This window comes from Littorina saxatilis, linkage group LG12 (assembly GCF_037325665.1).
Source record: "Littorina saxatilis isolate snail1 linkage group LG12, US_GU_Lsax_2.0, whole genome shotgun sequence".
Lineage (NCBI taxonomy): Eukaryota > Metazoa > Mollusca > Gastropoda > Littorinimorpha > Littorinidae > Littorina > Littorina saxatilis.
The window spans coordinates 40,995,458-41,106,953 of NC_090256.1; the positions used below are offsets into that span (position 1 = coordinate 40,995,458).

At 44.2% G+C, this 111,496-nt stretch overlaps 4 protein-coding genes and 1 non-coding gene across 8 annotated transcripts; 1 reads left to right on the forward strand and 4 right to left on the reverse strand.

Annotated features, from left to right (window-relative positions):
- Window positions 1-426: 426 nt before the first annotated feature.
- On the reverse strand, window positions 427-8,109 carry LOC138981951 (PRELI domain-containing protein 1, mitochondrial-like). The gene is made up of 4 exons (XM_070355135.1): window positions 7,951-8,109; window positions 5,057-5,227; window positions 4,433-4,652; window positions 427-3,868 (listed from the first exon to the last, which is right to left on the reverse strand). Exons 2-4 carry the CDS (start codon window positions 5,203-5,205, stop codon window positions 3,551-3,553), a joined length of 687 nt encoding a protein of 228 aa, XP_070211236.1. The 5' UTR covers window positions 5,206-5,227; window positions 7,951-8,109; the 3' UTR covers window positions 427-3,550.
- Window positions 8,110-9,452: 1,343 nt separating this feature from the next.
- On the reverse strand, window positions 9,453-44,315 carry LOC138981962 (melanotransferrin-like). The gene is made up of 14 exons (XM_070355146.1): window positions 44,161-44,315; window positions 40,482-40,623; window positions 31,641-31,765; window positions 30,631-30,729; window positions 30,111-30,269; window positions 29,235-29,434; window positions 28,059-28,386; window positions 17,685-17,931; window positions 17,161-17,276; window positions 16,075-16,191; window positions 13,468-13,641; window positions 12,923-13,117; window positions 12,491-12,566; window positions 9,453-11,446 (listed from the first exon to the last, which is right to left on the reverse strand). Exons 1-14 carry the CDS (start codon window positions 44,234-44,236, stop codon window positions 11,197-11,199), a joined length of 2,304 nt encoding a protein of 767 aa, XP_070211247.1. The 5' UTR covers window positions 44,237-44,315; the 3' UTR covers window positions 9,453-11,196.
- Window positions 39,094-39,212, reverse strand: LOC138983405 (5S ribosomal RNA). The gene has a single exon (XR_011461141.1). It is a non-coding gene; the product is annotated as a 5S ribosomal RNA (ribosomal RNA).
- A 2,579-nt stretch (window positions 44,316-46,894) lies between the features above and the next one.
- On the reverse strand, window positions 46,895-66,072 carry LOC138981963 (major facilitator superfamily domain-containing protein 10-like). Of its 4 annotated transcripts, none has more exons than XM_070355148.1 (13): window positions 65,930-66,072; window positions 61,533-61,776; window positions 59,818-59,914; window positions 59,408-59,511; window positions 57,468-57,626; window positions 56,691-56,879; window positions 55,913-56,009; window positions 53,313-53,424; window positions 52,635-52,690; window positions 52,364-52,416; window positions 51,892-51,982; window positions 51,195-51,332; window positions 46,895-50,792 (listed from the first exon to the last, which is right to left on the reverse strand). In XM_070355148.1, the coding sequence occupies exons 2-13, from the start codon at window positions 61,755-61,757 to the stop codon at window positions 50,692-50,694; spliced, it is 1,422 nt and encodes a 473-aa protein (XP_070211249.1). In that variant the 5' UTR covers window positions 61,758-61,776; window positions 65,930-66,072; the 3' UTR covers window positions 46,895-50,691. The 4 variants fall into 4 exon arrangements, with proteins under 4 accessions (XP_070211249.1, XP_070211251.1, XP_070211248.1 ...); XM_070355150.1 differs by lacking the exon at window positions 65,930-66,072 and adding an exon at window positions 65,505-65,818; XM_070355147.1 differs by lacking the exon at window positions 65,930-66,072 and adding an exon at window positions 65,442-65,817.
- A 1,816-nt stretch (window positions 66,073-67,888) lies between these two features.
- On the forward strand, window positions 67,889-108,315 carry LOC138981952 (uncharacterized). Its single transcript, XM_070355136.1, has 19 exons — window positions 67,889-67,933; window positions 70,744-70,878; window positions 76,784-76,961; window positions 78,927-79,071; window positions 79,559-79,686; window positions 80,044-80,098; window positions 80,790-80,859; window positions 81,328-81,852; window positions 88,975-89,211; window positions 90,320-90,404; window positions 90,652-90,724; window positions 92,572-92,644; window positions 93,738-93,851; window positions 101,139-101,200; window positions 101,599-101,687; window positions 102,306-102,372; window positions 104,714-104,880; window positions 105,125-105,498; window positions 105,909-108,315. The coding sequence occupies exons 2-19, from the start codon at window positions 70,785-70,787 to the stop codon at window positions 107,726-107,728; spliced, it is 4,356 nt and encodes a 1,451-aa protein (XP_070211237.1). The 5' UTR covers window positions 67,889-67,933; window positions 70,744-70,784; the 3' UTR covers window positions 107,729-108,315.
- The last annotated feature ends 3,181 nt before the right edge of the window (window positions 108,316-111,496 follow it).

The following is a 111,496-nucleotide window of genomic DNA, read 5'->3' on the forward strand; positions in this document are numbered from 1 at the left end:
TGTGCATAAATATCTGTGTGGATGTGTGCATAAATATCTGTGTGTGTGGATGTGTGCATAAATATCTGTGTGTGTGGATGTGTGCATAAATATCTGTGTGGATGTGTGCATAAATATGTGTGTGTGGATGTGTGCATAAATATCTGTGTGTGTGGATGTGTGCATAAATATCTGTGTGGATGTGTGCATAAATATCTGTGTGTGTGGATGTGTGCATAAATATCTGTGTGTGGATGTGTGCATAAATATCTGTGTGGATGTGTGCATAAATGTGTGTGTGCAAATTCCTGCACTCCAAGTCCAACTCAGTAGCACAACCATATCAGTAGCACAACCATACAAAAATACTAGTCACTCATGCACACACACACACACACACACACACACCGAACACACCCAGAAAAAAAAAGCAAAACACTAAAACAGTAAGTTTCCCAAGTAATGCTTATTATATTAAGGTCAAATATTGACCATAAGCAAAATCACAAGCAAGAATGAAAAAAAAAATGCAGCACAGCAATCATATCTATTTGTTCAATCACATGGGTACACCTAGTACAATCTTCCTGGGACTGTCTTGCATTAACCCAAATCCACACACAAAGGGTAAAAGAAGCAAGTCATCTACATTCAAGCGAAATTCAGTATCTACAGTCTTCACAAGAAAACAAACAAACGAAGAGCGGGACCCATCACCTTGTACCTAAACATCTATTTTCAAGTAAATAAATTGTTGTTACACTTCGACTGGCGAAGACATGATTTATGCACAACAAAATCATCACACCTCCTACCCTCGTTATGTCATTTTTCACGTTTACCAAATAGAGAATAAGCGTATCAATCAAAATTCTGATACATAAGGCAGTGCTAGTAATCCAGTCTGGGTTATAATGTCATATAGAAAAAAGTCTTGTTGCTTGTTCCCTAAGCAGGGGCAGATACAAGATAAATCTACAATAATTATTACAAGGAATCACTTTGGTGGAATCTTGCAATTTGCGCTTGTGGAATGGCACATCATCTATCTTACATTACAATGACTCCAGAGTAAATGATTTTTCATCATGAAATGATTTAATGTACTCAGGCAGGTGGACAGAGTCAAATTACTGTTGCTACATTTTGTTTATGAAAGGAATTCAAAATACTAAAAAAATATTGTCCCAATGACTAGACAATTAGACGTACGTATACAGTACATGTGAGGTTGATTTTATCTTTTCAAATGATTTCTTTGTTCAGGCAGCTGAACAGATTACTCTTGCTTCACAGACAATTAAATTTTATGAAGTATACAATGATCTGGTATGCTCGCACGCATACACTCATTGATACAGGCACAAAAAAACCTCTGCAGTTCAACATAAATCAACACGGCCATTCACATCATGGTGTCTTGCATAACTTTAGGGCACCATCCAGTAATTTAGCATGATAATGATAAAAGAACCAAAACAGCCTACTATCTTGTTGTGCTATAGAGTTGACTGATCAAAATTGTCATGATGCACAACGATATTTGCAGTCATAATTTCTGTGCAGCACCAGGTCCATTTGAAGATCTATACTCTAATCTTTCCATACTTTTGATAGGCCAATAAGCTGGAAGGGGTTAGTCCATTTCACCATCAAAAATTTCCCACTATCAAATATGCTGGTATGAATGACAATGTTGTAGTAAAACAGTTGGATGACAGGGCCGAATTGCAGTCTGGCTGCAAGATCATTCTTCATATCTCCTCCACGATCAAATCGATCAGGAGCAGAGCTGAGCTGAGCAGAACAGAGAAAGATTACAGTACTTCTGTGGTCATTGGGTACAAATTCTGCTGAATATCTAAGCTTGCCAACAACCCCCTCTGACCTAACTGGCCACACAGGCTTTCCATAATAAAGGGAAGCAACCACTGCATTTAAAACTCCCGCTTCTTTCTGTGTAAAATGCAGGTTTTACTTGCAGTTCCTTGAAAAGAACCATTGAAGATTAGCATGCCAGTTCCCTTTTCTTCTTCTTCAACATTCCTGTCAATGTTGCAAATACATGTATGCAGTTTTCCACAAGGACACCGCCTGACCCAGCAACTTCTCCTGACCCAGCAACTTCTCCTTCGTGTCCGTCATCTCTGGCCAGAATACAAGTCTTATGTCAGCAAAGGCATGGCAAATCTGGAGGACTTGTTCTGAAAATTGCAAGCCCGTTTTACATTAACCACTGCATTCAAACCTCCTGCCTCTTTAGATGAGGATGACAGTTGCTCGTTTCTTTCAATGCTCGTTATTCTCCAACTGAGTCCAAGGTGCCAGGAGACTGGTTCTGAATAACTCTCACTTACTCTATTACACATGTATGCATTTAGAGCGCTTACTTCCCTTTGTTTACTAGATCACCTGCCTTTTAGTCAAAGCAATCTATGTTCAGATGTCAAAGTTTCCTTTTCGATATTCTCTTAATGTTTTTAACCATGGTGATCATGGTTACAACAGCAAAGTTGTTTTTAGTCTTGCATGAAGCAATGCATCAGTCACACAAGATCTTTCATCACACACAAGATACATAGATCTACCATCTACAAGCAGACTTGCCGAGTTGCTCTAACTCATTCAAAGGAGAAAGAGCAAGTGAAGCAAAAAATACCAAAACCTGGTTGTGAATGTTCAAACTTGTTTACTTCTCAAGGTTTCATTCATCTTTACATGTATACGTTTTGTATAAATCTTTTCCAGCCAATGGCCCACTTTGCGACCTACGCATCTATCAGACATGGGATTCATAAAAAGTGATAATTAAGAAAAAAGAAGGTGGGGGTTTGGGGGCCGCAGAAGGCCCCAAGTAGGGTCCAGGGGCAAAGCCCCTGGTCGGGGTCTGGGGGCGAAGCCCCTAGAAGCTGAAGGTTTTTAGTGTTTTAGACACACAAAAATGGCCCTGAAAAGCATATTTCAGCTTAATCATAGAGCTTCTATATCACTTGGGTCTATACCTACATATACCCCAACATTTTCTCAGCGGATCTGCACGAATCTCAAGAATGATCTTTGGAGCCTAAAAATTTACGGAATTCCGTAAATTTACGGAAGAATCCCATGTCTGATCTATAATGACCCCTCAAGAAGCGGACTCCAACAATAATTCTTCATTTGCTTTTTTCCCACAGAACATTCTGTGTGTGTAATTCGAATCTTTTAAATTTGTAGCATAACACTAACAGTCCACAATATTTCCATCCTCACTTTTCAAAGGTTAGGAATCCCACTTGGGCGCTTGTTGATGGATACTGTTGATCCCTCAGATGGAGAGAGAGAGAAGAACTTCCCTTCATCTATACATATCTTTATGACTACATTCAAAATTCTCATTGAGTAAAGTTTTCAGATGTCTCAGGTTATGAAGTTTCCATTCTCCAATAAAGTTTTCACATTTTTCAGGTAATGAAGTTTCCATTCTCTAATAAAGTTTTCACATTTCTCAGGTCATGACATTTCCATCCTCTCTCTGTCACCTGCACCTGATGTGCGAATGCCACTGTTTCTCTCTCCTCATTCCGATCGCCTAAGACGGCTGTGGCCGTGCAGTGCTGATGGAATCCTTGGCTTTGTCCTTGGCAGCCTGGGCCACCTTGATGGCTTTGTCTTTCAGTTTGTCACGACTGCTGAGTTGCTGGTGTAGCACGGGCATGAACAGCCTCTCTAACACAAACTCGTAGCCCCGCGTGGCTTTGGTCGCGTTCTTCCTGAAGCGGTCGATACCGTAAGCCTGGATGGCGCTGCCGAATCCAAACACTGACGACGTCACCCATGCATACTTCTCGCACACAGTCCATCGGTTGTTCTCCGGGTTCACACGGTACACACACTTTTCTTCCACATTCTGCAAAATAAAAACAGGTATAACATGAGTATGACGTTTCATTGTAGAACTCACTACACACATACCTGCACAAGTACAATAAGGTTGGGCGCCAAGAGTAAAACATTACTGCAGTTTTACGATAAAAACATTAGTATAACTTCACAAGCGTTCCCAGTTTTACTGTGAAATCTTGAGAAAAAAAATAGATTATAAATAAAAAGGCTTAGCCCTAAGATTTATTTTTCACTGCAACACACAAACGGAGACATCACTAAAGGTAAACAATAATGCAAATGATTTTTGATAACAAGTGCTGAGTCAGCTTTACACTTCAGCCCAAATCATGCACAATGTTTTCTCACAGATTGAAGTTCAAAGTGTGTTACGAAAAACAAGGACTATAAGCCAAGGGTTTCCCAGTAAATATTAGCAATGTAGAGAACATTGAAGACTAAAAAAAAGCCTAAAGGCATACGAGAGGTGGTATCTAAGCTTCCTCATCATCATTTTCCTGCCATGTTTTTGACTTCTCATCATGGCACCCTTTTTTCTTTTGTAAGAAACCATACAAGAAATACGTACCATAACATTCTGCATTGCAATATTTCTTGTGTAGGTAGTAATTGTCCGAGACGAAGCATCAACCACCGACTCCTCCAAGATGCACATGTTGCGAGCAGAAGATGGAATGAAACGCTCGCCCCATTTTGGAACTGGGTTGGTTTTGATCATTAGCCGTCGTGTGTACAAACGGTTGCCTTCCACATGCCTTGATAGTATGTCTTCTGTCAGCACATGCTTGCTGCAACAAACACACATGCATTTTCATTGATGACTGCATTAGACATTACTATAAATGAATCATTTTACAAGTACTCTTGGCTACTCATCGTCTCTTCTTCTTGTCATTCGCTGAACTCATCGTCTCTGTCTAGGCCCGTTTGCAACCGGTTGCTTCCCTTTATAATAAACCAAGCATAGGGTGTCATCCCAGAAAAAAAGCCAGCAGGAATTCTGGGTATGGAAATTCCTTTTTTGTGAAATTACGTCGGTAGTCTTTGGTGATTGGTCAATGCATTTACGTGTAAAGAGTGCCAACATTATGTCGGTCACTACTGAATAGTTCCATTAAGTTAACAGACTGTTAACAGTCTTGAGCTATGGAAACAAGTTTGATTAAAACTACATATTACACATTGAAATTACCTGTATGGATTTGGGTATCGTTGCCAGAAAGCTTGAGCTACTTGGTCCCAATTCCATTTGTAGGTAACAGCACCGCCGTAGAACTTTCCCATCGTTGCAGTTGATTTTTCTTTGCTGGAGTCTGCAGCTTTCCAGTTAGTGACCTTCATGGGCCAATACACGTGTCACTATCTGAAAGTGAAAGAAGAAAACAAGTCGCGTAAGGCGAAAATACAACATTTAGTCAAGCTCAGTCGAACTCACAGAATGAAACTGAACGCACTGCATTTTCGTGGCAAAGGCAGTGAAATTGGCAATCCAGAAAAGTGCGGTAGCACTGAGCAGGATAGCACGCTTTTCTATATCTCTATTATTTTTAACTTTCTGAACGTGTTTTTAATCCAAACATATCATATCTATATGTTTTGGGAATCAGAAAATGATGAAGAATAAGATAAACGTAATTTTGGATCGTTTTATAAAAAAATAATTTTAATTACAATTTTCAGATTTTTAATGACCAAAGTCATTAATTAATTTTGAAGCCTCCAAGCTGAAATGCAATACCAAAGTACGGCCTTTTACAAAATGCCGGATATGACGTCATCAAAGACATTTATCAAAAAAATGAAAAAAACGTCTGGGGATATCATACCCAGGAACTCTCATGAAAAATGTCATAAAGATCGGTCCAGTAGTTTACTCTGAATCGCTCTACATACACACACAGACACACACACACATACACCACGACCCTCGTCTCGATTCCCCCCTCTATGTTAAAACATTTAGTCAAAACTTGACTAAATGTAAAAAGTGAGGACCCTTTAACTTAACACTAGTCACAAGGTTAAAATGTTAGGACTGTAGTGAACATGTGAAGACCACTTTACACCATAATATGACTCCTGTAATTTCATTTAAAAAGAACACAACCAGATTAACAATAACAAAAATGTCAAAATGGCCTTTAAGATTGAAGCAATCAAGTTCAAAACACAATGTATGGATTGAACAGTGGATCTCCCTGAGCCATGTGACATCAGAGTCAGACTAAAGTAAAACTCACAATGTCACACGCTTTCCTTCTTTGCCACTACTAAAGCAAACGTGTGCAAGATTGTATGTTACACGCTTTAGAGCATGTGCAAGAACGGATTCAAACTCGAAATTGTCCCCCCAGAATGCACACACGACTTTTATTTCTCCTGCTGTTAATGTTATCGTTTCTTCTCTTTACAAATTCTTCAACGCTGAGAATACTGAGAACAGCATCCCAGACGACAGAACTGTTTCCATACGCGAATTTAGCTGCCCTTGAAAAGCGGCTCGCTCAGGAGGCCTGTTAGTCTGAAACTAGAAGGACAGAGTTCTGAACATAGATGACAAAGACCCCGAAAAGAACAAACATTTCGCGGATGCAGACACAGAAAGACGTCATGAAGAATACGATGCTTCAAAAGATACAGACTGTGACGTCATTCACATACGAGACGTCATTCATAGTTGTTCATTCACTTCCGTCAAAAAGTAGATCTATCTCTCCACAATGGCTGCTCCTGTGTTTAGGTTTGTCAAGCTTGAGTACGCAAAATGTGTTTGTTCTCTCCTCTGTCGAAGCTGCGAGACATAAGTGCTATTCCGACTTGGTCGTGTGACAGAGTTTTCTTCCACACTCGATTAGCTGATGTCTAACGAAGCCGTCAATCAACGTAATCTCGTGTGGAAGAAAACGTCTGTCACACGACCAAGTCGGCAGGTAATCACACCGAGACGGCTGGTCGAGACTACAAAAGAGTGCAATGTTTGCTAGTTGCATTCAATTGATTCTTTAAAAAAATGGATCAATACATGTATAAATTTATTGGTACTTTTGACCAAAATATCACATCTAAGTCTTGACACACAGATCTCAACTGTCATTGTTCACCTCAACCACTAGTGTGATCTCGGAAAACAATGTCTGTTTTAATAATGAGAGCCGTGTGCTAGGTATTCAATAACTTTGACACGAACTTGTGAAGAAATGAGTCATATATTGTTTCTTGGTAGGTCGGTTGTGAAAAAAAGGGGACGTCGCCCATTAGGTCAGTTTCAGTGTGAAAGGCATTCATGCCCAGAATATCGGTCAGAAAATGGGTGGTATCGTTATTAGGAGGGGTAGTGGGAGGTTCCACTGTATCATGAAAAACTCCTTCAGGATATTCACCAATTTTGCAACGAATAAGATCCCTTGAGCCACTATAATTAACCGCCTGAAGTACTAGCATTGACTGACACCACTCACCAGTGACAGCTATTTCCTTATGTGCCTGTCACTTCCAAGTCTGAAGCAGAAGTATGCAAATTTACACTCTATTTTACTATAGCCAACCTTCTCTAATGGATAATATAATAAGCAGATGAGGAAATGGGAACACTGAGTGACTGACATGGTAAGAAACCCTTAGCCCTTAGATCGAGCTGAATTAAGTGAAAAATTCAAACAGAAAATGAATACAGCCGATCATTTAAAGGAGACACTGTTTGTGGCAATACATGATTTGTCAGTTACAGTTTTATTTCCGCCGCAGTTCGTGACGAGAAAGAACTTGACACACTTACTGACTTAGCACACCTCGGCCATAGTCATGATAGTGATAGTTTGACGGCGCAACATCAACTTGGTGATGGCAGACTGTTGAGTGTTGATGGTGAAAGTGAATTTGTGACATTTGTTTTGAAGTTTACACTTGTGTAGTTCATTGTACGCGTTAAAAAGACTTCACATCACATTTTCATCCGGTTTACATTACGGCCCAACAACCAATTCTTCGTTAGTCAGCACTTTACTTCATACTTGGCGACGTAGTATTTCCACGTGCTCTTCAAGTTCTGCTTCACAGATCATTTATGATTAAGGTAATGATACACACCATGACTTGGTGATGCGCTTCATGAATCGCAAGCGATGTCGTGATTGTATCCATCGGAATCGCTGTCGTAGCGTGAAGTCTTTCCGGAGGTAGGTAACCTACGGTCAGGACGCCATCTTTGGTTTGTCGACAAGTAGCTGACGTCACACTCAGCTCTCCAGAGTTACCTCCCTTAGGACAACAACATTAGTAGTACTAGTAGTCCCTGGTTTGAGCACTTGCGTTTCCTGCAGGCGGCACGAGTTCTATCCTCACATGGTTATTATGTTGACATGTTGTCTTTAGTTTTTTTGGATGTTGTTTTTGTTGTTATGGAATCTGGTATGCTGTTCAGTCCACGAAATAATAATAATGAGGATATTTATAATGGTGCAAATCTGAATACAGTTCTAAGCGCCTCACAAAAAAGACCACTTATGAAAGTTATGAGAAATAACAACACAGCAAAGAAGAGAAGATAGGCCTTTGTTGCTGCCCCCCTGACAGAAAAAAAGATATACAAAGAAGATTTTTGAATGAAAAAATTTATTCAAACATTTTGAGAAGAAAAACAAACTAATTAATAGTATTGACACATGATCAAGGAATACCTGACCCCTTGTGGGAACATATTTCTGCAATGGAACTCCCCTTTAAAGCCTCCTCTAAATAAGACTCCTCCTTTCGTAAGACCTTGCTTTTTCAGATTTTCTGTTCATAATTAGAGCCTCTGTAAATTTACCTCCATTTTAAAACTCCATCCTTTTCTCAGAATTTCGAGGTCTAAAAAGGGGGTTCCACTGTATTACACTCCTTTGATAAAAAAAAATTGGGGGGTGGGGGAGGTGTAAATGTGTGAGCTTAATAACATCACTTTTGTTTTTAGCACAGTACGTATTCATGTTCTCTATTGACCTGGCTCTGTGTTAAGCCCATGTGTTGCATTAGCACTGTTTGCGCTTAATGCTTTTGCATTTGATAAAATTCCTTTTCTTTATTTGGTATTTAACATCGTTTTCAATCGTTCAAGGTTATATTGCGACGGGGAAAGGGGGGAGGGGGGATGGGATAGAGTCACTTGTTAATTGTTTCTTGTTCACAAAAGCACTAATCAAAAAATTGCTCCAGGGGCTTGCAACGTAGTACAATATATGACCTTACTGGGAGAATGCAAGTTTCCAGTACAAAGGACTTAACATTTCTTACATACTGCTTGACTAAAATCTTTACAAACATTGACTATATTCTATACATAACAAGAAACACTTAACAAGGGTAAAAGGAAAAACAGAATCCGTTAGTCGCCTCTTACGACATGCTGGGGAGCATCGGGTAAATTCTTCCCCCTAACCCGCGGGGGGTATTTGATAAAATAGCATTGTTTAAAATCACTGCTAGTTATATACACGTTTTATCTAAGACTGAATCATTTTACTGTCATAACATTGCACAGATAATAACACACAAACACAAATGCACACGCAAAAATTCACAAACAAATGCAAACACACACACACATACAATAGTGTGAGAGATTTAAAAGATATGTTTTATTGTTCAATATACAGTAAATCTATCAGTATAAAATGAATTTGGAAAATATGTCATCCACAGAAACAATGTTTTTAATTGCTAACGTTTTTAAATGCTAAACAACTTTTATATTTTTTCGATTCCTTGTTTCATTTAAGGATGGTTGGAACAAAAATTAAAATAAACGATTTGATTATAACCTGCTGAATGAGATACATTTTACAGAGAAAAAAAGATTCACACAAGTTGTATGAATCCTTTTTTCCTAAAAGTTCAACAATTTGCAGTCTGCTTGAAATGCACCAGGGCAACCTGATAAATGAGTTGTAAAACAACATGAATTTATAATAATAAAATGTATAAGTAAAAATAAAGTAAATAAGCTAACATTTTTTTTTTAAGTGTAATAAACATCAACTTTCTCAACGTCTGTTGACCTCAAGCAAATACAAGGAATGTTAAATTTACAATGCAAGCTAAACAAAATGGATATGTTCACACAGATATGTTATAGACATATGGAATGCTCTTTACTATGATATGTATATTGATTCAGTTATTCTGATGAAGAAAATAAAAAATAGAGACGTTATCAAAATGTTCTTGATTATTTACAATATTTACAGCTTGTCCTAAAAAAAAAGTAAGATCTTTACTATTTTACAGATAAAATGTTTCCCATTATCTCTTGCACATCACAACTGTTTCTTCTGGAATGCAACCATCCACCCGATACATTGTAAGGCCAAAAAAAAAAATAGGTGTGGTTACGGTAACATAGCCAAAAAAAATAGGGTAGGTAGGTAGGCAATCACTTTTTTTTTTTTTTAACTTTTTTTTCTAATGTGTACAAATTAAACCTACTTAACAGGGAAATAAGTGTGCGACACGGGCGCTTTCGCTTTCATTGCGTTTTTTGCACTGGTTTTTTTGTTTTTTTTTGACAAATGTAATAAAAAGTTATAGGATCGGCCCCTAAAAATAGGGTAGGTCGGGTTACCGTAACCACACCTATTTTTTTTTTAGGCCTAATGTACCACACACTTTGTTCACACAAATTACTGGCACCACATACATACTTTTGATATCATTCTTGCATAAGCAGTTTTGCATTTCATGGTAAATGGCAAACACTTGTCTTTCAGTTTTCAGCAAACAAAAATACACAGAAAAAGCCATAGTGCTAACTATTTCTGTACAAGTTACAACTGACCGATATGCACAGAAACATTACTGTAAAAAGTGAACAGTAGGGGTGTGTGGATTTGGGATTTGTTCTCATCCAAACAAATTATGGCTATTGCTTCAAGAGATCGAAGCACATGACCAATACAACATCCACAGAAAAATGAGGTTTGATTTAGCTATGTCTTCTACATTTCAGGGCTCCCTGATTTTTTGTTTTGGGGAGGGGGGGAGCAGCAAAGTTTTAATATTTTATTTACATTCAAAAACATGACATCTGATGCAAATGTGAGCACACTCGTAGGTTTTTAGCGAATCCTCAGAAAAGTGGGAACCCTGACATTTGTTACATGTATACAGAACAGAAAAGGAATCGATGACAAACTGACAAGGCAAGGCATGCCTGAAATATTCATCTATGAAAGTGGCAACCGTCATTCGTCTAACCACATACACACACAGACAGATACACTCATTCACACGTACACTCATTCCTTTTCTCTCTCCATATTTTCTCTCTCCATCCTAGTCAAGATACAACCACTAAGACTAAGAGAACAAATTGGCCACAAGAGAAACCAACAGCACAAGCAGTAGGCTGGGAACAACGTGAGAGCCACTGTCAGGGTTAACACACGTGTACTTGTGCAGGTTTTCTATCTGGGCGATAAAGTCCTCCTGCAGCCAAGTCTTGTAATTCTGTCGGTCCTCGGGTATCCTCATCAGACGAACAGCAGCATCCGTGAACAGAAGGTCAGAGTACCAGTTGCCCGAGTCGAACATGTGGAAATCGCCATCACTGAAAAGGTTCAAACAGATGCAAAAAATCATTGTTATGTGCTTCTAAGTAATGGAATTAACACATACTGGATCGGCTTTGGGATAAGCTTATGAAGAAAAGCAGTCTAGGAATGTTCTTTTTTTTTCACTGACCTTATGGATTGTATTCTAGACAATCAAAAGTACAAAATACGGCACAATTAAATGGGTTCCCAGGTCTCTGTTTTGATTAACATCAACACTGATCAATGATAATGCATAGCAATATACAAACAATGGAACACCCCCACTCCCACCAACTCACCACACTTTGAAGATCACCCCAAATCGTTAAAAATAATCTGGTTTTAAAGGGGAAGAAGTGTCTTACAGTGAAGGTGCAATTACCGGTGCTATGAATCAGGCATGGGAATTGAAAAAAGTAAAAAAGGCTGAACATTTGTAAGTAATAGCAAAGTGGACAGCGCAATGCGCCTAGCCCTGCTAGGGGTGTTCGGGGGGCATGCCCCCCCGGATTTTTTTTCTCTCCAAAGAACCCAAATGGTGCAATTTGGTGTCATATGACCTCCAAGTTTGTCATTAAATTCAGTTTTTAGAACCATTTTTGCCTCCCCCTTTTATTTTTTCGGCGGACACTTTTGCTTTTTCGGCGGAACAAAAAATAAATACGGCGGAAATCTGCCTTTTGGCGGACAATTCCCATGCCTGATGAATAGAAATCTGTAAAAACAAGGTCTTGACAGGGAAAGTCTTAAGTCAGAGGGTTCCTCTGTACAGTGGAACCCCCCTTTAAGACCCCCACATTTCAGACTCCCTTCATTCCAACACCCTGTTTTCTTAGAGTGTTCATAACCTCTGTACAGTGGAACCCCCCTTTAAGACCCCCACATTTCAGACTCCCTTCATTCCAACACCCTGTTTTCTTAGAGTGTTCATAACCTCTGTACATTTACCTCCATTTTAAAACTCCATCCTTTTTAAGACATGATTTTCTCAGATTTGTGTAGGTCTTAAAGAGGAGGTTCCACTGTCCAATTTTTTTTTCACGGAAAGCACTACTCACATATCTGAGGAGAAGAACTGCTGGCCGTAGTTCAGCACGTTCCACATAATGTCTTTCTCCCTGGTTGTCTTTCCACCTGCACAGAAAGTAAACATTGCAATTTTTTCCAAGCATCAGGCAAACCAGAAGTATATTTTACAACAACAAAGAAGTGTATTTCTTTTGCATAAATCTTTGAAGGTCATATAGAGATACACAAAAGTACAGCAGGTGGCATCAAACTCAAATGCTTGAGGACTATGATGTAACTGCAATTTAAATGCACAAGTTAATGGCAATCACCAATAGTCCATTAACTACTACTACATTTATCCCCACTGTATTTATACATGTGCTGGTAATATCAATGAAATCCAGAGAAATCATCAGCACAAAGGATCTTGCCAAAAACATGAGAATTCTTAAAAAAAAACAAATTCTTTGCGGTCATACCTGATGTGACGATAGCATTTGACGGCACCTCACCCAGGTGGCAAACATCAAAATGATCAATGTTCAAGCGACGCCCGTCTTTGCACATGAGTTCATAATCGTCAGAACGGCGATTACGAGCCCAGATGGCATGGTTACGCCCGTCAGTGTTGTCCCGGACTGTCAGGTGACGAACAAAGGCCACATCTCCTCCCTCTGCAAAATGACAATAGGAAATCTTGATCAGTGTGCACAGAGAAACCTATACTTTAAGACCTACACACAATCTGAGAATATATTAAGGTCTTATAATGGAGGGAGTCTTAAAATTACAGACCTCTGGAAGAGTAAATCTCTGGATACCAAGGTCTTTAAAACGCACACCCCAAACATTTCTGATTTTTTTTATATGAAAAATGACACAATCTGGTGATCTCAAGAATGATCTCTGTAGATCTACTACAGAAGGAAGAATAGAGAGAAAATATCTGCCTTTTTATTCTCTCAGCCTTTGAAAGATTCGTGTAAGACAGTGTAAAACAGAAATGGTTGTGTGCACAACTTACTTTCCACCAGACAGCGGAAGGCCCCACTGGCCCCGTAGTACTGCTCCTCACTATTGCGCTGACACTTTCTGTATCCACCAGAGGCACAGCCCTCGCACAGGTTGACGGGGGACTGATTGGGATTGTACTCTGCATCCAGTGCTCCTGGGATACAGCTTCTCACAAACAGCTGGCCTGTAGAAAGAAAGAAAGTGCTAGTGTGAGAGGTGACTGGTTATGACTCTACTCTGCATCCAGTGCTCCTGGGTTACAGCTTCTAACAAACAGCTGGCCTGTAGAAAGAAAGTGCTAGTGTGAGAGGTGACTGGTTAGGGTTGTACTCTGCATCCAGTGCTCCTGGGTTACAGCTTCTAACAAACAGCTGGCCTGTAGAAAGAAAGTGCTAGTGTGAGAGGTGACTGGTTAGGGTTGTACTCTGCATCCAGTGCTCCTGGGATACAGCTTCTAACAAACAGCTGGCCTGTAGAAAGAAAGTGCTAGTGTGAAAGGTGACTGGTTAGGATTGTACTCTGCATCTAGTGTTCCTGGGTTACAGCTTCTAACAAACAGCTGGCCTGTAGAAAAAAAGTGCTAGTGTGAAAGGTGACTTGTTAGGATTGTACTCTGCATCCAGTGTTCCTGGGTTACAGCTTCTAACAAACAGCTGGCCTGTAGAAAAAAAGTGCTAGTGTGAGAGGTGACTGGTTAGGATTGTACTCTGCATCCAGTGCTCCTGGGTTACAGCTTCTAACAAACAGCTGGCCTGTAGAAAGAAAGTGCTAGTGTGAGAGGTGACTGGTTAGGATTGTACTCTGCATCCAGTGCTCCTGGGATACAGCTTCTAACAAACAGCTGGCCTGTAGAAAGAAAGTGCTAGTGTGAGAGGTGATTGGTTAGGGTTGTACTCTGCATTCAGTGCTCCTGGGTTACAGCTTCTAGCAAACAGCTGGCCTGTAGAAAGAAAGAAAGTGCTAGTGTGAGAGGTGACTGGTTAGGGTTGTACTCTGCATCGAGTGCTCCTGGGTTACAGCTTCTAACAAACAGCTGGCCTGTAGAAAGAAAGAAAGTGCTAGTGTGAGAGGTGACTGGTTAGGGTTGTACTCTGCATCCAGTGCTTCTGGGATATACAGCTTCTAACAAACAGCTGGCCTGTAGAAAGAAAGAAAGTGCTAGTGTAGAAGGGTGGAAGGAGGAGGAGGAAGATAGCGGCGACAAAGAAGTCTCAAAGACATGGTTGACATTTCTCCTCTTTATTCCATATTTAACTTGTCAGAAACTCCGGTGATCTTGGAAACATACAAGCTAGAAGCTAGAAGCTAGAAGGGCCTTGGGACAAAGATCATGTTGCACACCTACGAAGCCATAATACACAACAAGAATCCAAACGAAAGGGAATGATGTGGACTCGACTCTTGCTTTGCTCTGCCTCCCGGCGCGAACGCCGCTCGGAAGGTGCAAGGATAAATTGTACGAATACTAAGCATGAGGAGAAAGTAGGTGACAAGAAACTAGACAGGAGAAGAAAGTTATATTTATTGAGATTTCTGACAAACTATTTAGCTGTCGGAATAAATGAACAAAAATATAGTTTTAGAGCAACACTTGATTTACTAATTTCAGGAAAAAGGTCGAAATAAGAAAACAAAAGGGACGCTAACTAAAATACTACGCAATGAAAACTGGATCCCCATGAGCTCAAAGGTAGAAGTTTGATTCCGGATCTTCGGCAGCTCATAGGTACCAGTAGTTAGATTTTTGTCTGGTCACACTAGTGTGACAGGTGACTGGTTATGACTCTACTCTGCATTCAGCGCTCCTGGGATACAGCTTCTAACAAACAGCTGGCCTGTAGAAAGAAAGAAAGTGCTAGTGTGAGAGGTGACTGGTTAGGATTGTACTCTGCATCCAGTGCTCCTGGGATACAGCTTCTAACAAACAGCTGGCCTGTAGAAAGAAAGTGCTAGTGTGAGAGGTGACCGATACATTACCAAGAAAACCAGTGTCGTTGACATTCCTGCACAGCCTTATGTTTAAAGAACAAAGAAAATAACAGCACTCGATTATGCATTGACACAAACCCTAATACACCTTCCAGCCTTATTATCAAATGAACAATTTCCGCTCTCAGGGTGAAATTGAAAGAAAAAATAAACACCATGGGTTTGCTGTTTCTGCCTTCTGCTCTTGAGGTGACTAAGCGAAGGATGGAGAAAAAAATGGGGGTTGTGTCACACTGTGGGGAAGAAAAAATGTAAAATCAACAGGTTAAAATTACAAAATTAAAATTTAACGAATGTGTACATTTCTTTCTGTCTCAACAATTACACACCCCTTTCGGCTTTTACTAACTGTTCGAACAAAATCCACCAGTTGTGCTGCTGACTTTGAAGAGTGCAAAGTTAAAACTGTTTCCATATTTTCATGATTTCTGAACTTCGTTCCATGCAAGAAGTATTAAACTGTCCATTTTCAACATCAAATTAAGCTCATGCTGCCATTTATTCATACAAACAGCATCTGATTTCCCACTAAAAAATGTAAAGTTGTGAATATCCATTCACATACTCTGCCATTCATTCAAAAAAGCTGAAACCCACAATCCCTGTCTAAGAAAACAAAGCTTTTTACCAATGTTGTTAAAGATGGTGCAGTCATCAGGCAAGAACTGCTCTGTCTCGATGTAGATGTTCAAAGGGACGACCCACCCGTCACCGCGACCTATTCCTGGCTGACATGACCTCTTTCCTAAAAACCAGAAAACCACATTGGTAAGTTGTTGCTAACTAAGTATGAAACCTGTCCAAATATGCATCACAGGTTGTAAAAGTACTACTAAAGTACTATTGTAGCATTGTAAAGAATTAGGGAGTTTATTATCTGACTTCTTATTCTCTTGTTAGTAAAATCTCATACAAACATAAAACACAAAAATATTGTTTTTTCTCTTCTGCGCTATTTAGTTCACAATTCATATTGCAATGTGACCTACTTTCTTTTACTTTATTTGGTGTTTAACGTCGTTTTCAACCACGAAGGTTATATCGCGACGAGGGAAAGGGGGGAGATGGGATAGGGGAAAGGGGGGAGACGGGATAGAGCCACTTGTCAATTGTTTCTTGTTCACAAAAGCACCAATCAAAAAATTGCTCCAGGGGCCTGCAACGTAGTACAATACATGACCTTACTGGGAGAATGCAAGTGTCCAATACAAAGGACCAAACATTTCTTACATACTGCCTGACCAAAATCCCTACAAACACCGACCATATTCTATACAAGAACCACTTAACAAGGGTACAAGGAGAAACAGAATCCGTTAGTCGCCTCTTACGACATGCGGGGTGCAGAGAAATAAGGATGTGGAAAAGAAGACTTTTGGTAAGTGAAATAAAGGTGATGGATCCAGTCAGGTAGAAATAAGACAACAAGAAAAGAATTGGAAAACTGCAGGGAATAGTAGGGAGAGTTTTCTTGGAAGGAAATATAGGTGAAAGGACTGGTAAGGCAGAAATAAGACAAAAGAAGAGAAGTAAAGGGGTGGGGTAGCTCTGTTTAAACGCTCCCGCCGCGTGAAGGCGACCCCATGGGAGCAATGTGACCTACAAAATAAAGACAAATATATATAAAGAAGTCAAGACATCAATGAATATATAAACCAAGAACACAAAGACATGAAAAGTTTAGGGAACAGTCTTGCTAAACATAACTACAAACCTTTCATGTTGAAAAGCGTGGTAGATTTGTCCGTTTTCCTGGCAACGGCAACAACCTTGAACTTCATGCTCATGTCTCCGTAGTCTTCTGATGCAATTGGCACAAGACCGAACCTCCTGAAAGCAAACACAATTTACGTGAATCATAACAAAGCCAGACAGAGCGCATACACACGCACACACACACACACACACACCAAAACTATCCAAACACACCGTCCAGCCTTATAGACGTCAGCAAGTTGATGAAGTCGGCACCTCCCTGCTGAATCATCTCCACACACATACACACAGGTTGATACGGTTGATGTGGATAATCTACACACACACACACACACACACCCAACAAACAGACATCCTCACGCACCTTCCAGCCTTATAGACACACACACACACCAAACAGACATCCTCACGCACCTTCCAGCCTTATAGACACACACACACACCCAACAAACAGACATCCTCACGCACCTTCCAGCCTTATAGACACACACACACACCCAACAAACAGACATCCTCACGCACCTTCCAGCCTTATAGACATCGGCAGCGTCCAGGTTGACAAGGTCAGCGTCTCCCTGCTGAATCATCTCCATGCAGAAGGTGGTGTTCCCGCCGTACAGACAGTCAAGGTCGGGCTGAAGGTCCTTGGCCTTGAACGCCAGCAGCATCGACTCGCACTTAAGCTTCTCCGCCTCTGAGATGACGCACCAGCGGATAGCACTGGACGGACAGTGGTTCATGCCGTTTAGCACCTTGTCAAAGTCAGGCCCTGCACAACATCAACGATGGCGGGGTAAAAACGGTCATACACGTAAAAGCCGTAGGAGTTTCAGCCCAAGAACGAAACAAACACAATGATGTTTAATGTTGTTTGACACCCTTACCGTGAAACGATTAGGGGCACGTTCCCCAGTGTTACCCTGACTTTAGATGAGATACCCAAGTGTATGCGTGCTTGGATGTCATCAGCCACCTGCACTTATGGCAGAATGACCAAGGTCTTTTACGTGCCACTGTCGCAGAACATCAACATGAGCAGTGGAGTTTTGGTGTTTTCTTTGCCAGGTCTGAAATCCACTTGAACCCCATTTTTTCAAGATCTTCAATTATTTGAAAAATCAGGTCATAATAAAGGAGGGAGTCTACAAACTGAGGTGAATTGGAGGGAGTTTTAAAATGGGGGTGTCGACGGGTGCAACAGTTCTCCTTCACGCACTAAAGGCTGACCTTAATAGGCGACTTGCCCTATCGGCCTGCGCCGCCAAATCGCTGCGTGGCCTTGCGAGATCTGCCGCAAAATGCGGGCATGTCCGGATAGCTCTGTGAGAGGTTGCGTTTCAATGCGGACACTTCGCCTTGAAAATTGTGAATTTTCAATGTGAACAGTGTGCTGCAGCAATGATAGCCGCGAGAATAATCCTAAAGTTCGTTCAAAGTACCCAAGCATGGCCCGTGCACAAAGGAAATTAGGCGATCGAGGTTTAAACATTTTTTTTTTTAACACAAGCCAGAAAACACCAGCGCTTGTGAGAGCAAAACGTTTGCCCGCAGGGAAGTGAACCTTCCTTATCTTTTGCATCCGAGAGCTATTCAAGCGGGGTATTGTGCAAGTTGGCTATTAAGCCCAAAGTTGACTTTGCGAAGTTTTTTGACCAAAAATGGAGTGCCAAAGCTTTGTACAGCAAGCTTTTAAAGTGTGCTTCGCTCAATATCCAAAATTTTATAAATAAATTTTCATTTAATTAATATACTTACCCAACTCACAAATAGCAATTAACTCTAGTTCAGTGCTGGTAACGCTGTACGCGTCCCCTTGGTAACAAGGGAGACCACTCTAAAAAAGAAAGTGATCAATCCCATAATGCCAGACTATTGCTAGTCTGACTTCCGTATGCGTGCGCATATGCCGCCATCTTATCATTCCAAAACGAAGCCCAACTCACTCTTTTTTAGACCCCAGTACCAACCACAGCGGGGAGGTGGGAGGGAATAAACGTTGTGAGTTGGGTAAGTATATTAATTAAATGAAAATTTATTTATAAAATTTTGGATTAAATTACATATCTTTACCCAACTCACAAATAGCAGATTGCTACTATAGGTGGCGGGTACTTACCGAAAATCAAAGAAGAAGGACTTGTCCTGCGGCTACCATAGCAGGTAGCGCAAAACTGCCGTCCTGTCTCAAGGAGGAGATGTCTCTGAGATAATAGTTTAAGAAGACATCCTCCGATTTCCAATAGGCTGCCTCCAATACATCAGCCAGACGGCCTGATCGGAGCACTGCCACAGAGGAGGCCCATGCCCTTGCCTCATGCGTTCTTGCTGAAGTCAGGGGAAGAACCGCCCTAACTTCTCCAGACTGAATATGCCACCAGGCATACACTTGCCTGATCAATGTGGAGATCCACTTGGTTAAAGTCACTTTCGCAATGTCTTTACACCTTGCTGTATTGAGCGAAATGAAAAGCAATTTTTGACTTTCTGAACGAATGAACTGCGTTCGAGACAGGTACCTGCTGAGCGTTCTAACTGGACAGTTAACGATATCAGGGTCTCCAGGAGCAAGAATGTTGCTCAAGGCTGGAATGTTAATGACAGGTGAAATTTGGCCCGGTTTCTGATTTTTAGCTAAAAATTCTGGCCTGAATTTGAGAGATATAGAACCATCTTTTTCGGTTGAGATATTTTTAGCTAAACCGGATAAGGCATGAACCTCACTTCCTCTACGAGACGTAGCGAGCAAAGTTAGAAAAACTGCCTTGCGTGTCAAGTTAGCCAAACTAGTTGACTGCATCGGTTCAAACTCGTTAGAAGCCAAATATCTCAAAACGAGCAACAAATCCCAGGCAGGGAGCGGAGACTTCTCGCGCGCGGCCTTAAGGGAGGCGCCCTTAATAACGCTAGAAACAACCCCATCAAGAGTGATCTTATGACCTAGTTGCCGTAGCGTTGAGGAAATAGCGGACCTTCTAACACGAAGGGAAGATGCCGACCCCCCCTGTTCTGCTAGCCAGGCTAAATGATTGGCTACCTGCATCGATCTTGGTGCCAAGGGCTTAACTCTGTTAAGATCACACCATTTAACCCAGGAGGCCCAGTGAGACAAGTAGACCGAGCTGGTCGACTTCCTATGCATGGGCATGTTTCACGAAGTTTATAGTGGCAGAAGAGGCCCCTGCCTTGAGCAGAGAGCTTCTGACAGAATCCAACCGTGAAGGTTGAGGGCCTGAGGATTCTCGTGAGGGATGCCTGACCTGGGTTGTAAGAGTTCTCCCTTTCTTACTGCGATGGGGATAGGCGGTCGAACCGCCAGTCGCAGCAAGTTTGGGAACCAGTGCTGGCTTGGCCAAAATGGGGCAACCAGAACCAGCGCTGGTCTCTCCAGGTCGACCTTCCTGAGAACTTTGCCCAACAGACAAAACGGAGGGAAGGCGTAGGCTGTCAGACCCGTCCAGTCCAATTCTAGAGCGTTTACGCCCCACGCCAGAGGATCCGGGAGATACAAACAGAGGAAGCCTCGCAGAATACCGAGTTGCAAACAAGTCGATTTGAGGCTTCTCTATCTGCACCCAAAGACGGTGCAGGGACTGGTGAGACAGAGTCCACTCTGAATGGACCACCTTGTCTCCCCTGCTCAGTGCGTCTGCAAGGACGTTCAAGCTGCCCTTCAGGAAGATGGCTGACAGCAGTATGTGATGCGAAACGCACCACTTTAGAATGAGGCAAGCACTGTCTGAGAGACTGCGAGATCTCGTTCCGCCCTGCCTGTTCACATAAGCCGCAACAGTCATGTTGTCGGTGTGCAGCCTGACATGACTGTTCTGAATGAACGGCAGGAAAGCTTGGAGGGCCAACAAAACGGCCTCTAACTCCAGAGCATTGATATGGCGTGAGGGCTGAGACAATTCCCACACCCCCGACGCCACATGCTCCCCCAGGTGAGCCCCCTACCCCATCAGAGAAGCATCGGTGAACAGCTCGTTCTCTGGCGACGGGCAAACTATCGGGACTCCCTGTGAAACCCAGGGGAGGGGCCAGACCTGTGTGGTCACGAAAAACCAGGTCTCCAGAGAAATCTGAGTGTCCCACCCCTGGGTTGACTGATCCCACCGGGACTGAAGGGCAGCCTGAAAAGGCCTTTTGTGGACCCTGCCCAGTGGGATAAGAGTAGCCATAGACTCCATCTGGCCAAGTACTGATGTCAGAACCCGTACACTGGCCAGACTCTCTCCGTGAAGTGCACGGAGCAAGTCTTGAAGTTTGGAAACCCTCTTTTGAGACGGGCGGACAGTCCAACTGAGAGTGTCGAACTCCATCCCTAAGTAAGTGAACTTCTGGGATGGAACCAGTTCTGACTTGCCCAGGTTTACAGAAAATCCGAGCTGAGCGGCCTGACTGAGAACCTTGCGAGTATGAACATGGCAAAGATCCCTGTCCTGATGGAGGATTAGCCAATCGTCCAAGTAAGCTCGCAGACTAATGCCCTCTTTTCTCAACAGAGCGCAGAGTTGACGTACCACGATGGTGAAAATCCATGGTGCGAGAGAAAGGCCAAACGGGAGAGCCCTGAACTGATAGGCCTTGTCTCCCCAGCGGAAGCGCAACCACTTTCTGTCCGTGACATGCATCATGACATGAAAATACGCGTCCGTCAGGTCCACTGAGGTAGCCCAATCGCCTGGACGAAGCGCCTCTCGCACAGAGGTCGGCGTTTCCATCGTGAACTTCACAGTCCGGAGATACTTGTTCAGAGTCGAAAGATCCAGAACCGGTCTCCAAGCCCCCGAGGCTTTCGGTACAACAAACAGTCTGCTGTAAAACCCCGGGGACCGTAAGTCCAAGACTTCCTCTATCGCCCCTTTCGAGAGAAGGGCTGTCACTTCTCCCTGAACTGCGGCTCTCGCCTCTGGGTCTCTTGGAGGTTTGCAAGGCGGGATTATCCTAATCAGAGGTGCCTTTTCCCCTGACCAGAGAAGTCTGAACCCCGAACGAACGATCCCGGTAACCCACTTGCTGTCCACTAGCTGCAGCCAGGAAGTGAGGGCCCTGGACGGGCCGCCCGCCACAACCAGTGCGGGGGCTACCGGGATGGCCTGTTCGAGGGAGTTTCATTGGGGGTGGGGCTTGCGCCCCGATCCCCTAGAACCACCAAAAGATTGTCCCCTCTTAGGGTAGGGTGCACCACGACCTCTACCCGCCGAGGAGAAGGACTGCTTCTGTGATTTACCACCACCACCACCAGACGAGGAAGTCTGAGGCTTGGCAGAAGACTGTGTCTGTGTCTGAGACTGAGAGTGAGGTTTGCCTTGAGCCTTAGGAAAGCCTTGAAAGGCAATGCGGGCTATGGCGAGATCTCTCGCGTCTGATGTCTCCTTCTGGAGTGCGTCCAAAGAGGACTGACCCAATAAAGACCCTTCCGAAAAGGGTGAAACTTTCAAGGTCTCAATCGTGGCCTTGTCACGAATCCTCGAGCCTGTCAAGAAAGCCGATCTCCTCGAATGCACAGCATGTGCGTAGAGGTTTGCGGAGAGTGACATCTGTTCCCTTGTCACCTTAGCCAACGTGGCCAAAAGGGTAGTCACGTCAAGAGACGAAGCATCGAACCGAAATTCGAATGGGTCCAAAGAAGTCGCGATCGACCTCGAAAGAGACAGTTGCAGAGATTCTGACACTGACGTCAGTTCAAGCAAAGATCTCCCTGCATCCTCCAGAATCAACATGGAAGCCTCGGTATACGGAACCGTCGTGTTAGAACCGTATCCGTCTTCCCGCAAAGAAGCAAGCTCAGGCGTAACCGGCAGAACAGCCGTAGGCAACGCAAAAGGCTCGATCAGCTTTACAGGTCGAGGTGCAAGCTTAAGTTTGTGAATACCAGACACAGCTCGCTCCCCCGCCTTAGCCAGCCAAGGCAGAACGTCCTCAGGTGCATCTCCTCGTTGTGTCAACAACGGCACCGCCGGACCGTTCTTCCCTTTGAACACATTTGCCATGACAAAGGCAACTGAAGATGATTCTCTAAACCGGAACTGAACCGAGTCATTCCTGGCAGACCGGAAATCATCAACAGCGGACATAGGTGGCGGAAGTCTCTCCTTACTTCTCACCACCCCTTCCGGGAAATACTTGAAAGCCGTCTCGGCTGCCGAGGCCACCACGCTCGACAGCTTTGAACACCGGTAAGTTGAGTAGGGCGTCATCCACCACCGTGGAATTACCATCGTCCAACCCTCCTTCCTGCTCGCCATCGCAGTCAGGTGGGTGCGCGCCAGAGAGACTTGCAAAGTCCTCGGAGTCACACCCGACATCCTGCCCCCAGGGCGAAGTAGAACCGGCATACTCGACACTGAATCAGAGGTATATGCAGAATTCTTACGACTCACAGGGCTCCTAGCCTCCCCTGACCGAGCACAATGCAGATGGTCAGCGATGGTTTCGGTGCTTTCACCACCTACGTGGCTTACTCTCTCCTGTGATCGTACCCCACTGTCACCAGAGAACCTGGCAACTTGTGGAGAAGACATACCTTTAGTGAGCCCAGGCTCATGCAGAAGGGACACCAGCCGACCACCGGCATGCTGAGAAGCATGCACTTCCGCTTGAACCACGGAAGAAGCCGCCAAAGCGGAAACCGCTGCGGAAGCTGAAGCGGAACCGGAAGTGGAAGGAGAAGGTGAAGACCTGATTCTCCCCAACGAAGTGACATCAAAGACGCCAGTCGGAAGTGAGCGGATCTCTGCTTTCGTCGCCGACAAATCGGCCGCCAAAGTTGATACCTGAGAACTTAACGTAAGTAGCAACGAAGCAATGTCGGAGGGCAACACACCTGAATCACCAGGAGCCCCCGATGCAACAACATGTTTATCAACATTCTTATCCGAAACATCTTTGTCACTACGAGTGACCTTGTCCTTTTTCACGGACAAAATGGCGGACGACGGCTTGTCAACAACAACATCAACACATTTTTCAATTCCCGGTTCTACAAGAGAAGTGGCGGTATGTCCAGCACTCTTCTTTCTAGACGAGGAAACTTTCTTAGACGAAGTAGTACTAGTAGTAGGAGAAGCTGCAGCAGAAGCCTGTCTCAAACTAGTTCTATTCTTGGCGTTCTCCGCCATGGCAAAGCAAACTCACCAAAAAATTTCGTACTAGAAAAATTTTACAAGTTCCCAAACACACGACAAAATGTCGCCAAAGTTTTCGTAAAACAAGAAAGCTCTCACCCAATAACAGCCAGGGTGCAGAAAAAGCTCGGCGGCAGACCAAGGGGCGAAGTCAAAGTCAGGAGACAATGAAACAAGGCTGAAAACAGCCGGAGCGTACTTGATAAGCGACCAGTCTTGTTGAACGCTGAGTGTGGAATGATAAGATGGCGGCATATGCGCACGCATACGGAAGTCAGACTAGCAATAGTCTGGCATTATGGGATTGATCACTTTCTTTTTTAGAGTGGTCTCCCTTGTTACCAAGGGGACGCGTACAGCGTTACCATCACTGAACTAGAGTTAATTGCTATTTGTGAGTTGGGTAAAGATATGTAATTTAATCGAACATTATTAATTAAATTTTCATTTGATTAATATACTTACCCGAATCACATATAGCATTGACGCAGTCAGAGATGCTAAGGTGTCTGAAAAACGCTATCCCGTCTATAGTTTAAGGGAAGCAACCCATACAAAAAAGTAGCAAGCTTGCCACACAGGGTTACCTCCCGTAGCGTGTATCACGCCACAGCTCACGTATCCCACACGAGATATCCTCATTCGACTTCTAGAATACATAGAAACTAAAAGCGGGGAAGGTGGGAGGGAATTACCTATGTGATTCGGGTAAGTATATTAATCAAATGAAAATTTAATTAAAAATTTTCGATTAAATTACATATTCTTACTCCGAATCACATATACAGCAGTCCCTGCAATGTACGGCCCCCGGCGTGAGCGGACACCTGACATGTACGGACACATTTGCTCGGCACGGAGTGTTTTCCTTCTATATTTGCCCCCCCTTAAGCGGACACCTGCAAAACGTGGACGCGGACACTCATTTTCGGTCCCAACAGCAGGTCATACCTCCAATGTACGGACAGACCATCGTCAAATTTTCACCACAACAAAATCGATAACAGAGCAGTCCGGCTCTTGGTACAAAGATCACAGCCGCAATGGCGTGGTGACAGTCACTGATAACTTGAGTGCACGTGTACCCATTAGGAGGGGAGGTAGTTTTGGTCAGGAGTGAAGTACATGCGAAGATGCCAACACATGATGAAACTGCACTGAGCTCTTTATTCTTGTCTGTTGGACGCAAAACCGGCCACAGTTCTCAGCATCGTGTGTCTGTGTGTAACCTCTTTCATTGACAAGATACTCTTGTTTCCCCTCAGCCTTGACCAGTGAGTCGGTTGCCTAATCTATGAACCCTTCAGTTGTCTTGCTTTGTCAAAAGTTACGACACAGTCAACTGGTTTTGCTCTGAGTGAACAGTGCAGCTGGCCTCTCTGGCCACAGCCCCCAACTGGAGGGAGTGAGAGAGAGAAAGGGGGGGGGGGGTGGAGGGTTAGCTGGCTAAACTCTGTGGGGTGTCCGGTGTCACTGCATGTCAGCAGGAAGAGCACTGGAGAGAAATAGAGAGGTGTACTCTTCCACACAATTTCCAAGCATCAGTTGTCACGGCTTGGGGTAGGCATTAGTGAGGGAGAGTGGGAGCTGTGTTATGTACAGTGTATTTCCGACTGAAGAGTGAAAAGTCACTGCCATGCCACATGACCGGCATGCAGTCAATAAAGCCAGACAAGAAAAGAATAAATTACATATGATTATGACATGCAGCTCTATCTGCTGCTATTTATTCAAACTGGTTTTCAAGCTTATTCTTGCAAAGCATCTGCACTTGCTCCTCTGTGCTGTGTTTGTGTGGCTGCTTTCGTATGTCAGTGCATGGTGAGTGTGTTCAAGGTGGTGGGTAAAACCAAAAAAGTTCAAACTCACTCTTATGTTCTGGAGAGGCATTGCCCTACTGCCACCAAGGCAGGGAGGGACCGTGATCCCTCCCGGCAAACAGCAGCGATGTCTCTCGGTTAGAATAATAAAGAAGACGTCGTCCGAGCACCAGAAGGCTGTGTGCAAGACGTCGTCTAATCTCCGAGACCGTAAAACGGCCAAGGAGGAGGCCCATGCCCTGGATTCGTGTACTCGGGCTGAGTCGAGGAGGAAGACAGGCTGAGCCCCCCCCCCCCCCCCCCCTTCGTGACAGGCTCCATAAATAGGCTTGCCTAAAGAGAGCCTACACCAGAAAAGCCTTGCGAAAACGCAAGGACAAGGAACCATCCTGTTCTCGGGCAATGTCCTGAGGACTCCCAGACAGAGCATGGATTTCGCTACCTCTGCGAGCAAAGGCCAGAAGTAGCAGAAACAGAGCCTTACATGTAAGGTTAGAAAGACTGGAGTCTCCCAGAGGCTCAAAGTCCGCTGAGCGTAAAAAACCCTAGGACCAGGAAAAGGTCCCGCGTGGGCAAAGAAGAGCGCTTGACGTCCTCGAGGGACGCGCCCTTAAAATAACTCCAGCGACGACTCCACTGACGTTGATGGTATGACCAATCTGTTTGAGAGTCGAGGCGATCGCCGATCTACGACCTTCAAAGAGAAGGAGGAAGTCAGCCAAGGCGAAAGTGCCCGTGCAAGGCCGGGAACGCCTCATTGGTGGGTGGAGCTTTCCACTGGAAGAGCCCCTACCCCTGCCCGACGAAGATCTCTTGTCCAACCCACAGGAAGGGGCACTAGATCTTTTCCTGAAAGCAGGGTGCGCCTGAGCGGAGGTCTTAGCCTGCTGAGGCTAAGCCTGCTTAGGTGCGGTCTGCTTTCGCTGCTTCAGAGCTTGAAGCGAAAAAGAAGAGAACTGCTGTTCTCTGTTAGTTTCAATCTCCTACTTCCTGGCCTCAGAGGCCAGGATGCCGAAGAGAGAACCGTCCACCAAGGGTGACGATGTGAGGGTGCTCCTCGTCGACTCCTCAGAAAACTGGGAGTGGGCAAGAAACAAGTCCCTTCTGCACGAGACCGCATGGAAATAGTGCAGAGAGGACAGCCTCATCTGTTCCTCGTTCACCCTTGCCAGTGTGGAGAGGAGAGTGCACACGTCCTCCGCGTCCTGCTCTTTACTAAGAGTAAAGGGCGCCAAGGAAACTGTCAGAGCGCGTGAACGCGCCCGCAGTAGAGTCTCGGAAATGGAACTGAGTTCCAAAAGCTGTCGGCCCACTTCCTCGGAGGATAGGAGAGTCTGCTCAGAGAGCGGCAGAACAGAATCTTTCCTCAACGGCTTCATAAGAAACGGTGCACGCGGTAGGGCAGGGAAAAAATGGCGACCAAAATGGTGGCCACAACAACAAACTACTGAGTAAATTCATAAGTCCAGAGGACGTAAATTTTTCAGCAGAATGAACAATGCAAACAACAACAATGCAAGGAACAATCTCACCAGCTAGAACAGCTAGGAGCAGACGGGGAACCGAGGCCGGTGGGTGTCAAGCAGACAACAAAATGGCCAGGAGCGAAATCAAGAACGACCTGTCTCTCTTGGCTGAAAGGTGTCGAATGAGGATATCTCGTGTGGGATACGTGAGCTGTGGCGTGATACACGCTACGGGAGGTAACCCTGTGTGGCAAGCTTGCTACTTTTTTGTATGGGTTGCTTCCCTTAAACTATAGACGGGATAGCGTTTTTCAGACACCTTAGCATCTCTGACTGCGTCAATGCTATATGTGATTCGGAGTAAGAATATGTAATTTAATCAGTCTTTACACTCTCAACAGCTACAGGATTTCACTACTAGAACTAACAAAAACAACAACAACACAGCCCTGGAGCCACACTGACACATTTGTCTGTACTCACCGACCCAAGTAAAGTAGGTTCCATCCCCAATGTCCTTCAGACTGGTGGTCTGGTCAGAAAACATTTGATTCTTGCGATCCAAGACATAGTCAAACTCGTCCGTGTCGTAGGTGCGGTTTGAGCGGAAGATCTCAAACTTGTTGTTAAATTTGCCGCTGGGTCCAAACCACTCGGCGGCTTTCAAGAGGAACTTTTTGTAACCGTCGATGATGGGCTGGTCACGCACCGCTGATGTCATGATCATGTGTGAAGGAAGCTCGCCCCAGTTGCAATCCATGTACTGATCAACTGCCTTGATAGTACGGTCCGGACACAGCAGCCTAAAATTCTACAGAGGGAGAAAAGAAACAAAAATGCAAAATGTAAATAAGAATAAACAATAACTTCAGCACACACAAAAAACAAGCAACAACAAAAAAACAAAAAACAAACACACATGTAAATAACTTTTAAAGCACTCATTAGCATACAGCTGTAAAGTTGAACCACGACTGCTGGCTTGACTGATTCCAAGTTTCCATTCTAAAATACACAAGGCCGGGCCATCACAGGGATATAACTCATTCTTTTCTGTCATCAGGGTAAATGATGAATTTCCCCTTTCTTTCTTTATTTGGTGTTTAACGTCGTTTTCAACCACGAAGGTTATATCGCGACGGATGAATTTCCCCTAAAATTGGATGAAAAAATTATGCACAGTCACGCAGTCCGGGATCTGAAGAACGATCTATCTGGAGCTTTTGAAAATGACGGAAACCAACAAATGGGCAGAAAAGTCCCATGCCTGTTATCTAGAGACAGATACAGTGAAACCCTTCTTTTAAGACCTATAAAAAATAAAAAATTAGGTCTCATAAAAGGAGGAAGTCTTAAAATGGAGGTAAATTTACAGATGCCATGAACAAAAAATCTGAAAAAGCAAGGTCTGTATGTACAGCATGGTCTCTCACTAAACGGTATGACTGTGTGTGTGTTTGTGTGAGTGTGTGTGCTTGTGTATCATTAGTCTTGTAAGCCAAGCTTGCTTGTTGTTTTTTCTAAAGTTATCTGTACGCTTTGTATGCTCGCAACATTATTGCTCGTTTGTTTTAGAATGAAATTGTAGAGCGCCTGGAGACAATTGCTCGGACTCTACAGAAAAGTTATTTATTATTATCATTATAATAAATCTCCTACCTCAGGCAGGTAGGTGGTGCCAGGGTTCTGAATGGGATCCGTCATCTGCAGCACAGTGTCGTGACGGAGGAAGGTGAGGTCGCCAGCCTGGTCGGCCACGCAGCGGAAAGCCCCGTCAAAGCCCGCCCTCTTGTCGCTGGTGGTGCAGAACTCCTCGTTCTGACCGTTGCACAGCTTGCACACGTCTGTGGGGTTGTTACCTGCACACGGGAGGAACGATTTTAAGATATAGAAATCTTAAAGGCATATGTACGCGCTCCCGTGTTTACAAAGTGTAGTTTGCCCATAATCGATGTCAAACGCACCATAAGACCATATAATGACGATATGTCACCATGCGCGGACCATAATACATGCATTACAGCTTGTTCTAGCCTCTGAAAAAGTGAGGATGTCAACAAAGCCGCGGTGTTAGCTCCCTTGCATCAACGTTACATGTGTTGCCAAATCTATAAATAGGACGATCCAGATCAAAATGAAAATTAACATATCTCAACATTGAAGGGGTCCTAGACCACAATATTTTGCAGGGAACTTAATTTAGCATGTCTCCAGCTGTTGGTAAAGCAATTAGCGTGTATAGTCATCGAGTACATATGCCTTTAAACAAATGTGAAAATCTTGGACTAATCTTAAATCTTACTTCCCATTGCTTCTCAGATTTATTAATGACGTTGACTCAGAATGTGTGTTTGTGGGTGTCTCTCGTTCTCTCTCACGCAGAAGAAAGACAAGAGGAAGGAGAACAATTAGCACATTTTTTAAAAAAAGGTGAGGAAGGAGACATGACTAACACGTTACTGCAAATCTAAAAACAATCAAACTGCCTGACCTGCTGACCATTAGGCATTAGACCTTATGGTCTTGGGAACTCACCAAAAGGATTGTAGAACGAGGTCAGCGCGCCGGGAAGGCACATTTCCTTGAAGAAGGCGCTGACAGCCTTGACTATGGCGTTGCACTCAAAGATGCTGATGAAGCCTTGCTCTATCAGCTTGGACACAGGATACAGCCAACCTGCACTGGTTCCGATACCTGTAGGAAAAGGAAATTCCGTTCATTTCTCTACACCAGACAACAATTTCCATTTGGCTACCTATTCTGGGATCAAGTCTCAAAGTGAAAGCTCTCCCTCACCACATTCCATTGGGCGGGGATCAATTCCCCCATCGATGACATCAGACTTTAAAATGGAAGCATAATTGTCAATGTTGGTAAAGTTCCATGGTTTTTGCTTCTGTAAAGTGTATCTCAGAGAACCTTCCTATTAAATTTTCTTACACATTTAACTGTTCTGCTGAACAAAGAGTACTCATTATATATAGAGTCCACCATTTACTCTGATCAGTCAAAAAAACACCTGCATGGATGTTGGAACAAAAATGAATGAACTTACTTGGAAAGCAGACACTCTTTGTATTCAGGTTGTTCAGCTGAACGTTGCCATCTGCCCTTATCAGGGCAACTGAGTAGTATGACAGCTGTTCGTTTGTGCCTGCAAATCAATAAGTGTTACAAAATAAATAAGTGGATGTTACATGCATGTATCCAATCCATCATTCATTCGTCAAGAACTTCTTCTTCTTCTTCTGCGTTCGTGGGCTGAAACTCCCACGTACACTCGGTTTTTTTTGCACGAGTGGAATTTTACGTGTATGAACGTTTTTTACCCTGCCATTTAGGCAGCCATACACCGTTTTCGGAGGAAGCATGCTGGGTATTTTCGTGTTTCTATAATCCACCGAACTCTGACATGGATTACAGGATCTTTTTTGTGCGTACTTGGTCTTGTGCTTGCGTGTACACACGGGGGGTGTTCGGACACTGAGGAGAGTCTGCACACAAAGTTGACTCTGAGAAATAAATCTCTCGCCGAATGTGGGGACGAACTCACGCTGACAGCGGCCAACTGGATACAAATCCAGCGCGCTACCGACTGAGCTACATCCCCGCCCATTCGTCAAGAACAAAAGTTAGCCATACGGTTAAAAAGCTCACGAACACAAATAAAGATAAAAAAGTTCAGCCTCTTGCACGCAACTCTTCAACAACGTTTTGAAAATCCTGCCAGAGGTACTTACGAACATGGTCTATTTCGGCCACATGGAGGTTCAGATTACATTTATAATGAACGAATCTTTAAATAAACTATAAAGCCTTTACTCACACTTCAGCACAAGATGGCATTTAATTACTCAGACTCCGAGCTAACTCTGGAGTTAGCCTATGAATACGAACCGTTTAAAGGAATGAAAAAAAAGCTATTTCAACTAAACCCTGAAATCTAAACCCACAAGAAAAGACAAAATCTGAAACAATAAAATTAAAATCAAAAATAGGGAGGCGGGGGATTACAAACAGTCAGTGAATTTATTTGTGTCACTCCTCAGATAGACATGTACTTACCTGCTCCATAGTTCTCCACCATGACCGGTCTCATGTTGTGCTGGCGACCTGCGAAATAACCTTGACCTGAGTCTAAGGTCATCAGGTCAGCCTGGTCAAGCTCGATGGCTTCCATACACTCAAACCTGCATGAGAAAATGTGTTCATAATTTCTACTCCGATTTGATCCCATTCTGATCTTCTGTTCAATACAACAAGTTTCACGTCCTAATCCTTAGCTTACTAGGTTAAATAGCAACTCTACTATCATATATATTCAACATTCTGCTGATCGTTTGCTTTTTTGTATTCTTATTTTTTTTTTATATCTTTCAATCCTCTTTTTCTTTCCACTTACTTCTCTTCTTCTTCAGTTGAAAGCTTTTGGGTGGTTTATAAAAGATCGAAAGATTGTCACAACAAAGCTTGCAAGTCATTCCATTCAGAGTCTAGTCCAAGAACCAAGCACGGTGGAATCACTATTAGTTCTTGTCTAGCAACAGCTCTTTTTCACCAAACCGCTGCAGTGCATACCATTAACAATAACATGGGCACAAAGAAATACTGTATTGACAGTTGGGACACCTGACCCAGCGAACTGCATCTCTCGCTTTGGTCAGTCACCCATGATACATGCTATTGTCGAGATCTATACAAATCTAAAAATCGATCTTCATAAAACTTTCTCTAAAAAAAAGAAAGACCACAGTTCTTTGCATTTAATTCAAAAAGATAACTCTTTATGAAAAATGTGTCGGTTCTAAAAAACTAAACTAAAAGTAAAAGAATAACACTTTTATTCCAACAGCTAGAGCTAGTCGTGAGTGCCTTTCTCAAGCCTGGGAACTCCGAAACCAACGTGTTGGTTCTTGAGCCATGGCCATTCCTGTAATGTAATCTACCTTATTCTTTCTTTCTTTATTTGGTGTTTAACGTCGTTTTCAACCGTTCAAGGTTATATCGCGACGGGGAAAGGGGGGGGGGGGGGGGGGATGGGATAGAGCCACTTGTTAATTGTTTCTTGTTCACAAAAGCACTAATCAAAAAATATCTAAAAATACCTATCTTATCTAGCTGCCGCAGTTATGATACTATTACACGTACACTACAGTGGAACCCCCCTTTTATTGTCTTAAGACCTCCAACAATCTAAGAGAATCAGGTCTTAAAGGTCCTTGTCTACATTTTTATACCGAAATCGCCATTTGACCATTAAAATGCAGAGTCTATTATCTACAATTATCAACAATACACCCCCTTTCGATCAGGAAAGACGAAGCCAGTGTAGCCGTTTGAAAATTCATTGTAGTATTCCAGCGTAGTACTCATAGTAGGATATCCTTATTTGGAAAATGCCAAGTGCAAAACTCCTCTCAAATCCCGTGCATTTCGTGCGTTTAAAAAAAGCGTGGACAGCGCTCCAGTGTCAAACTGTTGCTGCACTTGTTTGGGCGTGGCTATAACATAGTGACATGAATTTGATTGGTCAGTATTTTTAGGCAAAGCACATGTTCTCAGCAAACAGAATGTAAGGCTTCTTTTTAAGCCTACTGTCTATATGATACTTACCGAGACAGTACTATTCTTGCACATTATCTATTATAGGCCGAAAAAATTGGACAAAACGCTGAGTGGGTACAATTATCTCCCATAACCATGCGCCACCGTGGATCCCAAGCACTGTCCGAGTGCTTCCCCCTTACAGGATGTAGGTGGCGCGTCCTCTTTCTTTATGAGCTGCAGACCCTCAAAAAGCCCATAACATATCAAGAGGGGAGGCGGGAGGGAAACTCTAATAGTACTGTCTCGGTAAGTATCATATAGACAGTAGGCTTAAAAAGAAGCCTTACAGTCAATATAACACTTACCTCGACAGTACTATTCTTGCACAGAATACCAGAGTGGTGTGAGGGTGATATGTAGAGTATTAAACTCCTTAATCAAAATCACTTAAATCCAAGGATTAAGATACCCAGGCAATTTTCGAACAGTACTACCGTAAAAGAAAATATACCCAAGAAACATACCTTAGACTGACGTGACCATGCTAGCAACCACTGCTGTGTGGTGAACTCAATGTCAAAGTCCAGGCCACTCAAAGCTTGAATACCACTGAGTCTACGGCAAGTGGCTAAAGCGACGAGGAACAATTAGTCTTGAAATCAGCAACTTGATACTGATGCCTGCCAGGGGTTCAAACTCATTGCTACGCAGGAGTTTGAGGACCAGAAAGACATCCCCCTTGGGAAATGAAACCCGAGGTTTAGACACCGCTGCATTGCTAATACCCGAAAGGACATTAGCGATGAGGGAGGACCTGATCAAGTGTTCAGTTCTGCGACCAGTAGCGGCCGCAATCGTGGAAGCGATGGCAGATCTGTATCCAAGAAGAGTCTTAGAAGAAAGACTCTTCTTTTGATACACTTCCACCAGGAAGTTGGCCAAGTCCTGTGTTGAGGGATAAAGCGGCTTTATCCCCTTGGACAAGGCGAAGGTGGCCCAAGCTCTCCAGCGTAAGTCGTAGAGCTGATTAGTTGATCGCCTCTTAGCGTTCAAGGAAAACTCTACTGAACTCTTGTGCAATCCTAGTGCAAGCAGTTTGGAGCGCACAAGAGCCATGCGGTCAAGCACAGACTCTCTGGACGTGGATGAGGGAGGCATGATCGAGGCTGGAGCAGACCTCCCCCGTCCAGATCCAGAGGTAGAGGGTCTACGTGGGTGAGACCGCGAAGATCTGGAAACCACGGAGCTGTTGGCCAGTAAGGCGCGACCAAAATCAGTCTTGGTCGTTCCTGCAGATATTTTGCCAGCACCCTCGGAATCAGAGATGTCGGGGGATAGGCGTAAGCATCGAGGAGCCTCCACAAGAGAGTGAATGCGTCCAAGTGGAACGCATTCATGTCTCGAAAGGGGCTGACGTACCTGGGAAGCCGAGCGCTGAATCGAGTTACGAACAGATCGATCAGAGGACGGTCCCACCTTGCCCACAGACGCTGTAGAACGTTGTGAGCGATGGTCCATTCTGTGGAGAGAACCTGATCGCCCCGACTGAGAATGTCGGCCAGGGCGTTCAGTTTCCCCGGAACGAACTGGACTGACATCCGGACCTGATTGGTCTGGCACCAGAGCAGAATCTCCTCCGCCAACAGGGAGAGGGACCGAGAATTGGTGCCCCCCTGGTGGCGAAGGTAAGCTAAGCATGTGGTGTTGTTGTCCCCGTTGAAAATCAGAGGGGCCAAGGACAGGCCGAATGGGAGGGCCCGAAACTCGAACACCGTGCCCTCCCAAACGAACCGGAGCAGATGTCGGTACCCCGGGGCCACCAGGATGTGGAAGTAAGCATCCTGGAGGTCCCAGACATGGCCCAATCATTTGGCCGGATGGCCAACCGGACCGACGAAGGGGTTTCCATCTTGAACTTGCACCTGTGAAGGTACAAGTTCAAGGTGGAGAGGTCCAACACCGGCCTGAACCGGCCGTCCTTTTTGGGGACGGTGAACAGGCGGGAGCAGAACCCCAGAGAAGGCTGAGAAAGGGGGTAGACCGCCTTCTTCTCGACCAACGAGTTCACCTCGTCCTGAAGAGCCTGCCATCTGGCAGGCTCTCGAGGAGGGGGGAACGTCCAAGGTAGAGCGGACAATGGAGGTTGTGACGACAGCGGTAGAGAAAACCCCGACCACACCACCCTCAAGAAAAACTGGTTGGAGACCAGTCTGCCCCACATGCCGCGGGCCCGAAAAAAGGGAACCGACGGACGAAAGAGGGGCAACTTGAGGGGGCGTCAACGTAGGGCCGGGACTCACTGAAAATTCTGCTGGCGGGCAGGCGCAGGCTTGCGACCACCCCCCCTGGTGGTGCTGCTTCCCCTTACCTGTCTGAGCACCCTTCGTCTTGCTTGGGAACGCAACAGGCGCCTAAGAGGAGGAAGAAGGAGGCAGTGAAACTGGCTTCTTCTTCTTCTTCTGAGGCTGGGAGCTGGAGGTGACTGTAGCACTTCTCTTACTCCCCGCCGCCGTCGCCGAAGCAGCGAGGCCAACCATCAGAGAATCAGTGTTCCTCTGGCGTGTGGACTCCACCACAGAACGAACAGTGTCCGGATGAAAGAGGGAAGAAGGCTGAGGAAACGTGTTCCTCAGACTCTTCCTCATATCCGGAGGCACTATAGAAGTAGGCAGAAAATGATCACGGAACAGGGCCAATAAAGTGGACCCGTGTTCCAATGGCCAATTCTGCCGCAGACGTCACGCACGATCGCACGGCATGCAAAGCCCGATCCACTCGAACCGTGTCAAGGACCCGAGTGGAATCGGACTCTGCCCGATCGGGAGGGTCCAACAGTGTGGACAGCGTGCTCATCCATGTCAAGGCCTGTGATTGGGCCTCGACTGTGGAAGAAACGGTGGCCTCAAGATTGTGGAACGAAGCAGAGCTCAGTTCCACCTTCTTGACCGAAGGCACCTCCCCAACGAACACATCACCGTCAGCCCCACCCTAAACACTCGAAGTCTGGAAAGGGAGAGTTCGAGAGTCAAAGGGAAAAGGGAGGGACGAAACAGATTGGACACGAGGAAACAGTGGAGGTGCGCCTCCCGAAGGAAAGCATGGCACTGAACCCGCGTCCTCCCGAGGAACATAGGTCGCGTTTGCACGTGAATCTGTACTCCTCAGGCGATGTGCTGCCGCTTCCACCGTGGCACTTAGACTAGGGTGGAACGCGAATTGCCGGCGGCCGGATCGTTCATAAAACGAGCCGCCGGCAGACGCGGCGTGAGCCTCCCGCGCCCGGGCCGAAGCGGACTCAAAGGACGAGAGGGCGTCTCAGGGAAGGACGTCCTGAAACTGTTCAAACGTCCTTCTAGCTGTGCGAGGACGAGCCTCCTGCCTCTCGTCCTCAGACCCCGGGTCCACGTCCTGTGTGTCAACACTAGACAACAGACGCTTAAGAGAGGCATCCGTGACGTCAAGACGCCGCGTGATGTCTGTCATGTACTGTTGGAAAGTACGAAGCATAGCTTCGGAAGTTCCATCAGAAACCGGCAAGGGTAGAGGTTCAGTGTTAACCTCAGGGCGACCCTGATCCTCCTCCCTATCGTCCTCCGACTCACTCTCCTCTTCACTTCCCGACAACTCCTCAAAAGCAGGAGTGTAGGGAGCTTGAGGGGGAAGAGCCGAAAGCGATGAAGCAGGCTGTGAAGAAACGCCCACAGAAGCAAGAGGCCGCGAAGACCCCTGCCCCAAAGACGAAACGTCTCCAGCAGCCGAAGGGGGAGAAAAACAACAACCCTGCGACTGTTGGGTCAGCCCAGCCAACGAACCCCCGCCATTTATAGACTGAACAGGAACCCATCGGGTCTGATCAGAAAAGAAATGGTCCGGTCCGGTCGGGGGTGCCGATCCGGTCCGGTAGGGTGGTCCGGTCCGGTGCCGTACCATCCGGAGGTCCCGTTCAGCACCGAACCATCGTACCCACAGAAGTGTTCGGGTGGTTAGGTCCGGACGTGGACACACCGTACCATCCGGACCCGTAGGTCCGGTGGTCCGGTATGGTCCGGTTCGGTGCCAGACCATCCAGACCAACAGAGGTGGTCGGGTGGTCCCGCACCGGACCATCCGGACCCGTAGGTCCGGACCCGTAGGTCCGGTACCATCCGGAGGTCCTGTTCGGCACCGAACCATCCGTACGCACAGAAGTGTTCGGGTGGTTCGGTCCGGGCGTGGACGTACCGTACCATCCGGACCCGTAGGTCCGGTTCGGTGCCAGACCATCCGGACCAACAGAGGTGGTCGGGTGGTCCGGACCGGTCCGGTAGGGTGGTCCGGTGTTCCGGTCCGGTGTTCCGGTCCGGTCCCGTACCATCCGGAGGTCCCGTTCGGTACCGAACCATCCGTACCCACAGAAGTGTTCGGGTGGCTCGGTCCGGACGTGGACACACCGTACCATCCGGACCCGTAAGTCCGGTATGGTCCGGTTCGGTGCCAGACCATCCGGACCAACAGAGGTGGTCGGGTGGTCCGGTCCGGACCGGACCACCGGTCCAGCACCGGACCATCCGGACCCGTAGGTCCGGTCCGGTCCCGCACCATCCGGAGGTCCCGTTCGGCACCGAACCACCCGTACCCACAGAAGTGTTCGGGTGGCTCGGTCCGGACGTGGACATACCGTACCATCCGGACCCGTAGGTCCGGTTCGGTGCCAGACCATCCGGACCAACAGAGGTGGTCGGGTGGTCCGGACCGATCCGGTAGGGTGGTCCGGTGTTCCGGTCCTGTGGTCCGGTCCCATACCATCCGGAGGTCCCGTACGGCACCGAACCATCCGTACCCACTGAAGTGTTCGGTCCGGACGTGGACCTACCGTACCATCCGGACCCGTAGGTCCGGTGGTCCGGTATGGTCCGGTTCGGTGACAGACCATCCGGACCAACAGAGGTGGTCGGGTGGTCCGGTACCGGACCATCCGAACCCGTAGCTTCGGTCCGGTCCCGTACCATCCGGAGGTCCCGTTCGGTACCGAACCATCCGTACCCACAGAAGTGTTCGGGTGGCTCGGTCCGGACGTGGACATACCGTACCATCCGGACCCGTAGGTCCGGCATGGTCCGGTTCGGTGCCAGACCACCCGGACCAACAGAGGTGGTCGAGTGGTCCGGCCCCGACCGGACCACTGGTCCGGTACCGTACCCTCCGGACCCGTAGGTCCGGTGTGTTCCGGTTTGGTGCCAGACCACCCAGACCAACAGAGGTGGTCGGGTGGTCCGGTCCCGACCGAACCACTGGTCCCGTACCGTACCATCCGGACCCGTAGGTCCGGGGGGTCCGGCAAGGGCCAGAGGTACTGTCCCGCACCGGACCCTAAGGTCCGGTACGGTCCCGTACCATGGGTCCCGTCCGGACCAAAACCCGGAGGTCAAGTCCAGTCGGGACCCGTGGGTCCGGTTCGATCCCGACCCGTAAGCCTGGAACGTTCCGGACCCTTGGTCCGGACCATCCGTCACCCGAACACCAGACGCTAAGGAATGGCGTGGGGTCAAGACGGTCCGGTCGGAGGTGTCGGTCTGAGCAACAGAAACAATGTTCCCGTCGCCCTGACCATTCGACAGAAGTACCACGTTCTGTCGAACACCTCCACGTCCAGTAACTAGTCGGCCGGAGCGTTTCAAGAGGGACAGCCACCAGTCACACGGACGTCAGAGGGAACCGTAGTAGCAGTGGTCGTAGGCACGAAGCCTGAAACCCCTGCCCCCACAGGACCGCCCTGAACGGGGTCAATTCGCATCCCAACCCCAGCGGGGAGGGAATTCAGAGACCCCGTCATCTCCTCCGATCTCCCCCCCCAGGAGGCCGAAACTACTGTCAAAACAGCAGCAGACGACCCAGCGAGGGAGTTCAGAGGAGGACCCGTGTCCCTCCTGGCTTCCACAGCGGTGGAAACCGAGGAGGGCACAGGAGAGGCACCGGAAAAGGAAGATTTTAATGCCAACTGCACCCGGTGTTCCCAGGCGGTCACCCATCCAAGTACTAACCGGGCCCGACGTTGCTTAACTTCGGTGGTCGGACGAGAACCGGTGTTTTCAACGTGGTATGGCCGTTGGCTGTCAAAACCTGAGTCTCTCCAGTAGCCCCTAGATCGGATTCACCAACCCCCAAAGAGGGTTGGGAATCGACCTGCCCCCGGATTCGAGCCAGGGGGGAGAAGGAAACCTTCCCCCCAGGCTTGAAACCGGGAGGAGCTGAAGCCTGAGACTGAGGGCCGGACAACGGCGTCGAAGGGGGGGAAGCCTGTTCCACTGAAGGAGAAGGAGAAAGAAGCTTTTTCTTTCCCCTCGACCTTCCCCGAACCTTCGACGGCGCAGCCCCGCCCGAAGTCCCAGGCTCAAGCCCAGCCTGTTTGAGCAAGCTCGCATTGAGCTTGCTCAAACAGGCTTTCTCCGCCCTCCCTCGCCGCAAACGCAAAGCGTTTGGGGAGGGAGAGTCGGAGCGCCGAAAGATCCCCTTCTCCGTGCGTAAAACATGACGCTGGGCGCCCGGAGAAGGGTTGCCCCCGGCAGACTCTGGTTCCGTAGAACCAGAGCCCAAAACAGGACGAGACATCCTACCTCGCCCTGTACGTACCCTTAAAGACCGAGAATTAACAAAATTCAAAGAAAATTTAGGTCAATACTCAAGTGAATGCGGCGAAACGAGAAGCAGACGACCGGTCACCACGAAGTAGGACGGGAGGCACGCCGAGTCCGCCACACAAAAACGGAGGCACAAGTTGAAGGAAACACAACGTAGCCTCAAGCCAGAAGTGGAAAAACACACAATAATCCAACAGGTGATAGTCCACACAGAAAAGGAGCCTCTTAGTCCAAAATAATCCGGGAGCGTAGCAGAAACACAGCCGGTCTGACACGCGCGAAAAAAGAAAGAGGACGCGCCACCTACATCCTGTAAGGGGGAAGCACTCGGACAGTGCTTGGGATCCACGGTGGCGCATGGTTATGGGAGATAATTGTACCCACTCAGCGTTTTGTCCAATTTTTTCGGCCTATAATAGATAATGTGCAAGAATAGTACTGTCGAGGTAAGTGTTATATTGACAACAAAATATTGGAAGTGTGAGTGATACTACCCAAAAATAAAAACTTTGTTTACATATTTGTTGTTTCTATAACTTGTTTCCCCATGGTTCATTCATCATCTGACATAACTTTTTATCGAAATCTAACCATAAGATTATTGAAAATAAGCAAGACTGTAGACGACCACCTTTAAATTGGGGGGTCTTAAAAGGGGGCACGTTTCACAGTAATTTGAGTAATACAATTATTGTTGGCTTCTTTGCAGCTAAAAAACCCAATACAAGTCCAAAGCACTTACACATCATTCTTTCTAACACACTCAAACTCGAGAGGCAAATCCACATGGCCGCTTTCATTGGCGTACTTGAGTATCCGCATCTCGTACTGCATCTTCACACACTTCACCTCCTCTGCCGTGTTGGTCACGCACCATCTGGTTGCTGTTTGGGACAAACACAGATTTAACTTTAACTCGTAAGTAGGATTAAGAGGATCTGAATCCTATTTTAAAGATTTATCTCATGTTCCCTGCAGTAACCAACATTACAATTTATACAAGGCAAGAGCTATAAATGATATACACTTCGAGTGTATACAGAATCGATAGGACTGTATACACTCCGACAATGAAAAGCTCTGTTACAACTCTAGGCTAAGCCAATGTAATGCGCCCTTACAAGTCGTTAGGAAGTAGCCAATGAAAAATTAGTCTTCGAGGTATTGACTTCCGCCATCTCTTTTTCGGACTCAGAGGGCTAGCAATAATGTACACTCACATGGTAATGGTACAACCATTTCTAGGTCAATACACACTCTGAGTCAGTGAGTGTGTTCCAAACTCTAACAATAAACTGTCATGTAGCATCAGTTTTGTGTGTGTGTTTGTCCCTAGCGTACTTTGATACTATGAATCAAAAGTGAAGCGTTCCTTCGCAAAATGGTGTCGAATGTGGATGCGGTTCTGTGTCTAGTCTTTTATGTACACCCCAAGAATGTAATATACGTTACAGCAAAGCCCGTGTAGCATCAGATTGTTTTTTGTCTTTGTGTACTTTGCTCTGCGTTCCTATCGCAAAGTAGTGTCGAATGGCAAATTCGCTTCGCAACCGGAAGTTAACGCCGGAGCGTATACATTACAGGGGTCAGAATCTTGTATACACTCAGAGTGCATATATATAGCCAGTGCGTTTATACAATGTACTAAATTTGGTCATCTTACTCTCACTTCAGTCTCAGTTTCAATTAGCTGACAATGACATTCAAATGATAATCAGTAATGCAAAATCAAACTACATTGTACAAGTATCTAAACAGCACTGCAAGTCTTTGTGATTTGTAAACAATATCTGATGTTCAAGTGCGTATACATATCCCATGACCTCCCTTCTTTGTCTCTGTAAATGTACTCCAGGTATATATTATTTCTTGTATTTCAATTGTTCTCTTGTTACATCTATGATATAACAATTGCACTCTTATAACACATAAAATAGTGGATAAATACGGGTGCAACAAATACATCATAGCTGGCTCTACATTCTGTCGTCCTTGACATTCCAAAATGCACACAGTATACGTGTACCTGTCGACCGGATGTGCAAGGGGTTACCACGCTTTTGAGAACTTGCGAGAGTCGTTCAGTGCTATAGCTGAGGTTTAGTCTCGACTTGCCGAGACTATCATCACAGCGTCATAGATTTCATGACGTCTGTCGTCCATTGCGTCATATTCTGTTATGTTTCCTTCTATTCGCTGTTCTATTTCTCTCTTGTGATCAACATGACAAGCCGTATGTGTTTGAGTGTGTGTGCTCGTTGGTGCCGGCTTTCTCAACTAAAACAGAAGTCAAATTAGCAATCGTTAAAAACCCAGTCCGTCCGACCAGCACTGCTATGTTCAGGCTATGCTCATGTGAAGTTACAGGCGTGCTCAGTACACACGCCCTTATCGGTACATCATCGACTACGATTGTTCTATGGACAAGCTGTTTAATGCATTTTGTGAGTATTTCTAGCTCTTCTGCAGCGCAGTAGGCCCTATAGACGATGAAGGTGTCCAAGATCTCAGGAGATGCGTGTGTAACCACTAGGTATTCAGTCAAATCCGTGTAAGAGGCTTTCAACTGACGGGGACAACCAAGCCACCATTATCATGATTATGCACCGACTTGACATAGTCATAGATCAACAGGCGTGCCTTTAGAATAAGGTATGTGCAGAGGTGATGTTTCCGTCACACTTTGTCTTTTAGATCTTCATGGGATATACAGGTTACAACACTCGTGATTTTTTATATGGCTTGTATTTCCGTCTAGACCCAGCGGCAATATCAAAGGGATTCACGAGCCTCTTATTCTTAATATTCATCCGCTGGGTCTTGACTGAAATACAAGCCATATAAAAAACCACTCGTGTTGTAACCTCTCTCTCTATATATATGTAATCTTGAACTTTAGCGTGTTAAATTCATAGCTCATAATTCAGAGGCATTTGAGTCTCCAAATTTGTAGAACCTGCACTTGTACTTGAAGTTGAACTTGAAGTTTACTATGAGGTAGGCTGTGTAGCCTTTACATAGGTCCTATTACTAGACTGTAGCATGCGTGGCGGGCTATTCTACAATCTAGACGAGGCAGGTAGGGTTGTACATAGAAGTACTGTGGCGCCAGAAATTGTCTATCCTGGTCTTAAAGCTGTTGACTGATGGCGCTGTTACTGCCTCTTCAGGCAAACTGTTCCAGGTGTTCACTACTCGCTGGGAGAAGTAATTGCTTCGTACGTTCAGTCTACAGTGGTCTTTGCCGAGTTTCAGAGAGTGGCCTCTAGTGTCTCTACTGCTGATGGGCTCAAAGTGGGGTCTGTCCGCTTCGTACATGCCGTGCACATACTTGAAGGCATCTATCATGTCGCCCCGCAGGCGACGGTGTTCCAGGCTTGGAAGTTTCAGAGCTTTCAGCCTCTCGCAGTAGGGCTCGTCTTTCAGACCTGGAATGAGTTTGGTCGCTCTGCGTTGCACGTTCTCCACTTCAGCACATAGCGTCTTGTGGTGTGGCTGCCACACCGAGTGCCCGTATTCCAACTTGGGTCGGACCAGACTCTTGTATAGTTGGGTGAACATTTCCTCCGTCAGGTAGTCAAACGTTCTCCTGATGACGCCCACGATCTGGTTGGCCTTTCCAGAGACTATGCTGACGTGTTCTTTGAAGCTCAGTCTGTTGTCGACGTGCACACCCAAGTCTTTCTCCATTATGTTGTAATCATAACAAGTCATTTTAGATCCCTTTGAAGTTACGGAATGAACTCCGATGAACTGTACGAATGCATTTCATTTACATGGGTCAAAGAAGGAATTATCCGTGTGAGCGAACAAGGGAGACAACTCTTTCGTGTAAATGATGTCCCATGGTTGACAACGTACGCCATTTTCGTCGATTTAACAACCAAATTAATTAATTATGCTTAAGTTTGGAGTTCAATCCGTCAATTAATTTCACGACAAATGTTCTTTGGCTTGCTTACATGGACTTAATCAAAAATAAGTCAAGAATGTCACTGGATTCTGAGCTATGAATTTAACACGCTAAAGTTCAAGATTACATATGTGTGTGAGTGTGTGTGTGTGTCACTGTCACTGTGTGTGGGTGCCTCTGTTTGTTACTCAACATACAGCTACATGTGCAACAAATATTTATACCTACATTTACAACATTACAGGTGATCAGCTTTCAAAACCAGTATCATTAACATCTTTGTTAGGAAAGCATTGACAAAAGACAATTGTCTGAACTCGAAAAGCTAACCAAGTATCTTCATAGAACAAGGTGCAAAAATACGGAAATGATTCTCAGGGAAGCTCATTCTCAGGTATGAGTTTATGACTAACTTTACTAGTTTACACAATGTGGTTTCAAAGTTTGAATCCACAAGCGAGAGTCTGAATAAATTAGGCCCATGGGGTACTGTATGCGAAATACTCACGTCTGCCCAGAACAGACACAAAACACACAGCAACCAACAGCGAGACAAGTTTGAAATCCATTATTTTTTGGTCCATGGCACTGTCACTTTCAAGTTGACGCTCACACTTCCGCCATGTTATGCGGCTCACACCTGGATTGATACCTTCGCACGAAGAAGTAGTTCCATGCGTTTTTTGTAGAAAACATTAAGCGTTTGGTCTTGGGTTAAACATTTTTACATTTTAGTATGTATGATTATCTATTAAAAGTTTTCCGTCTGTTTGAAGTAATCTTATGAGCCATGTTTTGAAATTCAGTGCTTGTTTTCACCTGTGTTAGCGTATGAATTCCAGGTAAACGGTGAACGTGCAAATTGTTACCGCCGGAATGGGTGCCCGGTGATATAGTAAATTGTTTACATTTAGTTCACGGTGTCGGGGACGGGAGGAATTAATTAAATGATGTGTTTTCACCTTCTGCCTCGCAGGCTCTTGCTCAAAAGAAAAAAAAGAAAAGATAAAGAAATACAGACAGATAAAAAAATATTTGACTTTGAGAGAGAGAATGTGAGCATAGATATACCTATATCCACCGGCACGGTTGGCCTAGTGGTAAGGCGTCTGCCCCGTGATCGGAGGGTCGTGGGTTCGAACCCCGGCCGGGTCATACCTAATACTTTAAAATTGGCAATCTAGTGGCTGCTCCGCCTGGCGTCTGGCATTATGGGGTTTATAGTGCTAGGACTGGTTGGTCCGGTGTCAGAATAATGTGACTGGGTGAGACATGAAGCCTGTGCTGCGACTTCTGTCTTGTGTGTGGCGCACGTTATATGTCAAAGCAGCACCGCCCTGATATGGCCTTTCGTGGTCGGCTGGACGTTAAGCAAAAAAAAAAAAAAAAAAACCCATATATCCTGTCTATTAGTCCATATATATATATATATCTATGGTCTGAGGGAGAACAAAATATAAGATAAGCTAAATCTTTATTTCCGAGATGTATAGAGAAGATAAGATAAGCTTAATCCTGTATTTTTGAATAAAAAAGAGAAAAAAGAGAGAAAGAGAGAGGAGGAGAAGAGACAGACAGAAAGAGAACAGCACAGAAATATAAAACTCAATTACGACACTAAGTTTGGGACCCAAACTTAAGACATTCATGCCTGTGTTATTTAATTCAAACTTCTGATGCTGTGAAAGGAACTGTTCATAATTATCTGGCACACTTCTTGGGTCAAAGCTTTCTCTCACAAGGGTCATATATGTGACCGCCGCCAGGGATTTCTTAGTTTGGATACAAGTTTCACAATATTTTTTTGCTGAGTTTAGTTAGTCATTGCCAAGAAGATCTGCCCTTTACTTGTCATGGATGTGCTTTTTGCAATATTTGTTTCAATGTTCACTGGTTTACACCAATCTTTTAAACCTGCATCAGTATCATCAGCGTTTCACACACACATACACACACACACACACACATTGAATAACAAACACTATCATTTTTTTCTCAAAATATAATATTTCATGAATGTTTTTGCATCTATCTATATAAATATACGACTTGTGTCTGTCTGTCTGTCTGTGTGTGTGTGTGTGTGTGTGTGTGTGTGTGTGTGTGTGTCCGCGATGCACGGCCAAAGTTCTCGGTGGATCTTTTTCAAATTTGGAGACCGTATTCAGCTACACCCCGGACACAACCTCATCGATGAGATATTTCAACACGTGCTCTCAGCGCGCAGCACTGAACCGATTTTGGTTTTTCTCTGGATCCATTCCCAGTAACTCTTCCTTATCTTCTCCAGTGTTTTCAGCCGCGATTATCTCCCTCCGTGCGGTGCGCCGGCTTTCCCCGGCGCAGCCGGGTATTCGGCTCGACTTCTTCCCGGCGCAGCCGTACCCGGCGAAGCGGGTATTCATCTAGTTCAAAATATAAGTATACAATAGGTCATATCCAACATCCCTCAGAAACTTCATTTTTTAAATACAATCCTTATAATAGCCATTTAGTTTACAGGTTGACTTCCAATAACAATTAATGCACTCATTCATCTTCTTGGCTCAATGTATAACACTATTCTTGGCAGCCATTTGGTTTTAAGATGACTCTATAATGCATTCTTATTTGTCTTCATTTGTCTTAGAAAGACATGATGAAGAGGTTATGAGCATGCAGCCTGGTGGCAATTAAGAAGAAGGATGTGTTATTTAGCAGTATATGCAATTTAATACAGCAGAAAAGCATAACGTTCGTCTCTCACTTAAAATTAAGCCCAAGGGCAAGGCTGTTCATATTTGGAAGACTTGTCAATGAGATATCATGCTGGAAAAAAAGTGAACAAAATATTGAAACTCAGAGGAATGAGTAAAAACTGACAAGACATCAGCAGAAAAACACTTCTGCCTTGTAACAACAAGTCATAAAAGAAAGATGTCAGGAGAAAAAGTTGTTATTCTTCAACATAGCAAAACATTTAAAGCATAATTACTGGCGGGATGAGACAGCTGAAGTGGTTTGAGCATGTAGCTAAAAAAATTAATGTCAAAGTAGATTTCAGTTGTTAATTTACTGTCAAGTTCTGCAATGGAATTTATTTCCCAGAGTAATCTTTGTGTGCTACAACCTTGTGTTCCATTGTGGACAAAATAAACCCAGTGATTTGGAAGATATAAACAAACCCTGTAGATGATAATGCACTCATTTTTCCATGATATCAAAAAAGAAGGTGAATAAACAAAGCAATTCCAAAGACAAAATCAGTTTTTAACATTTCTTTGAGGGAAATAGACACATGGATTGCATTTTCAAAGTCATGTACATTACCACAATTCTAACCACAGGGCAGTTATTTTTTTAGACTAGCTTTCTGACACATATTTTTACTGGAATACAATTTAAATAACAAACAAAACACAGAAAATGTTGTTTTACCCTTTACAGAATTGGGACAATCAAGAGCAAAATGATAAAAGACATGGAATAAGCTTTCAAAGCAGAGTTGTCAGTTCACAAGAGGTTGTTTGCATATATACGTGATTTTTGTAAATGAACAAGCGCAAACCAAATATAAATGCAAATTATCTGAATGATAAGTACGTAATCACAACATGTTTACAATCATTATGATTTCATGACCACATGTTATGACCGAACATTTTAATCCTATTTCATACCATTCACCAAGGTACATTACCATTTCCAGATTCAGCAAATATGGCTACATGTGCGTATCTGTATTCCCTGCTACCCAAACTAAACTTAGTTTCAAAAATAAAGCTGTTTCGAAATATTTACAAAAACAAAACAAAGCAGGTGCGGTAGAGGCACACAAAACATGTATTTTAGTACAACAACGGTTAAAACCTTTCAAATGACCCCAGTATATATCACAGGAGCTTGTATCTAAGCGCCTGTCGATTATTATTTACTCCTTCATCCTTACATAATAATCGACCGACACTTTGATACAACCTCCTGTGGTATATATGTACCCACATATGAATGTAAAAGTACACACTTACTCATACAAATTCTAGATCCTTAAAAACTGCACAAAACTTTAAAGCAAATCGGGGAAAAATGCACAGGTTCAAAACCACCACCACCATTGTACATTCTTTGTATGAAAATATATATTCAAAGGCACATTTCTTCTTATGTAAACAATTATGCAAGCTACTACAGACCTGTCAAATCTTTTACATTCGATACAAGCATTCTTCCACTTAAACACATACCAAAAATCTTCTTCTTCTGCGTTCGTGGGCTGAAACTCCCACGTACACTACGTGTTTTTTTGCACGAGTGGAATTTTACGTGTATGACCGTTTTTACCCCGCCATTTAGGCAGCCATACGCCGTTTTCGGAGGAAGCATGCTGGGTATTTTCGTGTTTCTATAACCCACCGAACTCTGACATGGATTACAGGATCTTTTTCGTGCGCACTTGGTCTTGTGCTTGCGTGTACACACGGGGGGTGTTCGGACACCGAGGAGAGTCTGCACACAAAGTTGACTCTGAGAAATAAATCTCTCGCCAAACGTGGGGACGAACTCACGCTGACAGCGGCCAACTGGATACAAATCCAGTGCGCTACCGACTGCGCTACGTCCCCGCCCATACCAAAAATCCACAGCCTGGCTGTTTTCTGTGCAAACCAAGACAGCTTTTGCTGAATTAAATGCACAGTGTCTGTTGTCAGTTACAAAATAAACTCATACAAAAATTCCCACTCTACACAGAGAGTAGTCAGGCTGTCGATTGTTGGTACGTGTCCAAATGGAAGTATGCTCTTATCCCAGGTTTGTTTGTTTGTTTGCTTAACGCCCAGCCGACCACGAAGGGCCATATCAGGGCGGTGCTGCTTTGACATATAACGTGCGCCACACACAAGACAGAAGTCGCAGCACAGGCTTCATGTCTCACACAGTCACATTATTCTGACACCGGATCAACCAGTCCTAGCACTAACCCCATAATGCCAGATGCCAGGCGCGGCGGAGCAGCCACTAGATTGCCAATTTTAAAGTCTTAGGTATGACCCGGCCGGGGTTCGAACCCACGACCTCCCGATCACGGGGCGGACGCCTTACCACTAGGCCAACCGTGCCGGTTTATCCCAGGTAAAATTCTCAATGGATCTATGGTGACAAAATGGTCCAGACGAGAAGAAAGTTAACTTTAAAATATAATGCTGAGAAACTCTCATTAATCTATTTTAATCTTAACACCACCTAACACTACAATCTGAAAAAGAAGAAAAATTCACAAAAATATGTGAATAGGAAGTTCACTTTTAAGCATCACTAGTGCATGGGTAAGAAACAAAACAAAAACACAGCAGTTTTACAGTTACCTTGCGTTTCTGTTACAGGAGTACTGAAAGCAGCAGTATCAAAGTCTAAACTTTCAAACTTAAAAACGCACTCTTAAAAAGGATTGATCAGAAAGGCATCACTGCATGTTAAGACATACTTAAATACAGTCGAACCTGCCCGGGTGACCACCTGTCAAAAATGACCATCCCGAAATATTCCCAACAAGTTTTATTCCTCTATAATTCATCTTTTCATGATGACCACTTTTGGTCAGTCCCTTCAGAGGTCATTGCAGACAGTTTCAACTGTTTTTGTACACTGTACAAATCCCAAATCTTGAATGAAAGTTAGCATGAATAACTTTTGAGTAATACATAGAATTCAACGCAGTCATGACAGCAAGGCTGATACCAGAATTGCTGCAACAAATTTAAGAGCATTTTTTCTCCATTGTTACATCCATCCAATGAATCCATTAAAATGCATGATCTTTATACAAATAATGCTGAAAAGAACCCTGTAACATCTTGTTCATTCACAGATACAATATAATCAACTTTCGCCGTTTGTTCCTCGGGTGAACCTAATAGAATCCACTCACATACACAGTGACAACATAAGATATGTCTCTGATACTGTACAAAATAAGTTCTTAATGTTTTGATCTCAGATCACAGAATCTGTAGAGTAAGGATAACTAAACTACTGTCATATGGCAATTTGATCCCAGCTCAAAACAAAAAGCATGAACTATCCGAGTTATACTCTACAGCTTGAAAAAATAAAAGAAGAGCATGTTTACAAAGACATATGTAAAAGATATCAAGACCAGAAACAAACAAATTTGAGTCTAATTTGAAATCAGTGTTTTGTGCCTTGAACCAGCAAGGCTGGAGTGCAGACTGCCTGTAAACTGTGCAGTCAATAAAACAACTGAAAGGTTGTAAAGCATGTAGTTCTGGTTCTGCTTTACATCTTTTGATTGCACAATTTTTTAATAAGTGCAATAAACACACAAATGTAGCATCAACTATTACATCATTTGACCTAGTGTGTTACAAATCGTTCGATTGTACAATCTGTTCTTCGATGCTCTTTTCTACCCTTCGATGTTTTAACATTAACACACCGTTTTCCAAATTCCATTTGAGATTAAATAGCCATTTGATGCTCTTTTCTTCCTTCCATTGTCTTAACAGTAACACACAAATATCCCTCAGTAGTTTTTCCACTTACTCTCATTACTTGACCACAAAAAAAGTAAAACAAATAAATAAAAAAACAATCTTTGTTTTATTGAATTAATCATTCAAGCTGAATGTGTTCTTTGATTTAGCGATACAGTATATGTCAACACAAAAAGCCTCCATATCACAGAATATAAGTTCAAAACCTCAAATATCAATTGCTCCCAAATATTGCAAAAGATTGCAGCATTTATACTTCTTTTGTTAAAACAAATCAAATATGGAAATAAAGTAAAGTGGCAGTGGAAGTTCATAAACATACAAGATGACAAATCTGCAGCAATGCAACTGATATCAATCTCAGCAGGTCTTTCAAAAAACTAAGTTGAAAAATAAATCTCAGCAGGTCCAATTTTGTCCGATTCTTGTTGTTTCACGCTACATACAACTTTTCCTTGCGTTGTTTCATCTCAGCAGGTCTTTAAAAAAACTAAGTTGAAAAATAAATCTCAGCAGGTCCAATTTCGTCCGATTCTTGTTGTTTCACGCTACAACTTTTCCTTGCGTTGTTTCATGGTGAGCAGCAACGGTAAGGCCATGAAAACTCCCCCAGCAACATAGCAAGTCTCTGCCCCAAAACACCAGTACACTGAAAACAAAGAACATTTGATTTAGTTACAGTGTTGGGTGGAGGGTAATGGGCGGGAGGGGGCTGGGGGGAGAGAGTAGAGCTGCAAGGTACGTTGAAGTGTGTTTGTTTGTGTGTTTGTTTGTGTGTGTGTGTTTGTTTGTGTGTTTGTGCGTTTGTGCTTGAGTGCGTGGATGCCTGCACGTATGCGTGTGTGCAGGCAAATGTGCATGCATGTGTGTAAGTGTGTTGTGTGTTTTAAAAATTTCTGTTAATTACATCCATGAATTTACCTCAAATGTAAAACTACTTCCCTCTAAAGACCTTTTTAATCTTTTAATTGTTTAAGGTCTCAAAAGAGAGGTTCCACGTCTCTATACTCCCTCCCCCGCTCAACAGCCCATGCCAACTGACCACACTCACCGGTAGCTGCGAAGACAGGACTGGTGGCTCTGGCAAGAGAGCCCAGCGAGCGGAAGATCCCCATGACAACGCCCTTTTGGTCTGACCCCCCATACACCGACACCTGGGTGGTCAAGCAAGGCACCACCGTTGCAGACGCTGCAAAAAATAGAACAGATGCAAAATGTTGCAATGTAGAAAAAGAACGGCAGGCCTGTTCACCGTTTCCAAAGTTGATGGAAAGAAAATACACATAAATGTGGCAATGCGCGTCGGTGAAGAAAAAAACAACTATGTCATGATCTGGCAATCTGGGGCATATTTTGAGGGTAGATTTTGCCAGTGTGCCTCCAGTCTACTCTTGAGGCTGTTGACTGTGGGAGCAGTGACCACAGAGTCTGGCAGATTGTACCACAGGTTTATTGTCGGATGTCCAGTCTACATCAAGGTTTCTCAAGTTTGATGGAATGTCCTCTGAGCTTTTGTCCTTCACCTTTGGAAATACATTCCAGTTCTGGTTTCCCTGTGTCATACAATCCATGTAGGTCTGAGACAGTGAACTGAATCGTTTACAAAGGAGTGACTTGGGCTCTCAGTAAGTAACTATCTGATTGATTTTGCTCAAATTAAAAATACACACATAACAAACCTACAGTTACTGTGCAATAAAATGCCATTTGATTACAATCAGAATGAAACAATCAATGTATAATCTTACCAAATGAAAACAAGGCCAGTGCAGTGTACATCAGGTAGATATTTTTGGCAAACGCCATCATCACAAAAGATGGAATGAGAACGAGGATACCCTGTAACAACATGATAAATCAGATTACTGCTTCGTTTCTCATGAATGAGTAAATGAAATTCAAAAATATACCGTCTCTGTCTCTCTCATGGCATGCATTATTCTTTGTTGTTTTTATCAAGATCATGTAGGTTTTGTTTGCTTGTTAAGTTCAATAATTGATGTTGGACAGGTTGTAAGAAAAATGTGGTCTTGAACCTCTATCCTAAAATGTTGTCGTCGTCATCATCATCATCTCTCTTAAACACACACACACACACACACACACACACACACACACACACACACACACACACACACAATACACACACACACACACACACACACACACACACACACACACACACACACACACACACACACACACACACACAATTCCTACCTGTGTGACAACTTTGATCTCCTTGCCACGTTTTACACGCCTCACGTAACCACCTTTAAGAAAAAGGAAAGGAATTAGCTGACACCCCTACAAATTATAAACCTTCATCACATTTTTGCTGTTCATGTCTATTCAACTACTTTTCATTCAGAAATCAACTCACCAACAACAACAATTATATCTATATCATAACTTCATTCAAAATGTGTGAGAATATGTAACAATGCATTAACAAAAAGCGGTACATGTCAAATCCTCACATTATTCTTACCTTGAACAAGGGCCATTATTGTGCCGATAAAGAAAAACATTTTGCCCTGCTGCATGCTGCAAAGAAAAGGAAATGGGAGATATTAAAAATGATCCTCCATACAATATTTTAAATAGACCATGGACAAATACCATAGGCACTAAAAATATACAAAAAAATTACAGTGCTCTTTTGTTCACGTTCTGATACTCAATTTGTTTTTCCTTGTTTGAAATGAAAATAATATCCAGTTACATTCTACGAATTCTTCATATTGCTCTAATTTATTTTTTTCTAGAAATTTGCAACATTCCACCCCCCCCCCCCCCCCCCCAAAAAAAAAGGTTGGGCAATTTCCAAAAGCTTTAGGTTGACCTTGGGAGTTACATTTCCCCTCTGCAAAAAAAGTTTTTCAAAATAAGTTTCGGCATTTTGCTGACTGCCAGCACTAAATGACATCCCTAGCTGTTACCAGTTTTGTCTACAAATCAATAGAATACTTGGAATGGACTCCTAGTGTACCAAAGATAGAGAAGGGCAGCATACTTATAGAAACATATAACCAGACAAAAGAAGTGTGTAAAATGATTCTTTTAAAAGATATGGCATGTTATGTGCTGTTTAATATTTGAGGGTGAACCACATTTTCTTCTAGTTTCAGCTTTTTGCCCAAAGACTGAAACATCAATAGTCACTAACCTGTTGTAGTCAAATCTGTGGAACATCAAGAAAGGCAGAGTAAACTCCATCCCTGAGTACACGTAGAGGTACAGGAAATAGACCCAACCCAAGCTCTGGATAGCATTCTTATCTGAAAACAAAAAACTTGATTGACTAAATGCATGCACAGTGGTAACTGCAATGCCAGGCCCCTCCAATGAGAGGACACCTCCCAATAAAGTGCATTATAATATATGTTGTCTACTGATTTGTTTATTAAACAAACAACCAAAATACATGTACCCCTCCCATGGAAGGCCACAAGCAGTGAATGAACATGTTTTGCTGGTCCCAAGGATGTCTTCTCATTGAAGGTATCAATCACTGTACGCACCCACAAATCTTTTACTGCGGAACGCTCCGGATGTAACCTTTTGTGGCCTTTGAACCTGGTTAACTGCCGGTAGGTTTCGATCTTCCAAATGTTAAGCTCAAAGAGAATGTGTTGTGTATCATTTCACGGGGTTTGAGGCTGCTGTGTCCCTCATCAGTTATATTGGACTAATTGCAGGCCGCTAGAATGTTGTACACTCTTGAGAGCGTACGAAAAGCGGAAAACATCGGCGCGTATTGCACTTTCGATTCGTCGACGCTCCAGGTTCCTCTCATGGAGTGGTGTGGACACCGAGCCCTTCTTGACAAACTTCTCGAAGTTGGTGAATGGTTATTTCGAGTTTGTTACTTGAAGTGAAAGCTTAATCATTTTTACATTTAGTCAAGTTTTGACTAAATGTTTTAACGTAGAGGGGGGAATCGAAACGAGGGTCGTGGTGTATGTGCGTGTGTGTGTGTGTGTGTGTGTGTGTCTGTGTGTGTGTGTAGAGCGATTCAGACTAAACTACTGGACCGATCTTTATGAAATTTGACATGAGAGTTCCTGGGTATGAAATCCCCATACGTTTTTTTCATTTTTTTGATAAATGTCTTTGATGACGTCATATCCGGCTTTTCGTGAAAGTTGAGGCGGCACTGTCACGCCCTCATTTTTCAACCAAATTGGTTGAAATTTTGGTCAAGTAATCTTCGACGAAGCCCGGATTTCGGTATTGCATTTCAGCGTGGTGGCTTAAAAATTAATTAATGACTTTGGTCATTAAAAATCTGAAAATTGTAAAAAAAAATAAAAATTTATAAAACGATCCAAATTTACGTTTATCTTATTCTCCATCATTTGCTGATTCCAAAAACATATAAATATGTTATATTCGGATTAAAAACAAGCTCTGAAAATTAAATATATAAAAATTATTATCAAAATTTTTTTTTCGAAATCAATTTAAAAACACTTTCATCTTATTCCTTGTTGGTTCCTGATTCCAAAAACATATAGATATGATATGTTTGGATTAAAAACACGCTCAGAAAGTTAAAACGAAGAGAGGTACAGAAAAGCGTGCTATCCTTCTCAGCGCAACGAATACCCCGCTCTTCTTGTCAATTCCACGGGCACTGCCTTTGCCACGGGCGGTGGAGTGACGATGCTACGAGTATACGGTCTTGCTGCGTTGCGTTGCGTTCAGTTTCATTCTGTGAGTTCGACAGCTACTTGACTAAATATTGTATTTTCGCCTTACGCGACTTGTTGTTTGTGTGTGAGGTTCGTGCGTTTGGGAAGGGGGTGCAGAAAGTGATGTAGAAAGCTTGAAACGGAGCGAGTCGGCAGTGCCGAGCACTCTGCGTTATATTCCTTGTAGTAAATAGTAGTAGTAGACTGTATGGAATAAGGAGTAAATATATGGAATAAAGAGTAAATAATGATCGACCGGCGATTGGATACATTATTATTTACTCCTGCATGCTTATCATTTACTGCTGCATGCTTACCCTTACTACTACTACTTATTAGAAGGAATATAACGCGAAGTGCTCGGCACTGCCGACTCGCTCCGTTTCAAGCTTTCTACATCACTCTCTGCACCCCCTTCCCGAACGCACGAGGCTCACACACAAACACAACCAAAATACATGTACCCCTCCCATGGAAGGCCACAAGCAGTGAATGAACACGTTTTGCTGGTCCCAAGGATGTCTTCTCATTGAAGGTATCAGTCACTGTACGCACCCACAAATGAAAGAATAACAGAAATCCATAAAGATGGACTGTGGCCACTAAAGCACTTTAACATCATGAAACAGGTGTCATTGTTAAACCTTCAACATAGCAACACAGCAAGAAAAATAGAGTACATGTTATTTCATACCTGTTCATATTCCTACATATTTCTACATTTACAACTAACACTTATACTCTTCCGTCCTCTATTTTACAATATTTCTGTTTGAACAGTTTAAATAAACTTAAAAGCCTGCTCCTTATGCCTAAAAGTAGGTTGTAAACTTAAATGCTCTCAACATGGCCTAAATCTAGCCTGTAGAAACTGACCCTGGCACGGAAAGACTACATACAAGAAAGCAATACTTCAAAACATGCATATTATGCTCTTCAAAATTGTCACCTATATACAGAATTATTTTCAGTCTTTTTGACTTTCTGTTCTGTCTTCTAAAAAGGAAAAAGCATCATCAATCAAAAGACTGCAGCAAAATGAAAAAAAAGAACTGATTTCACTGTTAAGTACCTGCTGGAGAGTTGAGCTTGACCGATGCAAACTGGAACAAGGACACAGGGCTGATCAGCTCCCAGGCTTTGGACAGAACAGAACTGGACGTTTTGGACTGAAAAAAAAAAAATCTCATAGATAATGTGCTGCATGTGTATTTATATGTGACTTCGGTTGCCTCATGTTTGCTTCACTAACAATTTCACGACAGAGCCCCATGTGGGTTTTGTTGCCATACTGAATTAATCTAAAATTTGCACTTTTCTTTTGGCATGTGACGTCACTTCATTGGGGATAAATTGGGAGGTAGCTTTCTTCTTTTTGCTCTGCGCTCCTGGACTGCGACTCCCACATACACTCGTAGGCACGAGTCGGTTTATATTGCCGTATTTCCCACCCCAATTTAGGCAGTCATACTCCGATTCTGGGGTAGGGAGGTCGCCACTTCATTACATTTCCACTTTCTCTTTGTGCTGGGAGATAGATTTGTGGGTGCCTACTGTAGCTTAGCAATCATCTGATCCCTATGTATGTTAGGAAAGGTAATCTATGCTTCTTACTTGATTTAAAAGCATTCTATACTATTGAGGCTAACTAAGTAGAAATAAAAGAATTGTATCTTTTTAAGACAGGTGTGAGTAGACCCCTTGCATATGTACCTAAATTTATAATGTCTCCATGGACAGGATATTGGATATTTCCACAGACACAAAGACCACATTGACAGGCAAACAGTGACTGAGAAACACTTGTGCATGCAAACATGTACCCATGCACACACCAAAGGAATACTCACCCTTATTTTTTCTGGTAGCGTTTCAGGCAAAAACACATAGAGAAAGAGTATGTCGGCCAGAGCCAGCACAATGCAGAAAATGGCAGGAAGGACGTAGAACCTCTCGCTGTCCTTGTCCATGAAGGAAAACATGGCGCCAATGGAAGGGCCAAACACAAACCCGATGGAGAAGGCAACTCCCACCAGGGCCTGAAATCAAATGATAGATACAGTGGAACCCCTCTTTTGAGACACCCAAATTTAAGATTAACTCCCTTTAAAGACCCTGTTTCTCAGATTTGTTTGTTTTTAGCCTCTGCAAATTAACCCCCCCCCCCCTCCCCCCTCTCACACACTGCTTGACCAAAATCCCTACAAACACTGACCACATTCTATACAAGAACCACTTAACAAGGGTAATAAGTGAAGAATTTTATGGGTGAGAAAAGGAATGTAAAAGGACTTTGGGGAGGCAGAAATAGAGAAGAAACAAGAAAAAGATCCTAATTGGGTTCACGGCATCGAGAGTGATGCGACCTTCTCTCAGAAATTAGTAGAGAAGGCTCCCCCATCCACCACCCGGGGGACGCGCCTCTACGCCAATTAGGGGGCGCGAGGTACAATACATAACAGGGATGTAGTTTGTCGTTGGCAGTTATGAACAGATCTAAACTTATTTTAAATAACCAACAAATGTTGGGAGAGCTTTCACAATCACATTTATGCATCTTGCGTTTCCCTTGTCCATTTCAGCTGATCTTCATACAATGAACGTTCACCTCACCCACAGTAACTCACCATGCCCTTGCCGCGTTTCTCTGGTGTAGATACATCAGTCACAATGGCCGTGCTGAGACTAACGTTGCCCTTGCTGACACCACCGATGATTCGGGCGATGACAAACAGCGTAAAGTTGTCAGACAGCATCCACAAAACGTATGAAGAGGCTACCCCTACCTGCATTTAGAAGACAGAAATGAATGCTAGTAATTTGTATAGCTGACCTGCAAAAGAAATTCTGTACATCTTGGCACAGAAACAATTAGAAAAAATAAATGCTAGTCATCTGTATAGCTGACCTGCGAAAGAAATTCCGCAAGTCATATATAGCACAGAATCAATTAAGAGTGGGCAATGAAATGGTAATCGAAAAGAAGATCCTAACCGATTTAACAGTAATGTGTGATAAAGACGGCATTAATGTCTGCAATTTTAGGCCCCCGAGATGAAAGTTAGGAGTCACCTCCAAAAGGACAATGCAGGTAATCCTGTCTCTTATGGCTTCAGCAGATTATCCCTTTACCGCACTTAGAACACTTACATAAAAGACAGCGTTGGGAAATAACTCGGGCAGGATTTTTAAGCATTGTGAGGCAAGCGACTGCCTGCAGATGTCTGGTGTCACGAACTGAAAACTCTGCCTGAATAATCCCTCTCAATGCGGTCAATGCGCATGCGCTAACATGGGGAGATTAATCAGGTTGTGAACAACCTAACCCTAACCCTAACCCATGGTTCGTTCGGTCAAAGGGTCGCATTTTTTAAGTCCAAGATTGGCGCATGCGCATGGACCGCATTGAGAGGGATTGTTCAGCAGAGTTTTTTCAGTTCGTGACACCGGCTCAGACGAATGATCGTGGCAAATAAGTAACTCTGATGTGTATGTTATGCAGTGTGCGCTCAATATAATACAATTTTCTGTAAAAACAAAATATACACATCAAGCTAATCCCACATGCTCTTGGTCAAAACACATTGTCAGCGATCACTGCCCGCCAGTGATTATTGCCGCAACGAATTGTGAACTCCGATGTGTATATTTTCGAAAGACAAGGGTATCATATCGAGCCCATACTGCATATCATACACATCAGAGCCTGCCAAACGGTTGTGTGACGTGTCTAGTGTGTTGGCGAAGTGTCTTGTGCTTGTCACTTCTCGCTTTCAGCCCTCACCGCTGGCTAGCACCGTCTGTCCTTTTTAGGACAATGCGAAAAGAGAGCAGAATGCGTCAGTCTCTCCTGCCAGTACAATAACCTCTCCACAACAAGCCCTATGTAGTGCCTCCATCGCGGCGACAGGCGTAAACTGGGTACCGCAAGGCCCCAGGCTAGACTACAAGGACTCGGAGGAGGTTGGCCCCTAGACGTGCGGCATGCGGGCCCACCGGTGTGTGGAAATGCCCAGGTGCCCACGAACCAACCTCCAGCTATGGGTCAAATAGCCGGGCAGGATAGGCTCGTCAACCCTGGCAGGCAGCTATCCTAAGAGAAGACCACTCTGAATTCAAAACGAGGGTAGAGGAGGCTCATCATCCATGGAATACACATCAGAGTTCGTCATTTTCTGGGATCGCAGGTCATAGCCGGTCAGCCATGAGTAGTCTTTGCCTCGCTGTCTTCGGTGCAACTCTGCCACAGTGTTTGAAATCAAGACAGAGTTATTCCGGAAAACGTATATATCGAGGGACATCCATTGTTAGCCCCTGGGGCCCTGGGTTCCCTCATATGACAAGAACCAGTGATGATAGTTGGGACTACAGTAGCACCTATGACCTGTGATGAAAGGACATTCTTGGGATCTAACACAAGCATCCCTACATCGCAGGTGTCCTTTCATTAACAGTCAACGTCCATACAGTTTATCAATACACATCAGGTCAGGAGCACCAACACCAATCATTGAAAAATCATTCCAAAGAAGATAAGTTGAGCAGAAGAGTGCTGTATGGACATTACCATGCACAGTAGCATTAGAGGACGTCTCCCATAAACATCTGACGCCGCCCCAATGAAAGGCGTTGACAAAAACTGTAGGAATGAGAACAGAGATCCAATCACACCTGAAAAAATGAATAGAAAGAAAAATATACATACAGATCATTATAAACACACACACATACACACACACATGCATGCACACTCTCTCTCTCAATCCTTTTCTCTCTCTCTCTCTCTAAGTTCAGAACAGCAGTAATTTTTTTCTTCTCTTTGATTCTTCAACAGTCATTATACCAATTCCACTACATGTGTTCAGAGTAATTCAAATAGGTCCCTCCACTAAGTCACATATTCTGCATTGGTAATCTGCAGTGACATATTGTCAATAAAGAAGCACTATGCTGGCTTTTTGGATTATTTCTCCTTACCTCCAAACAAAACCGAGTTCCATTTTGGCGTGTCTGGCGCCCCAACAAATTGTCTGAAGCTGCTCACAGAGTTTGTCATGAAGGCATACAGGCCATGCTGCAATAGAAAACAATCAGGTTCAGATAGTATTAATCACATCAGTGTTTTGTTATAATCGAAAATTTTAAGAATAAATTTTCATTTGATTATTATACTTACCAAATTCACATATAGCAATTTACTTCAGTTTAGTGCTAGAACGCTGAAACTACGCTCCACTCCGTTAAGAGTACAGACGATTGCAAGTCGTGATGCGAGCAAGTCCCCTGTCGCTTAACAACTTCGCGCTCCCGTGGCGGAAGTTTGGACCGTTGTTGCATCTGTATAGCAAACTGGTACTTGCGTGTCCTCCGAACTAAGTACAGGCGCCTGCAAGTCATGCTGCGAGCAAGTCTCCTGTCTTATCACGGCTTCCTGCCCGGCGCCGGGCGAAAGTAGCCTTAGTAGGGAACGCCCGTGCGTATCTCCCTGTGGGACAGTCACAGTACCTTGAATGTAGCTGCTGAATCCGGAAGTGGAGGCATGGTGAGGGAAACTCTTTCCGTCTTCACCGGAATGTTGTTCAGCAGAAAGCTAAGGTACAAACGAAACCAGAGTGTAGTCTGCCAAAGAAGCAGAGGGCTAACAAAATAGCCCAAGCCTAATCCAAACACGTCCTTAGACGCTATCGCTGAAGAGTAGAATGAATAACATGGCGGCGAGAGCACGCATGCGCAATGCATGTTAGGGGTAACCATTGGCCAGAAATGGTCATGTGACCACCAAGGCCGTTCTATTTTTAGGGTTACTTCCCCCCCTACCAGGGTGGAGCGTAGTTTCAGCGTTCTAGCACTAAACTGAAGTAAATAGCTATATGTGAATTGGGATAAGTTATGTAATTTAATATGCATTTGGTACACGTCATATTTACTTATTTATTTTATATTTATTTACGAGGATTTATATCGCGCATGTATCTCACCACACAAGGCGACTCAAGGCGCATGTTACCTATTAATGCCGTGTGAGATGGAATTTTTTACACAATATATCACGCATTCACATCGGCCAGTAGATCGACTGCCTTTAGGCGCTGCATCCACCTTTCACGGCCTATTATTCCAGGTCACACGGGTATTTTGGTGGACATTTTTATCTACGCCTATACAATTTTACCAGGAAAGACCCTTTTGTCAATCGTGGGATCTTTAACGTGCATACCCCAATGTAGTGTACACGAAGGGACCTCGGTTTATCGTCTCATCCGAAAGACTAGCACTTGAACCCACCACCTAGGTTAGGAAAGGGGGGAGAAAATTGCTAACGCCCTGACCCAGGGTCGAACTCGCAACCTCTCGCTTCCGACCGCAAGTGCGTTACCACTCGGCCACCCAGACCACACTATATACACTCATGCAAACAGATACAGACATACACTCGTATGTTGTAACTCGTCAGACTCATGTGTGCATGACACACACACAGGATGTCCCTTAAAAAAAAAATCTCCAGCAAATGTGGCAAAATGGTCATAAAAGTTTCTGCCATTCTTGGAAGTTGAAGTCAGTCCTTTGCGTCATCTTTACCCAAACGCTAAAAGCTTAAGCAATTCTGTCAAAAGTTAGGGATTTTTTCAGTAATTTTTTAAAATCTGATTTTCTCCGATTTTTGGAGGTTGTACCGTATAACACATTACCTTATCCTTGTGGCCGTAGTGGTCAAGAAGTGAAGGCAACAGCGGCAGTATGACCGTGAATGCCAGTAGGTCGATGATGAGGGATAAGAAGACGATGTAAAAAGTTCTGTTCATCTTCTTTTCCTCCTGCCCATTGAGGGCCTTGGAGCCTGCAGCTGGCCCACCCCCCTCCTTGCCTTTCGGGGATGCTTGCCCATTCCTCGACTGTCGTGTCTCCACAGCCATTGTCTACTCTAAGCTGGATCTGCAATGATAAAGAAGAACAGTTGTTGTATTCACTGTATTAATTGGATTTCATCATGTGTGTTTGTGTGTGTGTGTGTTTGGTGTGTGTGAGTGTGTTTGGTGTGTGCGCATGCGTGTGTGTCAAACTATTATCCACACCGATAGCGACAAACAGGGGGTAAAGCCAGCGCGCTACTGACTGATCTACACACCTCCCCCCCCCCCCCCCCCCTGTGTGATTGTGTCAGAGAGTAAGAGATGGAGTGGGTAACTGAAAGCAAGTGACATGCATCCCTGTGATTTTCTTGTCAACCAGTGTACTAATGCAAAAGCCTTCACTCACATAAATCCTCATCAGAGAAATAAAGCATGGGTGCCAACCACCTGTTGCAACAAAAATGACAGAAAGGCAATGATGATCAACCACATTAAACGTTAGCCAAATTAGTCTTGTGGCAGATTGTGGTAAAATCAATATGCGTGACATGAACAACCCTGGCACAAATAGTTATTTTATTCTTACATGTTATTTAACAGGGTTATCCTGAGGTCTTTCTCATCTTAAATATGTGAAACATTGTATAAGAAGCAATTAATTGTGCATGGGGGAGTTTGGAGAGGCGAGGGAGGGGAGGAGAGATCAGATGCACACCAAGAACGTATCAGAGCTGCATGTGAGCGCTTCGGAAGACTTTTAGTTTTATCTCTTTTTTCCTCTGTTTTCTCTTCACCTCACCCCAGAAACAACGTTATGACCTAATATAACTGGATTAATGATATTTGCCAAAACTATTTGCAATTCCAGGGCTCCCCATAGTGCGCGTCACCGCGCCCTATACACGCTAGAAGCCAAAATAACATGCTAGAAATTCATAGAGGGGGTCCCAGGACGCACTAAAATAAAGTGTGGTGCGTCCCGTAGGTATACTTTTCAGACTGTAGTCGTCAGCTAACATTACAAAAGAACGGTCAGAAGTCAAGTTGAAAGTGTTTTGCATTTAACAAGGTATGGATAAAGTGTCCTCTTCGAATATTCTGGTGATAAAAAAAACCACTTCATTATTATATGAAGTCTTATATCGCGCGCGTATCTCCAGACTCGGACTCAAGGCGCAGGGATCTATTTATGCCATGTGAGATGGAATTATTTTTACACAGTACATCACGCATTCACATCGACCAGCAGTTCGCAGCCATTTCGGCGCATATCCTACTTTTCACGGCCTATTATTCCTAGTCACACGGGTATTTTGGTGAACATTTTTTATCTATGCCTATACAATTTTGCCAGGAAAGACCCTTTTGTCAATCGTGGGATCTTTAACGTGCACACCCCAATGTAGTGTACACGAAGGGACCTCGGTTTTTTGTCTCATCCGAAAGACTAGCACTTGAACCCAGCACCTAGGTTAGAAAAGGGGGGAGAAAATTGCTAATGCCCTGACCCAGGGTCGAACTCGCAACCTCTCGCAAGTGCGTTACCACTCGGCCACCCAGTCTTCATGTTATCATGTTATTCGCGATCACAATGCGTTATATATGTACACAGGGGTTTGGGGATCCGGGACACTTGGGGCCCTCTAAAACTCCGCTGAGGGGGTCCATGGACCCTCTAAACATTAAAAGCAGGGGTCCCGGGACCCTCTACGACAGGCGTCCGTGGGGAGCCCTGAAGTCAGATAAGGGATCACTGGTCCTGTCCTAGGCAGACTGTTACTGTGGAACCCCCTTTTAAGACCCCCAATTTAAGACTCCCCCCCCCTTTAAAGACCATGTTTTCTCAAATTTTCTGTTCATAACCACTGTAAATGTACCCCCATTTCAAGACTTCCTCCTATTTAAGATCTGATTTTCTCAGATTTTTGGAGGTCTTAAAAGAGGGGTTCCACTATATTTATTTAGTGCAATAGATGCTACCAGGTTTCTCAGCTATCTAAATGTCACTCTCTTGGTCAAAATCTCTTTCTCTCTTGACAGTAGTAGTCAGGACCAGTTTTTTACCGTTACTAAAACTCTAATTAAACAAAAGGGTAAAACAAAAATCTCCTGTCATTAATATATATGACTGTCAATCATTAATAGCAAAACAAAACTGCTCTGTCAAAACATACAAAGTTATTATATATAATGCAGTGTGCCATCTGTGCTGGTAGTGGTAAATGATCACCAGTACATTTTGTATTTATTATAAATTTAAATAGCACATATACATGAAACCTGAGATTCTCACATTCATGATTGATTTTACTATGAGTAGAAGTAGCACGTATCATTTATAATTTGACAGTAATTGCACAGCAGCTGCAAACAACTGACTACATTCACAGATGTATTACTGTCACTTTAGCCTGAGATACGACTGACAGTTTTCATAACAATCTAACAATGGTGTGCATTGACTGTAATTCTAAAGAACTATTTCAATGTATTGTTCTGAACTTGAGATTTGCATTACAGTGTGTGTGTGTGTGTGTGCATTGGTGTGAGAGAGAGAGAGAGAGAGTGTGTCACTGTGTGTCACTGTGTGTGTGTGTGTGTGTGTGTGTGTGTGTCACTGTGTGTGTGTGTGTGTGTGTGTGTGTGCGATAGCTGTCTCTATTATGCACTGCATCTTACCTAAGAACAGTGATATCATGAGACAATTGTTAACAGATCTAAACATCAATCGCCACAGCAGCTTTTGAATGCACTACATGCACTCCAAAATACGTCAAAAGTCTGCCGTTTTACAGCAGCCTTATACATATAATACATGTATTAATGTAGCAGATTGGTCTGTTTAATAGTTTTTAATACACACACTGTGCATAAAGCAGAACCTATTAATACAGTGGTACCTGTGATGAAAAGACACCCTTGTGACTAGCCAAAAAATTTACAGGTGGCCTGTCATGACAGGTATATTTTTGTAGAGATAGTGAAAAGAGATAACAGAAGGTGTCCTTTCATGAGGGGTGACCTCTCATCAGAGGGGCATCATATCAAAGGTTCCACTGTATTACAAAGAATGGAAATCCTTCAGTCCGTCAAAAATATTGATCAGCTATACAGGCCTGTCTATAACATACACCACATCATCCTTCTCTTATTCTGCACTGAACTTCTGAGATACTTTCAACCACACACAAACATTCATCATTCAACACACACCTAATTTTGTCTTAATGCATGGTGTTTGACATCCTAAGCTGTACCGTGACATTTTACTCGAAGAAATTTACTAATCAACAGCTGTGCCTTTATATTAAATTCATGACAGTTATATGCACAGCAAATCATATTAATTGTTTCAATCTCACCCAAGGGCGGATCTGGGGGGGGGTTACACGGGTTACATAACCCCCCCCACCCCCCAAAAAAGAGGTAATTTATTGGCTCAGGATGCACCAGATAGCTCTATTTTGCTTCTTTGGATAAAAAAATGTCTGGGGGGGGGGGGGCATGCCCCCGGACCCCCCTAGAGGCTTAGGCGCACGAAGGCCCCGTCAACTTGTATCTTCGCAGTCATTTTGTAACCCCCCCCCTCCAAAGTGAATTGATCTGCCCTTGTCACCCATCATTCACATACGTTTTTCGCAACAGGACACATATTGATAATTTCTACGCCCAGATAACATTCAAACCAGTGGCCTTTCTATTCACAGCTTTTGTGAAAATATTGTTAAAACTTATTCAAAACTTTACCTTGCGAAAACTGTCCAGTCACACTTTATCGAGTCTGGCACAAACTTGCTTAATAGTTCTGACCTTGCCCTGGCTGACAGTTGACAACACCAATGTACATGTGGCCTGAAGTACACGTACTGCTGTAAGACGGTGTACGATATACAATATTTGGTAGACTGATGATGACTTAGCACTACAGCCAAAACCAGTAGACTTCCAAAGCAGTAGGCCTATTCTATGCACGCACACTTCCCGGTCCCATGTGGATCCGCGTGTTACTACACTACCAGCATATTGATAGATGAGAGTCCTCGAATTAACACACCCACTCTCACGCACGATAACATACTGAGCCAGCGGCTGTGATACCAGCAGAGACAGTGAACTCCGACAGTGAGACAGCGATTCCGTATTCATTCGACACGCATGGGTGATCCCCACAACAGTAGAGAAGCAAAGCTTGAAGCCATAAAACCACAGCACGCATAAATGACAGTAAAACAAACCGTTTCAGTAGGACACGTTACGGCAGGTGAATGGTTTAAACTTTCCCCTGCGCAGGTAAACATAGCAAAGCGCGCGTGACGTCGATTTCGGCTTGCCTCATACCCCTGTGAGCCTTACTTTCGGAAGGGTCAAAGTTGACAACACTTGATTCTTGAGGGGGCCATTTTGGTTAAATTTTGTTTTGCGTACTCCGCGTCTCCCGTTCTCTGTCTGTCTGTGTCTCACTCTGTCTGTCTGTCTCTCTCCCTCGAGTAGTCCCTCTCTGGACGAGGACCGGTTGGGAAAAAAGCTCGTTTGTATTGCCGTAGACCTATATATATCTAAATATAGGTCCCTGGTATTGCTTTTGCCACAACCCTCGTAAAATAACATTTGATTTGATCAGTTTGATCTTTCTCTCTCTCTCTCTCTCTCTTTATTACCTTACCTTCTAAAAATAACCCAATAATCCACATTATCAAGTTATCTTTTTATTTTATCTTCTTCGTCTGACATCTTGCGGTCATCTTGAACTTTAGCGTCAGGTACAGACATGTAGCCTATCTCATCACTGACTCTGATAATTTCATAAGATTGCCTTCAATTCATCACTTCAGGGTCAGTGTGCAAGGGCGTATAAGTTAGTTTGTTAGGCCAGAGGGAGGGGAGGGGGGGGGGGTGCGCTAAGAATTCAAGGCGCAAATCTATCACGTGGGCGCGCAGCGCACCGAGACTGCTAGGATACAAACGGACAAGAGTGTCCGCGGTCCGAAGAAGCAAAATCGTGCTGGCTCAGTGGTGCCATCCCAGAAATTGCCACTGAGTGAATCATCTTAACAAATTCCCAATTTTTTAGCTGGAGAGGGGTGCACGTATGCACCCCCTCCCCTGGATCCATCCCGGGTGTCTGACATCGCAATGTTGCCACTCTCTCCCTCTCAGTCTCTTTCTCTACTCTCTCTTTTTCTGCGCTCAGTTACTGGGTTTTTTTTTAGCCGCACAAGCTCTTATACATTTTTCTTGCGCCTGTGCAGACAAATCCAGGGGAGGCTACTATGAGGAAACCTTGTTGCGACCCATCTCGTTATCGGCGCTTTTCCGGAAATTACCTGCGCTTTGTTGGAATTCCAACAATGGCCACCATTGTAGGAATTCCAACTTTGCGCTACGCGATTCTAGAAATGTACCGCGCGCATAGTGGAAATTCTGCTCTTTCTTAGAATGCGATGTAAAATGATACAAGTCATGATGGCCTATGATGATCCTTGTGTTTTAAAGTGATCAATGCTTAGTCTTGAAAAAACCCGGCGGCACGGTTGGCCTAGTGGTAAGGCGTCCGCGGCCCCGTGATCGGGAGGTCGTGGGTTCGAACCCCGCCCGGATCATACCTAAGACTTTAAAATTGGCAATCTGGTATCGATTGTAATAATTTTTTACTCAGTCTTAACTGATTATATATTAAACTCACACAGTCTCTCTGGGCTGCAGAGACAGCATTACGTCCCTTTACTGAGTAGGCCGCGTCTTGTCACTGCATGGTAATCTAGGCTCTTGAAACGTAATGTGCAAGTCTGTGCGCAATATTGATGTGATTGATTGTTGCAAAATGTTGATTCAAATTAAAGATGATTTCAGCCTGTTGTAACAAACTAACACTCTACTCTGAGAAAAAAAAATCATTGTGTTCAAAATAGATCGAGACAGCAGCAACTAGCTAGCTGCATGCACTGTCACTGAGAGAATTGTTACACAGTGTACCCCCACATCCCAATTCAAGACTTCCCCTGTATAAGACCTTGCTTTTTCATGTACCTTATTCATGACCTGTGAAAAGGGTATACTTTTTTGTGCCAGTCGAAGGGTTGCCATTTCTAGAACGAGGCAGCTCGTTTCCGGAAATGCGGCGCTTTGTTGGAAATCAAATGAGGTTTCGGGAAATCTCGATTATTCCAACTCTGCTCCGGATTTTTACTTTGCGCCCAACAAACCCCTTCCTGGAAAGTCAAGATGGCCGTTACCTCTGTGTGAGTTTTCCTAGTTTCATTTCTTCATAAAGTTCTTGTTTCCCAGAAAGCAGGCTTTGCGCGAATAAATATAAGCACGAAAAATGCAAGGTCAAGAATGCTTTGGCCTTGTAAAACTAAATCTTAGTTGCTTGTACTGGTTATAAAGCCATTAAAGGACAGCCATGCTTGGAAAAGGAAACAACTGAGTTCAAACCTTTGTGAAGTGAGGTTTATAGAGATCAGAAGCGTGCAGATATTTTACGTTTTGGAAAAGTTTTGCTTTACCTTAATAAATCTAACATTATACTTAGTTCCCATATTTGTGAGAAAGGCAAAAACCAGAGAATGAGTATATAGTGATCAAAAACGTAGGGCGGATCTTCTTCTTCTTCTTCAAACACTGAGGAAATCTCTGTGCAGGCCAACTATCCTCATTTACACGATTTAGAGCTGATGTAGAAAGTACACTTTTTCTGATTGTTAGTAGCTAGTGTTAGTATGCCATATAACTGACATATATATTTGATTCTGTTGGAGTACCACGTACTGATGTAGGTCCTTTTTGTTCTTCTGCTTCTTCAAGTTCAAGGTGCTGAGGAAATCCCTATACCGGGGAACTATCCTCATTGCTTGGTGGGCCTAAGGTCCCTGGAGAGTAGAGTTAAAGTTAAGTGGATAGTGTACCTTTAAAAAAATCAAAACAGGGTGGGGTTGGTAGGCAGGCTACTGATTTTCGCGATTCGCCTTAGTTAGAGCCCACTTTCAGGCCCTGGGCTAGTGTGGGGCTAGTCTACATCCCAGTGCTACCTAACGCAGCAACTGGGCCCCGACGAAAGAATACGAACAGGACGAACAACATGAAGCAAGAGTGATAGATTATTTCTAATAGTAATACTTGTATAGTACTACCTTGAGCCAAGCTAATTTCACACCCGACCAGTATTGTCCAGGACAGATCAGTCTTCACGACTCCAGAGCACCGTTTAACTCATTGTCTCCCAGGTACGGATATATATACAGTGGAGTCCAGCTATAACGAACCTGGGTATAACAAAATCCCTCTTTTAACAAACTGCCATTGATTTCCCGGCAGACAGCCTTCTATTTCTTACTTGTTACTTTCCGGCTACATCGAACCTTTTGAACTCATTTGCATAACGAACCCCTCTTTTAACAAACACGTTTTCATCGCCCCAGAGCCGTTTTGTCTCTAAAAGTCACAAGGCTACAACGAACTGATGTCAATAATTGTCTCCAAAGACAAAAATACACAAACACAAGTGCACATCGCCTGATGAGCGAACTCTGAACAAACTAACGAGCAAACTCTGAACAAACTAACAGCGGGAGGTGCACGGAACAGATCGAACCAAAACCGAAAGTTGTGGTGACGTCATGACATTTTGCGATGTACGTCAGCGAAGCTCGTGCACATGTGGTCTGTCTTGCTAAAAACAATGGCTGACGAACATGGTTTCGAAATCTGGAACTGTTTTTTTGTTTTCTCCGATCCGTGACCGAGTGACGCGATATAGAACCACGCGTTCGTTTGAATCGATACTCTCCTCAGGCAGTGATCGAAATCTCCTAAATTGCTCAACACTGTGGACAGTCCGGAGTGCAGTTATGTCCCGTGAATGAGCGAGTCAAAGTTTTATCATGAAAACTGACGCTTTTCATGCACCTCCCGCTGTTAGTTTGCCTCTCTCTATGGATTATATTATGAAGCTGTTGAAAACATGCAGAGATTGTACTCTCCAAGGAAAGATCGATGGGACGGTCATTTGAAGGTGATTGGGAAAACTTGTCTTGAGGCCATTTAGGGTTAAAAGCTCTACAGCGAATTACTGATATAACGAACTAAAATGTATCTCCCTTGAGATTCGTTGTACCCGGACTCCACTGTATCTGTATCAACTCATATGGCTCTATCTGACCAGGTACGGATATTATATCCGCTCAGAGTCAGACTGTTAGCTTCAGTCACTTCCTGTAACATCGATCTAACGCTTGCATTCCAGCATGTTGAAACACAGTTACTACACAGTAACTACAATTCTGAGTGACCTGCTGCAGCACAGCTGGTCTCGGCTATAAAAAAAAAACTTGGTCATTATAGCAAGGGTAGAAAGTGTTAACTGGACCATCCGCCATGGGGACCGGCACGGTTGGCCTAGTGGTAAGGCGTCCGCCCCGTGATCGGGAGGTCGTGGGTTCAAACCCCGGCCGGGTCATACCTAAGACTTTAAAATTGGCAATCTAGTGGCTGCTCCGCCTGGCGTCTAGCATTATGGGGTTAGTGCTAGGACTGGTTGGTCCGGTGTCAGAATAATGTGACTGGGTGAGACATGAAGCCTGTGCTGCGACTTCTGTCTTGTGTGTGGCGCACGTTATATGTCAAAGCAGCACCGCCCTGAAATGGCCCTTCGTGGTCGGCTGGGCGTTAAGCAAAAAAACCACAAAAAAACACATCCGCCATGGGAAGTCCTACCAGAAGAGTTCTCGTCATGTGAAACTCACCCCCACATATCTAAGACTGCAGAGGCAGTAACATATTTGGTTTAATAAAGGAGAGACTCTGAATGATATTACATAGTTGATAATGATATGTTAAGAATAAGATCAGTAGGAGCCTCTTCTGTGAGATTCTTTCTTTCTTTATTTGGTGTTTAACGTCGTTTTCAACCATTCAAGGTTATATCGCGACGGTTCTGTGGGATGTTTAATTCAGCCTTTACTTCTATAATGCACATATGTATACTTATTCTGGAGAAATGAAATTATGTCAATTGTCATACTTTGATGTTGAATGATATTTCTGATTTCAGGTGAATGTTACATCCAGCATTAAGCGTGAGATATAGACACAATGGCATCATACGAAGGCACTGCAGTGCCTCTGATTTGTGGGCGGGTAACTCATATTGTTGACCCGGGTGACTTTTGGCTTCGAATGGAACCAGGTGAGTTGAACTTACAATAATAAATACATGTGTAGATTTTAATTACCATGATTCATCGATTCAGATTGGTACATGGTGGCAGTTTAACTTTTAAGTTGAACATATATGATACATACATGTGTAGATATTGATAACTTTACCATGATAAAATGTGTTTGCATGTTGTTGCTAGATCTAGTGAGATTTGTTCAGGGTTTTATACCTGAAGAAGTTTTGTAGTTGTTCATTGACATACTGACTTTGAAAATCCATCATAATTCATAAGTGTTAAGTCTTTTATTATGATAGTGTCTTGTATAAACACATTAGGCAGTTTTGAAAGTTGTGCTTGTATGTTAGGTTCAATATTTTAACATGTTTTAACCTCCACTCTTTCGCATCTTACCAGTCAGTACCCCTGAACATTCTGTTTACAACAGACGCAGGCATAATTCATTCAACAATTGAGACAGAGAACAAATGCTGGTAATGTTAAACTTACAGGGAGGTCTGGAAATAGGAGGTTGATTTTGAAAATAAAGTCTTGTCTGTCCCAGAAACAGACTTGGTCTAATGTGATGTTTTTGAGAGCAGGCTATATCCAGTACTTCGTCATTTAAAAAAACAAGTCGCGTAAGGCGAAAATACAAGATTTAGTCAAGCTCAGTCGAACTCACAGAATGAAACTGAACGCATTGCATTTTTTCCGCAAGACCGTACAGTCGTAGCATCGTCTGTCCACCGCTCGGGGCAAAGGCAGTGAAATTAACAATACAGAAAAGCGCGGAAGCGGTTGCGCTGAGGAGGATAGCCCGCTTTTCTATATCTCTATTCTTTTTAACTCTCTGAACGTGTTTTTAATCCAAACATATCATATCTATATGTTTTTGGAATCAGGAACGGACAAGGAATAAGATGAAATTGTTTTTAAATCAATTTCGGAAATTTAATTTTAATCATAATTTTTATATTTTTAATTTTTAATCCGAATATAACATAATTATATGTTTTTGGAATCAGAAAATGATGAACAATACAATAAACATATTTTTGGATCGTTTTATAAAAAAATTAATTTTAATTACAATTTTTAATGACCAAAGTCATTAATTACATTTTAAGCCTCCAAGCTGAAATGTAATACCAAAGTCCGGCCTTCGTCGAAGATTGCTTTGCCTAAATTTCAATCAATTTGATTGAAAAATGAGGGTGTGACAGTGCCGCCTCAACTTTTACAAAATGCCGGATATGACGTCATCAAAGACATTTATCAAAAAAATAAAAAAAACCGTCCGGGGATATCATACCCAGGAACCCACCACATGGCCCATTCCTTAACGTGGTGTGGTGTTTGCGTGTCTCGGTGACCCTAAGAGCTATGCCAGCGGGAGTGTAAACTCCTGGCAAGGCTTCCCAAGCTGGACAGGTCGAAGGGTAGAAGCCAGACTATAAATATGGACCAACCTTGTGCTCACAGGCCGAGGGCAGGTCCTTGGGCCATGAGCTAAGGGTGAGGTAAATCTGACAGAAACCTCGAGTGCTGAAGACGTATGTGTTGGGCCGCACGGCGCACTCCAACAAACCACAACACTACGCATCAACTGCCATTATGACACTTGGAAACAGAATTGACAGTAATGGTGCTCGCCCTGTGAGGATCCACCAGGCAGGTGCAGCGCCGGGCTCCGCGCCTCAAAGGAGTCCACCCTCAGCTACTGGAGGTCCCTTCATCTCGTCTTGTGGAGCCAGGGGACGAGAAAGGAAAGCGACTGGCCGGAAAAACAGCAGAGCCAAGGACAACCCCACTATTAACATCATGCATTGGAATGCAGAGGGGGTATCCAATAAGAAGGAAGAATTAGAGCACTTCCTCTATGAAAACAGCATCAACATCTGCTGCATTCAGGAAACACACCTGCAAGAAGGGAAGCCCTTTAAGATCCGAGGGTACCAGGTGTTCAGGAGTGACCGACAAGGGAGGAAGAAAGGAGGAGTGATGACTCTGGTCAGGAACAACATAAATGCCAGTGAAACCAACAGATACATGGAAGAAGCAGAGTACATAGAAGTCAAGATAACGACCAATGACAGCAAGATGAACATCGTCAACTACTACTGCCCCAACGACAAGATGCTGTCGCTTGACACAATCCAGGTCCCTGACAGCGGCTTCCTCATCGCTGGAGACTTTAACAGCCAGTCCCAGAGTTGGGGATATAAAACACTAGACAGGCGAGGAGAAGACATTGAATCTTGGCAGGACGACAACCACCTGATCCTTGTCAACGACCCCAGAGATCCATCTACCTTCTACTCGCGCCGCTGGCACTCAACAACAACACCAGACCTGGCATTGTGCACGGATGACATCCACAAAAACATCTCAAGAAAAGTGGATGAACAGCTGGGTGGAAGCGACCATCGCCCAGTTCTCCTTACCATCAGTAGAGACTCAGCATCTGAGCATCCACAACACCCGAGATGGAACTACAAAAAGGCAAAGTGGGGACTGTTCAACATACGAACAAATGAGCTGACCAGAGCCATAGAAACAGAGGGGAGAAACATCAACAACGTGATAAAGGAATTCAATGCTAGCATAATCCAGGCAGCCAAGGACAGCATCCCACGTGGAGTGAGGAAGGACTACATCCCATACTGGTCCGATGAGCTGCAGAAGACGCACGATGCACTCACAAGAATGAGAGAAGAGGCAGAGACGAACCCTAGCCAGGAGAACAACATCAAACTCCAAGAAAGCAAAGCAAAACATCTGAAGACAAAGCTAGAGTGCAAGAGAAGAGGCTGGAGAGAAAAGACGGCAGGGCTGAATATGGAAAAAGACACAACAAAGCTCTGGAAACTTACAAGAGCACTGAATGAAGAGAGCAACAAGGGACAGAAGATCACCCTGGAGGAGGAAGGAAGAACACTCACTTGAAAAGCCGCTGCCAATGCTTTCGCCCAAGCATATCGGGGAGAAAGCGACACCACCATACCCCTGCCTCTACAAAAGGAAGTCAGAACAGAAATTAGAGAAAGAACAGAAAGAAACGTCCAGGATGCCATGCAACAAAACATCACCATGGCCGAGCTGAAGAATGCCATCAAGAAGCTCAAAAAGAAGAAGTCTCCAGGTCCAGACAACATTACGAATGAGATGTTGCAACACATAGGCAACTCGGCCCTCCAGAAACTACTGGGCATCTTCAACCTCAGCTGGAGACAGGGACAGGTACCTCAGTGCTGGAAGGAAGCCAGGATGATCCCAGTTTTAAAGAAAGGGAAAAACAAGACCAAAACCCTGAGCTACCGACCCATCAGCCTGACAAGCTGCGTATGCAAAACCATGGAGCGCATTGTCAACCAGCGCCTGCAGCTGTACCTGGAATCAGAAAGCATCATCGTCCCAGAACAAGCCGGCTTCCGACAGCACAGAAGTACGGAGGACCAGACAACACACCTTAGCCAGGTCATAGAGGATGCTTACCAGGCCCAGAAGGTCACCCTGGCCACTTTCATTGACCTGCAGAAGGCCTTCGACAAGGTCTGGAAAGATGGACTCCTTGTGAAGCTCCTACGTTCCGGCGTCAAAGGCAACATGTACCAGTGGACCAAGTCGTACCTGCACAACCGAAAGGCCAGAGTGCTGGTGGACGGTCACTGTGGCCGAAAGGTGCTACTACGCCAAGGAGTTCCACAGGGAGGAGTACTCTCCCCCACGCTATTCATACTCTTCATTAACGACCTGGTACCAGAGTTGCCCAAGGGAGTCCAAGCGGCACTGTATGCTGATGACCTTGTTCTCTGGTGCTCGGAAGAGTATGCAACCACAGCAACCTACAGGATGCAACTTGCCCTAGAAAAGGTTGCAGCGTGGGCGGAAGACTGGTGTGTGACCATCAACAGGGAGAAGACCACTGCCACTCTCTTCACACTCTCTGCCAAAGCGACACCTGGCAAACTGACCTTGGGTGACACACCCCTGAAATTTGAAGACCAGCAAACATACCTGGGGGTCACCTATGACAAGCGCATGACCTGGAAACAACACATCATGAATGCAGAGGGAAAGGCCAGGAGAAAACTAAACATCATGCGGAAGCTGGCAGGATCCCACTGGGGTGCAAACGAGAAGATCTTGAAATCAGTCTACCAGGGGACTGTACGACCGCACCTTGAGTACGGATCAAGCTCTTGGGCAACAGCAGCCAAGACACACCAGCAGGCCCTAGACAAAGTACAGAACCAAGCGCTGAGAATCATCACGGGCGCAATGAAATCAACACCCATACAGAAGATGGAACAGGTGACTGGCATTCCTCCACTGAGCAAAAGGCGAGACTGCAAAACAATGGTACAAGCCACCAAGTACCAGTGCACTCATGACCATCCAATGAATGACAGACTCAAGAAGATGTCCTCAGGCAGGCTGAAAAGATCAAGCTTCGCTCTTGAGGCAAGGGCTTTGCAGAAGAAACATCAGACAGAGATGCCAGAGCTAGTGGAGCCACCATCTTTCTCCCTTGACGCCCCACCCTGGGAAGACAAACAAGGAAACCTGGACATACAGACCAGTGTCCCCTACCTCACAACAAAGGACGAGCAGAGCAATGTGACGAAAAAAGCCCTGACTCTTGCCGTGCTTGAAGAAAGGTACCCCCAAGAAGCATGGATACGGGTGTATACTGATGGGTCAGCCACAGAGGCCGTCAAAAATGGAGGAGCGGGGGTGTATGTCCAGTACCCCAGTGGAGAGAGGCAAGCAGAAGCTATACCAACAGGCCTCCACTGTACAAACTACAGAGCTGAGGTACAGGCACTGATCCATGCAGCATACACCATCAACGACAGAGTCAACCATGACAACCAGGTGGTCTTCCTGACTGACGCTCTGTCAGTACTACAAGCAATGACCAGTAGCAAACTGCCTCAGCTGGAACACGCTCTACACAACATCAAAAGCCTGAGGACAGTACTGCAATGGATCCCCTCCCACTGTGGTGTACAGGGAAACAAAGAGGCGGACAGGATGGCAAAGCTGGGTGCAGAAGATGAGCAAGAGAACAACCCTGTGAGCCTGACAGAGATGAAGACCATCATTAAGTCTCTGCACAGGACGCCCCAGCCACAGGACAGCTACCACCTGCTATCCAGACCACAGCAGGTGGTCATCTTCCGCCTGAGAACGGGACACAACAGACTTAACCAGCATCTCCACAAGAAGCTGCATGTTGTGCCCTCCCCCATGTGTTCTTGTGGGGAAGCAGAGCAGGACACGGCCCACATCCTACGAGACTGCAGGAACCACCAGGTGCTGAGAGAAGAAATCTGGCCAATGCCGGAGTCCCTGCACAACAAGCTGTACGGGCCAGTGGCTGCGCTGCAGAGGACCACTAATTATATCTCAAGATCTGGACTCCAAGTGTGATCGGCGATCGAAAAGAAGAAGAAGAATACCCAGGAACTCTCATGTCAAATTTCATAAAGATCGGTCCAGTAGTTTAGTCTGAATCGCTCTACACACACACAGACAGACAGACAGACAGACAGACACACACACACACACACATACACCACGACCCTCGTCTCGATTCCCCCCTCTATGTCAAACATTTAGTCAAAACTTGACTAAATGTAAAAAGACCTTGTCTGGTTTGGTATGTTTGAGTGGATGCTAAATTCTGCGCTTCGTTAGTCAAAAATGTAATTTGTTATTTTATCCTGAAAAAAGATCTGGTCAATTTTTATGAGTTTGACTTTGAGTGGAAAACTAAAACCTGCGCTTTGTCAGTCTTAAAAGAAAAACCTATGTTTGTTTGTTATTTTATCTCAGAAACAGACCTGGTTCATTTTGATGAATTTGAGTGGAACCTAAATCATGCGCTTTGTTAGTCTTAAAAAAAATTGTTTTTGTTTATTTCAGAAACAGACTTGGTCTGTTTTGATGAGTTTGAGCACAAGCTGAATCCTGCACTGCGTCAGCTGCCTGTTGGGAAGACGGACGGTGTTGCGGAGGGTTCCACTGTGCTGGTGTGCTGCAGAAAGCAGGATGGCAGAAACACTACCCAGTGGAGAAGAGCCACTGTCATCAGAATCGATTGGTCAGTTTGTTGCCAGCACTGGCTCACTCTGTTTCAGGCTACAGGGCTCCCCACAGATGCTTTGCCTGGAGGGTCCCGGGACCCCAAACATAATTTTTAAGGGGTCCAAAGCCCAAGTACCCTTGCAGCAAAACTTTAGAGGGTGGAAAAACCAAGATGAGTTTTGGAATTTCTGTGAGACCTTCACAAAAGCGTTATTTGTCATATCGGTTAGATTTTCTCGTTTTCAAAACTCAACCAAGTGAACGTTCTTGTTCATTCTGAAGGGCAATTATAAGATGATGATTACATCAGTACCGACAGAATGCATTACAATGCAAATTTAGTGCGCCCAGGGACCCGCTCTATTCAAGTTTAGGGTCCATGTTACGAAGTTGAAGTACTTGACTTGTAATTTACTGAGCATAGACAAACAAAATGTGCAAGTATTTCTAATTCTTTATCTGCAGGCCAAGGATACATATGGAACCAGTTCTTATTCATGAAATCAATTTGTAAGGTTAAAATGTCTGTTAACCACTTGACTGCCTTATGACGGGTATACCCGTCATGCGCTTGTGCAGCCGGCCGCAGGGCCTTAGGACGGGTAAACCCATCTTCTCCGTTCCGGGATTTTCCAGAAATGCTACGTCACTGCTGACACAGCCAATGGCTTGGTAGGATACCTCATTCTCATGAATAAACATAAATGGTGACGCGGTTTTGCATCTGAAGGCTATTTTCGGCCTTGGCGACAGGGTAGGGGAGAGAAATCTCGACTCGTCAAAATGGCTAACGGTGACAGTCGACCGGGCCCTAGTAGGGAAAAACAAAGCCGGACTGACGCTACAGGCGGTGCAAATGATTATGGATACTGACAGGGGAAGGGGGAGATCTTCTTTCGGACAATTCATTGGAAACAGGTAGATGACAGTGATTATAATCCTTTCTTGGAGCAAGCAAAACAGCCACCTGTGTTTGATCCACAGGCACCGGAAGATGCGCCGGACTGATTTTTCAAAAGTTCATATTTAAACATTATTATAAACCAAACTAATTATTATTTCCATGTTTAGACACTAAAAACAGATTCTTGGTTCAATTTCCTTTAAAAATAACATAGGTTTTAATTACCTACCTACTGCCAGTTTGGAGCTAGAATTTTTTGTGAATTATTACACCCCGAACTCCAATATTCCCTGGCAGTCAGGAATGCACATACGCAAGTTTTGATTGGCAGCGAAAGGGTTAAAGAAATGTCAACTTAGTAACAAAACTAACATGGTTTCCAATGGTACACAGCCCTGGAGAATAACCTGTATGTGATTTGTGTGTAATGGAATATGTGTAGCTGGTAACCCCCCTAAGTTACTTTTTAAGTGCGTTTTTGAGTCACTTGAGAAAAAGTGACTCTATGTAATCGGTCAGTGTTAGTCTGTCCGGCCGGCCGTCCGGCCGGCCGTCCGGCCGGCCGTCCGTAGACACCACCTTAACGTTGGACTTTTCTCGGAAACTATCAAAGCGATCGGGCTCATATTTTGTTTAGTCGTGACCTCCAATGACCTCTACACTTTAACGATGGTTTCGTTGACCTTTGACCTTTTTCAAGGTCACAGGTCAGCGTCAAAGGAAAAATTAGACATTTTATATCTTTGACAAAGTTCATCGGATGTGATTGAAACTTTGTAGGATTATTCTTTACATCAAAGTATTTACATCTGTAGCCTTTTACGAACGTTATCAGAAAAACAAGGGAGATAACTAGCCTTTTCTGTTCGGCAACACACAACTTAACGTTGGGCTTTTCTCGGAAACTATAAAAGTGACCGGGCTCAAATTTTATGTGAACGTGACTCATTGTGTTGTGAATAGCAATTTCTTCCTGTCCATCTGATGCCTCATATAATATTCAGAACTGCGAAAGTGACTCGATCGAGCGTTTGCTCTTCTTGTTATTAATTGTATTCGATTGTATAACTGTTTCAGGAATAAGAACATGTTTGACGTGTTCTACATGGACTATGGATATTCGGAAATTGTACCGGCCACCTCCATTTGTCACACCGTACCTGAAGACATCGCACTGCACCCTGTCAGTTGCTTCCGATGTGCCTTGGCAGGAATACAACCCGTATGTATCTGGTATTTGGTATATCTCATTGCTCTTCGGGAAATCCCTCAAGGAATTTTGGAGTGCTATCCCCGGAGACGGCATGCAGCAAGAGAATTGCGCTACCCAATGTAGCTTTGAACTTCGGATAAGGCGCTATATAAATAAAGAGAATAATAAATAAACAAAGTTGTGATGACAATTAAAATAAGAAAACCATCAATCAGTTATACAGCTGAGATTTTGAAACGATGCAATGTGTGTTTGTTCAGAGCACATTTTAACATGAACAGTCAGAGATATCTATTGATCTCATGACTTTCATTCGAGTGAGCATCTGAAAACTGTTCGGAAGGTACAGTGTACTTACTGAAAGTTGATTTGAATTCCTTATTCTCCAGAGATCATTCAACGTAACTTTCAGTTGTCTGATTAAGTTAGACTGGTAGTGGAAATTTAAAGTAGCATCAAAAGGTTATGAATGCACATTTTTGTGTGAATTTTTCAGATCGCTAAATCTTGGACGAACAGGGGAGTGAAGATGTTTGAGAAGTTGGTACTGAAGAAAACCCTAAAGGTGGCTTTGGTGTCGTACAACCATCTGACTTGGTCTCGCAGAGTGGCCCTATATCACAGGTACTGTGAAACCTATACTTTAAAACTGGGGGGGGGGGGGGGGGGGGTATGTGTGTGTGTGTTACATTTTGTGTTGGAAGATTTTATAACTTAGTAAGAAGCTTGTAGTTGTAGTTCTGAAAAAAAAAGAAAATGCATCTTTTGCTTCAACAAAGTGAAGTTTACTAACTTTGCAGGTCAAATTACAACTTCAGTAAATATTCCATCCTCACAGAAGGCTAATATTCCTCTTTTCATTAACTTTTCATCTCACCAAAGTAACGAAAAGTCAGTAGTTTGAATACAAATTCAGAATTTCATTGTCTACTGCTTTGAAAACTCACTATACGTTTTATGTTTGTATGTTTTCTCCACCAGCACTGACAGTGAAAGGTCGATAACGCACCAGATGCTGGAAGCTGAAACAGGCCTGGTAATTAGTTTTGCTTGATTATGTTATGTTTGACAGGAGCGTGACAAAAGGGGAGTTCTGAAAATAACTCTTTGTCGGGTTTGTATGGGTTGTGGAAGAGTGAATACCCTTGCCAAAACCTCTGACAAACATTGGACGGGCCAATCATTAGGGAGGGATGTGTCAGAAACGCATGGACAGAAGCACGTGTTTCCAACACACCCCGTCTGCATGTTTCCGACACACGTCTCGCTAGTGATAGGCCCCTCCAATGTTTGTCTGATGTTTTGGCAAGGGTATTCCGTCTTTCACTACCCATACAAACCCGACAGTTATTTTCAAAAATTGTTTATTGCAATTCACCCGAACGATCTTAGACAGTTACAATAGGTTGAAGCAAAGCAATGCCTATTTTGTTCAGTTTTATTCCTGAAATGTGTACAACACCTGAAACATTTTGCAATAAGTGTGGCTCCTAGTAATGGATTATTCTTAATAAAATTGTGATCTTTCTCGTAATGTCTTCTGTTCAGTCTGCTGGTTTTGATTTAACTATGAGCATACATACATTGTGGTTCATTACATAGTTCTGTGCTTGTGTGGATGTAACTTGACAGGAAACTTGAATGTAAGGGTGGGGGAGGTCAAAGTGTATCTTTTCTGATGCAAAGTTGTATCGCCCTAATGAGAAAATGATTTTCTGTGTGTGCAGCAAACTGAAGAAAAAGTTGAGGAATTTGCCAGGGATGTGGTTCCGGTGTCGTACGAAGACCTTTATGGATGTAAGGAGTGCAAACTTGTAACAATGAATGTTGGTGTTGGTGTTGTTGTTCATTAAAGGCAAAGAAAATATAACATGAAAGTCACGGAGGAAGGAGAGAGTATGCGGGTGTGTTTTCTCATGTGTATGTGTGTACAAGAGTGTCTGTGTGGTGCTTGACAAATTTAGAAATATTTGGACTTGTAAATTGAACCTGTAGCTCATGTATCATTTCACACTTTGCAGAATCCAAGTGTTCTTGAGTTGAGTGAAGATGATTGACCTACTTTGTTTGACATGGAAGCCTGCTTTATAATTATATTGATAATAAACTTGTTTGGTTTCGCAAATTTTAATCAAAGAATTACAAATAATGCTGCATACAATCAATTCAAACAATGGAGCACTAAAATTAAGCTTATAAACATGCTCTTAAAAAATGATAGATTTGGTGGACGAATAAAACGTATGCGTACTTGTTTGGTTTTAGATCATCCATATGATCAGCTGCAGAGCGAGGAATGGGCTCAACCAAACCCGGACAGCTCCACATCAGAACAGACCATTAATGGGGAGGCGGGTCAGCATCAGACCAACTCCACTTCATGCGACACTTCATCCTCAGACGCTGAGTGGGACGCCGTAAGCGACGACGCTGAAGACGACCAAAGAACCCAACTTCACGGATCGGACACAGGCAACGGCCAGAGTAGGACCGCTCCTGGTGGGCTGAGCGTTGATTGTGAGGCCAGAGGCAGAGAAACGGCCTCACAGTTTGACACCAGGGACACGGACAGTGAAGTCCGGTCGCCTGCGGACGAGATCGTGGTGCCGGGGTTCAACCTGACGGTGTTCCAGACACGGCGGATGCTGAGCGCGGAGGAGCTGCAGAGGGAGCGTGAGGAGGCGGTCAGAGCCGAGCGCAAGGCCAAGCTGCAGAAGGACATAGTGGAATGTCACCGCGACCTAGAGCTCACCAACCCCATGACGGGGCAGGGCCAGGGGCAGAAGTGGGGTTAGTCATGATAGGTGTTTGTTTGAATTGATAACAGAATACAGAATATTTTATTGCCCAAGTTTGGGAATTCGTTTTGACAGTTGCGATTTTCACTCCATTCACTCCAGCCAAGCCCACCCAACATTACGCAGCTATAAAACATACAACAACATCAATTAAAATACATACCCTGAAATTAACGATTGATAGACGAATTCCAGAAATAACCCTGTCAGGTTTTATATGGGTTGTGAAAGAGTGAAAACTGCTTTTATTGGGTCAAACTTTCCCACGCGACATAATAGGCCAGTCACTGCCTCAGTGAAAGCAAAAGTATTCACTCTTTCATAACCCATACAAACCCGAAAGAGTTGTTTCAGGAATTGGTCTATGTTTTTGGCCTTTTTTTTTGTTTTGTATTGCCATTAAATTACATATCCATACCCAACTCACAAATAGCAATTAACTCTAGTTCAGTGCTGGTAACGCTGTACGCGTCCCCTTGGTAACCAAGGGAGGCCACTCTAAAAAAGAAAGTGATCCATCCCATAATGCCAGACTATCAACAGTCCGACATCCGTATGCGCGCGCATACGCCGCCATCTTATCATTCCACTCTCAGCGAGCGACGTGTCTGGTCGCGTTTTGTTGTACGCTCCGGCTGTGTTCAGCCTTGGTCTTTGTTTCCTGACTTTGACTTCGCCCCTTGGTCTGCCGCCGAGCTTTGTCAATACCCTGGCTGTTTTTGGGTGAGAGCTTTCTTGTTTTATGTAACTTTGGCGACGTTTCTGTCGCACGTTTGTGAGCTTGTAAAATTTTTCAGTTTCGAAAAATTTTTGTGAGTTCGCTTTGACATGGCGGAGTGCGCCAAGAATAGAACTAGTTCGAGACAGGCTGCTGCTTCAGCTTCTCCGGCTGCTAGTACTTCTTCCTCTAAGAGAAGTTCTTCGTCTAGAAGAAAGAGTGATGGAATTTCCGCCACTTCTCAGATAGAACCGGGAAATGTAGGATGTGATGTTGATGTTGTTGTTGACAAGCCTTCGTCCGCCATTTTGTCCGCGAAGAAGGACAAGGTCACACGTAGTGATAAGGATAAGGATGTTGTTAAACCGGTTGTTTCGTCGGGGGCTCCTGGTGATTCAGGTGTGTCTCCCGCCGATATTGCGTCATTGCTTTTGACTTTAAGTACACAGGTTTCTACTTTGGCGGCCGATTTGTCGTCGACGAAAGCAGAGATTCGCGCACTTCCGGCTGGCGTCTTTGATGTCTCTTCGTTGGGTAGAGTCAGGTCTTCACCGACTCCTTCCACTTCCGGTTTCGCTTCAGCTTCCGCTGCGGCTTCCGCTGTGGCTGCTCCTACCGTGGTTCGGGCGGAAGTGCATGCGTCTCAGCATGGTGATGGTCGACTGGTGTCCCTTCTGCATGAGCCGGTGCGCTCTAAAGGTATGTCTTCCCCACAAGTTACCAGGTTCTCTGGTGACGGTGGGGTGCGGTCACAGGAGAGAGTAAGCCACGTGCGTGGTGAAAGCCCTCCTGCAATTTCTGGCCAATGGCATCGCGCCGGTCCAGCAGTTGCAGGGAGCCCTGTGAATCGTATGAACTCTGCATATACCTCTGATTCAGTGTCGGGTATGCCGGTTCTATTTCCGTCCCCGGGGGACGGATGGTGGGTGTGACTCCGAGGACTTTGCAAGTCTCTCTGGCGTTGACCCACCTGGCTGTGATAGCGACCAGGAAGGAGGGTTGGAGGAGGGCAATGCCACGGCCGTGGATGACACCCTTCTCAACCTGCCGGCGAAGCTGTCGAGCGCGGTGGCTCTGGCAGCGGAGACGGCTTCCAAATACTTTCCGGAAGGGGTGGTGAGAAGCAAGGAGAGACTTCTGCCACCCAGGTCGGCTTTTGACGATTTCCGGTCTGCCAAGAATGATTCTGGTCAGTTCCGGTTTAAAGAGTCTTCCTCAGTTGCCTATGTTATGGCAAAGGTTTTCAAGGGGAGGAACGGACCGGAGGTGCCGTTGTTGTCGCAACGTGGCGATGCACCTGAGGACGTTCTCCCGTGGTTGGCCAAGGCGGGGGATCGGGCTGTTTCTGGTATTCAGAAGTTGAAGCTTGCTCCCCGGCCTGTTAAGCTGATTGAGCATTTCGCGTTACCTATGGCTGTGTTGCCGGTGACGCCTGAGCTTGCTTCGCTGCGTGAAGTCGGTTACGGTTCTAGCACTGCGCTTCCGTGTACCGAGGCTTCGATGATGGCTCTTGAAGAAGCAGGGAGGTCGTTGCTTGAGCTGACGTCAGTGTCACAGTCTCTGCAACGGTCTCTTTCGAGGTCGATTGCGACCTCGCTGGACCCCTTTGAATTCAGGTTCGACGCTTCGGCGCTTGACGTGTCTACCCTTCTGGCCACTTTGGCCAAGGTGACAAGGGAACAGATGTCGTTTTCAGCCAACCTTTACGCACATGCAGTGCACTCAAGGAGGTCGGCGTTTTTAACGGGATCGAGGATTTGTGATAAGTCCACGATTGAGTCCTTGAAAGTGTCCCCGTTTTTGGAGGGATCGTTGTTGGGTCAGGCCTCTTTGGATGCTCTCCAGAAGGAGACAGCGGACGCGAGGGATCTCGCTATAGCCCGCATTGCCTTTCAGGGTTTGCCTAAGGCTCAGGGCAAACCTCAGTCTCAGTCTCAGTCACGGACTCAGACGCAGTCTACGGCCAAACCTCAGACATCCTCGTCTGGTGGTGGCGGTAAGGCTCAGAAACAGTCGTTCTCTTCAGGGGGTAGAGGTCGCGGTGCGCCCTACCCTAAGAGGGGTCAGTCCTTTGGTGGTTCTAGGGGGTCGGGGCGCAAGCCCCACCCCCAATGAAACTCCCCCGAACAGGCCTTCCCGGTAGCCCCCGCACTGGTTGTGGCGGGCGGCCCGTCCGGGGCCCTCTCTTCCTGGCTGCAGCTAGTGGACAGCAAGTGGGTTACCGGGATCGTTCGTTCGGGGTTCAGACTTCTCTGGTCAGGGGAAAAAGCACCTCTGACCAGGATAATCCCGCTTTGCAAACCCCCCAGGGATCCGGAGGCGAGAGCCGCGGTGCAAGGGGAGGTGACAGCCCTTCTCGCGAAAGGGGCGATAGAGGAGGTCTTGGACTTACGGTCCCCGGGGTTTTACGGCAGACTGTTTGTTGTACCGAAAGCCTCGGGGGCTTGGAGACCAGTTCTGGACTTGTCTACTCTGAACTTGTATCTCCGGACGGTGAAGTTCACCATGGAGACGCCGGCCTCTGTGCGAGAGGCGCTTCGGCCAGGCGATTGGGCTACCTCGGTGGACCTTACAGACGCATACTTCCACGTCATGATGCATGTTACGGACAGGAAGTGGTTGCGCTTCCGCTGGGGAGCCAAGGCCTATCAGTTCAGGGCACTGCCGTTCGGCCTTTCTCTCGCGCCTTGGATATTCACCATCGTGGTGCGTCAGCTCTGCGCTCTTGTGCGCAAGGAGGGCGTGCGTCTGCGAGCTTATTTAGACGATTGGCTTATCCTGCATCAGAACAGGGAGTTGTGCCACGTCCATACTCGCATGGTGCTCAGTCAGGCTGCCCAGCTCGGGTTCTCTGTGAACCTGGGCAAATCAGAACTGGTTCCATCCCAGACGTTCACTTACTTGGGGATGGAGTTCGATACGCTCAGTTGGTCGGTCCGCCCGTCTCAGAAGAGGGTGGCCAAACTTCAAGACTTGCTCCGTGCGCTTCACGGAGAGAATCTGGCCAGTGTACGGGTTCTGACATCAGTGCTTGGCCAGAAGGAGTCTATGGCTACTCTTGTCCCACTGGGCAGGGTACACAAGAGGCCTTTTCAGGCAGCTCTTCAGGCCCGGTGGGATCAGTCAACCCAGGGGTGGGACACCCAGATTTCTCTGGGAGCCTGGTTTGTCGCGACCACGCAGGTCTGGCTCCTTCCCTGGGTCTCACAGGGGGTCCCGATAGTGTGCCCGGCGCCAGAGAACGAGCTGTTCACCGATGCTTCTCTGACGGGGTGGGGAGCTCACCTGGGGGAGCATGTGGCTTCGGGGGCGTGGGATCTGTCTCTTCCCACGCGCCATATCAATGCTCTGGAGTTGGAGGCCGTTGCCTTGGCCCTCCAAGCTTTTCTGCCGTTTGTTCAGAACAGTCATGTCAGGTTGCACACCGACAACAGGACTGTCGCGGCTTACGTGAACAGGCAGGGCGGAACGAGATCCCTCAGCCTCTCAGACAGTGCGTGCCTCATTCTAAAGTGGTGCGCTTCGCATCGTATTCTGCTGTCAGCCATCTTTCTGAAGGGCAGCTTGAACGTCCTTGCAGATGCGCTGAGCAGGGGGGACAAGGTGGTCCATTCAGAGTGGACTCTGTCACACCAGTCCCTGCACCGTCTTTGGGAGCAGATAGAGAAGCCTCAAATCGATTTGTTCGCAACTCGGTATTCAGCGAGGCTTCCTCTGTTTGTATCTCCCTTCCCGGATCCCCTGGCGTGGGGCGTGAATGCGCTGGAACTGAATTGGACAGGGCTGACAGCTTACGCCTTCCCTCCGTTTTGCTTGTTAGGCAAAGTTCTCAGGAAGGTCGACCTGGAAAGGCCAGCGCTGGTTCTGGTTGCCCCACTTTGGCCAAGCCAGCACTGGTTCCCGGACTTGCTGCGACTGGCGGTTCGACCGCCTATCCCCATCGCAGTAAGAAAGGGAGAACTCCTACAACCCAGGTCGGGCATCCCTCACGAGAACCCTCAGGCCCTCAACCTTCAAGGGTGGATTCTGTCAGAAGCGCTATGCTCAAGGCAGGGGCCTCTTCTGCCACTATAGACTTTGTGAAGCATGCCCATAGGAAGTCGACCAGTTCGGTCTACTCGTCTCACTGGGCCTCTTGGGTGAAATGGTGTGGTCTTAACAGAGTTAAGCCTTTGGCACCAAGGTCCATGCAGGTAGCAAATCATTTAGCCTGGCTAGCTGGACAAGGGGGTTCGGCTTCTTCTCTTCGTGTTAGAAGGTCCGCAATTTCGTCAACACTTAGGCAGCTGGGCCATAAGATTACTCTTGACGGAGTTGTTGCTAGCGTTATTAAGGGCGCCTCCCTTAAGGCCGCGCGTATGAAGTCTCCGCTCCCTGCTTGGGATTTGATGCTTGTGTTGAGATTTTTGGCCTCTAACGAGTTTGAACCGTTACAGTCATCTAGTTTGGCTAACTTGACGCGCAAGGCCGTTTTTCTAACTTTGCTCGCTACGTCGCGTAGAGGGAGTGAGGTTCATGCTTTATCCGGCTTAGATAAAGATATTGCAACCGAAAAGGATGGTTCCATATCTCTTAAATTCAGGCCAGAATTCTTAGCTAAGAATCAGAAACCAGGCCATATTTCTCCTGTCATTAACGTTCCTGCCTTGAGCAACATCCTTGCTCCTGGAGACCCTGACATAGTTAACTGTCCGGTCAGAACGCTCAGCGTTTACCTGTCTCGAACAAAGTTCATTCGTTCCGAAAATCAAAAGTTGCTTTTTATTTCTCCCAATACGGCAAGGGGCAAAGATATTGCTAAGGTGACTTTGACCAAGTGGGTTTCCACGTTAATCAGGCAAGCTTACGCCTGGTGGCATACTCAGTCCGGAGAGGTTAGGGCAGTACTCCCCCTGACTTCGGCAAGAACCCATGAGGCGAGAGCATGGGCCTCTTCTGTGGCGGTGCTCCGTTCAGGCCGTCTGGCTGATGTTTTGGAGGCTGCCTATTGGAAATCGGAGGATGTCTTCATGAATTATTATCTGAGAGACATCTCCTCCTTGCGTCAAGACGGCAGTTTTGCACTACCTTCTATGGTGGCAGCAGGACAAGCCCTTCTACGTTGATTTTTGGTGAGTACCCGCCACCTATAGTAGCAATCTGCTATTTGTGAGTTGGGTATGGATATGTAATTTAATTAAAAATTTTAAGAGTAAATTTTCATTTAATTAATATACTTACCCAACTCACAACGTTTATTCCCTCCCACCTCCCCGCTGTGGTTGGTACTGGGGTCTAAAAAAGAGTGAGTTGGGCTTCGTTTTGGAATGATAAGATGGCGGCGTATGCGCGCGCATACGGATGTCGGACTGTTGATAGTCTGGCATTATGGGATGGATCACTTTCTTTTTTAGAGTGGCCTCCCTTGGTTACCAAGGGGACGCGTACAGCGTTACCAGCACTGAACTAGAGTTAATTGCTATTTGTGAGTTGGGTAAGTATATTAATTAAATGAAAATTTACTCTTAAAATTTTTAATTATGTGTTTTTGTGTGTGAACAAAATAATAGAATCAAGGTCTCATCTTAACTGAGCTAAATTTTTCTCTCTGTTGCTGGTTTCATTATCATTTGTTTGCTCATCAACTTAAAAGACCCACCGGTCGCCGTGAGCTAATAATGTGTATTATTACAAGTTCAGACCTGTTTACCCTTACGATTTTGGCGTAATTTATTACGATTTTCTGCAAAAAATACGCCATTCCACTATCCGTGTCAAGACAACGATTTTCATGATAAAAAAAATGTTTGGCATTGTTTTTTTCAATGGCAAAATGGGGTGAAAAAGCACAGCACTGACCAGAGATCATGTCTGTCTGATAACACGCTGGAGAGCCTTATTCTGGTGGTGAAGTCTCGCCCTCACTCATTCGGCAAGCGCAAGTACAGTAGAGAAGCGCTTGACACACTGAAAAAGGCCTACTACGAGCAAAAGAAAAAGAATCAGTGATGCATGTGCTTTTGATGTGATCTTCTTTGAAATTATGATGACTACAAAAACTGACTGATGTGTTTTGTTTGTGAATGATGAATATATGTGCATGATTGCGTTTCGCAGACACAGTTGTCATGTGCGTTGTAATTGGCGACGAATGCTGGATGATTACTATTTTTGTGCCAGGATTACTATTTTTGGGGCTGAGCATTACTCCAAAACACTTATGGGGGTAAACAGGTCTGCAAGTTCAAATAACGAACTTTTCTTGTATAAAAAAAAAAATGTATACAAAATCTCATCAAAACATCTACAGTTTCTTGGCTTACAAGTTGAAGTCTTATTTAGTCTTTTATTTGTGAATATTCTTGCACTTGAGTATTGCGCTTTTGTTTTGTAATGATAACTGTTGCTTTCTTCCAGGAAACTCGGACCTGCTCATTGGGAGGCATATCTCGGAGGAAAATGAAACAGAGGTCTTGAAGCAAGTGGTTCCAGTTTCTTCACCTGCCCCTTTGAATGATCACGCCAGAGCATTGGACGAGGATAGAAAGGATACTAATTTTAATAACCATAATGTGGATGAGGTGGAAAAGACAGCTGAAATATTACCGGAAATAACATCTTTAGAACACCATGCATGTGATGAACAAAACCACAGTAAGTATCAGTCGATGCAGTTGACACCCCCCCCCCATCCAGAAATCTGAGAAAATCAGGTTTTAATAAGGAGAGGGTCTTAAAGGCACAGTGCAGCTCACAGCCTTCGTTTTGCGTTTTTGTTGCAGCTGAGTGCATTTACAGTTCAAAAATCGTCCTATGGTAGTAAAACAAACCCAAAACTACCCAACGACAACATCTGTGAAGCTCGACAGTTTCTTGTTCACGCGAGTGCATAAATTAACCTAAGTTATTACGTGGTGTTTGGTCGGAGTTCGATTCAACTTGAGTGATTCCGGCCTCCATTTTGTTTTACACAAACTCATAATGACGTCTGACATAGGTTGCTTTAGTGACGTGTCTTTTTGTGCATGATGTGGTGATCTACCTGATCTAAATTTAGATCCAAAAATAGGCCAAGACCAGCCGGGTCCGAGTACGAAATTAATTCGTAAAAAAATTGCAGTTCTTGACTCTTTGGGTGCAAGTCAATGAAACTTGGTAGTTCTTCTGACGGATAGCTGCCTGAGGTATGACTAAAAGCCCCAGGGGCTCCGTGCACCTGGATTTGACAAGTTCAGTACCTTTAAATGGGGGTAGATGTTCAGAGTTTATACCAGAAAGTCTGAGAAAACAAGGTCTGAAAAGGGAGGAAGTCCTTAAAGGAGGTGGGAGGGGGTTATATTGGGCTGTGTTCTTCTTCTTCTTGTCGTTCGCCTATGCTAAACTTGGAGTCCAGCTCTGGTAATGAAGCTGGTGGTCTTATGAAGAGCTTCCACAGGTCCATGCAGCTTCTCATGAAGGGGCACCGGCCTGGTCCAGGTCTGTGTTCAACAGGTAAGAAAGAACCAAAGTCATTCTTGAAGCTGTCACAACTGAAAGCTAACAGCCTGTGATTGTTGGTCAAAATTTGGTGTGTAGCTTGTTTATAGTCAAATACAAGCTTATGAATTCAATGATGAAAAAGGCTGCATTTTAGGCCAAACACAAGTAAATAATGACAGAAAGCCATAATTATGTGACAAACACTAGTGCATTTATGTGCAATATCTTCTTGTTCTATAACCATACATTTAACTTTTATTACCGTGAGCTTTCTTGTGCGCAGGAAAATCACCAATAACTGCCGGACCTTCCGATGGGGTTGAATATGCCGTGCACAGTCCTCAGCCGGACAAAAGGGTCAAAGAAAGGTATTTAATTTGTGTGTGTGTGTGCGTGCGAGCTCTTGTGGGTGCATGTATGGGTATGTGTGTGTGTGAGGTTCTTGCTCTAGCTTTTAGCTCATCTTTAATTTTTTGTTGTTGAAATGTGCCTCATATATATATATTTTTTTTTTTAACTAAAAGAGATTTTAATGAAAGAGGAGTTTTCTTTTCCCATTTTCAGTTCCTGATTAAAATGTTAATCAATGTGTCAATTGTGTGTGTGTTATTTCAGGGGCCCCCCACCTCCACGGACACAACTGTCGGCAGAAGAGGAAGAATATCATAAGCAGAAGCAATATAAAGAGGTATGTAGTTTTGGGGGTAAGGTAAGGATTAGATATGTCTTATTTGGGGGAAAAGGTGAGGATTGAGTATGTCTTATTTGGGGGGAAAGGTAAGGATTAAATATGTCTTATTTGGGGGGAAAGGTGAGGATTGAGTATGTCTTATTTGGGGGGAAAGGTAAGGATTAATATGTCTTATTTGGGGGGAAAGGTAAGGATTGAGTATGTCTTATTTGGGGGGAAAGGTAAGGATTAAATATGTCTTATTTTGGGGGAAAGGTAAGGATTAAATGTCTTATTTGGGGGGGAAGGTAAGGATTAAATATGTCTTATTTGGGGGGAAGGTAAGGATTAAATATGTCTTATTTGGGGGGAAAGGTAAGGATTGAGTATGTCTTATTTGGAGGGAAAGTTAAGGATTGAGTATGTCTTATTTGGGGGGAAAGGTAAGGATTAAATATGTCTTATTTGGGGGGAAAGGTAAGGATTAAATATGTCTTATTTGGGGGGAAAGGTAAGGATTGAGTATGTCTTATTTGGGGGGAAAGGTAAGGATTGAGTATTTCAAATTGTTTGTATGTTTTACTTATTTGCTTCGTGTCATAATATTCAAGACTGGAAAGATTGAGAAAGATTATTGTAGCGAAATCTGTAAACTCTTTCCTAGGTTCACTGGAACCTACCTTTTAAAAGCACAGTACGCCTCCCGTAAACCATCACAGATACTGTCAGACTTTTACACACAGTACAAACACCGTTTTGTTTAAACACTCCCTGCTTGAGAACATCCTAGGTGCCCTACGTAAAGAGCAAGCAATTTTCAAAGAATTATTTTTGCGGATTGTCTGATCAGACAATCGGACGGTGCGTTTTGGCGCTAGACCTAACTTTTAAAATCTAAATAATAAATTGACATCTTGTTACACAAACATTCTTAAATCATAAAAGAATTCTTTTTTCATCAAGACAAGATCAGCACAATTCGAAGTTTTATAAAAGTTTGAAAAAAGAAAAGCCCTGAACAGGGTCACGCAAGGTCGTGGTTCTCATAGCAGACGACGGTTATGCCTATCGCCAGTTCCTCTGAACAGTCAAAAGCCATCGCTAGAGTTCGTGTGAATCGCAGCCTTTTGTTGCGTTTAGACTCTGAGGTACATAATAACATGCTATTGCAGATAAGCTTACAGTGAGTCGCATTGAAATCACAAACTGACGACTACATTGTGAAAAAAAGGAAACTGGATCACACAGGTTTACGATGGCTCAGGGTTAAGATAAACCACGCAAAATAATTTCTTTGAAAATTGCTCGCTCTTTACGGAGGGCACCTAGGATGTTCTCAAGCGGTGAGTGTTTAAATGAAAGGGTGTTTGTACTGTGTGTAAAAGCCTGACAGTATCTGTGATGGTTCACGGGAAGCTTACTGTGCCTTTAAGGTCCCCTCCCCTGCAGTGTTTCGCTTTTATATGACCTTGCTCTAAAATAATAAAATGTAAAAGGAAAAAAGCAAAGGTGGTGAGAGAGATGAGAGGAATTTTGAAGAGTTGGCTTGTAAGGATTGGGGGGGGGGGGGGGGGGGGGGGGGGTCCGTGGAAGAAAATCCAGCATTTTGCAGACAAGTTTTTTTTAAATACAGGAAATGAAATGTGCAACATGCATACCAGTTGATCATTTTTTTATCCTAAAATGTATTTATGCAATCACTGTGTTTTTTGACTTCTCACATTTTTTGAAGTTCTAAAAGAGGGGTTTCAACATAGTGCAATTGCTGGACTAGGGAGATTTGGATGTGCATAGCCTGATTGACGATTGTTTCAAGACAGCTGATGATTGCTTTAACAGAAGTGAAAATTCCCCTTGTTTGACAGATTCTACATGAAGGAGTGTATCAAGACGGATCTGATGTGGTCTGCGCTCAGTTTCACAGTCTCGTCCCCTTGAGTAAGTGTCAACCATGTCAGGATCTAGTTGTCAACATGCCCGACAAAAAAAGAATGAGAAAAGTATTGTTTTAAGCAAACCTTTATTCAATGACATAATTAAGTACAATGTTTGGCATTGAGCATCCGTACTCAAGCATGATGCTTATATTAGCGTATCCTGAAAGAAGAGTTAGGAACCAGTAAGCTACACAAAAGGCAACATTCACTTGCAGTGTTTAAAGTGTGTTAGGTCACCAAAAGTAGTTCCGGAGTTTGCCTATTATCAGCGGTTGTTTTGAGGCTTATGCTGTGTATGTGTGCGTGACAGTTTGTCTATTATCAGCGGTTGTTTTGAGGCTTATGCTGTGTATGTGTGCGTGACAGTTTGTCTATTATCAGCGGTTGTTTTGAGGCTTATGCTGTGTATGTGTGTGTGACAGTTTGTCTATTATCAGTGGTTGTTTTGAGGATTATGCTGTGTATGTGTGCGGGACAGTTTGTCTATTATCAGCGGTTGTTTTGAGGCTTATGCTGTGTATGTGTGCATGACAGTTTGTCTATTATCAGCGGTGGTTTTGAGGCTTATGCTGTGTATGTGTGCGTGACAGTTTGTCTATTATCAGCGGTTGTTTTGAGGCTTATGCTGTGTATGTGTGTGTGACAGTTTGTCTATTATCAGCGGTTGTTTTGAGGCTTATGCTGTGTATGTGTGCGTGACAGTTTGTCTATTATCAGCGGTTGTTTTGAGGCTTATGCTGTGTATGTGTGCGGGACAGTTTGTCTATTATCAGCGGTTGTTTTGAGGCTTATGCTGTGTATGTGTGCGGGACAGTTTGTCTATTATCAGCGGTTGTTTTGAGGCTTATGCTGTGTATGTGTGCGGGACAGTTTGTCTATTATCAGCGGTTGTTTTGAGGCTTATGCTGTGTATGTGTGCGTGACAGTTTGTCTATTATCAGCGGTTGTTTTGAGGCTTATGCTGTGTATGTGTGCGGGACAGTTTGTCTATTATCAGCGGTTGTTTTGAGGCTTATGCTGTGTATGTGTGCGTGACAGTTTGTCTATTATCAGCGGTTGTTTTGAGGCTTATGCTGTGTATGTGTGCGGGACAGTTTCAGACCCCGGTGAAGATGAAGTGAAGGTGTTGATGCAAGTTGTTCTGGAGGAGGCTGTCAGACAGACAAATGTCACTGACCTGGCACTGGAAGTTATCGCCTCCTATTCTGGTTGGTATTCTGAAGTCTTACTGTGCAAAAAGAAGAACACTACATTTCCCTCTCTCCAACCTGTTTCTGTTCAAATAGACAACACCGACATTCTTTTCTCACCATCAGCTAGAAACCTTGGATTCACCCTTTCATCTGACATGACCCTTAACAAACATATATCTTTAGTCTGTAGAGCAGCTTATTTTGAGCTTCGTAAGATCAGCACCATTCGCCACACACTCTCCTCTCAAACAACTAACACTCTTGTCTGTGCCTTTGTTCTTTCTAAACTTGACTATTGCAACTCTCTTCTCTCTGGCTGTCCTCTGTACCTCCTGCATAAACTACAAAAAGTCCAAAACTCGGCAGCACGCCTCATTCTCAAAGCACGAAAACGAGATCACGCAACACCACTCCTTCGCACACTGCACTGGTTACCTATTCAAGCCCGCATTGACTACAAACTGTCCACCCTCTGATTTAACTTCTTTTCTGGCTCGTCTCCTGCTTACTTCTCTGAACTCCTCACCGTCTATTCTCCAGCAAGACAACTCCGTGCCTCTTCTGACTGTCGCATCCTTACCATTCCACACACCAAAACCAAAACATACGGACAACGCACTTTTAGTTTCTGCGCACCCACACAATGGAATTCTCTCCCCTTTCACATCCGCCACTCTGTCACCCCAAGCATTCAAACGAGCACTTAAAACACACCTCTTCAAGAAATACAACCCCTGATTTTGTTTTTCTCAGTCCATCAGTAGGCTACATGAAGTGTATTTGTTGTTTTAGTGATAATGTGATAATGTATATAAACATCAAGGGCTGTTTTCAGAATTGTTGATAACATGTACTGTTAGATTAAGGGTATTCAGCTGGTATTTCCTTGTTTTCACTACCTATTTTATTCATGTTTTTATTAGTTAGTGGAAGAATTTTTTGTAATGTATGTTTGATGGTGTATGCTTTTAATAAAGCGTTGTTGACTTTGAATGTAGATGTAAATGCTTGTATAACTGTGTTTTAATTTTAAATGTGTCAAGCGCAAAGAGCATAATTGTAAAGTTATGATGTTGCGCTATATAAATGCTCATTTATTATTATTGTTATTATTAACATGAGTTATGCTCCTTGTCCCTTATACCCTCAGAGCTCCCAATACCATCCAGATCCCTGAAATACCAACTGTACACAATGCTCCTTGTCCCTTATACCCTCAGAGCTCCCAATACCATCCAGATCCCTGAAATACCAACTGTACACAATGCTCCTTGTCCCTTGTACCCTCAGACCTCCCAATACCATCCAGATCCCTGAAATACCAACTGTACACAATGCTCCTTGTCCCTTATACCCTCAGAGCTCCCAATACCATCCAGATCCCTGAAATACCAACTGTACACAATGCTCCTTGTCCCTTATACCCTCAGAGCTCCCAATACCATCCAGATCCCTGAAATACTAACTGTACACAATGCTCCTTGTCCCTTATACCCTCAGAGCTCCCAATACCATCCAGATCCCTGAAATACCAACTGTACACAATGCTCCTTGTCCCTTATACCCTCAGAGCTCCCAATACCATCCAGATCCCTGAAATACCAACTGTACACAATGCTCCTTGTCCCTTGTACCCTCAGAGCTCCTTGTCCCTTGTACCCTCAGAGCTGAATTCGTGTACACTACATTGGGGTGTGCATGTTAAAGATCCCACGATTGACAAAAGGGTCTTTCCTGGCAAAATTGTATAGGCATAGATAAAAATGTCCACCAAAATACCCGTGTGACCTGGAATAATAGGCCGTGAAAAGTAGGATATGCACCGAAATGGCTGCGATCTGCTGGCCGATGTGAATGCGTGATGTATTGTGTAAAACAAATTCCATCTCACACGGCATAAATAAATCCCTGCGCCTTGAATATGTGCGCGATATAAATTGCATAAAATAAAAATAAAAAATAAAAAAAATAAATCTCTGCGCTTAGAACTGTACCCACGGAATACGCGCGATATAAGCCTCATATTGATTGATTGATTGAGATCCCTGAAATACCAACTGTACACAATGCTCCTTGTCCCTTGTACCCTCAGACCTCCCAAAACCATCCAGATCCCTGAAATACCAACTGTAGACAATGCTCCTTGTCCCTTGTACCCTCAGAGCTCCCAATACCATCCAGATCCCTGAAATACTAACTGTACACAATGCTCCTTGTCCCTTGTACCCTCAGAGCTCCCAATACCATCCAGATCCCTGAAATACCAACTGTAGACAATGCTCCTTGTCCCTTGTACCCTCAGAGCTCCCAATACCATCCAGATCCCTGAAATACTAACTGTACACAATGCTCCTTGTCCCTTGTACCCTCAGAGCTCCCAATACCATCCAGATCCCTGAAATACCAACTGTACACAATGCTCCTTGTCCCTTGTACCCTCAGAGCTCCCAATACCATCCAGATCCCTGAAATACCAACTGTACACAATGCTCCTTGTCCCTTGTACCCTCAGAGCTCCCAATACCATCCAGATCCCTGAAATACCAACAGTACACAATGCTCCTTGTCCCTTGTACCCTCAGAGCTCCCAATACCATCCAGATCCCTGAAATACTAACTGTACACAATGCTCCTTGTCCCTTGTACTCTCAGAGCTCCCAATACCATCCAGATCCCTGAAATACCAACTGTAGACAATGCTCCTTGTCCCTTGTACCCTCAGAGCTCCCAATACCATCCAGATCCCTGAAATACCAACTGTACACAATGCTCCTTGTCCCTTGTACCCTCAGAGCTGAATTCGTGTACACTACATTTTAAAGATCCCACGATTGACAAAAGGGTCTTTCCTGGCAAAATTGTATAGGCATAGATAAAAATGTCCACCAAAATACCCGTGTGACTTGGAATAATAGGCCGTGAAAAGTAGGATATGCACCGAAATGGCTGCGATCTGCTGGCCGATGTGAATGCGTGATGTATTGTGTAAAAAAATTCCATCTCACACGGCATAAATAAATCCCTGCGCCTTGAATATGTGCGCGATATAAATTGCATAAAATAAAAATAAAAAATAAAAAAAATAAATCTCTGCGCTTAGAACTGTACCCACGGAATACGCGCGATATAAGCCTCATATTGATTGATTGATTGAGATCCCTGAAATACCAACTGTACACAATGCTCCTTGTCCCTTGTACCCTCAGAGCTCCCAATACCATCCAGATCCCTGAAATACTAACTGTACACAATGCTCCTTGTCCCTTGTACTCTCAGAGCTCCCCATACCATCCAGATCCCTGAAATACCAACTGTACACAATGCTCCTTATGACGCATAGCCGTTTCCATTTCTACTGGCTTTATGGAGCATTAAATTACATATTCTTACTCCGAATCACATTGACGCAGTCTGAGATGCTAAGGTCTGAACATCGCTACCCGTCTAAAAACTTTAAAGGGAAGCAACCCCACCACAAAAAAAGTGTCAACGGATGCGTAGGTAAGGACGCCAGACCATGGGAGTTACCTCCCCTTGGTGTGTACTACGTCACTACCGCTCCCGGACACGTGGTAAATCATACGACTTTTTCAGCTCAGAGGAGGAGGTCATGATATTTTTCGCTCTCGTGGCCGGTTTGCCTTGCTCTTTGCTCGGTTCCCTCCGGCTACTACCCGTCTTATTCGCCTTCTGCTTCATTAGTTGGTGAGCTCTTTCCATTTTGTCATGTTTTCGACAGGAATTTTGTCTTGGCTACTGAGTCTTTGTTCGTTCTTTGGACTTGACTTTTCAGTAGCATTTTTCGTTTGGCCGCCATTTTGGTTTCAGCTTGACTGATATCTTTTTGGTGCACGGCCCTTAAGGGGATGTCAAGAGTAAAGGCTTTTCTAAGCCTATATCTTTGGTGTTTTCTTCTTTACCACCTGTTCGCGTTGTCTTTCTGACGACGCTTACTTTATTGTAATTTCTGTGCCTTTTTCTGCCCCAGTTGCTCTTTCATGAGCTTTTCCCTCCGAGACGGACTCGGGTACCTTGTACTCAGGCTTCACTCTCGCTAATTGTGAGGACATCGGTCACGCTTCTCTAGAGCTGACTTCTATCTCCCAGGCCCTTTCGGGCCTCACTCCATCCCAAGGTTTCTCATGCTTTGGCATGATTTTCTTACGGTCACCTGGAGAGTTCGTCCTACTCAGCACTGAGTGGACAACCTTAAGCACTGATCGTTCCAGGGCATTGGCATTTCCATTCCAATAGAGGGGGGGGGGGGGGGGGGGGGGGGCGCAGCCTGTCTTTCCCCTTGTATCGGCTCCGGTCCTTGAATCCAGGGCTTGGGTCTCTTCCTGGCCGTTTTACGGTCTAGAAGATTGGACGAAGTGCTGGGCACAGCTTACTGGCGCTCTGACGATGTCTTTTTCAACTTTTGCCTGACAGACATCGCGGCTGTCCGGCAGGATGGTTCTCGGTCCCTTCCTGCCCTGGTGGCAGCGGGCCAGTTCCTGTCTAGGACTTAAGAGTGAGTTAGATTTTTTTCTTTCCCACCGCCTTGTTGAAGGCAGGTTTCACAGTATTGTGTTCAGCAATTTACTATTTACACACTCAAATTCTACAAAATAAATGTTGGCACACAATTCAAAGGACATGTTTTTCCAACAAAGTGAGTTTGTTACAACTAAAAACAGTAATTTTTTTTATAGTCCTGGTCCTTATTTATATCTAAAAACCAGGCGCAAAGCGGCATACCCTGAAAACGCAAAAAAAGCAATACGGTCATCCTATGCATGCATATAGCTCATATAGCCAAAACCGTTGAAGATAGAAAGACATTTATTGAACAAAAAATATGCCCCACATCATTCTTAACAAGTTTTGTTCTTGTATGTATATCAAAATATTGATTCTCAAATGAATGGTTTGAAAAAATACGACTTCCGGCAGACCTAGACCGTTTTGAAGAAAAAAAACGTCTTTTTTTTCAAACCATTCCATGGCCATCAATATTTTCATATACATGTAAGACCAAAACGTGTTAAGACTGGTGTTGTGCATCTAGTTTGTTCAATAAATGTCTTTCTATCTTCAATGGTTTTGGCTAGATGAGGTAACAAGAGAAGGATATGGGCATTGGAATTACGTCAACATTTCGAGCATTGTCACAGATGAAACATTTACTGCAGGGTGCTCCTGATTAACAAACCGAGCAAAACTGAAAATTATTGAAGAGAAGACATGTCTGAACAGTTTATAAAGAGACAAGTTTGCAATCATTTGTAAACACCATTATTGTATGGAGGAGTAACTGTTCCCCTACCCCCTAAGAAGGTATTTCTGTCCGTCAACCACGTGAGCGATCGCCACAAATCGAGGCATCACTCGCATTTCAGTTTGGACACACCGGCTGATTGCAAATGCACAGTACGTGTTTCGACACTGAAACGTGACGATTGAGCGTCAAAATAGTTTCTTAAAACAGTCGAAAATGGAGTTAAATGTGACTTCAACACTCAGTGGCGATCGCTAGAGTGGCGATTGTTACTAGACGGACACTAGAAAACCTCAGAAAATGTAATTACTTTGCGATTTTTTTAACTGAAAAACTGTTGCGGTCTTTTTCTGTCGAGCGCGAGCGTCAACGTAAAACAACGTGAGGTCACTTCCTCCCCAAACGGTTAGTTTTTGAATGAAAAGAAAAATGTGGCGATCGTTACATTGTTTAGACGGACTGGATCGCAACTTTGAAACTCGGGTCACCGTGCGTCGATCAAGGGCAAATTGACCTCGGCAACATTATAACTCACTTCAAGGGTGCACAAACTTGTATTTACAGTATACAAAATTAGGTAAACTTGTGTTTTTGTCCTGTGAAATCACAATTAGTTTCGATGCTCTTGATATCGCTATGCGGACGGACAGATCCGAATCCCCATACATTTTTTTTGCGGAGCTAGTATAAGTTAGAATTTGTGTTATGGATATCGATTGTTGTTGAAAAACAATCATTTCAATGTGTTCTGGCACTCTCAACCACCACAGCATTGATACTTGTGCATGTGTGTGTTGGAATTTAGTTCTTTGTTTAGTGATGCTGTGGCAAAAGTAAATTCATCCGTCCGTATTTTGACGATCGCCACCATTCACACGCACATAAATAAACACATTATCAAAAATTTCAACTTTTATTTTCAAAAAAGTATTTAAACAACAACTAGTTTGCATGTTAATACAACAAATACAGCAGATTCTCACAGATATGGATTTAAAAGACTAAGCAAATCTGAGACTATCAAAATGGCCTAATACCATGAAACCTGCCTGAAGCTATCTGCTTTATGTGATTCGGAGTAAGAATATGTAATTTAATCAAAAATTTTAAAAGTAAATTTTCGTTTGATTAATATACTTACCCGAATCACATAGTTTATGCCCTCCCACCAACCCCGCTTTTGGTTTTTAGTTTCTTTAAAAGCCGTATGATTTACCACGTGTCCTGGAGCGGTAGTGACGTAGTACACACCAAGGGGAGGTAACTCCCATGGTCTGGCGTCCTTACCTACGCATCCGTTGACACTTTTTTGTGGTGGGGTTGCTTCCCTTTAAAGTTTTAGACGGGTAGCGATTTTCAGACCTTAGCATCTCAGACTGCGTCAATGCTTTATGGATTCGGGTAACTATATTAATCAAATGAAAATGTACTTTTAAAATTTTTCATTTATAACTTTGGAAAATTCCCATGAGTTTCTTTGCTGCGATTTGTTGAGGGAGTTACTTTCCATGCCACTGGGGTTAATGGGTTAAAGAAACTTGCATATTGCCTATAGTCCATCTACGTACATGCATGCTTGGATACCAACAGACAAGACAGCTTGCCTTACACTCTCTGTGGTTGTGCATGCGAACATGTATTCACATATTTGTCCTTGCATGCTTGTTTGGTCGATTGAGCCTAAAAATGAAACCATCTGGAACACCTTATAATTATGTTGATTGGAGAAGAAGACAGAACGCCATCAGCTGTCTTGGCCCACCTATGACATGTATGAATGAAATTAGAAACAGCATACCCTGCCTGAAGTGTGGAGTGAAAAATGGGCTTTCTGATGATGCCAGACTGGTCAATATCACGTCATTGCAAAGTGATTCCCTACATCAGTTTGGTGATTTTGACGCCCCATGGATTAGTTGAAACTCTGGTCTACCCCCAGGGAGTGTGAGCAGCTAGAAAAATATATCCTATTTTTTTGTAAACTGCAGTGTGTGTTTATTTGTTTGTTTGTTTAATTAAAAAAAAGCATGTAAATGTTGCAGGTGTGCTAAGAGGAACGGATCTGTTGTGCCTTTTGAAGTCTACCTGTGAAAAATTTGTGAAGGTAAATATTGTAAATGAAGTTTCAGCACATGACAGGTTTTTAAATGATAGGGAAAAAAAAAAAAAAGAATTGTAATGTTTTGAGCGCAATATGAATTGATATGGGGAAGAGTTGGGATGAGAATGCAAATGGGTAGTAATAGTAGTAAGACTGACGAGATTGTGCAGTACGTGTTTTTGAACTGGTGTGCCCCATTTGATTTCAATCCACACACCCCATTACACCCCCCACCCCCCCTTTGTACGTGTCTGTGTGTGTGTCTATGTGTGTGAGCATAAATTCTTAGCATCATAATTATGCTGATGTTATCACACATAGAATGACAGGCAGGCAAGTTACAGGAATTTTATTAGCAAATCAGGAGCACTCTTTGTTAATTTGATTGTTATTTTTTTCAGCTGCCAGTAGCCAAGATGCAGAAGCACCACAGGGATTTTGCTCTCCTCTTGACCAAGCTGTTCTTCCTGTCCCTGGATTGGCCACCTTTGTCAGTACTTATTGATTCATTTGATTAATTGACAATGTTCGGAAATAACTCATGGGTTTTGGAAGAGTTGCTTTCCCTTGTTTCTGTAGAAACACTGAGGAAAGCCTACAATGTCATGTGTAGTTTGGGTCAGTGCTTCTATGAAAAAGCAAGGAAAAGCAACTCTTTCACACCCTATAAATACATGACAGTTAATTCTGGAATTTGTCTATTTGTTGATTATTGATGGATGAATTTAGTTTGGGGTATATTTTTGTGCTATCTGCAGAAGCAGTTTCATGGGTGCATGTGCATAATCTAGTTGCAAGTTCATCAGATTACTTACATGATAATTGAAAATTTTATTTCATGGGGGTGCATTAAAAGAATGCAGGTTTCTTCAAACAATGATACAGCAAATACACTACCCCCTGGGTAATTAAAACAAGTAGGTTACATCCGTGCTGATGGCTTGCATGCAACTTTTTCAGGGTTGCTAGTTGTTTGAGATTCTCTTTGACACAGCACAGGTGGTGTTTTTACTGTAACAGTGCTTAGCATTGTAGAGATCTTTTGTGTCAGCATCAACAGATACTGCTCTCACACCAATCATCGCACATTTTTACACTTGAATTTCAGGTTAAAAACTGTCGTGGAAGATTTCATCATGCACCAACTACAAAAGTGGGTCATCTTTAACAAAAAGGTAAATAAATATAAATTCCTATGTTAACAAGGGAAAAGTAAAGAATAAATGTTTTGAAAGAGCTGGAGGGCATGTCTTGTGATTTGCCTCAAATATCCCTCCTGTCTGTGTGCTGGAGAGTTCAGTTGCTTTTTTCTGTCCTTGCTGCAAGTCCAGAAAAAAACTGCAAATGTCACTGGTATTCATGGATTGCTGTTACGTTTGCTGTCTCTGTTTATCCCTATCTGTCTCTCTTTTTATTTGTCTCTTTCTCTCTCTATTTGTCTCTCTCTCTCTCTCTCTCTCTCTCTCTCTCTCTCTCTCTCTCTCTCTCTCTCTCTCTCTCTCTCTCTCTCTCTTTTATTACTTCTTTAATTGATATTCCAACATTTTTGGCTCACGAAGTGTAGCCTGTGCGATCGTAACTTTGTCTGTCTGTGCGTTTGTGCGTTTGTGCGTGTGCGTGTGTGTGTGTGTATGTCTGTGGTAGAAACTTTAACATTTCCGAGTCTATGTGTGAGTGGTTATCCAAGACTATGGATAAAGCTCGCATAAGATTACGTCACGGTCAAAAGTGTTTGACGTCAATTAATGCATCATGACGGCATGCCTCCCTGTCGTCTTTCTCTCTCGCGTGGTGTGTGTGGTCTCGGTCATTGTTATTTTGAGCGGGCCGAGACTATTTGGCAGTCGTGTCCCTGTAAGTAGGCTACATGCAGACACAGACAGATCTAGATCTAGTGTCTCTCTTTCTTGCACAGTGTCACCTAAGCTTACTGTGTGTGTGGGTGTGTATGTGTGACGGAGTGATTGAGTTTGTGTTACTGTTTGTCTATTTCTTACGTGAGCCTTGAAGGCTTCGCCTCTTGTTAAAACGTATTATCATTAGATCAAACCCTCCCATGGGCGAGGGCTGGATGTAAAAAAGCACCTGTTTGCTTATGCCATTACCCTCGTAAATAAAGAATTTGTCATTGTCATTGTCATTCTCTCTCTCTCTCTCTCTCTCTCTCTCTCTCTCTCTCTCTCTCTCTCTCTCTCTCTCTCTCTCTCCAACCCCGCTCCACCTCTTGTCTTGTGTGTGAATCCTTCCCAGGGCAGTCAAGCAGGGCTGATTCAGCGCCATGTAGAGGAGATGTACACTCACACACTCTCTCTCTCTCTCTCTGCTTCCACCAGCACACTAATGTTTGTTATACTTTTCCCTACATGATTGTGTTTTATTTGATTTCTTTTTTGACTCACATGCGAAGCAAAAGTGAGTCTATGTACTCACCCGAGTCGTCCGTCCATCCGGACGTCCGGAAAACTTTAACATTGGATATTTCTTGGACACTATTCAGTCTATCAGTACCAAAATTTGGCAAGATGGTGTATGATGACAAGGCCCCAAAAAACATACATAGCATCTTGACCTTGCTTCAAGGTCAAGGTCGCAGGGGCCATAAATGTTGCCTAAAAAACAGCTATTTTTCACATTTTTCACATTTTCTCTGAAGTTTTTGAGATTCAATACCTCACCTATATATGATATATAGGGCAAAGTAAGCCCCATCTTTTGATACCAGTTTGGTTTACCTTGCTTCAAGGTCAAGGTCACAGGAGCTCTTCAAAGTTGGATTGTATACATATTTTGAAGTGACCTTGACCCTGAACTATGGAAGATAACTGTTTCAAACTTAAAAATTATGTGGGGCACATGTTATGCTTTCATCATGAGACACATTTGGTCACATATGATCAAGGTCAAGGTCACTTTGACCCTTATGAAATGTGACCAAAATAAGGTAGTGAACCACTAAAAGTGACCATATCTCATGGTAGAAAGAGCCAATAAGCACCATTGTACTTCCTATGTCTTGAATTAACAGCTTTGTGTTGCATGACCTTGGATGACCTTGACCTTGGGTCAAGGTCACATGTATTTTGGTAGGAAAAATGTGTAAAGCATGTGAGTCGTATGGGCTTTGCCCTTCTTGTTTATTCTTCATACTTGTTCTTCCTTTAATGTGTGTATTATAGTAGGGACCAGCAGTAAGAAAGGACCATATGGACCTAATGCTATCATCCCTCGGTAATAACGTTTTCGAGTTCGAGTTCTCTCTCTCTCTCTCTCTCTCTCTCTCTCTCTCTCTCTCTCTCTCTCTCTCTCTCTCTCCACCCCCTTTTCATGACTACAATCAGTGTTGTGTGTGAATCCTTCCCAGGGCAGTCAAGCAGGGCTGATTCAGCGCCAAGTAGAGGAATGTACGCACACACACACACACACACTCTCCCTCTCTCTCTCTCTCTCTCTCTCTCTCTCTCTCTCTCCACCCCTTTTTCCTGACTACAATCAGTGTTGTGTGTGAATCCTTCACAGGGCAATCAAACGGGGCTGATTCAGCGCCATGTAGAGGAGGTGTACCTGGACTGTGCGGAGGTGGTCCTGCTTCACTGTTCCCCCATCCTCGGGGCCAGTGACTCGGAGCGCTTCCAGCTTGTCTTTGACGAGATGAGGGAGAAAGTGCTGGAAACCAACGTGGATTAGTGAGTGTAGAGCCCACCATTGGCTGTTATGCAGGCTACACAGATGTAACTCTCTTTTCACATGTCTGGGCTCTGTACCAGGTATTCATACACGAATGAAAACTTATGACAATTGTTAGGGTTTGTGTAAGGCGTTTGCTGTCTCCATTGTAGCTAAGTTTTTAGGGTTTCAAGTGAGCTATTTTTGCCTCTATTGCAGCTAAGTTTTCAGGGTTTTAAGAGAGACGTTTTCTGTCTGTTGCAGCCAAGTGCGATCTCGTCTTTTGACCATACTCATCCGCTACAGCAACCCGCACCTGGAGACGGGCACTATCAGGGACGAAGAAGAAGACGAGCCTCCACAGGTAAAGAAAGCCACCAAGGACCAAGCTGTGCAGAGTGATACAACACCCTCTTCACCGGCAACATCCCTGTCTTCTGACAGCTGCGCCCACAAATCAATACTGACGGTGGAATCCAGTTCCCAGACCGACGCTGTGGCGATGGCTGGAGGAGATGTTGAAGCGCGGATGGATGTTTCAGCTCAGACGGACTGGGTGGGTGAGCTGCCGTTTGCATCGCGTCGAACCAGCTCTGGCAGCGTGGATGGCTCCGAGAGGGTGGACACTGTTGTTGCAGGTTTGTAAAGCCTGATACTAATTGGTCGAATTGCGAAGTCTACTTCACGAAACTCACTGCACGAAGCTGTAAAAGGACTTAGTAAAAAGACTTGGCAAAGTCAACTTCGGGCTCAATTAGGAAGGCCTCAAAGGAAATTGGTGAGGTTTGGTGCAAGTGGTGTATGGTCAGCTTGGTGGTGGTGGCGGCGGTAGTGATAGTGATGATGGCAGTTGAGTGTGTGTGTGTGTGTGTGTGCATGCGTGCGTTTACGTGTGTGAGTGAGTGAGAAACCTGATCTTTGCATAGATTCTTCTTACAATTTTCTGGACTCGTTTTCTTTGGTGCCTTTAATTTTATTTTGTTGTTGTTAATATCCTGATTCGTACTTATGATGTAATTACAAAGACCTGACTTGATTTGTGTTGCAGCACCAGGCCGAGCGCGCAGAAGACGAGCAGTGATTGAGCACCTGACCAAGAAGGAAAGCACAGGCAGCAGCTCTCGCCCCACCAAAGTGCTTCTGTCAGCCGCTGCTAGCGTGCTGTGCCGGCAGTCCAGCCTGGCCTCAGAACCCTCTGATGGTGAAAGAGACGGGGGCCTTGAAACTGCACAATCCACAAGGGATGCAGGATACAGTGTGACTTCACGTAGCAGTGAGGAAAGTCTAATCCCACAAGGCAAGTCATCATACCCAGTCCCAGGATTTACAGTCGTGGAAGACAAATCCAAAGCCTCTGAGCACCACACCTGCACCTTACATGGTAATGAAAACAATTCTAATAATTCGAGTCAACCAGCTGTTCCAAATACTTCCACAGGTGCCTGTGAATCTCACGAGCAAGAAGAGTGGCAGAATGAAAGAGTGCCCGAGTCACCATCAAGCTCGTTTTTCTGTGCCGTGTCGTCTATGTCCAAGTCTGCCTGGCAGTCCGTGTTTGGCAGTGAGGTGGATGCAGACAGTTACTTGAAACTGAAAGCTGATGAGATGGAAAGCCTTAACTCCAGTAGTACCATGAGCTTGGATGGAAATGACTCTTCTGTCCGCAGCAAAGAGTCGAAAGCAAAGAGTGGAGAAGGAGAGGCAGCCAAGACTAGAGGGAAGGAGGAGGATGAAGAGCAGAAAAGGGTGGAGGAAGAGGGAGGGGAGGTAGTGGCTGAGGAGAAACATCAAGCAGAAGGTTGTGAGGGAAGAGAAGAAGAAAAGAAATGGAGCAGTTTTACTCCTGTTGATGCAGGCATGAAGGGAACTCCTTATCAAGGCGGTGAGAGAGGCAGCATGGTGGAAGACTTCCCCCATCTGACCCATCAGATCATAACCTCCACTCGGCGCACGCCCACCCCCCCTCCTCTCACTCAGCTCTCCCTTCAGACCATTGCAGCAGGCCTTCTTCGTCCAGATCCAGAGCCAGCCAGTGAGGAACGTGCAAGAAGTCAAGAAGTCAGAAATGGTCAGAGTCAGAAAGACAGGTCAGAGGGGGACTATAAGTCAAGTGCGCACAGAAACAAGATAACAGCAATAGGTGTGTGTGATGTGGAGTTTAACTACACTGAGGATGATGAGAGCGGCTCCATTCCGTCCGACTGGGAAGACAGAGCTTCCCCCACTACTGACAGGTCAGAGCAGAAGGAGTGCGGCGTTTATGATGACCCCAGTGAACAGGGTGAAACTGATCCCGTTTCCCATGGCCCGTTCCACCATTGGCTAGGTGGTGGGGATGGTTCCGGAGATGGACGGCTGGTGTCAGGGCAACTTCCTGTGTTGGATAACGCTGGAGATAGTGCAGCCTCAGACTCTGCCTTTCTCTTGCAGAGTTCATACATGTCCGAAGCGCACAGCATCAAAGAAGATAGCCATCAGTACGTGGCAAGCTGGGAGATGGGAGATGGGGAAAAGACAGGACGCCCTCTGTCCCCAGTGTTAGACCCAGGCAGTGGAGGTGACAGACAAGACAATGCCTCAAGGGGCAGGCGCCGCTCGGTAACGTCAGAGTCGGATGATGCTGCGGTGCTAACGGGTGATGCAGTGCCCTACGAACGCGGAGACCTTGGCTTCATGGCAAGAACAGGGAAGAAGAAGAAGAAGACGGTGTTTCGGCCTTTTGACCACGCACCATTTGTGGGGGGAGCCAAACCCAGCCCTGCGCGTGAGATGTGGGTGCCAACCAGTTTCTTTTGCACCAACTGCAATAGCGAGGGGCACATTCGCTCAGAGTGTACACAGCCACTACGGAATGGCCTGATGAATTGAACAACCTGATGGCTCATTTTCATGCATGTACTTGCCTGTTTCCAGTTTGTATGAATCTTTATCTATCATTTGTTCTTCTTTCTTTCAAAATTTCAATGTTTTTTCAATAGTTCACAGCAGAAAATTGTGTTTTGCACTTGGGCTTACACTATAGATGTTACATCCTCACCAATGGCTTGTATTCGTAAGGCAATGAATCCTTGTCTTAACGGTGCATAAGAGTGTAAATGACATCGCTCTCTGCAAAGTCTCGAGTTTGGCTTTTCATGTCTTCTCTCTGTGTTGACATGGATCAGTTACATACAAGTGCCTAGTATACCCTTTACCGTTGTTTGAAGAGATTTGTTTGTCTTTTTTGATGATACTATTATCATGCAACTGTCACTTTTCACTGTGCTTGTTACTGTCTTTCATGATTTCTTATTTGGCTTTTATTTCTTCTGCCATGAGTGTGAGCAGTTTTGTGTTCATTGAAAAGATGCATGCTATCACCTGCATTGGCAATATTTTTTAAAGGTTGTTTTTCAATCCTGATTTTCTTCTTCATTATCTTTTTTCTTTTGTTTTTATTGACTCACATGCGAAGCAAAAGTGAGTCTATGTACTCACCCGAGTCGTCCGTCCGTCCGTCCGTCCGGACGTCCATCCGGACGTCTGTCCGGACGTCCGTCCGTCCGTAAAACTTTAACGTTGGATATTTCTTGGACACTATTCAGTCTATCAGTACCAAATTTGGCAAGATGGTGTATGATGACAAGGCCCCAAAAAACATACATAGCATCTTGACCTTCAAGGTCAAGGTCGCAGGGGCCATAAATGTTGTCTAAAAAACAGCTATTTTTCACATTTTCCCCATTTTCTCTGAAGTTTTTGAGATTGAATACCTCACCTACATATGATATATAGGGCAAAGTAAGCCCCATCTTTTGATACCAGTTTGGTTTACCTTGCTTCAAGGTCAAGGTCACAGGAGCTCTTCAAAGTTGGATTGTATACATATTTTGAAGTGACCTTGACCCTGAACTATGGAAGATAACTGTTTCAAACTTAAAAATTATGTGGGGCACATGTTATGCTTTCATCATGAGACACATTTGGTCACATATGATCAAGGTCAAGGTCACTTTGACCCTTATGAAATGTGACCAAAATAAGGTAGTGAACCACTAAAAGTGACCATATCTCATGGTAGAAAGAGCCAATAAGCACCATTGTACTTCCTATGTCTTGAATTAACAGTTTGGGTTGCATGACCTTGGATGACCTTGACACATGTATTTTGGTAGGAAAAATGTGTAAAGCAGTTCTTAGTGTATGATGTCATTGCTAGGTTTAGTTACCCTAAAGGTCGAGGTCAAGCATGTGAGTCGTATGGGCTTTGCCCTTCTTGTTTTGTTTAAATGCATGGGTTTTTTTTATGACCGTTTACTTGCTGTCTAAATTTGTGAGTAAAATTATTGTGTGCGTCACATCAACAGAAGGAGCTGGAAAGAAAATGTTGCCATGAATGAAGACTAAAAGTTCACTGTGATGCGATTGTGACGGCTGTTGTGAGTTTTGGAGTGAGCAACCTGTGGGATGAGTTGAAGTATCGACACATTGTGTGGGGAATGTCAGTGTGTATGTAACTGCTAAAACTCCTCTTTTGGAATCAAGTCAACAGCATGGCAACGAAGGGAGCCTGTCTGATACGCCTGTGATCATCTGTACTATTGAACTTGACACTATGCCTTTTGTGTTTGACTCTGCCTGTGGACACTGGAGAATAACACTGTTAAATTGATAACAGTGTATATAGTAAATAATGACTGGATTCAGTGAAGATCAATCATGAATTTGACCATGGAAGTGCAGCATGACTTGTGCGATTTGTCTTCCCTGACAGACTTTGTGGGTGCCACAGAAAATTATTTTTGTACATGACACCAGCCGCTGATGTTGGGAAGGTTTGGCCTTTCGGAGAGTTTGACGTTAAATGAACAGAGGTTTTGCTGCCTCAGGTGGCAAAATATCGACAACTGATGTGGGGCATGTCTGTGCGTGTGTGTAAACTGACTTTTGCAAGCCCGTCAACAACCTTTGAAGCAAAATGAGGCTCTGGCTGACCGACTTAAACCTCAAGCTTTCTTATGACGATGTTGTCTGGGAACAAGAAATTTACCATGTGTAGAAACATTAGTACAAACTGTATCACTGAAACTTTGAATAATCATGCCAAGTCTTCGCATGTTTGTGAAATCAAAAGTTTCAGGTATACTGTTCCTTCTGCTGTTTCCGTGCCAGTTTGATTTCTTGTTACTTGGGAACACGACCATAAGGAAAGCTCTGGGTGAAGTGTGGACAGGCTTTATAGTTTATCGCTTTTTTTACCCTTAGTGTGGGTGATGTCAGTGCGTGTGTGTAATGAACTGCACAGGATTTTCTTGTAGCAGTCCCATGTTTCAATTTGGGCCTACCTGTGGTCAAACCAAGGTTTAAGTTTTGACCATGTAAATGGAGATTTTGATCAGTCTCATTGCTTCGTTTTCTGTTTAAAGTCAGAGGTGCCGTTTTATTTATTTGTTTGTTTGTTTTAAAAGATGAGTGACAGCTCAGTCGCTTGTCTTGGGAATTTTTTTCTCCCTTGCATAATGAATATAATTTTGGTTGGTGTATTAACTTGGTCTACGCATTGTTTTGACTGGCAGATATCTTAAAGTTCTGGCAAAGTAATGACTGCTTTGCATTCCTCATTTCCACAAGGCAGTATTGAGTTTTCTAAACAGCTGAGTTCAACATGAGAGATGGTGTGCAAGCTCTAATAATTTTACACATATTGGTCTTTTTGTGTGCCATATCTTGTAGTAGTTTTGAAGATTTTGAAGAACAATCACTGCACAAATGAGAAGCGTCCATTTGTTTCAGTTTGGCACTTTCAGTCTTGATTAACAGTGCTGTTCGGGTAAATAAACAATAAACATCTGTTTGCAAATATATGCCAGCTCAAAAACAAACAAACAAACATACAATAATGCATCTCGATTTTCTGTTTCTCAGAGAACCTAATCATACAGATATTGGACATAAATGTTTAAGTTATAGAACATAATGTCATTGATCTGTTCTCTCCCTCATTTGGTTTTTTTTAGCATGAGGTTTCCATGCTTTTTGTTTTTATATCTATTTAACCAGGCTTTGTTCCCCTGGTTAATAATTTATTTTGTTTGTGTTTGTAATTTCTAGTTACCACAGTGATTATTAATTTTCATTTATAGACATGTGTAAATAGATGGAACTCCAGAAATAACTCTGTTGGGTTTGTATGGGTTGTGAAAGAGTGAAGACTCTTGGTTTTATTGAGGCAAACTTTTTACACGTGCTCCTTGTCGACATGTTTCAGACATCACCCGCACTAGTGAGTGGCCTATAGTGTCACGTGAGAAAGTTTGACTCACTAAAAGCAAGAACATTCACTCTTTCTCAGCCCATACAAACCTGGTGGAGTTATGTCTGAACACCGTCGAATGGCAACTGTGTTTGTATTTAATAAGTTGAAGTCCCCTCTTAAGACCTTGAAAAATACTAGAAAATTAGCTCCTATAAAGGAGCGAGTCTTAAAATGAGGGTAAATAGAATACAGAATACAGTATTTATTGAGCCAAGTGACATTAAAAAACATTTAAAGCACAAGGAATTTAGCGTAGTGTTGGTAAAATCACGCACACACACTGACACACACACGCCCACACATACACTGACAGCAGGATCACCAACTGCGAAGCTGCCCAA

What these genes read in the sequence shown, in the direction of transcription:
- LOC138981951 (XM_070355135.1), bottom strand. Translation starts at nt 5,205, where the DNA reads ATGAAGGTCACTAACTGGAAAGCTGCAGACTCCAGCAAAGAAAAATCA. An exon ending in CGATACCCAAATCCATACAG is followed by an intron (nt 4,653 to 5,056) that starts GTAATTTCAATG and finishes TGTTTGTTGCAG; the next exon opens with CAAGCATGTGCTGACAGAAG. An exon ending in TTGCAATGCAGAATGTTATG is followed by an intron (nt 3,869 to 4,432) that starts GTACGTATTTCT and finishes TTTATTTTGCAG; the next exon opens with AATGTGGAAGAAAAGTGTGT.
- LOC138981962 (XM_070355146.1), bottom strand. Translation starts at nt 44,236, where the DNA reads ATGGACCAAAAAATAATGGATTTCAAACTTGTCTCGCTGTTGGTTGCT. An exon ending in AAAGAGTGTCTGCTTTCCAA is followed by an intron (nt 30,270 to 30,630) that starts GTAAGTTCATTC and finishes CTTTTCCTACAG; the next exon opens with GTATCGGAACCAGTGCAGGT. An exon ending in CACGCTTTTCAACATGAAAG is followed by an intron (nt 16,192 to 17,160) that starts GTTTGTAGTTAT and finishes TCTGGTTTTTAG; the next exon opens with GAAAGAGGTCATGTCAGCCA.
- LOC138981963 (XM_070355148.1), bottom strand. Translation starts at nt 61,757, where the DNA reads ATGGCTGTGGAGACACGACAGTCGAGGAATGGGCAAGCATCCCCGAAA. An exon ending in CACAGATTTGACTACAACAG is followed by an intron (nt 52,691 to 53,312) that starts GTTAGTGACTAT and finishes TTTTCTTTGCAG; the next exon opens with CATGCAGCAGGGCAAAATGT. An exon ending in ACTGGCCTTGTTTTCATTTG is followed by an intron (nt 51,333 to 51,891) that starts GTAAGATTATAC and finishes TATTTTTTGCAG; the next exon opens with CGTCTGCAACGGTGGTGCCT.
- LOC138981952 (XM_070355136.1), top strand. Translation starts at nt 70,785, where the DNA reads ATGGCATCATACGAAGGCACTGCAGTGCCTCTGATTTGTGGGCGGGTA. An exon ending in GGGCCAGGGGCAGAAGTGGG is followed by an intron (nt 81,853 to 88,974) that starts GTTAGTCATGAT and finishes GCTTTCTTCCAG; the next exon opens with GAAACTCGGACCTGCTCATT. An exon ending in AGTTATCGCCTCCTATTCTG is followed by an intron (nt 93,852 to 101,138) that starts GTTGGTATTCTG and finishes TAAATGTTGCAG; the next exon opens with GTGTGCTAAGAGGAACGGAT.